Here is a 144,179-nt window from a genome sequence, read left to right as displayed (position 1 = left end):
CCGTATTGATAAATATTTCCGGTTTAGGGGAATTTCTGGGGTGGGGTGGCCAGCCAGACACTTTGCCATTTAAGTAAATATATCAGATTCGTGCTCTAATTTCAAATACATTTTAAACGATCCCCATAAGATCATGATTGGTAAATAAGTTCTGTTCGAGAGTGGGATGGAAGCCAGGGCCTTTATTCCGAAAATGAGTATCAATTTCCTGAAAATTAATAAATTTCCATCCCAAATAGCTTTTATGTACTTGGGAGGTGTTTTGGGATGGGGCGGCTCCCCAAACACATGGCGCTTCAAATCCGTTTTTTTTATCTCAAACACTCTTCGTTTGAGCTCTACATTGTTGTGTTTGGTATATATAGCCATTGGGCGGGTTTGGGTGGCCCCACAGGGCACTCGATCCCAACAAAGTGCAAAAAGATTTCGAATGAATCACATTACCAAAATCTCCGAGATCTGGTGTTTTTGAAAATTAGGGCAATGAAAAGTGCTTTTTAGGGGAGTGCTGGCATCTCAAACATTTTTTTCTGAAGAATGGATATCAAATTCGTGCTCCACTTCCAAATCCCTTTAATTTGAGCCCCATACTGCTATAGTAGGTAAATATGAACCGTCTGCAGGGTGTTTTGCCCTGAAAAGAGATATCAAATTTTTTCTTTACTCCCAAGTACCGCTGATTAGAGCTGCAGAAATTCAGAAATCCAGTTCAGATTGCTTTAGGGTGCTGTAGGGTGTATCCCCAAACACTTGGCTCCAAAATTGGATATCTAATTCGTTTTCTACTCTTAAATACCTTTTATTTAAATCTCCAATGGTCATAATGGGACAATTAACGTTTTTGACATATTTTTGGGAGGAAAAGCGCCGCCTAGCCCTGAACACAAATTGTAATGTCTTATTTGCAATTTACTCCCAAATACCTTTCATTTGAGTCCCATATAGCCATGGTCGGCTAATATGCCCAGTTGGGGGTATTGTGGAGTGGGGCGACCTCCCATTACTTGGACCTAATTTTTTATGACATATTTGTAATCTACTGCCGAATACTTAACATTTGAGTCCATTTTTAAATGAACGTCGAATATATCTGATTAGAGTTTTTAGGTTTTTTTTTTGAGTTTTGGCGTTGGAGCTGGGTACTTGGACCCAAATTTAAATGCGATATTCGTCGATTCAGCCGTTTTTGATTCTAAGGAACAAACAAACCGAGTCCCATATAGTCTTGATGGATCATATGCCCATTTGGGGCGGTTTTGTGGAGTGGTGTAACCCCCCTATATTTCGATCTGATTTTGTATGCCAGATTTATAATCTACTCTCGAATACCTTTCATTTGAGCCCCATACTGACATGAACGTCCAATATGTCTATTTGGGGGAGTTTTGGGGTTGGGGCGGCCGGATTTGTACTTAGACACAAATGTCAATACCATATTCGTGTTCTACTCAATAATACCTTTCATTTGATACCCATATTGGCCTTATCGCTTCACTTTTGATTTTGGGTGGTGTTTTTGGGGTAACAGGGGAGGGTCCGCCCCCTTCCGATATCAAAAAAATATTAACAGTTTTCCTTCTTCCTGACCATATTAGTTATCTACTTCCGAATGCCTTTAATTTGAGTCCCATATTGTCCTGAATGATGACATGTCATGATAAGTCTATTTTAAGAGGTTTTGGGGTTAGGGCGGCCCCCCAGTTTCTTGGACCCAATCTTAAATATGAAATTCTTAGTCTACTATTGAATATCTTTCATTTGAGTCCCATATTGTTTCGATGTGCCCACTTTTATTTTTGGGCAGTACTTTCGGGATAAGGGAAGAGTCCGCCCCTCTTTCGATATCAAAAAATTAGATAGCCTTTGTTGCCTTCCAGACCAACCTAAATAATCTGTGAAATTTTTAAGGTAATCGGTTCAGTCGTTTTTGAGTCTATACGGAACAAACAAACAAACCGACAAACAAACACGAATTGGTTTTCATCTATAAGACTAGCTGGACAGGGCCCGCTTCGCTGCGCCTTCTACGGTCACGTCAGGAAATAAGTCCTATTTGGGGTTGCTAGTACGGCCTTTCAGATATTTCGCGCTAATGTGGATATTATATTGGTGCTCTTTTTCGAAAATTAAGAGTGAAATTTCTATACTAAATTCGTACTCTACTCTTAAATACCTTTCATTTGATACCCATATTGTCCCAATCGGTACACATGTCCGTTCGGTTGGGTTTTAGGATGGGGCTTCCCCCAGGTTATTTCACCCCAACAGTTTTTTTTATCAATTTCGTGTTTTTGGGGTACCATTAAGAGGCATATAAAATTTCGCTTAAATCAGTGCACGAATCTTCGAGATCTGGCTTTTTTGAAAATTGGGGTATGGGGGAGGGTCCGTCCTCTTCGGATAGTACCCTATTTTCACCTCAAATAGGGTACTCTACCATCTATGAAAATTTCATGAAAATCGGTTCAACCGTTTTTGATTCTAAACGGAACAGACAAACAAACAAAGCTTAACAATTTCATTTTTATGTAATAGGTGGGATGTTAGATCAATATTTCGAGGTGTTTCAAATGGATTGACTAGATTAGTATACCCCCATCCTATGGTGGTGGGCATAAAAACAACATTAGGGGGGAATATTCATTTTCGCATTCCGTTTGCAACACATTGAAATATCAATTTCCGACCCCATAAAGTATGTATATTCTTGATCGTCATAAAAATCTAAGACGATCTAGCCACGTCCGTCGTTCCGGCTTTTCGTGCGTTTCTCCGTATGTCCGTCTGTTTGTCTGTTGAAATCACGCTACACCCATTAAAAATTGCGATATTGAGTTGAAACTTTGCCCAGGTTCTTTCGTTGCCCATAGGCAGGTTAAGTTCGAAGATGGGCTATATCCGATCTACCGATTTAAAGTCTTGGGCCCATAAAAGCGATATGTATTATCCGATTTTTCTGAAATTGGAGACTGTGAGTTGTGTAAGCAAATCGGTGTTCTTCTTCAATTTGGTCCAGATCGGTCCAGATTTGGATATAGCTGTCGTATAGTCCGATCTCTCGATTTTAAGCCTTGGAGCCATAAAAGGAGCATTAATTGTTGATTTCACTGACATTTAGGACAGTGAGTTGTGTTAGGCCTATCTAAATTTTTTCAATTTGATCGCTTCAGATTTGGATATAGCTATATGGATATTTGCGATCTTTCGATTTAAAGCCTTGGGCCCACAAAGGGAGCATTTATTGTCCGTTTTCGCTGAACTTTAGGAGAGTGAGTTGTGTTGGGCTCCTCGATATTCTTCTTGAAGACAGATTTGGATATGGCTGCCATATAGACCGATTTCTCGATTTAAGGTCTTGGCCCCATAAAAAGCGCATTTATTATCCGATTTCGTTGAAATTTGTCACAATGATTTATGTTAGGCTTCCTATATCGGTAATCAGGGTAATCCTGCGCTTACTTTCGAAAATTATTAACAAATATTGTATAGACTGATAACTTCTCTATAGGATCTTCTATGTACTACAAGAGGTGTTGTTAAGAGAACCAAGCTATTGAAACTCATACAGATTTTACATTATATAGTGATTGAATACATTGCACAAACACATGCAACTCATTTCAGTCATTTTAAGTGTTGAATAAATCGCTGAGAAACTCTTTTGGCTACCGTGTAGTTGCAACATTGTAGTGCAGCTACTTTAGCTATGAACATGGCATGGTCCTATTAATAATTGCTATAAATTTAGCTGTCATCTGGTTCTGTGCGAATGTGAAAATAGTTGCCTACTACTAATACCTTTTAACCGGTTAGTACATCGTTAACAAGTTCAGTCATAAATTATTTATTCATTAAACTCATAGTAAATATAGGCCCAATATTGTAGAACTATTTAGCATTAGCTACAAAGGCTATCAGCAAATCAGTCATAAATTAAACTCAGTTTATGACAAGGGCTAAGCATGATATGCCTAATATATGCAACATTTAGCATTTTAGTTCCTTTTAGTTCCGTTCCATAAAAGGAACTAGTTCCTTTTCTTAGTTCCTTAGCTCCGGAAGAAGCAATAGGCTATATAATTTTTTGATATCTCAAGGGGGGGCGGACCCTCCCCCTTACACCAAGAGTACCACCCAAAAATAAAAGTGAACAGATCGTGGCAGTATGGGACTCAAATGAAAGGTATTTGGGAGTAGAATTCAAATTTGATATCAAAATTTGGGTTTAAGTACCTAGGGGGCTGCCCCGACCCCAAAACCCCTTGAAATAGGCATATTGGACGATAATGACAATATGGGACTCGAATGAAAGGTATTCGGGAGTAGATTATGAATATCGTCAGGAAGGAGGAATAAGCTATATTATTTGTTGATATTGAAAGGGGTGGACCCTCCCTCGTTACCCCAAAAACACCACCCAAAATCAAGGTTAACCGATCGGGACAATATGGGTATCAAATGAAAGGTATTGGAGAGTAGAATACGAATTTGGCATTCAAAGCTGGGTCCAAGAAACCCAGGGGCCACTCCAACCCCAAAAGTTACCCAAACAAACATATTGGATGTTCTACATAGCAATATGGGACTCCAATGAAAGGTATTCGGGAGAAGATTACGAATATGACATAAAAAAGTGATGTCTAAGTATTTGCGGGTCGTCCCATCCCCAAACGACTCCCTAATTGAGAATTTTACTCGATCATAGCTAATTAGGACTCAAATGAAAGATATTTGGGAGTTGATTATATGACATTAAAACTTTGTGTCCCAGAATCTAGTTGGCGGACCCCAAAACAGGTCACTATGTGATTTAATTAATGTGTGGGGACACAAATGAAGTTAGGCCGCCATACCCCAAAAATTATAACGTTCAGCTAGATAGAAGGAGTTGCAAACCTTAACGTTAAGATTGCAACCGTATTTAGCTCATCGATGGACAAGACCAAACGTCGTGCTGTTGGGCAATAATTTTTTGTTCCAAAGTTTTACATGGTTTAATAGTAAGAACTATTGCCACCGCACCAAATATATCGACTGGCAAATTATTAGGTTGCCCAAAAAGTTATTGCGGATTTTTTAAAAGAAAGTAAATGCATTTTTAATAGAATTTAGAATGAATGAATTAGAAAGAATGCAATTACAGAGTCACAAGCTGTGAAAAAATTTGTCAACGCCGACTATATGAAAAATCCGCAATTACCTTTTGGGCAACCCAACAGTTATTTACCGCAGAAAATCGATTAATATGGCAATTTTAAATGACGACTATCTAATAGTCAGTCATATAGTCATTTATAGACAACTACAACTGATAACCAATGTTGTAGGCGTTAAGCCACTCCAAGCGAGTAGTAGCACTAACATTTAAGTTAGCGCCATCTACTGGCAGTTTTCAAATGGATTTAGTTGTTCCAATTGAAAACAGCCAGTAAATGGCGCTAATTTGGAGAAGCCAACATGAACAGAAAGAGGACAGAGTGGTCAAAATTTATCATACAGCAGTTATCTGCGTTATGACTTCGTTGCGGTATTATTATACCCTCCACCATAAGATGGGGGGTATACTAATTTCGTCATTCTGTTTGTAACTACTCGAAATATTCGTCTGAGACCCCATAAAGTATATACATTCTTGATCGTCGCGACATTTTATGTCGATCTAGCCATGTCCTTCCGTCCGTCCGTCTGTCTGTCTGTCGAAAGCACGCTAACTTCCGAAGGAGTAAAGCTAGCCGCTTGAAATTTTGCACAAATACTTCTTATTAGAGTAGGTCGGTTGGTATTGTAAATGGGCCATATCGGTCCATGTTTTGATATAGCTGCCATATAAACCGATCTTGGGTCTTGACTTCTTGAGCCTCTAGAGTACGCAATTCTTATCCGATTAGAATGAAATTTTGCACCACGTGTTTTGTTATGATATCCAACAACTGTGCCAAGTATGGTTCGAATCGGTCCATGACCTGATATAGCTGCCATATAAACCGATCCTGGATCTTGACTTCTTGAGCCTCTAGAGTGCGCAATTCTTATCCGATCCAACAACTGTGCCAAGTATGGTTCAAATCGGTTCATAACCTTATATAGCTGCCATATAAATAACTGTGCCAAGTATGGTTCGAATCGGTCCATAACCTGATATAGCTGTCATATAAACCGATCTGGGGTCTTGACTTCTTGAGCCTCTAGAGTGCGCAATTCTTATCCGATTGGAATGAAATTTTGCACGACGTGTTTTGTTATGATATCCAACAACTGTGCCAAGTATGGTTCAAATCGGTTCATAACCTGATATAGCTGTGATATAATCAGATCTGGGGACTTGAGCTTCTAGAGGGCTCAATTTCTATCCGATTTGACTGAAATTTCGCAAGACGTTTTTTATTGTTACTTTCAACAACTATGTCAAATAAAGTACAAGTCGGTTCATAACCTGATATAGCTGCCATATAAACCGATCTGGGATCTTGACTTCTTGAGCCTCTAGAGGTCGCATTTATTATCCGATTTGCCTGAAATTTTGTACGACGGATACTCTCATGACCATTAACATACGTGTTTATTATGGTCTGAATGGGTCTATAGGCCGATACAGCTCCCATATAAATCGATCTCTCTATTTTACTTCTTGAGCCCACAAAGGGCGCAATTCTTATTCGAATTGGCTGACATTTTACACAGGTCTCCAACATATAATTTAATTGTGGTCCAAACCGGACCATATCTTGATATCGCTCTAATAGCAGAGCAAATCTTTTCTTATATCCTTTTTTTTGCCTAAGAAGAGATGCCGGGAAAAGAACTCGACAAATGCGATCCATGGTGGAGAGTATATAAGACTCGGCCCGGCCGAACTTAGCACGCTTTTACTTGTTCTTAACTTCCCCACGCTAAGGGTTGGTATTCTATGCTGTTTTCGGAATAAAATTCATATTTTGTACTTTTTTTTAAACAAGTATTAAGTGTCGATGCTAAGAAAAACACAAGTCGAAGCCCATCAAAACAATTTAGATTTTTTGACAATAAAAAAGTCATATCTGGATGCCACCACGTTTCTACATTTGTGTCACCACATTCATTTAATGTGGTTGCCACAAATAATTTATTTTCCTTTCACCTAAATCACAACGTACACAGTTGTTGTCCATTAAAAAAGTTGATGCTTTATTTAGTTGTTGTATGAAGCTGAAAAATATGGCAAGTCAATCAGCTGGTCTACAAATTAACAAAAAGCAGCAAAAGAAAAGTGTACATGCAAGTAAAAGGAACTATGGAACGATAAGGAAAGAGAGGGAACTAGTTCCAGCAGTTCCTTACTTTGATAAGTTCCAATGAACTAGTTCCAATGAGCTAGTTCCATGCGGAACTACCCAACTCTAGCAACATTTCCCTTTGAATAACTTGGTAAAATATCAGCCCTAAGAAGAGTTGTGGTAAGAAAACTTACTACGCCAATTTTGTGATAGCCATAACCTAAGGATTTGTAAATTATACCGATAACATACTGAAAACTAATTCTTTTAGTTTGGTTTTATGTTTAAATCTCTAACAAATTTTATTCATCCTAGATTGACTTCCATCTTCTCACTGAAACTCATTTCCTATGTATCCATTCTCTGAATTAGTAGTTGCATTATTATTTTAACTACTCCGGCCCAATCTATGGCAAACATTTCTCATTCTATGTACAGTTCTTCAATCTTGAATCTCTTGATGCTTTTAAAATGCAATCCATGAAATAATTGTATGGCAGGCCATAAACAATTGTGGCGTATAAAACATAAATTTCATTCCTTGAGATATCATCAAATAATTGCAAAACTGCAACAAAGGATGCAGAAATTTTTCATGCAAGCGAAAATACTCTCTACCCAAACACCAACAACTCTACACAATATAGAGTTCAGTATAAATGTCATTCATAACTTAACATAGCCTGCAACTCATGTGCGTAGTCTTTGTAAATAGCTCTTGGTGCCGCCAGTTTTCTATCTTATCATCACTTCGATTCGATCTGCACGGATCCCTTTTGCAATATTGCAAATGCAAATATCATCAACTTCATCGCCATCCCTACGTTTCGATTAAATTGAGTGGTACTTCATGTCTGGGGAAAAAAGAACACCAACACAATATTCATAGAGAACAAAAGAAATCGACAGTTCACACGAAACCATTCCACCCGCAATGCACTACATACCGACATATTGTGTGTTGAATACCTATTACATGCACTCGATGTTTGCTGTATTTGTGTGCAAAGGACTCCATTATGTGTACTCGTATATCTTGGCAAAGACTGCATGTCCACGCATCCTTACAATGCGGAAAGCTACAGAAAACAGATAGCCACACACCAATGTAACACAATCATTGATATTGCCTGTGAATGTGGTATGTCTGTTCCAACACTTGAGAACAATGAATGATGTGACAACTATGCAGATTGCGCTAGGAGGCTGGCCTGCAGTCGAGTAAATGAAAATTCATAAATTCTCAACTCTTATTCAATGGCTGCATACAAATGCAACTGTCGTGTGTTCGTACACTAAAGTGCCATCGATTTGTTGCGCGGGAGATATGAAATTCTTCATCATTTTTTTTGAATGACTACTAATTGAAGGATTTTCTCGAACAAGGCATATTCGTTATCAAGGCAATAGAATTACTTACAATAATTATTTAGTTGGCTAGGATAGATTTTCTCAATGGCCAAGAGAAGATTTTTTTCTTCAAATTCCAATATTAAAGTATCCACATATTTCCGAATCTAAACTGAAACCAACTAAGGTACCAACTTTTGTGCAGATCATCAAAACATTTAAGTACTAGCGCTCTGTAAGGGCAAATCGGTAGGTACATGTATTTGGGAGATATATCCAAATGTGAACCGAATACTGTGTAATGGGATAGTAATACCAAAAGCCACTTGCGCTCTGATGGAGAAAATCAGCAAGGGCAAGATTCATACTGCCATAATTCATATTGCCTTAATCCACGGATAGAGATGGATTTCTAACGGGTAAATACCCAACGCTTCTTGCAGATATATTCGAATTTCAAATTTCATCAAAATCTGATGCTCGTTCTATGGGCTCAATACTCCATTTCGTGAGATTCGTCTATATGGCAGCTATATCCGAATATGGTCCGATCTGGACGATATTCAACGAAAAGGATTAGAGTGGTACCGGAACTCGCTGTGCCAAATTTCATCGAAGTAGGATGATAAATGATCCTTTACACAATATCGGGAGATCGGTATATATGGCAGTTATATCCAAGTATGGTCCGTTCTGTACCACATTTGGCAAGAATGGGTAGGGGTCAACCAGAACACACTGTGCGAAATTTCATCGCAATGGAATAACAAATTTCATCGAATTCGAGTAATAACTGGATTTTTTATAGCCTCCGTATCCTATATCGGGAGATCGGATGGTCGGTCTAAGGGCAGCTATATCCAAATATAGTCCCATCTGAACCACATTTGGCAGGAATGGGTAGGGGTCTACTAAAACTCTCTATGCCATATGTCATCGAAATCAGATGAGAAATTACCAATTTATTGCCTCAAGACTTTAAGTCTGGAGATCGGTCTATAATTGCGGATTTTTTAAAAGAAAGTAAATGCATTTTTAATAAAACTTAGAATGAACTTTAATCAAATATACTTTTTTTACACTTTTTTTCTAAAGCAAGCTAAAAATAACAGCTGATAATTGACAGAAGAAAGAATGCAATTACAGAGTCACAAGCCGTTGAAAAAATTTGTCAATGCCGACTATATGAAAAATCCGCAATTACTTTTTGGGCAACCCAATATATAACTAAAATTCGATTTTCTGAGATCACAAGGTCAGGTTTATGTACAAAAAAATATGAAGTAATCAAAAATTTTTTGAACAATTGTTTTATCCCAAGATATCTGCAGAATTATAAATACCCAGCTTTTGGGTATAAATGGGTAAATACCCGGGTAAATACCTTTTGGATATTTACCCATCGCCTATCTCTAGCCATGGACGACCCGGAACAAAGCTTCCGGACTAAACCATATCAACTACCAATTATTCTATGCTAACACTGGTACTCGGTCGAGGACCTGCGTTATTTGTTATAAAAATTTAAATTTTGTCTTTTCCCAAGTGTTGTCAACGTCCGATGCAATAGTGATGAGACAGGGAGACGGTGGTGATATCTGTCATTACTTTATCTGCCTTTCGACTCTCCTACACCGTCCTCTGACACCACAGCCTACGTCGCACAGTGGGATGGGAAAAAAAAAAGTGGAAAAAAGTTTGCCATTTTGAAACGGATAGAGACATCTTCATGAAATTCAAACATGGGTATAACTGAGGTGCTATACAGATTATATGTGCAAAATTTCAGATCTCTCTTCTCTAAATTTTATTAGAAAACTAATAAGGTTTACTTTTTTTTTTTGCGCTATATGTGCTTCTTCAATTATGCGAGTTACAAATCATAAAATGTGAAAAAAGTAAATTTTTGGGATTTTTTCGTAAAAAAACGTAATTTCATTGTTTCGTCTCTGTACTGTAAAGATGACTTAATGTAGATGCGTACACTAAAAATAATTGTTATAAATTGTCTTAACTGTAATGGGAGGTCTGTGAAGTACAATATTGGCATTTCTTAACAAAAAAAAAAAAAAAAAAAAAAAAAAAAAAAAAAAAAAACTGGGAAAACCCATCGAGTTCTCAAAACGCAAAGCTGAGACCCCCAACTGTATAAAATATTTTCATTGCCCCACGGAATGAGTAATGAGCGCCATCCAAGGATTGAGGTCTCTACGGAAATTTTACTAAAAAATGCCAATCTTTTATTAAGCAAGTAAAAGCGTGCTAAGTTCGGCCGGGCCGAATCTTACATACCCTCCACCATGGATCGTATTTGCCGAGTTCTTCTCCCGGCATCTCTTCTTAGGCAAAAAAGGACATAAGAAAAGACTCTGCTATTATTATATTATTACATGTTGGAGACCTGTGTAAAATGTCAGCCAATTCGAATAAGAATTGCGCCCTTTGGGGGCTCAAGAAGTAAAATAGAGAGATCGATGGGAGCTGTATCGGGCTATAGACCGATTCAGATCATAATAAACACGTATGTTGATGGTCATTAGAGGATCCGTAGTACATAATTTCAGGCAAATCGGATAATAATTGCGACCTCTAGAGGCTCAAGAAGTCAAGATCCCAGATCGGTTTATATGGCAGATATATCAGGTTATAAACCGATTTGAACCTTATTTGACATAGTTGTTGAAAGTAACAACAAAAAACGTCGTGGTAAATTTCATCCCAATCGGATAAGAATTGCGCACGCTAGAGGCTCAAGAAGTCAAGACCCAAGATCGGTTTATATGGCAGCTATATCAGGTTATGGACCGATTTGAACTATACTTGGCACAGTTGTTGGATATCATAACAAAACACGTCGTGCAAAATTTCATTCCAATCGGATAAGAATTGCGCACGCTAGAGGCTCAAGAAGTCAAGACCCAAGATCGGTTTATATGGCAGCTATATCAGGTTATGGACCGATTTGAACTATACTTGGCACAGTTGTTGGATATCATAACAAAACACGTCGTCCAAAATTTCATTCCAATCGGATAAGAATTGCACACTCTAGAGGCTCAAGAAGTCAAGACCCAAGATCGGTTTATATGGCAGCTATATCAGGTTATTGACCGATTTGAACCATACTTGGCAAAGTTGTTGGATATCATAACAAAACACGTCGTGCAAAATTTCATTCCAATCGGATAAGAATTGCGCACTCTAGAGGCTCAAGAAGTTAAGACCCAAGATAGGTTTATATGGCAGCTATATCAAAACATGGACCGATTTGAACCATACTTGGCAAAGTTGTTGGATATCATAACAAAACACGTCGTGCAAAATTTCATTCCAATCGGATAAGTATTGCGCACTCTAGAGGCTCAAGAAGTCAAGACCCAAGATAGGTTTATTTGGCAGCTATATCAAAACATGGACCGATATGACCCATTTACAGTACCAACCGACCTACACTAATAAGAAGTATTTATGCAAAACTTCAAGCGGCTAGCTTTACTCCTTCGGTAGTTAGCGTACTTTCGACAGACAGACGGACGGACGGACAGACGGACGGACAGACGGACGGACATGGCTAGATCGACATAAAATGTCACGACAATCAAGAATATATATACATTATGGGGTCTCAGACGAATATTTCGAGTAGTTACAAACAGAAAGACGAAATTAGTATACCCCCCATCCTATGGTGGAAGGTATAAAAAGCGAGGTCAAACCCTAGCTGAATTCTTGAATACTGAGACCTGATAACACTTAATATTGGTAAAATAGCTACCTTTGTTATTCAGAAAATCTAATCGATGAGGTTCAGGATTGGAGGTCTCCATGAAGCACTCCTTCTCTGACCATCGCTACATTAGGTTTAGAAGAGCATGGTCAGCTCTAAATCCGATATGATTCCCGAATAATTTGAAAACCAACTGGACGAAACTCGGAAGACTACTCAGAAGTAGACTTGTTCAAGATCATTTAGATTGTTCATGCATAGGAAACATTAACGACAATGTCAACAGGATTACGACTGCACTAGTGGAGTCTTTCCAAGATAATTGTCCTCTTCGAGAAAGGAAATCAATCCAAGAAAAAAAAAAACTGGATGATTAGCGATCTTCGCAACATCGTCCGCAGATTTTTTAACAGGGCACCTAGTAAAAAAGCGGCTGTTTTTTGCGTTGTGTAATACAAACGGCTCAAGGAATACAATACGATTTTCAGAGCAGCAAAATGTACCTCCTGGTATACCATACGATTATCGGAGCAGCAAAACGTACCTCCTGGAAGCCATTCTGCGAACAGGTCGATAGCGTTATTGACGCTGTCAAGATGAAAAAGTTTCTCTCAAAAACCAAACGGAAACGTTAGTAGGCGACATAGGAGTCAGAGCAGAGACAACTGAGGACATGTTAAGGCTTTTCATAAAACACATACAACGGGACTCACGGAGTCACTAGAATCTTGGAATAATGAAGTTGATCGAAGGCTTATCATTACAGAATTTATGGCAAAGGAAGCCTTGGGTACCATTCAGCCATTAAGTCACCCATAGCTAATGGAATAATTCCAGCGTTATTACTGAAGGAGGCTGACTATCTGGCGCCCCTCTGGCCCCTATTTTAAAAGCCTGTCTAGGAGGCCACCGTAGCACAGAAGTTAGCATGTACGCCCATGACGCTAAGTTCAAATCTTTGCGAAAACATCTGAAAAATTTTTCAACGTGGGTTATCCCCTCCTAAGGACTCCCCGGTAGCCGAGTTTGTAGCGTACTTAGATTACCAGTGCAGGGGTCGTGGTTTCGATCCCCGCCAAATATCTTGGTCTGTCGCCACTGTGGTATCACAAAGGACTTAAAATTGTCTAAGTGTCTATCCCCTCCTAGAGTTGGTAACTTTGTTGAGTACTTTGCCATGCAAAAAATTCTCCTCATAGAGGTGTTGCAAGCCGTTCGGACTCGGATATAAAAAGGAAATCATTAGGCTTAAACTTGAAACGGACAGCGCTCATTGTTATGTGAGAAGTTTGACCCTGTTACTTAGTGGAGTTTCTATTTGGATTGTAGCCACCTTAATTCTATGGGAGTTATAACAAATTGACTACAAAATTAATGGAAAAAATTGAGTTTTACTGACATTTCTAGGTGTACGCCATACCAAAATTGTTGTCCTTTAAAACTGTATAAAGTGGTAGGGTGTAGTGACCCCCATCCGCATTTATGCCAATTTTGAACTCTACACTTAACTTTGCATCATTTAGCTGGTAGGCTTTTGTTGCCGTTGATGAAATTATTTGTTCGCACATTGTCAAGAGATGAATTTTGCATTGCTTTCATGCTAGCATACATCCAGAACAATATGTTTGACAATTAGTGTTGCCAGATTAGTTGCGAAAACAAAGTGAAATTTTTTAATATAAATTTTTTCCTTTAGCTGTAATTATAGATATCATTAAATAAAAAAAAAAAAAAAAAAAAAAAAAAAAAAAAAAAAAAAAAAAAAAAAAACAAGTAAAAACGTGTTGAGTTCGGCCGGGTCGAATCTTATATACCCTCCACCATAGATCGCATTTGTCAAGTTCTTTGCCCGATATCTCTTTATAGGTAAAAGGATAATGGATAAGAATTGCCATGTTATTTGAGCTATGCCAAGTTGGGGATAAACTTGGCTTGGCTGTTTTAGACCAAAGTGGAATTCATTCGGCCGTACTTGGCGTACTCTGTTAAGAGAGTTCATCACGTGCTTCATCCATTTTATGGATGGAGCTCATTTTTGGCTCAATGGGTACTTAAATAAGCAGAACTGTCGATTTTGGAGTGAAGTTCAGCCAGAAGCATTGCAAGAGCTACCAGTGCATCCAGAAAATGCCACAGTTTGGCAGTTTGGTGCGGTTTATGGGCTGGTGGCATCTTTGGACCGCACTTCTTCAAAGATGATGCGATTCGTAGGTTAGGTTTAAGTGGCAGTCTGCCATCAGACTCACTTAGACGTTTTCGTTCATTGTGATACCAGAGGAACAGAAGTAGGAAGATCCCTTCTAGTTCCTACCCTTAATCCATCCAAATCGCTTTCAAAAGCCCAATAACTTCCGATTGTTCACACCCGGGAATCAGACAGGTTCACAAAGAAATGAGAACCTAAAGTGGAACTCCTGCTGACTGTCAGTGCGGGACACATACACAAAAAGTGTTCTACAGTCTCTTCTTCTTCGATGTCCTTCTGCTTTGCAAAAGTCGTTACTGGCAACCTTCAGTCTGTCAGCATGTTTTCTGATTAGACAGTGGCCTCCCATGACGGACGCAATGACTGAGACATCTGTTCTAGCCATCAAAGCGCTAGACCTCTTCAAGTCTAGATTAGCCCACATAATTTTGGAATTCTCACAGCCCCCTCTTTGTGGCCATCTATCATTCGTTGTCCTTCGGGCCTGATCCTGAAAACTTAGCTTACATGTCGCTAGAGGCATACTCACTGATTCCAGTTTCCCTGGAATGTGTGAGGTAGTTCCTAGTCTCGCAAGCTCGTCCGCTTTATAATTCCCCGGCATATGTCTGTGGCCCAGAACAGGTGAATTTTGAATTGTTCAGCCATCTCGTTAAGAGATCTGCGACAGTCGAGGGCTGTTTTTTTTTGTTTAGAAATACGTTTTCAGGGATTTAATGGCTGCCTGGCTGTCTAAGATGATATTTATGCCAATAGTCGTAATGACATTATATCATAGCCATTCCACCACTTCCTTAATTGCAAGGATCTCCGCTTGATACTCACTTCGGTAGTCGGGTAACTCTTTCGATATGACCAGTTCTGGATCCTTACAGTACTCCCCAAAGCCCATCTGGTCGTCTAGTTTGGAATCATCCGTATAGAAGTCTATTTAACTTCTATTGCCAGGGATATCGTAGTTCCAATCGGTTCTACCAGGAGTACTTTTTATCAAAAAGCGGCTCAGGTAGGGTGTAATCAACACAGCCTAGAACAACGAGCATTGTATCAATGATAACACAGTGTCCGTGGCCGCCACATGACCAAAGAGAAAGCTCCCTTAGCCTCACGGCAGTGGTCGCAGCAATTTGTCTAACCACAATGCCATTAGATGTAGCATTAAATTCAGTGCTTCAAATGGTGTCGTCCTCAGTGCGGCTGTGATGCACAAACAAGTCTTCCTTTGGATCCGGTTGAGTATTGAAGAGTGGGACCTTATTCTATCTAGGAGTTCCAAATTTTAATCCAACATCAAGGATTGGCTCTGTCTAACGTCAACACCATTTCTCCCGATACCTCTCCTTAGCGTAGCGCATTGCTTCTGACTGTAAAGTTTCCCTGTATTCAGCATTCTTGGCTTTGGTAGTTCTTTGATACTCCTGGTCGTACTATCGGCTACTAGGGATTGGGTTTTGGTAACCAAGTATGGATGTTATGGGTAATAGTTTGCCATTGAGCTGCTATACTATCGGGACAGAGACTGATTTCTTCAAGCAATAGGGTCAGCCGAGTGGAGTATGCCGTTGCCACCTGCTGCGTTTGCAGTTTTCCGACGTCCTGCTTCCGGGCAGTGACAGTTCGTACACGCCTCACTATGGGTTGGCTTTCGGAATAGTAGCGGAAATTTTTGATTGCTTCGCGAGCGATCCGTCCTTTGTAATGTTGCTACAAAGATAGGAGAAGTTGCCAATGATATGATCATTTATAGTGAATGGTGTCAGATGTGGTATTCCTATCCTCTTCCATTTGGTCTTTGCTATGTTTATCCTCAGGCCTACTTTGGCAGCATTTTCATTCAGTCGTGGCAGTTTCGGAAACATGTAGTGCCAAGTTTTATCCGAATCGGTCATAGGCCCCCTTAAGTAGCGATATTCTGATATGACTTATTGAGACCAAACTTAATCAAATACAAACTCAGTTAATAAGTGTAAACGGGATCCATAGTGGGAACTCAAGTTTCGATCCAGCCGAACTTGGCACGTTTTCACTTATATTAATATGGCATCTCTGCTGCCAACTCAAGTTTACAACAATGTTAATCTTAATAACAGCAACCAAATGCAATTGCAACAGCATTGTGGCATGCAAACAGCATCCCCATGAAGTGCAACATCAGCAGTCATATGCCATGGTCGGTAAAGGCGTTAGCAGCTGCTGCCTACTGCCCGCCCACTCCATGGACACAATTATACATACATGCATCATACATTCATAACGTCATCATCTCTACCTGTACATTCATTCGTCTCTATGAATTCATTCAAGCTTGGACACCAAACCAGATACTTGATAGGATTCTTGACTATGCAAAAATACAATACAAACGGCTAGTTAGATGGCATGTTTGAGGGTAAATTGCAGGTTATGATGTTTGATAACATTACACCGAGAGAAATATTTTTAATCAAATTTTAAAAATCAGTTCTCTGGGATGGGCAGGTCGATGCAAGCCAATTTTCGGTAAAACCCCTATACATAGCAACCAAAAACCCCGAATGTGTCAGTTGGTAGGGTTTTGGGGTACTTCACTTATGCTGTGTATTATTTTAATACTTTTTAGTCCAGATTACGATTAATCGATTATTTTTATCTGTTATCGCATGATATCGATAACTATGTAGTACACCTTTGCATTGATGTTATAGCAGGAAGATGTGACTGTCGCTGGACAGAGTTAGAGAGAGAATTATCAAAATATAGGTGTCACATGGAAGACAAGTTAGAGCGTGCTAAGTTCGGTCGGGTCGAATCTTACAATATATACCCTCCACCATACCAGGGATCTGTCAAGTTCTTTGCGCGGAATCTCTTTTCAGGCAAACAAAGAATAATGGACAAGAATTGTTATGCTATAGGAGCTATATAAAGTAATAGTTCGGTTCGGAGCATAAATGAATTGAATGTTGAAGAATCGATTAATCGATTATTTTTATCTGTTATCGCATGATATCGATAACTATGTGGTACAACTTTGCATTGATGTTATAGCAGGAAGATGTGACTGTCACTGGACAGAGTTAGAGAGAGAATTATCAAAATATAGGTGTCACATGGAAGACAAGTTAGAGCGTGCTAAGTTCGGTCGGGCCGAATCTTATATACCCTCCACCACACCATGGATCTGTCAAGTTCTTTGCGCGGTATCTCTTTTCAGGCAAACAAAGAATAATGGACAAGAATTGTTATGCTATTGGAGCTTTATCAAGTAATAGTCCGGTTCGGACCATAAATGAATTGAATGTTGAAGAATCGATTAATCGATTATTTGTATTTGTTATCGCATGATATCGATAACTATGTAGTACACCTTTGCATTGATGTTATAGCAGGAAGATGTGACTGTCACTGGACAGAGTTAGAATAGTATTATCAAAATATAGGTGTCACATGGAAAACAAGTTACCAGTCGACAAGTTAGAGCGTGCTAAGTTTGGTCGGGCCGAATCTTATATACCCTCCACCACACCATGGATCTGTCGAGTTCTTTGCGCGGTATCTCTTTTCAGGCAAACAAAGAATAATGTACAAGAATTGTTATGCTATTGGAGCTATATCAAGTAATAGTCCGGTTCGGACCATAAATTAATTGAATGTTGAAGAATGTAGAAGTCATCGGGTAATATTTCAGTCCATTCGGCTAAGAATTTCACCTTGTAGAAGTTCAAGAATCATAATGTGAAGATCGGTTTATATGGGAGCTGTATCAGGCTATAGATCGATTCAGACCATATTAGATACGTATGTTGAAGGTCATCATACAAAATTTCAGGCAAATCAGATAAAAGTTGCGTCCTCTAGAGGCTTAAAAAATCTAGATCCCTGATCGGTTGATATTGCAGCTATATCAGGTTATGCACCGATTTGCGCCATACTTAGCACAGTTATTGGAAGTCATAACAAACCACTTTATGTACAATTTCATCAAATTGGATGAGATTTGCGCCCTCTAGTGGCTCAAGAAGTCAAGATCCAAGATCGGTTTATATGGTAGCTATATCAGGTTATGGACCGATTTAAACCATACTTAGCACAGTTGTTCGAAGTCATTACAAAACACTTTATGCCAAATTTCGGCCATGTTGGATAAGAGTTGCGCCCTCTAGTGGCCCAAGAAGTCAAGATCCATGAAATGGCTCATTTACAATCCTAACCGACCTACACTGATAAGAAGTATTTTGTGGAAATTTTCAAGCGCCTAGCTTTGCGCCTTCGAAAGTCAGCGTGCTTTCGACAAACGGACGGACATGGTTAGAACGACTTAAAATGTCATATATTCTTTATATTCTTTATGGGGTCTTAGACGAATATTTCGAAGTGTTACAAATTGAATGACGAAATTAGTTTACCCCTTTCGTATAGTGGAGGGTATAATAATGGACAGAGCCCGCTCTGCTGCGCCTTTTTTATACCCTCCACCATAGGATGGGGGGTATACTAATTAGTAAAGGTAGCCGCTTGAAATTTTGCACAAATGCTTCTTATTAGTGTAGGTCGGTTGTTATTGTAAATGGGCCATATCGGTCCATGTTTTGATATAGCTGCTATATAAACCGATCTTGGGTCTTGACTTCTTGAGCCTCCAGAGTGTGCAATTCTTATCCGATTGGAATGAAATTTTGACCGACGTGTTTTGTTATGATGTCCAACAACTGTGCCAAGTATGGTTCGAATCGGTATAGAACCTGATATAGTTTTCATATAAACCGATCTTGGGTCTTGAGCCTCTATAGGGCTCAATTCTTATCCGATTTGAATGAATTTTTGCGCGAAGTATTTTGTTATGATATCCAGGAACTGTGGCAAGTATGGTTCAAATCGGTTTATAACCTGATATAGCTGCCATATAAACCGATCTTGGATCTTGACTTCTTGAGCCTCTAGAGGTCGCGATTATTATCCGATTTGCCTGAAATTTTGTACGACGGATCCTCCCATGACCATCAACATACGTGTTTATTATAGTCTGAATTGGTCAATTACCCGATACAGCTCCCATTTAAATCGATCTTTCCATTTTACTTCTTGTTCACTCCCTTATTTTATCTGAGCCCTATATTGGCACGGTCTTGAAAAAAGTCCTATTTGGGGGTGCCGGTACGTCCTTTCAGATATTTCGCCCCAGTGTGGTGCTCTTCCCCAATTTTTATTTCAATTGAGCCTTATATTGCTTTGGTCGGTGAATAGTATGGTGGTGTTTTTGAAGGTGAGGTGGGCCCCCCCCCCCCCCCCTGTGTCAGATTCGTGCTGTAGTCTCAAATAACTTTCATTTGAGCCTAATATTGTCATTATTGGTCTATATATCCATTTGGCGGGCTTTGGAGCTGGGGCGGCCGCCCAAGACATCCCATCTTAAATAAGTATACCAAATTTCTGTTTTCGAGTTACTAGGTTGCCCAAATAGTAATTGCGGATTTTTTAAAAAAAAAATTAAATGCATTTTTAATAAAACTTAGAATGAACTTTAATCAAATATATAATTGCCATTTTGTTCGATAACCTTTTGCCATCTTCCTGGCAAATTTAGTATTCCACGCTTGTAGAACTTCTGGCCTTTATCTGCAAAAAACTGAACCAAGTGCGATTTTATAGCCTCATCATTGCCGAAAGTTTTACCATTTAAGGTGTTCTGCAAAGATCCAAATAAATGGTAGTCGGATGGTGCAAGGTCAGGGCTATATGGTGGATGCATCAAAAGTTCCCAGCCAAGCTCACTCAGTTTTTGGCGAGTGATCAAAGATGTGTGCGGTCTAGCGTTGTCCTGGTGGAATATGACACCTTTACGATTGACCAATTCTGGTCGCTTCTCCTTGATGGCTGTATTCAATTTGTCCAATTGTTGACAGTAAACATCCGAATTAATCGTTTGGTTCCTTGGAAGCAGCTCAAAATATACCACACCCTTCCAATCTCACCAAACAGACAGCATAACCTTCTTTTGGTGGATATCAGCCTTTGAAGTGGTTTGAGCTGGTTCACCATGCTTGGATCATGATCGTTTTCGACTAACGTTGTTGTAAACAATCCATTTTTCATCTCCAGTTATGATTCGTTTTAAAAACGGATCGAATTCATTGCGTTTAAGGTGCATATCACAAGCGTTGATTCGGTTTGTTAAATGAATTTCTTTCAATACATGTGGTACCCATAATAAAATTGACGCCAAACAAACAAATGTAAACAAAATTTCGCGCACTTTTTTCTAAAGCAAGCTAAAAGTAACAGCTGATAACTGACAGAAGAAAGAATGCAATTACAGAGTCACATGCCGTTGAAAAAATTTGTCAACGCCGACTATATTATTACTATTTTGGGCAATTACTTTATGGGCAACCCAATATATTTGCAATATCCATATTGTCCCAATCGGTAAATATGTCCTGCTGGGGGGTTTTGGGGATGGGGAGGTCCCTCAGTCACCAAGGAATACAGTTTTATGTCCGATTTGTACTCCCCTTTTAAATACCTTTCATTTGATGCCCATATTGCCCAAAGAAATAAAAGTGTCCTGCTGGGTGGTGTTTTTGAGGGTGGGTAGACCCCTCGACGCTAAGGGTGACATTTGTATGTCAAGTTCGTACTCTACTCTTAAATACCTTTCATTTGATATCCATATTGTCCCATTCGGTAAACATGTCCGTTCGGGTGGGTTTTGAGATGGGGCGTCCTCCCAGGTTAGATGACCCCAAAAATTGTATACCCATTTCGTGTTCTTTGGGATTCCAAAGCGTGGCATACAAACTTTCGATTAAATCGGTGTACGCATCTCCGAAATCTGGCGTTTTTAAAAATTGTGTCATAGGGGAGGGTCCGCCCCCCCTTCGGATATCAAAAAAAGTAGTACCCTATTTTCACCGGGGGCTCAAACTATACTATCTGCGAAAATTTTATGAAAAATGATTGATAGGGGCATGTTTGTAGACCGAGACATAATGATTTTTAAGAGTAGAGTACAAATCTTGTATCCAATTTTGGAATAGATTTAACACAGGAAGGACCTATTGGGTTGCCCAAAAAGTAATTGCGGATTTTTTTAAAAGAAAGTAAATGCTTTTTTAATAAAACTTAGAATGAACTTTAATCAAATATACTTTTTTTACACTTTTTTTCTAAAGCAAGCTAAAAGTAACAGCTGATAACTGACAGAAGAAAGAATGCAATTGCAGAGTCACAAGCTGTGAAAAAATTTGTCAACGCCGACTATATAAAAAATCCGCAATTTCTTTTTGGGCAACCTAATATTTTTTGTTATATTGTATCCTATTTCAGTTAAATGTCGAATAGTGGATTTTATCAGACCATTCTATTACATATGTGCTACACTGTTCACATGACACAAATATGTCCTATAATTAGATTTTTAGGGTGTACTAACATAACTTCATGTCGTTGATTCCTCCCTTTTCGAGTGTTGCCTTTGCCTTCAAATGCACTACAGACTTTTTTTTACGTTTTTCCTTATCTTTCTGCTTGCAATGTTGCAATGTGTTTCCTTTTTGGATTTGCCATGCCGAGAAAAGAGAGGGTGTTGCATGGGTGCCAACATTTACCTGATGAACGATGGCTTTATTTGACTCCATTGGAATCCTGGCCAACCGAAAGCAATCAAAACATGTGGTGTTGGCATTTCTGCATGTCTGTCTATGTTTAGTTTCATTTTGTTACCTTAACTTCTGGTTATTGTGTGGCCAAAATGATGAAACAATAGAGTCATAGATCACAATCTTTCCACCGACTGCAGATGCAATTGCATTTGAGAGGACATGTTCGGGCATTGCATTCATTTGTTCATTGTTTTGCATTGAGCTGCAAGAGATGTTTGAACAGTTTGCCAATCCTGCTGCCACCGCATCACATTGGGGTTGCTGGTGGTATGGGTAGCTCATTGAATGGCTGTGTGTAGGGAATGGGGTTTGATTGGTGTTGCTCCATTCATCATATCTTGTATGAATGCTATCTGAAATTGAGTTGTCAACACCAGACCAGAATGTATTGAAATGCTGGAACAAATTTATGTTTCACAAGAATAATTGTTACAAATTGAAGTGATAATTTAAATGCATATGCCTTTATGCCTTTAATAGGAGCGGAGAACGACAAATGGGAAAATTTTATATAAAGAAGTAAGGGAAGACAACATATGGGGGAACCATCTCTAGAATACCCAATACCACAAAGTCTACCTACCACTTCATAGTAAATACTGGGGCATACCCGTGAGACAATATAAATGGAAGGTATATCTCAATCTGATCTGGCTATAACTAAATCTGGTCTGGCTATATTTAATCTGATCTGGCATGAACAAGTTATAACATTCTAAGTTCCGGGTCGAATCTTGTCAACGCCTCACCATAAATTCTAATTTATGGCTTAATCGGCCATAAATTGAGGCTTCTAGGGGCCGTAGAAGACATCGGCAAATCCGTTCTTCGACAAACGGATGGACATCTCAAGATCGATTTAAGTTGTCAAAACGATCAAGAATATATATATTGGGTTGCCCAAAAAGTAATTGCGGATTTTTCATATAGTCGGCGTTGACAAATTTTTTCACAGCTTGTGACTCTGTAATTGCATTCTTTCTTCTGTCAGTTATCAGCTGTTACTTTTAGCTTGCTTTAGAAAAAAAGTGTAAAAAAAGTAAATTTGATTAAAGTTCATTCTAAGTTTTATTAAAAATGCATTTACTTTCTTTTAAAAAATCTGCAATTACTTTTTGGGCAACCCAATACATATACTTAATGGTGAAGCACTGGCTTAGGTGTATGTCCATAATGGCATGGGGCGGATTAATATCCGCACCCTCTTTTCAACCTAACCTATGGGGAAGCAAATCAATATTACGAAGTGTTACAAACGGAATGACTAAATAAGTATACCCCCCATCCAATGGTGGTGGTATAAAAATAGTAAAAAAAAAATACTAAGTGTAACGTTTTGTGGAGATCTGCACAAAATGATGACTACTTCAGGGCATATTGCAGAAAATATATGTGAATAAAAATATGAAAATATATACCTATTTTATAACAAGTAAGAGCATGCTAACTTTGGCCGGGCCGAATCTTATCTACCCTCCACCATGGATCGCATTTGCCGAGTTCTATGCGCGGTATCTCTTTTTAGGCAAACAAAGAATATTGAATGAGTACTGTTATGCTATTGGAGCCATATCAAGTTATAGTCCGATTCGGACCGTAAATGAATGCTGAACATTGTAGAAGTCGTTGTGTAATATTTCAGTTCATTCGGATAAGAATTGCGCCTTGTAGGGGCTCAAGAAGCAAAATCAGGAGATAGTTTTATATGGGAGCTGTATCAAGCTATAGATCGATTCAGACTATATTAGACACGTATATTGAAGGTCACGCGAGAAACCGTTGTACAAAATTTCAGCCAAATCGGATGAGAATTGCGTCCTCTAGAGGTTCAAGAAGTCAAGATCCCAGATCGGTTTATATGGCAGCTATATCAGGTTCTATACCGATTTTCGCCATACTTAGCAGAGTTATTGGAAGTCATAACAAAACATCTCACGCAAAATTTCAGCCAAATCGGAAGAGAATTGCGCGCTCTATTGGCTCAAGAAGTCAAAATCCAAGATCGGTTTATATGACAGCTATACCAGATTATGAACCGATTTGAATCATACTTAACACAGTTGTTGAAAGTAATGCCAAAACACTTCGTGCAAAATTTCAATAAAATCGGATGAGAATTGCGTCCTCTAGAGGTTCAAGAAGTCAAGATCCCAGATCGATTTATATGGCAGCTATATCAAAACATGGACCGATTTAAACCCTCATCTTACGACCTGATCTAGGAGATGGCTGCACCGATTTAAGCGAAATTTTGAATGCCACTTTATATTACCTCAAAACCAAGAAATTAGTATCAACATTTGGGGTCAAATAACCTGGGGGGACGCCCTATCCCAAAACCTAACCGAACGGACATGTTTACTGATTGTCCCAATCATCATCATGGATATCAAATGAAAGGTATTTTAGAGTAAAGCACGAACATGGTATAAAAATGTCACACTAAATGTCGGGGAGTACCCCACCCCCAAAAAAACCACCCAAGAGGACACATTTATCGTTTTGGGCAATATGGGTATCAAATGAAACTGACATACAAATTCATACCTTTATGTCTGAGGGGCCTCCCCCCCCCAAAAAAAAAACACCCCTGCAGGACATATTTACTGATTGGGACAATATGGGAGTCAAATAAAATGGTATGGTATGATATTAAAAATTGGGGCAAAGAAACTAGGGGGCCGCTCTAGGCCCAAAATCGCCCAAAAGTAGCGCCCAAAATCAAAAGTAAACCGATCGGCAAAATATGGAACTCAAATGAAAATTATTTCGGAATAGAATATGAATATGATATTTAAAATTGGGTTCGAGTACCTAGCGAGCCGTCCCAAGCCCAAAAGTACCGCCAAAAAATCAAAGTGGACCGATCGGGACAATATGGTACTCAAATGAAAGGCTTTCGGGAGAATGGTGTCAAAAATTGGATCCAAATACCAAAAAAGTGGACCGATCGAGATAATTTTGGACCCCAATGAAAGATATTCGACACTAGGGTATGAAAATGATATAAAAAATTGGATCTAAATATCTAGCGAGCTGTGCCAAACCCAAAACCTCCCAAAAAGCAAAGTGGACCGATCGGGACAATATGGGACAATAATGAAAGGTATTCGAGAGTAGAATACGAATATCAGGTCATAAATCTAAGTATGTAGGGCGCCGCCCCAAGTTCAATACCTCATCAAAAGTACCGCCATAATCAAAAGTGTACCGACCGGGACCATATGGAACTTCAATGAAAGAGGTACTCAAGACTAGAGTAAGAATATGATTATCGTATATTAAAAACTGGGTGTAATTACCTGGGGGGCCCACCCCAAAATCAAAACCGTCCCAAGAGGGCATATTAGACCATCATGAAGGGTCTGTGTCAGTAGAGTTCGAATCTAATGTTGATGTAAGGATTTAAGTATCTGGCCACGTGTTGTCATCCTGCCGTTCAACAGGGCATGTAGCTCGCGATAATTAATTACTTAAATAAATTGTCTTTTGGGTCTTGGCGTCAGTGGGTCCGATCCTCTCCTCCCGATAACAACAACACCAAACTGTCATGTAGGACGACAGCGAATGTATTGTACTGAAATGGAAGGATGTGTTAGAGAGAAATCCCCCTCCCCTATCCAACCCAAACAAAAAAAGGAATTAAAAATAATATATGATGGCCAATCAGAAAAGAATAAAACAGCAAAAAAATGTGTTTGGTACTAGAGTACATCTTTTACCCGCAAATTGTAATAGACACAGGGTAACCCGCGAATCTTTAAAAATGTGATACCCCAAGTGGTAGCTTTGAGATATGATAACCAATACAAAAAAAAATAATAAGTGTGGATTTGAACGATATCCCAGCCCTGAAAATCTTCGCAGCCACATTCAAAATGCTTGACATTATGGGGCAGACAGAGTCAGCCCTCTAAACGATCTTCAAACCAGCCATGTTTGCCTACTATGGCAATAAATAAAAGGTTGGTAGTAGAAATCGTATTTGATATAAAATTTTGAGGTCAAGTGTTTGGGGGTCGTCTCACCCCATAAACTCACCCTAAACTATTGGCAATGGGGACTTAAATAAAATAAATTTTAGAGTAGAGCACAATGCTGATATATTTTCAGAGCTAAGTGCGTGGGTGGCCGCCCCATCCTACATTCTCCTCAAACTGGACATATTTGTGGATTATGGCAAAAAGGGGTTGAAATCTGATCGCGTTGTATGGCGAAGTGTTCCTGGGACGCCTCACCTCATAAACTTCCCCTAAACTGGAGGCCACCGTAGCGCAGAGGTAAGAATGTCCACCTATGACCCTGAACGCCTGGGTTCGAATCGCGGCGAAACCATCAGAAAAAATTTTTCGGCGATGGTTTTCCCCTCCTAATGCTGGCAACATTTGTGAGGTACTATGCCATGTAAAACTTCTCTCGCACTGCGGCATGCCGTTCGGACTCGCCTACAAGAAGGAGGCCCCTTATCATTGGGCTTAAACCTGAATCGGACTGCACTCATTGATATGTGAGAAGTTTGTCCCTGTTCCTTAGTGGAATGTTCATGAGCAAATTTTGCAATTTGCAAACCACACTTATATACCGACTATAGCCATATGAAGTTCAAATAAGGTTTTTGGGAGTAGAATATGCCCCTTTCGGGGCAATGGGTTTGGCTACTCCAATTCACCACCATAACCTAGAGAATGAAGTAGATCTAACATCAAAACTTTAACGGGCGGACCCTCCCCTTACCCTATTTTCACAACCACTACATCGCGGAAACATTCATAAGTCCGAAAAGGGTGTTGTTGCTAGAAGCATTTGACTGGCTATCCGTATCGTGATTTCATGTTCGACCAAGAAAACCCATCAGCGGACGATGTCAAATGGATCATGGTGCTTTACAACACAACACTCATTAATATGAGCATATTTGCAATGTCCATATCTGAACCGATATGGTCCATGTACAATCCCCACCGATCCACATCAATTAGAAGTATGAATACATAATTTCAAGTGGCTACATTTTATTCCTTCTTTACAAATACTTGTACTCCATGGGATTTCAGATCAATATTTCAAGATGTTATAAACGGAGTGACTAGAATAGTATAACGTCTCATTCCATGCTTTTGCTTTATTAGTATTGTGCTGTTCTGTTCATCACAATCAAAAGTCGCCCATTCCACAAAATCAAAACAAACCTCTCATAATCGCCCCTTTTTCATCCTTAACCATCACAATGTAATTCCCTTCCCGTTTCACAGGCAAAGTGTGAAAATGCCCCAAACAATATGTGTGCGTTAAACGATTTGAACAATAAAAATTACAATGGCAACAAACACTGGCAGCCAGTCATTCCGAGAAATAAAACAGACGTAAATCGATTAAAAACGCTGTCATTTTATATGACAACGATTTTTGACATATTTACAAAAACGCGTTCGTAACAACGTGGATTGCTAATGAGAAAAATGCGGAGGACATAAAGTATGATGTTCGAGTGTGATGTAGAGGTTAGGCTGGTGGGCCAATATGGCAGGGATATGGTGCTGCTAGAGGTGGAGAATGATGATGAGAAATGGGGTTGAGGTACAACAATGACATTGGAAACTTGTTTAAATCCCTCCCATATGAGACACAGTGGTTTTACATATACAGATATAAAATGTTCATTTGAACAACAAGAAAAAAAAAGTCCCTAAAGCGAAGAATATTAACGTCTTTGATTTAAGGATGAGATTCTAGTTTCGATGTCTTGATTCTTTAGATCGAAATCAAAACAAATTTTTCAAAGAAAATGTTTTTATTTACTGGACTGAACCATGTCAATTACCAATAATTCTACGCTAACAAGGTTATCATAAGAACTAAATTTTTCCCAGAGTTATTAACTTCGGAAGACGGTGAATCATATCTGTCTTCAAAGCTAATGTCCAACCTGAGACCATGGTGGACGACTTAGTATTAAAAGCGAAGACATTGGAGAACTTTTTGAGACCTTTGATGCAGACCCATATTCCACTGGATAGGACATGACACACGGAGACACAGGAATCTTGAAACACTGAGGTTGGTCGAAGGCTTTTCATTGCAGACTTAATGGTAGAGGAAGCCTAGAGGAGATTCCAACTATTGGGTTGCCCAAAAAGTAATTGCGGATTTTTTATATAGTCGGCGTTGAAAAATTTTTTCACAGCTTGTGACTCTGTGATTGCATTCCTTCTTCTGTCAGTTATCAGCTGTTACTTTTAGCTTGCTTTAGAAAAAAAGTGTAAAAAAAAGTATATTTGATTAAAGTTCATTCTAAGTTTTATTAGAGTGATTTGTTAAGAGCTTGATAACTTTTTTTTTTTAAAAAAACGCATAAAATTTGCAAAATCTCATCGGTTCTTTATTTGAAACGTTAGATTGGTCCATGACATTTACTTTTTGAAGATAATTTCATTTAAATGTTGACCGCGGCTGCGTCTTAGGTGGTCCATTCGGAAAGTCCAATTTTGGGCAACTTTTTCGAGCATTTCGGCCGGAATAGCCCGAATTTCTTCGGAAATGTTGTCTTCCAAAGCTGGAATAGTTGCTGGCTTATTTCTGTAGACTTTAGACTTGACGTAGCCCCACAAAAAATAGTCTAAAGGCGTCAAATCGCATGATCTTGGTGGCCAACTTACCGGTCCATTTCTTGAGATGAATTGTTCTCCGAAGTTTTCCCTCAAAATGGCCATAGAATCGCGAGCTGTGTGGCATGTAGCGCCATCTTGTTGAAACCACATGTCAACCAAGTTCAGTTCTTCCATTTTTGGCAACAAAAAGTTTGTTAGCATCGAACGATAGCGATCGCCATTCACCGTAACGTTGCGCCCAACAGCATCTTTGAAAAAATACGGTCCAATGATTCCACCAGCGTACAAACCACACCAAACAGTGCATTTTTCGGGATGCATGGGCAGTTCTTCAACGGCTTCTGGTTGCTCTTCACTCCAAATGCGGCAATTTTGCTTATTTACGTAGCCATTCAACCAGAAATGAGCCTCATCGCTGAACAAAATTTGTCGATAAAAAAGCGGATTTTCTGCCAACTTTTCTAGGGCCCATTCACTGAAAATTCGACGTTGTGGCAGTTCGTTCGGCTTCAGTTCTTGCACGAGCTGTATTTTAAACGGTTTTACACCAAGATCTTTGCGTAAAATCTTCCATGTGGTCGAATAACACAAACCCAATTGCTGCGAACGGCGACGAATCGACATTTCACGGTCTTCAGCAACACTCTCAGAAACAGACGCAATATTCTCTTCATTACGCACTGTACGCATTCGTGTGGTTGGTTTAATGTCCAATAAAGTAAACTGAGTGCGAAACTTGGTCACAATCGCATTAATTGTTTGCTCACTTGGTCGATTATGTAGACCATAAATCGGACGTAAAGCGCGAAACACATTTCGAACCGAACACTGATTTTGGTAATAAAATTCAATGATTTGCAAGCGTTGCTCGTTAGTAAGTCTATTCATGATGAAATGTCAAAGCATACTGAGCATCTTTCTCTTTGACACCATGTCTGAAATCCCACGTGATCTGTCAAATACTAATGCATGAAAATCCTAACCTCAAAAAAATCACCCTTTAAAAATGCATTTACTTTCTTTTAAAAAATCCGCAATTACTTTTTGGGCAACCCAATATTTAAGTCACCCGGACCTGGTGCAATATTTTCGGCGTTACTACAGAAGGAAACGGACTACCTGGACCCCATCTGGTCGCTATACATACAACGTGCATAGGACTTTCAAATACTCCGAAAGCTTGTTGGTGTTTATACCCCATGCATCACCAAAGGCCCATAGACCTATAAGCCACTCAAAACTATGGAGCGTATACCGGCTATCATGAGAAAGAGCAAAACATCCAGCGATTTGTTCAGCTACAAGCATCATGGCTATGTCAAGGAAGGATTGATGTTGTCTGCCCTGCATCAGGTTGTGCGTAAACCAGTAAGGAAGGGCAAAAGTCGGGCGGTGCCGACTGTATAATACCCTACACCTACCCTACAAGTACAATGTGGAAGCTATATCCATTTCTAAACCAATTTTTATGGACCTCGGCGGATGTTTTCCGGTGGGTTATTAAACAATCTGTATCAAATTTGGAGCATATATGATTTAACTGTAATAACTGCAGTTGACGAATGACAACTTTATTGCAACTTACCCAAAATCCGACGAACATATATATGCGAGCTATATCTAAATCTGAACCGATTTCGAGCAAACTTCTCATATTTTGTGGTAGTCATCGAGGAAAGCGTTGTGGAAAATTTTGCCAAGATTGGTCAATAAATGCGGTTGCAGTGGCTCCTGAAGTAAAAATCGGGCGGAATACATATATGACAGCTATATCTAAATCTGAACCGACTGACTGAAATTCATCAGTCATGTTGATAAACATAAGAAAATCCTTCCTGCGAAATTCTGAGAGAATCGGTTAACAAATTAGTACTTTATTGAAGTATTTCTCAAAATCGGACAAACATATATATGGGAGCTATATCTAAATCTGAACCGATTTTGAGCAACCTTCTTAGATATTGTGGCCGACGTCGAAGAAAGCGTTGTGCAATTTTTTGGCTAAATTGGTCAATAAATTAGATTGTCATGACTCTGGAAGTGGAAATCGGTCGATATATGTATGTATGGGAGCTATAACTAAATCTGAACCGATTTCCATGATAATCACCAGTAATGCCCAGAGTCAAGAGAAAATCCTTCTTACTAAAATTCGTGGGACTTGGTTAACAAATGACCATTTTATTGCATTATTACTGCAAATCGGACAAACATATATATCCGGAAGCTATATCCAAATCTGAACCGATTTTTTCCAAATTCAGCAAGTTTCGTCTCTAGGGCGAAAAAGAGGACTGCACCAAATTTGAAAACGATCGGATGGCAACTGCAACCTGTACTTTGTACACAAATAAACATGGACAACGGACGGACGGACAGACAGACAGACGGATGGACAGACAGACGGACATAGCTAAATAGAATCAGAAAGTGATTTTGAATCGATCAATATACTTTCCAAAGGGTCTATCTGTCTTCCTTCTGGATGTTATAAAAAAATTCACTAAATTACAATACCCTGTATCACAGTAGTGATGTAGGGTATGAAAGCAAAAAAGCAAAAAAGAAAAAACAAGTAAAAACGTCCTAAATTCGGCCGGGCCGAATCTTTTACACTCTCCACCATGGATCGCATTGGCCAAGTTCTTTAAATGATTTTTTCGAATAGAAAAACACACCAGTCATAGCAAAACAAAAATTGCAAATTTTGCCCATGAACCTTCCACTAAGGAACAGGGGCCAACTTCTCACATATCAATGAGTGCAGTGCGATTCAAGTTTAAGCTCAATGCAAAGGGGGCTCTTTTTTATAGCCAAGCCCGAACGGCGTGCCGTAGTGCGACACCTCTTTGGAGAGAAGTTTTACATGGCATAGTACCTCACAAATGTTGCCAGCATTAGGAGGGGAAAACCACTGCTGAATTAAAAAGACATTACCTCCAAAATTTCAGGAAAATCAAGTAAGAATTGCGCCCTTCAGAGGCTCAAAAATCAAACTGGGAGGTCGGTTTATATGGCAGCTATATCAGCTATGAGCCTTCAGAGGTTCAATAATCAAACTGGAAGATCGGTTTATATGGCAGCCATATCAGTTTATATACCCATTTAGGCCGTACTTAGAACAATTGTTGGAAGTCATACCAAAACGACATATGCAAAATTTCAACCATATTGGATAAGAATTTCGCCGTCTAAAAGCACAAAAAGTCTAATCGGATGATCGGTTCATATGGCGGCTATATCAGGACATAGACTGATTTAGACCGTACTAAACACAGTTGTTGGAAGTCAAAATAAAACATATCATGCAAAATTTCGGCCAAATCAGATAAGAATTGCGCCCTCTAGTGGCTAAAAAAGTCTTTTCGGGATATCGGTTTATATGGCGGCTATATCAGGTTATGGACTGACATAGACTATACTTGGCACAGTTTTTCGAAGTCATACCAGAACACTTAATGCAAATCGGATAAGAGTTGTGCCTTCTAGAAGCTCTAGAAGTCAAGACCCAAGTTCGGTTTTTATGGCAGCTATATCAGGTTATGAACCGATTTAGACCGTACCTGATACAGTTGTCGGATGTGATACCAAAACACCACGTGCAAAATTTCAGCCAAATCGGATAAGAATTGCGCCCTCTAGAGGCTCAAGAAGTCAAAACCAAAGTTCGGTTTATATGGCAGCTATAACAAACATGGACCAATTTTGCCCATTTACAAGATAAGAATTGCGCCCTCTAGAGGCTCATAAAGTCTATTCGGGAGATCGTTTTATATGGCGGCTATATCAGGTTATGGAAACTTGGAAGACATACCAGAACACTTAATGCAAATCGGATAAGAATTGCGCCTTCTAGAAACTCTAGAAGTCAAGACCCATGGTCGGTTTATATGGCAGCTATGAATCGATTTAGATCATACCTGATACAGTTGTCGGATTTGATACCAAAACACCACGTGCAAAATTTCAGCCAAACCGGATAAGAATTGCGCCCTCTAGAGGCTCAAGAAGTCAAGACCCAAGATCGGCTATATCGAAACATTGACAGATTTGAACCATACTTAGCGCATTTGTTGGAAGTAATATTAAAACACTACGTGCAAAATTTCAGTTAAATCGTATAGGAATTGCGCCCTCTAGCGGCTCAAGAAGTCAAGACCCTAGATCGGTTTATATGGCAGCTATACCACAACATGGACCGATTTGAACCATACTTAGTGCTGTTTTTGGAAGTGATAACAAAATGCCTCATGGAAAATTTCAACCAAATCGGAAGAGAATTGCGCACTCTATTGGCTCAAGAAGTCAAGATCCAAGATCGGTTTATATAGCAGCTATACCAGATTATGAACCGATTTGAATCATACTTAGCGCAGTTGTTAGAAGTAATATCAAGACACTACGTGCAAAATTTCAGTTAAATCGGATAGGAATTGCGCCCTCTAGAGGCTCAAAAAGTCAAGACCCAAGATCGGTTTTTATGGCAGCTATATCAAAAAATGGACCGATTGGGCCCATTTACAATCCTAACCGAACTACACTATTAAAATGTATTTTTGCAAAATTTCAAGCGGCTAGCTTTACTCCTCCGCAATTTAGCGGACTTGCGACAGACAGACGGACTGACGGACGGACAAACAGACGGACGGACATAGCTAGATCGACTTAATATGACATGACGATCAAGAACGCATATTTCGAGGTTTTACAATCAGAATGACGAAATAAGTATGCCCCCATCCTTTGTTGGGATTATATATGGGGTCTCAGACGCATATTTTGGGGTTTTACAATCAGAATGACGAAATTAGTATACCCCCATCATATGGTGGACCATCCTATGGTGGACCATCCTATGGTGGAGGGTTTAAAAACACGTACACTGAGGAGGCAGCCCCCTGCTGGCGGATATTCTATCTGGTCCATTCACTACATAAACCGGCTGCCATGGAATTGAAAAAAAAAAACATCTGACATAGGTTTCATTGAAAGGACACCTTACCTGTACCAAAGAAAATCAACTATTGAGGGGTTTTGATACACCATAACGAAATATTTTAGATTTTGATGTTTACATCAGCAAATTCTTAGCATATACGAAATTTTAAAGAAAAGAAAGCCGTAGAAGATTCGTTCCATCCAACCATACTCTCGCCTTGATTTGAACGCTTATGTCATTCACAATCCACTGTGCACATTTTTGTGCTGGTTCTGCATGACAACAGGATTGACAATTTCATGGTTGTTGCTGTTGTGTCAATTGATGGAGAAAAGGAGAACAATTATGCAAATTTCTATCCAATAAAAACGAAATACGCGTTCGAATCACAAAAGAAGCAAAACAACGTAGCGCAACAACAATAACAGAGCGTTCACAAAAAAAGAAAAAACGCTATTTCAAATTCAGCCATTTTGGTCGTTGTTGTGGAACCATTAAATTGTCGCGTTTTCTCCATTTTTCGGAGCAGCTCCTCGCTGGATGGATGGAAAGCAACGACATCTTCGTTGTTTGTTTGGTCGGTCCGTTGCTCCGTTGCCGCTGTATAAACCCGCATCCTCATAGCATTTTCCAATTGGTAGCTTGAAAATATTTTTAAGCTCCAAACTCATAGCTGCTGCTGCTGCAGACCACGACGACGACGACGACTACGACTACCAGGATGATGATGATGATGATGAATGTCGAGTTGAATACAATGAATTTTAAGTAGTTTTCGGTTTTCATTTAGGGACAACAGCACAGCCAGCAGAAGGTAGCAGGGGAAAAATGTTTTTATTCGTTTTCTTTTATTTTTGTGGCATTTTGAACGTGTTTACAATATTTTTACATTCATAACCAATTTGTAGCATTAAAAGTCGAGTATGAATATGGATCTGTGTGGAACCTTCTACGCTGCTGTTGTTGTCAAAAGCCTGTGCCTCTAGCCCGCCAGCCAGCCAGCCAACCAATGTTCTCAGTTCTCGTTCTAGGAACAAAAGGCGAATGTTCTCTTCGATAAAAATGTGTTTTTCCTTCTTTTGTTGTGTTTTCGGGCGGCGGTTTATGGCTGGCATTCGCGGTATTATGCAAATGAGAACATGTCGACTCCATGTCAATGCTGGTGCTCCTCTTTCGGTTGCTACTCTGGCACAGGCTGCAACTGGGTTTGGTATATGCCAGTGTGATAAAAAAAATATTTTGTTTAATTTTTTCATAATTCGTTGCAATTATTCATTTAAGCACTCCTTTATTTTGTCATATTTATTCGCTTCAGTACTCTTAAAACATGTCTGACCATTTGCAGTAAATTTCGTGGATTTTGATTTACTTGAAATGAACGCAGTTTAACTTGTCTCAAAACCTCGTTTGCTATTAAATGGTTCGGAGAGATTCTTTCCTATTCTTACTGAGGAACGCGTATCAGCCAGTGTCATCCTGCAGAGTCTTATTCATTTTGCAGGGATACCAAACTCAGACATGGCTTGAAATACCTTTGAACGTAAAGGAGTATCAAAGGCGGCTTTGTAGTCAACAAAAGAGATGGTAGGTGTTGAATTGTCGTTCTCGGGTCTTTTCCAGGATTTGGGTCTAGGGTGGAGGTTCCAATCATCGGGTATGCGTTCTTCTAGCCAGATAAGCTGATGCATACGCCTTATCAGCGTGTCGCCTCCGGTCTTAAATAGTTCAGCGGGTAACCCGTCGGCTCCTGCTGCCTTGTTGTTATTTACTCGGGTCACTGCTACTTGGTCCTCATTCTGACTGGGAGGTAAACATTCTATACTATTATCAAGGATTGGTTCTGCGGTATCCTCTTCGCCGCCAACATCGGACACTAGCAGTTGGGTAAAATGTTCTTTCCATATCTTCAGCATGTTACCTGTGTCAGTTACCAGATTTCCTTCTTTGTTTCTGCAGGAGGATGTGCCTGCAGGAGGATGTGCCTGCAGGAGGATGTGCCTTCTTTCATTCTGACTCCTGTACATCTCAATTCGCTGACACTCACGTATTTCCATTTTCTTTGTCTTTCTGCGGAATAGACGTTTCTCCTCTCTCCTTTTCTCCCGATACCTCTCCTTCATCTGGCGCGTTGCTACTGATTGCAGGGCTGCTCTGGGGTTTCTGGAGGAGGCTTCCGGTATCCAAGTACGGATTTCGCCATGGAGTGGGCAATAGTTTGCCACTGCGCCATTATATCATCGGATAGTTCTCAGAAATACCTAAAAAGAAATCTGCTTGAGCTATACATTACCTCCACTGTTCTCCGGGATATTCGACATTTAAATTTTATTCGTTAACTATTTGGCCGAGATTAGCTTCGTATTTTGCAATTTGCTAAGGCCTTTGTGGTTCAATTTTCATTTCGATACATGTTGTTGTTGTAGCAGTTTGTTGTGTTCTATCTGTCGTCTGTTTGGTTCTGTTGAGTGTCAAGACCCAGGAACTCTGCGACTAAGATGGAGTGCGTCCCCAGGAATCTGGGTCTGAGTCGAGTGGGTCTGGTTGGGCAGTTAAACAGGTGACGTGCATCCCCTGGATACAATCGGGACATTCATCTTGCACTTCCGCATCAATCTTTGCTCTGTAGGAGTTGAGGGGACTGCATCTGCCGGAACGTAATTGAGCCAGAACTACTCTGGATGGCCGCGGGAGGTCAATTTCTTCAGATGCAAGGGGAGGCGGTCGTTTTCCAAGGACTACATTCACCCGGTAGCTAGTTACCGCATCTGCTACCGTGTCCGCATGTATGTTGTCTCGACCTGCTTGAAATGCCGCTCCATCTAGAGGTTGTCTCTTATAGCGCTGAACCTCACGCTATAGATCATGACTGATCAAGGCTTCTGGGCGGTGGATAACCATCCACAAGATGATGATTTGGATGGTCTCTGCGATAACAGCTCAAAAGGTATTGCATAGACCGCATGTAGTTATGTCTTCGCACTCGTAGGATCTTTGCCTGACGAAGGTGGTCTACATGGTGGTCTTTGCATTGGTCACAAAGCTGACGAGACCACACTGGAGCTGCATAACTTACCACAGACATGCCAATTGCTTTGTAAGTGGTCAACAAGGTTTCTTTGTCTGCACCCCAAGTGCTGCCGGCAAGTGACTTGAGGACCTTGTTTCTTCTTTTGACTTTATCGCAGATTACTGTGGCATATGGTGGGGGAAGGCCACCGTAGCGCAGAGGTTAGCATGTCCGCCTATGACGCTGAACGCCTGGTTTCGAGTCCTGGCGAGACCATCAGAAAAAATTTTCATTGGTGGTTTTCCCCTCCTGGCACTATGCCATGTAAAACTTCTCTCCAAAGAGGTGTCGCATTGCGGCACGCCGTTCGGACTCGGCTATAAAAAGGAGGCCCCTTATCATTGAACTCATTGATATGTGAGAAGTTTGCCTCTGTTCCTTAGTGGAATGTTCATGGGCAAAATTTGCATTTGTCTGACCCCAAAGAGATGACAGCTTGCCAGGATACGTCAATCGGGAGATCAAGGAAAGCAATTTGATTGTCTGACGAGCTGCTGTTCCTCCTCGTAATTCTAGTGGGGGCATCCTCATTCACCATGCAAAACGTGGAGACTTCAATCTGCTCTGCCAAAGCCATGCCACGCTGGTCGTTATCTAGAGGAGAATGCCATGAAATGTGATGCGCTTTAAAGTCCCCTAGAACCAGGCGATTATGGCCAGATAGTAACCATTTAACTTTACTGACAGTCTCAAATTTTGGCGACATCGGACAATAAATGCGTCTTTTATTCGGCTTAAGCCTTAAATCGAGAGATCGGTCTATATGTCAGCTATACCCAAATCTAGACTGATCTGGGCCAAATTAAAGAAGGTCGAGGGGCCTAACACAACTCACTGTTCTAAATTTTGGTGACATCGGACAATAAATGCGCCGTTTATTCACCCAAAGCCTTAAATCGAGAAATCGGTCTATATGGCAGCTATATCCAAATCTGGACCGATCTGGGCCAAATTGAAGAAGGACGTCGAGGGGCCTAACACAACTCACTGTTCTAAATTTTGGCAAAATCGAACTGTAAATACATCTTGTATGGGCGCAAGACCTTAAATCGAGAGATCGGTCTATAAAGCAGCTATATCCAAATCTAGACTGATCTGGGCCAAATTGAAGAAAGGAGTCAAGTGGCCTAACACAACTCACTGTCCTAAATTTCAGCAAAATCAGATAATAAATGTGGCTTTTATGGGCCTAAGACCCTAAATCGGAGGATCGGTCTATATGGCAACTATATTTAAATCTGTACCGATCTGAACCAAATTGACGAAGGATGTCGAAAGGCCTGACACAACTCACTGCCCCAAATTAGAGCAAAATCGCACAATAAATGTGGCTTTTATGGGTCTAAGACCCTAAATCGGCGGATCGGTCTATATGGGGGCTATATCAAAATATAGTGCGATATAGCCAATCTTCGAACTTAACCTGCTTATGGACAAAAAAAGAATCTGTGCAAAATTTCAGCTCAATATCTCTATTTTTAAAGACTGTAGCGTGATTTCAACAGATAGACGGACGGACATGCCTAGGTCGTCTTAGATTTTTACGCTGATCAACAATATATATACCTGATAGGGTCGGAAATGGATATTTCGATGTGTTGCAAACGGAATGGCATAATGAATATACCCCCATCCTTCGGTGGTGGGTATAACAAGTAAAGGCGTGCTAAGTTCGGCCGCGCCGAATTTTATATACCCTCCACCATGGATCGCATTTGTCGAGTTCTTTTCCCGGCATCTCTTCTTAGGCAAAAAAGGATATAAGAAAAGATTTCGTCTGCTATTAGAACGATATCAAGATATGGTCCGGTTTGGACCACAATTAAGTCATATGTTGGAGACCTGTATAAAATGTCAGCCAATTCGAAAAAGAATTGTGGCCTTTGAGGGCTCAAGAAGTAAAATATAGACATCGATTTATATGGAAGCTGTATCGGGCTATGGGCCGATTCATACCATAATAAACACGTATGCTGATGGTCATGAGAGGATCCGTCGTACAAAATTTCAGACAAGTCGGATAATAATTGCGACCTCTAGAGGCTAAAGAAATCCAGATCCCAGATCGGTTTATATGGTAGCTATATCAGGTTATGAACCGATTTGAACCTTATTTGACAACGTTGTTGAAAGTAAGAATAAAATACATCATGCAAAATTCCAACCATATCGGATAAGAATTACGCCCTCTAGAAGCTCAAGAAGTCAAGTCCCCAGATCGGTTTATATGACAGCTATATCAGGTTATTGACCGAACCATACTTTACACAGTTGTTTTATATCATAACAAAATACTTCGTGCAAAGTTTCATTTCCATCAGATAAGAATTGCGCCCTCTAGAGGCTCAAGAAGTCAAGACCCCCGATTGGTTTATATGACAGCTATATCAGGTTATGGACCGATTTGGACCATACTTGACACAGTTGTTGGTAGTCATAGCGAAACACGTCGTGCAAAATTTAATTCCAATCGGATAAGAATTGCGCCCTCTGGAGGCTCAAGAAGTCAAGACCCAAGATCGGTTTATATGACAGCTATATCAGGTTATGAACCGATTTGAACCATCTATATAAGGTTATGAACCGATTTTTTGGATATTATAACAAAACACGTCGTGCAGAATTTCATTCCATTCGGCTATAAATTGCGCCCTCTAGAGGCTCAAGAAGTCAAGACCCAAGATCGGTTTATATGGCAGCTATATCAGGTTATGAACCGATTTGAACCATACTCGGCACAGTTGTTGGAGATCATAACAAAACACGTCGTGCAAAATTTCATTCCAATCGGATAAGAATTGCGCCCTCTAAAGGCTCAAGAAGTCAAGACCCAAGATCGGTTTATATGACAGCTATATCAGGTTATGAACCGATTTTAACCATCTATATCAGGTTATGAACAGATTTTTTGGATATTATAACAAAACACGTCGTGCAAAATTTCATGCCATTCGGCTATAAATTGCGCCCTCTAGAGGCTCAAGAAGTCAAGACCCAAGATCGGTTTATATGACACCTATATCAAAACATGGACCAATATGGCCCATTTACAATACCAACCGACCTACACTAAAAAGAAATATTTGTGCAAAATTTCAAGCGGTTAGCTTTACTGCTTCGAAAGTTAGCTTGCTTTCGACAGACAGACGGACGGACGGACCGACATGCCTAGATCGACATAAAATGTCGCGACGATCATGAATATTTTTTTATGGGGTCTCAGACGAATATTTCAAGTTGTTACAAGCAGAACGACGAAATTAGTATACCCCCCAACCTATGGTGGTGGGTATAAAAATCGATGAATCTTTTGGCTTGGCATCTCTTTATAATTTTTTAGTTTCTGCTTTAAAAGGGAAACCCTGCAAAGAATTTCACACATGCCATCCATGATGGAGGGTATATTAGATTCGGCCCTGCCGAACTTAGCACGCTTTAACTTGTTAATTGCAATGTTTGCTCCGTTTTCGAGTGTCTTCTATTTAAGTTTTCATCTAGAATGTACTGAAATGAATTAAAAGTTTAAATAACATTGCAAGCCTCCAGCCATTTCGGATTCCAGCCATGCCATTTATTGTACATCATGTTGGCCTGTCGAAGACAGTTTTTCATTTGTATAAATCTAATCAAAATGTTAACTATTCGACATCATGTATGCATGCGGAGAACGACGATGTGTTCCTTGCCATCCATTGCACTGCGAATTCATGTAAAAGGAAGACGACGGCAACGACGACGACGACGATATTAATCAAATGTTGTCCACAATTAAAAATGTATTATACGATACAACGTAATTTCTTTGGCGCGATTGTTGTGATGAGGGCCTTGGAAAATTGTTGGCTGGTGTCGATAATGATGATGATCATCATGTGACCAAACGTCCATGGTTTTTACCCCTTTCATATGGAGCAGGGCAGCTTGGTAAACTTTTGTTTTGTTTTTTTGCTCTTCTAGTGTTGAAGACTTCTTTAATTTTATTTTTATTGCATTTTAACTTTTGTTTTATTCATAATTTGCCATTTTGAAAGCAATAAAAATTTCAACTGGGTGCGATTAATGGCTAAAAAATGCGTGTTTACCCTGGCAATTAAACGCCATGTTGTTGAGCTCTTATGGCCTGGGGGACAATACAAAGGCACTTGGCAATGCAAAGCAAACCAGTCGTTTGGCCTGAAAATGTTCCATAAATTCTTAGTTTCGTGCACTTTGAAAACCTTACGACAAAAAATGTCCACCCAAAAACTTAGAATGTCTGGACGGCCATTGTGCAAACTGTTTTCCTATTGGGTCCTTTTATAAATTTAAAATAGTAACTCTTTTTTGTTTTCTTATCTCAATGCAGCCATCTAATCCACTAATGTTCACTATGGAGCTGTAGGCTCACTTTTCGTTTGGTGGTGTCCCTGCCAAGGCGCTATGCTACCGTCCACCACCATAACAACTCCACAGCACCAATGAAGGCAATCGCTTGTTGATTAATTTAAATTGTAATTTTTTCATGTTTAGTTTTTCCTCCTGTAAAATGAAACATAAGTAATTTCCTTAAGAAACGAATACTCGTACCAACATTCGCTTACATATATGTGGTGTTGGATTTGAGACGGTATTCGTTAAGTTTTTGGTTGGCTGTTTGATGCACAGTGGGGGAAATAAAATGATATTTGCCCCTAACATGCAAAAAACTTGAAAATAGAAGTTTGGCACAGCCCGTCCGGGATTTGAACCTAGATAAGTGGGGCAGAAGCGAAAGCCATTGCCGTTGTCTAGCATTCGAAGCCTTCAATACAACCTCCAAATGATGCACACATGACATGTGTATACCATGGAGGCTATGTAGTCGTGTGGAAAATAAGTCTATCACTACAAAGAAAATACACGAGGAGGAAGAGAAAAGCTAGTGAGAAAGGTGTCATACTTGTGTTAGTGTTGTGCTTACGATGTAGCCATTACCAATAGTATTGGGTTGCCCAAAAAGTAATTGCGGATTTTTCATATAGTCGGCGTTGACAAATTTTTTCACAGCTTGTGACTCTGTAATTGCATTCTTTCTTCTGTCAGTTATCAGCTGTTACTTTTAGCTTGCTTTAGAAAAAAAGTGTAAAAAAAGTATATTTGATTTAAGTTCATTCTAAGTTTTATTAAAAATGCATTTACTTTCTTTCAAAAAATCCGCAATTACTGTTTGGGCATCCCAATAGTTATTTCCAATGTAAGGCCCTAGAAGTCTCCACACCCAATGTGGTTGAAAAGTCTTCTAACCAAAGACGAAGCTCATCCCTTAGTGGTAGATGTGTTGTAATCTCAGGCTTTACTTTTCCATTGCAAAAATCTCCTATCATTTAGCTTGTCTGGAAAGAGAAACAAACGAAAAATTTCATGTAAAAGCGTGCTTAGTTCGGCAGGTCCGAATCGGATAAAAATTGCGGCTTGTAAGGGCTCAAAAAGTCAAGTCGGGAGATCGGTTTATATGGTAGCTATATCAGGTTATAGGCCGATTCGGACCAAACTAGGCACAGTTGTTGGAAGTCACAGTAGAACACCACGTGGAAAATGTCAGCTAAATCGGGCAAAAATTACGACTTGTAAGGGCTCAAGAAGTCAAATCGAGAGATCAGTTTATAGGGGAGCTATATCATGTTATAGACCATTTCGGACCAATAATTACATGGATGAATTAACCCTGGTCACGCAGGGAGTAATCCATCCTGCCTGGAACATCGACATTCATTAAATTCCGTGCATCAGATGGTTTCGCTGTGATGCACAAACCAGCCGTTCTTTGAATCCGGTTGACTATGGAACAGAAGGTCGACCTTTAAAGCTCCGTCCACCAGTCCACTACACCATATAGCATCCTCCCAAGAAGACAGGTGCCGCGAATGTCGTGTTTAACGTCGTGTTTAACGCAGATGCCAGCCATCATGGCCCAAACCTGCGAGACCCAAGGTTGAATACAATGCGTCTACCAACGCCCCCAAATGTAATCCCCACATGAGTACCAATTTGATCTCACGTATTTGGAGGTGTTCACCTCCCTGGTTAGGAACGGAGCCCTACCTTAGACTCCTTCCGATTTATGGGCCATGGCACCCGGTTGAAAACGCAACTCCAAGCCGAGCTTATGCTCTACCCACGATTTGGGTATAAACCACAGTCATTACGTTGCTCCACACTGAAGCCTCACCGAAGTTCCAGGGGCTCCTTACAGCCGTGGTACCAGATTGAAGCCTCCGGTCAGACTTCGTAGCCTTAAAAGGCTACTTCCAGTTGAACTCCAAACAGTTCCGGACTGGTCACCTGGGAGAAAGACATCGCCCTAAGCCGACCTTAAGCCAGCGTACGAAAGAAAAACAACACAACACGGGCTACGCCACACATATCCGCTCCAACATGGGATTCAACAATTAACGCGGATGACCTAACACGACCACAAAAGCTACGGGAAGCAACGATGGGAAAACACCGCAGCATCAAGCCGGGTAAGGCAGATGCCACGCCATGTCATGCGCAGCTCCAAATCACTCGGTTGCACCAGGACTGCAACACCTCGTCATGGATAACTCGTGCGTATTCATGCCTCAACTAAGTCTTAACCGTCTCCTAATAAATAATTCTCGGGAAAAGGTGGCCAGCCTTGCAACAGTCGTCTTGTTTTCAAGGGCAGCACTGAAATCCCACGCCGCCTTGCTAATACCCATCGCGTCTAAATCTCAATTGTCTGCACGGGCATTCCGTCAGTACATGGCTTCAGTCCTCAGGTCTCCCACAGTCGCAGATAATTTCCTCTGATGCACAAATGCATTAAAGGAGACATGTCCCGTCAGTATGAAGCCCAGACTTAGGCCGAAGACAATGTCCGGGGGATCTAGTAGGAACGTCGTGTCACGAATAAATTTGTAAGTCACCCGACCATTGTCACTGTCCGTCCATCTAGTTCTCCACCTATCATGAAGACGCTCCAAAAGAAGTGCCTTGAGACGCCTAAAATCCCCATAAGCCCAGCTCAGAAGCAGTGAGCTGTGACAACTAAGACCCCAATCACTTCTCAGAACATTCCGGCTACTCCAGTCATTTTCTCCTTCACCCGATCCAAATGGACCAAAAAACCTATTCTCTCTGAAACAGTCACTCCTAGATAATTTAAGAGCGCTGCGTTCCTGATGCTAGCTCCACCAGACCGAATCGTAGGTAGACGATTCCGCGACAAGATGCCCTTGAGCAACATTGTCACCGTTTTGTTCTCCGCGACGTCAACACCAACGCGATCGCTATATTCGCGCACAATGCCCATGGCGAGTTTCCAGCGCAAGTCTGGAATCTCCTTCAATGCGGATGATCCTTCAATGCGGATGTTTAAGAACTCAGCGAAATGTCCCAGCAGGAGATCCATCATAAGGTTCCATATATATGGAGCACAGGTGGACCCTTGAGGGCAGCCACGCTGAATATCCTTCCAAACCGTATTGCTAGCACCAACCAGGTAAGCCCTTCCATCGCAGAAGTAACTACTCCAGAGAGAAAGTTCCCGACAACCTATTTCGCCTAATCTCGTGAGTACACTAATGGTGATTTCGATTGTGAAAAAAAGTGCAGCATTTTTTCGACATGTTGCACTGAGATCGAAATTTTGTGTTCGATTCTCCAAAAAAGTGTAACCCCACCACCGGGTAAATGTTCGTTTGTAATGGTGTTGCCCACTGAAAGTGAAAAAATGCTGCATTTTCTACACCGTGGCTAGGCTAGGATGGAGAATGCCGCACTTTAAATCAGCTGCTATCATCTCATGTGCATGCCACCGTTCAAGCAAATTTTGGTTGAAAAGAAGAAGAAAACAATTTGTAGAATGTTTGGCAAAATATTAAAAAGAAATACATACAAAAAGGAAAAAGTAATCGCGTTTTATTTAGCTAACGGCATATTAGATGCATTGCTACATTTTACAGCATTATTTGATTGAAATTACAATATACGGGCATATTAACATGTTCGATTGAAAATGTAAAAAGTGTAAAACTATGAGAGGGATAAGGCAGCATTCCCAAAATGTTGTCCCGTATAAGTGCAACATTAGTGTAACATTTTTTTTCAGAATCGAAATCACCATAAGTCATGAAAGTTAATCTAACGCGCCTTTTAAATCGACAAATATGCCAAGGACATGCTTGGCGCTCGACTCTCTCACACAGTTCTGCTCATGGATTCAGGCATCCACAGTGCTCTTTTCCTACCGAAAGCCAAACTGTACCCTCCTTGTAGCCCTCCTTAAATCTTGTCACCATTATCTTCTCCAATACTTTTAAAAGCACGAAGAGGAAACTGATGCCCCGCTACGATCTTGAATTGCACCTCAATCGATAGGGCGATTTCAGAAGGACTACTAAGATATGTTTCTACCAACCTCTCAATTGTTTTCAGTATAATGGATAATAGGACGAAAATCTTTCGCCTTCGTGTGGTAAGGTTTTCCTGCTTTTGGAATGAAAATGACAGTCGCGTCTCTCCATACAAGCATAGTACATCTCTAAGGCAAGGAATCAGTCTATCAAATACCGCTTGTAATTCAGCCGGTGATACATCATCAGGGCCTGGCGACTTAAAGGAGTCGAATCTTCTTGTCGCCCAAAGGATTTTCGGCTCAGACACAATGTCCCTCATAACCTCTGACGAATTCATACCAGTGACAACCTCTTCTGGTGCCACGTTGTCCGTTGGAGCATTTCCCGGGAAATGTGTATCAACGAGTAGTTCTAGTGTTTCTTCACCAGACATTGTCCATACATTCTCTGACTTCTGAATATACCCCACCGCAATAGGCCTCGATGACAGAATCTTCCAAGCCAAAGAATCAGTCTATCACACACAGCTTGTAATTCAGCCGGTGATACATCATCAGGGCCTGACGACTTAAGGGAGTCGAATCTTCTTGTCGTCCAAAGGATTTTCGACTTTGACACAATTTCCCTCATAACCTCTGACGAAATCATACCGGTGACAACCTCTTCAGGCGCCACGTTGTCCGTTGGAGTATTTCCCGGTAAATGTGTATCAACGAGTAGTTCTAGTGTTTCTTCACTCGACATTGTCCATTCATTCTCTGACTTCTGAATATACCCCACCGTAATAGGCGTCGATGACAGAATCTTCTTTAGCCTAAATATCTTAGATATATCCTCCACAGAGCTGCAGAATTTTACCCAGGATTTGTTCTGAGCCTTTCTCAGCTAGCCCTTCTATTTTCTAACCTCAGCCTTATAGATGTCCTATTCATTTGGTGCTCTTGTGGCTTTCGCCCTGTTGAAGAGTTTTCTGCAGTAATTCATTTGAACAACCATCTCTGGCGTACACCATGGCGGTCGCTGTTTGCCCCTTGGCTTGGCACTTGGTCATGCTGACATAAACGGATCATTCAGGCGGCATCTCTGAATCGTCTGGCATATATAAGACAGCTAGCCAGTAATGAGATCTATTAATTTCAAGACTAGCTACTACTGATTAACGACGAAAGAAGAAAAATTTTTAGACTACTCTTTGCAAGAATACAGGCTCTATTTCTTTCATTTCCTGTACCCTTGAGTAGTTTAAATCCCGGAATTCTTAGTCCATGAATCACACAACCATGTTTCCTTGATCGGAGCCACACCATATTTCTCTGCCCTCAGGAGGACCTTTAGTGCCACCAAAGCAGTCTTACAGTGGTGGAAATTTATCTGCAGAAACCGGACAATAATCAGGATTCAGAACTTCTACCACCTTTGCATGAGCCTCGTCATGTTATGGACCGTACTTGTCATGCGCCCTCTAGAGGCTGAAATCAACATCCCCGATCGGTTTACATGTCAGCTATATCAAAACATGGGCCGATATAGCCCATTTTCCATCCCAACCGACCTACACTAAGAGAAAAAGTTTTTGCAAAATTTCAAGCGTATAGATTTATTTCTTCGAAAGTTAGCGTGCTTTCGACAGACGGACAGACTTGACTTAATCGACTTAGAATGTCAAGACCATCATGCTTATATGTTTATACTTTGTTGATCTCAGGTCAATATATCGATGAGTTACAAGCGGAGTGACGAAATAAGTATACCCCAATCAGAAAACTCAGGGGTAAAAAATACTCACTTAGGCTATTTTAGTTCATTGTGACGCCACGGTAGCGACAGACCAGGTCACTTGTGAGAATCGAACCAATGACCCTGACATTAACAATTCAAGCAAGCTACATTAATCGGTTACGGGGGCGACCAAAGGGAGGCTAATGATCCCTTTCATTGAGAGATTCCTTCAGTATAGATGAACATTGTTTTTGTGAAGTTTTTCAACTCATTCCACTGTGCAGCAAGTTTGTTTGAAAACAGGTCGGTCGTTTGGCCACATTAAAAGGTTAACAAATGGTGCTTTAGTTGAAATTTGTTTAGCATTTCTGGCTACCATTTTCCCAAGTTTTTACCAAAAAAAAAAAAAAAATACAAATACCACCACCATCATGGCTAGTTGCGTCAAAGGGGGGCTGGATATCAGTTTGCATGTTTCGAGAAAATTAAGTTGTCCAAAGTGTTGTTCTTCTCGTTGTAGCTGACGTTGTTGTCGCTTTGACGTACTTTTCACTGCGTTTTTTTGCTAGTGTTTCACTTGCATTGTATGTAGGAAATGTGTTCTAGATACGAATGCAATTTTCTTCTGTGCATTTTATATGAACCTATGAAAAATTGCTCTTATTTGATTCGCTTATCATAAACATGAAAACTGCTTAAACCAGCTAAGGGAAAATGCTACAACATCTCATTCTATATGCAATTCATTTCACCGGGGCTACGAGTACGCGTGGAAAGCTGGTGGCATATGAGAATGGCCAATAGCAGCTACATATGTAGGAAAATGGCGGCTTAGTTATAAAATGGAAAAGTTCACCTTTTCAGATCTATACTTTTCATTTGTAAACCTACTGAAATTCTCAGTGTGAGAACAGGGTAGCTAATACGAAATGTTCAAGTTCACACTGTTATAAATTTCAAACTAGAAACGACAGCTAAATGATATTTGTTTTGTTCTCAGCTTCTTATATTGTTTGCAAGCCACCGTAAGCATTTCCTTCTGAGTTTGTACAAGAAGACAGTTATTCGTGATAGAGTTCTAGCGTAATAGTTTGAATGTCCTTTATTTGGCTGAAATATCACAGCCAGCTATTGTTGGCGAACTCAAACACCTCAAAGTGAACATGTTGAATGTAATGTTGGTGTATGCCACCATTCATTCATTTTAATGATACTGCAAGTATTGCCAAACGCCGTGGTGGTCGACCAAAAAAATCGCCAAATAACACCAGCAATGATTGGGACAGTGAAGGCTCGAAGTGAACAAAATCCACACCGAGAGGTTTGAAAATAATTCGCTAAAGGATGCAACATACATACATTTAAAAACGAACTTAAAGTAAAGCCTTACAAGTTCCCTCAGGCCCACGTTCTTTCACCAATGTACAAAAAAATTAGACTTAAAAGAGCAAAGGAGTTGTTGAACTTGCTCGAAAGTTGTGAATTTTCAGTATTTTCACAGAAAAATTAAGGTGGTTGTTTGAATTGGTAACACTTCGTACCATTTACCCTATTCTAAGGAATGTTGAAAAGTGGTTGTGCTGCCAGAGTCGTCCTCTTTCTCCGAATATATGATTGGATAAGCCTTTCCAGTGTCTTCAACATAAGTGATAATAGGATTATCGGTCTAAAATCCGTTTTCATGACAACATTTTCCTGCATTAGATATGAAGACCACCATTACTGATTGGATTGCGATCAATTTCGGCACGCATTCTCCACAACTATCCCTTCTAGAGGTGGAAACTGCGGAGGACATAGACATATTGTTCTACCCGATTACGTAGGCCCTGAATGACTCGCTTGTGTCGGCATGTCCTAGTCAAACCAGGGGGAAAATAGCGACCGCCATGGTAGACCCCAGAACTGGTTGGTCTAGAGAAGGGTTGCAGAAAACTCTTCAACAGGGCGAAAGCCACAAGAGCATCACACGATTGGGACGTCGATGAGGATGAGCTAAGAAAATAGAAGGGCTAGCTGAAAAAGGTTCAGAACAACTGCTGGGTGGAATTCTGCAGCTCCGCGAAGGATATATCTGAGTCCTCTAGGCTAAGGAAACCTATAACGGTGGGATATGTTCAGAATTCAAAAAATTTACGAACAATGTCTATGGAGGAGACACTAGAACTATTCATTGATACACATTTCCCTGGAAACTCTCCAACAGACAACGTGGCACCAGAAAAGGGAAGTCACTGATATGCAGAGAGGTTATTGGGGAAATTATGTCTGAGTTGAAAATCCTATGGAAGGCACAAAGTTTCGAATCCATTAAGTCGCCAGGCCCATCACTTCAATATTTGGAAGCGATCATGAATTATCGTTAGTTTTGCTCTACCAGGCTTAGTTAAGGAGATATGGCCATTTAAAGTTTTCCAAGCAAAAAATCGTAGTTTGGCCGATTTTTATCAAAATTTCGAATTTTTGGAAGTGATCACGAATTGATTGGAGATATGGCCTTTCAAATTTTCCAAATGAAAAATTCATATTTTGGCCGATTTTCATCAAAATTTCGAATTTATGGAAGTGATCACGAATTTACGCTAGTTTTGCTCTACGAGGCTTAGTTAAGGAGATATGGCCTTTTTAAATTTTCCCAGTGAAAAATTCATATTTTGGCCGATTTTCATCGAAATTCCGAATTTTTGGAAGTGTTCACGAATTTACGCTAGTTTTGCTTTACGAGGCTTAGTTAGGGAGATATGGCCTAACTAAGCCAAGATTCGAATTTTTGCGGATATCCATAAAATTCCGAAATTTTGGATGTGATCAACAATTAGCATTAGTTTTGCTCTACAAGGCTTAGTGAAGAGATAAATAAAATGGCCACATTTTAAGTTTTTCTAGTGAAAAATTCATATCTTGGCCGACTTTCATCAAAATTCCGAATTATTGAAAGTGATCACGAATTAACGTTGGTTTGTACTACAATTCTTAGTTAAGGAGATATGGCCATTTTAAGTTTTTTTTAGTGAAAAGTTCATATTTTGGCCGGTTTTCATCAAAATTTCGAAATTTTGGAAATGATCACCAATTAAAGTTAGTTTTACTCTACGAGGCTTAGTTAAAGAGTTGGGCCATTTTAAATTAGTCATTGATCAATTTCTTAGAGCAAAATATTGATATTTTTGGTAGCTATATCCAAATATGGACCGATCTGAAGCATATACGACACGGATGTCAAAAGCCTAACATCGGATTGTAAATGCGCCTTTTATAGGGTCAATTGTTTAAATTGAACAAAGATGTCGTAGTCCGTAACACAACTCACTATCCCAAATTTCGGTGACATCGGACAATAAATACGCCTTGGTAGCTATATCTAAATCTGGATCAATCTAATCCAAATTGCAGAAAGATGTCGAGGGGCCTAACACAAATCACTGTCCCAAATTTCGGCGATATCGGAAAATAAATGCCCCTTTTATTGACCCAAGACCTTAAATCGAAGGTGCGGTCTATATGGCAGCTATATCCAATTCTGGACGGATGTGGGCCAAATTGCAGAAAGATGTCCAAATTGCAGAAACTGTCGATGTTCGCAAATTTCGGCAATATCGGACGATAAATTCGCCATTTATGATTCCAAAACCTTAATTCGAGATATCGGTCTATATGACAGCTTTGACCAAATCTGAACCGATCGAGGCCAAATTGAAGAAGGATGTCGAAGTCCCTAATACAACTCACTGTCGCAAACTTTCGCAAAATCGGACAATAAATGCGCCTTTTATGGGCCTTATATGGCAGCTATATCCAAATCTGTACCGATCTGAGCCAAATTGAAGAAAGTTGTCAAGTGGAGTAACACAACTCACTGTCCCAAATTTCAGCAAATTTGGATAATAAATGTGACTTATGGACTTAAGACCTTAAATCGGCGGATCGGTCTATTTAGGGGCTATATCAAGATATAGTACTCGTAGAGATATACTGAAGGAAGCTCTACGTGCGACAGCAAATTGGGCTACCGAAAATGGTCAAGGCGTAAATCCGTGCACGACAGAAGTAGTTCTTTTCATCAGGAGATACCAGTTACCTAATGTGGCTCCTGCCTCCTTGGGAATAGAGAGTGATCCATTTATTGGATTGAACTTCAAAATCCAACATATTGGAAAGGGCAGGGAAGGCAGCTCTTGCCCTATACACCTGCAAGAGAGCCGTTGGCAATAGGTGGGGGGTTTCAACTGCGTAGCATGCACTGGGTATATGCTGCAGCTGTCAGGCCTATAGTGCTATATGGATTTGTGGTGTGGTGGACGGCGCTCCAAAAGTCCACCAACTGTTCAATACTGAGCCTGATCCAGGAAGGACACCATCTGAGGACAAAACCATCTGATGCACTGAATTTGACGCTACACCTTGGCTAAGGGAAATTTCTCTTTGGTCATGCGCTGGCTTCCGACATTGTGTTATCCTCGATACAATACCCGATGTTTCAGGTAGAGTGTGATACACATTGCCAGAACCGCTTTTTGATAAAAAGTCATGTACAACTGTTCCTGAAGGGACCGTTTGGAACTTCAATATCCCTAGTAATAGAAGTTTAATAGATTGCTATACAGATAGATCCAAATTAGATGATCAGATGGGCTTAGGGGTTTATTCTGAAGAACTTGGATTGGTTATATCGAGAAGATTACCCGACCTCTGTCGTGTGTATCAAGCGGAGATTCTTGCAATCAAAGAAGTGGTGGAAGGGCGATGACATGATGTCATAAGAATGGCGTGAATATCTTCTCAGACCACCAAGCAGCCATTAAATCGCTGGCGAACATATTTCTGAATTCAGAAACTGCCCTCGACTGTTGCTTTTTTTTTTTTTTTTTTTAATGCAGTTTTATTACGACTGAGTTTGCACTCATCTAGTAATTTAATGTTAACAATACATATTCAATACTAGAATAGTTAACCTAGTATATAACATTTTAATGAGAAGTAGTTCAATAACTATACTCTAATTGTGTACAATCAAGGGAGTTTATGTGGCTAAATCTAAGGGTAAAGTTCTTTGAAGTCGCCTTGTGCTGGAATAGTTGCTGACAATATTGTTCAAGTCACTGTTTATATGACTTTGTAGCTTGAGGACATGTTTTTGTGCGTTGATATGAATTTCTTCAGCGATGGTTTTTACTCCCAAGTCCCGATGCAGGTCATTGTTGCGTATGAACCAAGGGGCGTTTACCATAGTACGTAGTATTTTATTTTGGGTCTTCTGTATAATATCCACCTCCTTCTTTGCAGCACAGCCCCACAGCTGTATGCCGTAACACCATATAGGTTTAATTGTTTGATTGTAAATCAGCAGTTTATTTTTAAGTGATATTCTACTATCCACTAATATCCAGTATACTTGACTGAATTTCATTTTAACTTCTTTGTTCTTTATCTTCACATGTTCTTTCCATTTTAGTTTTGTATCTAGGGTCATGCCAAGATATTTTGCCTTATTCACGAAAGGTACCACAGTGCCATTTAGATAAAGTGGAGTTTGAAGTATCTGTTTATTTGTAAACACAATGTGCGTTGATTTACTTTCGTTTAAATGCATTCTCCATTTTTTCATCCAGCTTAAAATACTGGAAAGAATAACTTGGAGCTTGTTTGTGGCTTCTTTTTCAGTGTCCGCAGTGGTGAGGACCGCCGTATCATCAGCAAAGGTTGCAATGGTTGCATCAGGAGATGTTGGAATATCTCTCGTATATAAGAGGTATAGTATTGGGCCTAAGACACTCCCTTGTGGGACACCAGCTCGAATTGGCCTCAGATTTGAGTATTGGGTTTCAATTTTTACTCGAAAGTGGCGATGGGTTAAGTAGGAAGCCAGAATTTGATAATACTCATGTGGTAGATCATTATGTAGTTTGCACAAAAGCCCTTCATGCCAGACCTTATCAAATGCTTGCCCAACATCCAAAAATACTGTTGAACAAACGCGCTTATCTTCAATAGCTTTTTCTGCTACATCTACGATGCGGTGAACCTGTTGAATGGTTGAATGTGCAGTTCGAAATCCAAATTGATGGCTTGGGATGAGACGTCTATTTGTTATTAGTGGTACAAGTCTCTTTAAGAGCAGTTTTTCGAATATTTTCGACATAACAGGTAGCAGAGATATAGGTCGATATGAGGTTATTTGATGGTCTGGTTTGCCAGGTTTCGGGATTATAATAATTTCGGCTACTTTCCATTCTAGTGGAACATACTGCAGTCGGAAACATGCGTTTATAATAAATAATAGATTTTTTAGAGCTGTAGCTGGAAGCTTTTTAAATATCTGTCCTGTTATTAAATCGTAACCAGGCGCTTTTTTAGCACTTATATCTTTTGCTATTACATTCTCCAACTCCCTTAGTGTGGCTGGTTTGATTGTGAGATGGTCCGATTTTTGGGTTTTGCTGGTACCTTCGTTATTAGATCTGTCTTCCAGTGGTTTAAATATATTATAGAAATGATCTGCAAATAATTCAGCTTTTTCATCAGCTTTACGAATCCATGTTCCATCGACGTTTTTGATTGGAGGCATTTTTGGTGAAGCTTGGTTGAATTGCTTCGTTGCTTTCCACAAACTGTAGTTGGTTGCTTTGGTTGAAGACAAGTTTTCTAGGTGCGACGACATAGTTTTATTTTTAGATTCACTTGTTAATTTCTTAAGATCATTAACAAGACGGTTTAAGGCGGCTTTATTTTCTGCCGTCCTTTCTCTTTGCCACTTCTTTCGTGCTTTTCTTTTCTTTGATAATAAAATTCTTATTTCTTTCGGAAACGTAGGCGTATGATATATTTTATTCAAATTTTGGGTAGGAGTACTTTCCCATGCAGAAATTTGAATGGCTTCAATAAATTTCGCTAGCTCTTCATCAATTTGGGCTTCTGTCTTGAGACTGGTATTTAAATGTATTTTCTCCGATAAAGTATATTTGAAAAAGTGCCAGTTTGTTTTTTTGTTTATAAGAAAATTTGGAGGATCCATTTCAATGGCGCTGTCACTTACAGTCAGTATTACAGCAGAATGATCAGATGATGATAACGCTTCTGAGTTTTCAATAAACACATAATTTTTAGGTATATTTTTTATGATGAAAAAATCAATCAAGTCAGGTATAAGATTTCCGTTCGAAGGCCAATACGTTGGTTTGTTTCCCGAATATATCTCGCATTTAAGAGATCTACATGCTTTGTATAGTTCACATCCCTTTGGAGAAGTGAGTCTTGAACCCCAGACTTTATTTTTGGCATTAAAATCGCCACCCATCACGAAATGGTTGTTACATTTTTTCAATGTTTCTATATACTGTTCACTTTTAATATTGTGCCTTGGAGGAGAATATAGTGCGCAAATTTTGAAATAGTTGTTGTGTTTAAGTTGAACCGATACGCACGCTATTTGAAACATGACGTCCTCAATCTTTTGCTCCTCTTGATGTTTGATATTTTCTTTTATTATGACCGAAGCTCCTCCCCTGGGTTTTAAGGAAGGATGAAAGGCGTTATAGATCTTATAACCTTTGATAGTTGCAAACGAGTTTTTAATTAAATGGCTCTCTGATATGAGTAGTATATCAATTTTTTCATCATATAGAAAACATTCAATTTCATTTAATCGGCGCAATAAACCATTGCAATTCCATGTAGCGATTCGTAGCATAGCCATTATTGTGGATTAGAATTAATTGAATTAACGACTATAGCGTTTAATTTATCAATCAATTTTTCACTCAGCTTAGCTTGGAAATCTAAGCGTTGATTAATTTTTTCCATGTTTTTCAATATTACACCCAGTATTGTTGGGGTTTCTTCATAAGAAGCATTCAAATTTTTGGCGTCTAATACACCAGAGTAGCTCTTTGTTTGAGAGATTTGGCGACTTGTAGCTTGCACTGACTGCTGCAATGTTTGTTGGTTGGATGTTTGAATTTGTAATTGTATCGGATTTTGGAGTACTTGCTGGTTTGCTCCGTTATTTGAGACGAGAGGTTCCACATTATGTTTATTTGTATGGATATCTTTGACGGATCGAGATTTATTTCTGAGTTTTTGAAGCTCTTTTGCAACTTCACAACCTCTATAACTGGCAGGATGATTACCTTTGCAGTTAATGCATTTAGGAACTATAGATTTTGGCATTTCGCAATTTTCTGTGTCATGTTTTCCTGCACATTTTACACATCTTGCTTCCCTCTGGCAATAGCTTTTGGTGTGATTGAAGCCTTGACAGCGTTTACACTGGGGTATTAGTTTTGTTTGAGGTCTTACTGCTTCAATTTTAACTTTTATTTTAAGGATATTTGTTATTTTAAAGATTTCATCTATATTGTCGTCTTTATGGAAAGTTACTCGGAAAATAGGAAGATTTCTGTATCGATAGGAACTGCTATTTTCTACTCGTTCTTTCTTTAAAAGGTTGACGGCATCTAAAGGTTTAAAGCCCTTTTCTTGAAGATCTTGCATTATATCTTCCTTTGTACAAGTGTGGTGGAGACCACGTATAATGACCTTATTTGGCCTTTCGTTTTTATTTTCGTATGTGAACCATTCAGTTTTCATTGTGTTCAATGTTTGTGACAAGTTTCTGTAATCAGTAGGTGAATTCGTGTTAATCTTCCATACATTATTGTTCAAAGCTGTGATTGTGAAATCATGTACTTGAGCAGATTTAATTAATTTCTTAATCTCTTCAAAACTTGTAATGCCAACAATATTTATAGGGGGCGGTTTATCTGCCCTACCATCTTTTGTTTCGGATCTCTCGATATTATTTTCTTTTTCTATTTGTGTTTGCTGTGATTCGCTGGTGTTATCTTTTTTAGTTTTGGATTTGTTCCTCTTACTTCTTTGAACAATCCAGTTTGTCTCTCTTTCCAATTCTTCTTCATCAGTTACATACTGATGAACTAAACCACGTTCGACTATAGATTCGTCTTGGGCTTGGTTTTGTGGTCTATCAGTATATTGGACAGTATTTACCATATCATTAGCGTCCATGAATTGACTATCTTTTTTATTTAAAAGTTGTTCTTTTAGAACTATATTCTCTTGCTTTATATTTTGCAATTCAGCAAGTATGCAATCAATAGTGTGCTGCATTTCATGTATTTGCTGCTTTAGCATGATATTCTCATTTTGAATTATTTGGATTCGGTTTCCTCTAAAAGGAGTCCCCCCGCCTGGAGGCGGGTTATTTAAATCCATTTAAATTTTCAAATATAAAGACCGTTAATAACAGGGTGACAAGATGATGTAAATAACAAGTAGTAATGAACACCACCTCAATTACTGTACCCAATAAATCTGGCAACACCGTTCCACATCACAACGTGTGACGAGATCAGCTGCTGTTTGTTTTGTTTTCTGATCACAAAGGACAGATATAGTTTATTTTGAGTTGTTTTTAAGATAAATTTGTGTAAATTTGTCTATTATAACACTTTATTTTTTAAGTTTTTGGCAAAAATATCGCCTTTTAAGCTCGCCGGGCACAATCCGGACGTTCACAGAATGCCGAATGCACACCACCACGAACGGGCGAATATTTTGGAAATAGTTCCTGAGGCTTTGGTAAGTCCTTTTTATGCATAAACTTGTACACACACGGAGCGGTTTGGTATCACGTCCACTTAGTACAATGCACAGTGGTATACTGACTGTTGCTGGTCTCTCAACGAGGTGGCCGAATAGTTTAAAAATCACCTGTTCACGGTGCCGTGCCACAGATATATGCCAGGGAATTGTAAAGAGGACGAGCTTGCGAAACTAGGAGCAACCTTACACTTTCCAGGGGAACTGGAATCTGTGGGTATACCTCTAGCGACATGTAAGCTGGATCAGGCCCTAAGGGTAACAAAATACATTCATAAAATGGGGGGGGGGGGGTGGGGGGTTGTGAATTTTCCAAAATTATGTGGCCTAATCTAGATGACTACCGCTGAGCTGTGGCTTTCTAGAAGAGACGTCTCAGTCATTGTGTCCGTCGTGACAGCTCACCGTCTGATCAGAAAACATGCCGACAAACTAAAGGTTACTAGTAACGACTTTTGCAGAAGCTGTGAGGACGTCGAGGAAGAAGATGCTATAGAACATTGCTGTGTGTGTTTCCCGCATTTAAAGTCAGAAGGAGTTCCACTTTAGGCTCTCATTTCTTTGAGAACCTGTCTGATGTGAACATTCGCAAGTAGTTTGGCTTTTTAAAGTGATCTGCATAGTTCAAAGGTAACGACTAGAAGTCATCATCCTTCCTTCTTTTGTTCCTGTGGCATCACAATGGACGCAAACGTAAGTTGTTGGACTTTTTACAGTGATCTGGATAGTTCAATGGTATGAACTAGACGTCATATTTCTTCCTTCTGTTCCTGTGGTATCACAATGGACGCAAACGTCTTAGTGAGTCTAATGACAGACTGCCACTTAAACCTGAACTAACTTAGGTTATTCCACATCCATATTAAATATGATGCACCTCAGTAAAATTCTGGCCTTAATTGCCATATATCTCCCAACTAGATTTCCTAAGTCCAGAGAGTCCTTGTTTTTCTATCGATCTTCTGGGCATTTCTTATTATTGTGCACATATAAAAATTCTTTTCATTATCATTATTTCTAGTGATTTCCTTTCATTCTTAGCCCCAATAAATTCTTCAAAAGTTCCTCTTAACAATCGATTGTCTTACCAAAATGCATGATCCTTTCGATTTAACCTCCACTCATAATTCTCCCTCAATAGTTGCTGCCAATACAAGATCGACACACTTTGGCACACAACATTTCTGTAATAAAATCCATTTTTATTGTATTTTCTTCCCATGTTATCGAAAATCACGGAAAATTCAGTTTGCGAGAAAATTAAGTGATCGTTCAATTTCGCATTTATGTGAAAATTCTATGGAGGGTTGTTTGGGCAGTCAGCTTGGTTGCCCCTTCGCGTATTTGGCAATCAACCTGTATGGCCTCTAGTTGATTGTTATTGAATGCATACGGCGGAACACATCATAACAATCTGGACATGTGCGCATGCGCATAAGGTCATATTGATTGCTGTATGAGTAGCTTTGCAGCTCTTTAGGCCTGCATGTGACGATGAGGAAGAAGCTGAACATCGAAGCCAAACTTTTGCTAAAAAGAAGCCAGAATGGCCTTTTAATTTAACAAAGTTGCTGCAATTCAACACAAGTCAATCATTGCGTTTTCATTATGAATCGTCGCAGTCGCTGTTGGCTGTCCTGTGAAAAGGTGTTTAAGTTCCCAGCCATATAATTCGATATGGTCCTGCTGTCTGTCCGTCCGTCTGTCTATCCGCCACTCAGTCAGCCATGGTCTTAGAGGGTTTCTGTTTGATTGATCTTTCTCAGCGCTCAGGGAATATTTGAAATGATGAACTTTTAAGGCAACCCAGTGATTGACTGGCTGCATGTAACCATTCCATCTTCTTATTCTTCTGTTCATTCTCCATCTGTTTGTCTATCATCAAAATTTTATTGTGATTTTTTTTTTTTTTTTGTTAATTTTCATTTTTCCGTTCACTTGCTGCTCATTTTATTTGAAATCACAAAAAAGAAAACGAATCAACTTAATGCTGCAAACACTTTTTAGCTGATGTTCTTCGAATCATTGGCCTTTCGTTGCCAAAATGGAATCCATCAACCCCCTGTCCCATTGGATTTCGTTGTAGACCAAAAAAATGTTCGGTTCCGCCTACCAACCAACGATGGATGAGTCGAGCCAGTGCATAAATGGCCAGAAAGCTCTGCGATGTTTCCTTTTGTTCATTTGTGCGCATTCCATTGAAAATTCATGTCACGTACATAAACTTTTAATTGAGCACATATTAAAAAATTATACAGAAAATGTACGCTTTTTAATAATATTTTTCATATTTTAGCTTGTTTTTATTAGTTTGCTTTTGAATTCCGCTCAATGTATTCTCCCCCCCCGTCAATACAATGTGGGCGTTTACTTAAATTGGGGTAATAAATTTTAATATTTCTTTCATATTGGGTTGCCCAAAAAGTAATTGCGGATTTTTTAAAAGAAAGTAAATGCATTTTTAATAAAACTAAGAATGAACTTTAATCAAATATACTTTTTTTACACTTTTTTTTCTAAAGCAAGCTAAAAGTAACAGCTGATAACTGACAGAAGAAAGAATGCAATTACAGAGTCACAAGCTGTGAAAAAATTTGTCAACGCCGACTATATGAAAAATCCGCAATTACTTTTTGGGCAACCCTACAATTGAGAATAATATAAAAACTTAACAAAAGGTCTGTATCAGACAAACAGTTTGCTTAAATAAACAGTCCAATTTGTCGTCCTTTAAGATTAATGAGTACAAGAGCATAGCCCACATAACAAAATGAGAATTAATCTCTACAACTTTTGTTGTTTTGAAAGTCAAATATTCAACAAAAACAAAATTTCAACGAAAAAATTCTTTAAAAATCCAAATTTTTTTGAATATAAAATTTTCTTTGAAATAAACAAACAGTGCAAACTTGCCCATAAACATTCCATTAAGGAAAATTGGCAAAACAAAATCTCATAGAAATTCTATGAAAATTTCCTTTTGGTCAATATTAGACAACTCCCAAATTCCTTTCATTAAAGTCTTATGTTGTCTGGAATTGTCTTCGTTGTTGTTCATTTGATTGTTGTTGTAGCCACATTTTTATGTGGAGGTGCCGATCCTCTTCAAGCTCCTGTAAGTGAGCAAGCTCGTTCCGGTCAAAAGGAGCGATCGCGGAGGGAACAGGGTGGCCATTGGTTATTTAAAGGCGCCAATAACCCGCTTTATCATATCGAGCAACATAGGCACTCAGCATTTGTGGAAGAGCCGGTGTCTCCCGACCTCTCACTGAGACTTTCCGCTCGATACCGCTGATTGTCCGCGACTACTGTTACAGTTACTCCGTATGGAGCATTTCGCTATCCGTAACCTGTGGACGCGCCCGGTAGCTCGCTGCTAAGCTTCAAGTGACAGCAATGAACACCATACAGTTCGGACCTTAATGTTCCAGCTTGTTTGGTGCTCACAGCTATCCCTTCCCGGATGGTTTCTAGGTGTGGGGGTTTCTTTGAAGTAGGATGACACCCTTTGACACTTGGCTTGTAGTTTTTATACCAGAAAAGCTGGCCCGGTGTACTTCGCTAAACCCACAAGTGTTTGCGGCCCCCTTTTTACATGGTCTGAGTTTAAAAAAAATTAACTACTATCACTATCAAAATTAACTACACTTAACTACCAAATAACTTTCAATTGAATCGCATATTGTCCCGTTTGGTGTAGATGGCCATTTGGGGTATAATTTCGGGGTAAGGCGACTCCGCGGGAATCGACACTAATTTTTATATGATTTCCAGTATTCTAACCACAATAGCCTCAGTAGGAATCCCATCTTATCCCGCTCGGTCTACGTGCCCATTTGGTGCATAATTTTAGAGTTGGACAGCTCGCCTGTATCCCAAATTTTGTAAAAGTCTCATATTCTACCTTTTGTTTAAATCGCATATTGTCTCGAACGATCTACATGTCCATTTGGGGGTGATTTTTGAGGTGGAGCGGCCACCTGTGCTTGACCCCAAATAGGTTTCGTATTCTGTTTTCAATTACCTTTCATTTGATATCCATATTGCCCCAATTGGTAAACATGCCATTTTTCGGACGGTTTTTGGGGGTGCGGGCTCCCCGACATGTGTGGTGGAATTTTTATATCAAGTTCGTACTCTACTCTTAAATACCTTTCATTTGATACCCATATTGTCCCAACGGGTAAATATGTCCTCTTGAGTGGGTTTTGGGGTAGGGCGCCCCCCCACAGTTATATGACCCCAAATTTTTATACCAATTTTGGGTTTTTGGGTTACCATAGGTTAGGTTAGGTTAAAAGGAGGAAGCTTGTAGTAATCTAAGCCAGTAATCAGCTTTTTGTGCGCTCTAAAAACTCGAAAAAGAAAAGTGTATGTTAGGAATTCCGTGGTTCTTACAGAATCCTTAATTGTTTTCCATACTCCCCTAGGTTGGTTAAAGTCTGGTATTGTGTTCCCTCCTAAGTACCGGTGTCTTTCTTCCAGGTTTCCGGCGAAAGCCGGATAATCTCGTCATCTTCCCCACTGACATCCTTATTACTTCCTTTCAGTAATAGCCTCGTCCTCTAACGATCTGGATCACCCCATAGGATTTTCGCCTTCCTACCGACTGTTTGGTTGTTCCACAGTTTTACATGCGCTTTCGCCTCCCACGCCCTTAATTGGGACTACGTCGACCCGAAAAACTTCGGATTTTCCAAGTTTATTGATGACAGTCCTCTGGCCTTAACCGCCAAATAGTCTGCCCTTTCATTCCCCCTTACTCAGTTATGGCCCGGTACCCAAACGATGCGTATTTCGCCATCCTCAGGCAAGGTGTTAATCTCCTTCTTACACTGTAAAACTGTTCGTGACCTTACCGTCCTGGTTGTTATTGTCCTTATGGTAATTTTACTGTCGGTAAAGATGTTCGCACTCGACGTCCTCGCGTTAGCACCAAACCTCCTCAAGCATTCCGTGATCTCCCGGATCTCTGCCTGCAGGACGGTATAATGCTCAGGCAGTCTAACAAAGATCTCAGTCCTTGGGTCCTCAATGTAGACCCCCAGGCCCACTCTGTTCTCTAGCTTTGATCCATCCATGTAAAATGGTCTTCCAGATGTCAATACTTATGTTCCGTCAGTCCAAGACTATGCCGCTGGTCCATATGTTGCACTTTTTCTCCAAAGCACTCCACCAAACTACTGAGGCGAAAGTAAGTATTGGTCTAATAACGCTGTTGTAGAGCCAGTGGACTATGCTCGAATTCAGGCCCCATTTCGAGCCTAAGTTCCAGAATGTGACACATCCAGTTAAGTTTCCTATTCAAGATCACTCCTAAGTATTTGACCTTGCCTGATTTCGACATCGTTTTGTCGAGGAAACGTGGTGCATCAAATCGGCCCACATTCGTCTTCCTGGGGAACAGTCATATTTCAATCTTCTCTGGATTAACATTGAGACCCCACGGTCTAGCCCAGTCATATGCCATATGCGAGACCTTTTCGGTCCTTCTGCATAGCTGGTCCAGATCCTTACCCCTAAGAAGTATTATAACATCGTCAGCATAGCAGGCGGGTTCAAATTCCTCTTCAGTTAGCAAAAAGGTGGTCACCCACTCCTTTGGGTGACCACCTTTTTGGTTTATCCAGTCTCAAAGACCCTGTCCACCCTGTACTGGTATAAGGTTTGGATCAATGTGTCGGTCCGCACATCGATAAACGCCTCCTCGATGTCAATGCAAACCGCCAATGTGTACGTCTTGGCATCAAAGCATTCTTCTATTTTATGCAGAACCTCGGGTAGGGGAGTCTCCACCGACCTTCCCTTGATATAGGCATTCTGTTTGTATTTGAGCAGTTTGCTGGATGTCCTACTCATTATCATGGAGTTCACAATACGTTCCAACGTTTTGAGTAGAAAGGGCGGAAGGCTTGTAGGTCTGTAGGCCTTTGGTGTCGCACAACTTGGCTTGCCGGGCTTGGGTTCAAATACCACTCTCGCCTTGTGCTTTGGGTTACCATGAGGTGGCAAACCAAATTTCACTTAAATCGATTTTACCCACCACCGAGATCTGGCGTTTTTTAAAATGTTGGTAAGGGGTTTATTTAAAATGGAAAATTGGTCAACTTTGAACGATCAAATCTCCTAAAATAAAAATCTGACATTTCTTTAACTACTATTTTTGAAATTATTGGAAAGTTTTACATAGGATAGCATTCTTAAAATTTCCCCTATCGTAACCATTCCGTCTTGTTGATGTGCGTGCCGACCTTACAAATGTCGCCAGCATTATGAGGGGATAACCACCGCTGAAAATAGTTTTCTGATTTTATCGTCAGGATTCGAACCCAGGCGTTCAGCTCCTTTATATAGCCGAGTGCCAACGGAGTTCCGCACCTCACATATGTCGCCAGCAATATGGGGGGCTAAGCCTCGCTGAATATGGTTTTCCAATGTTCTCGTCAGGATTCGAATCCAGCCGTTTAGCTTCATAGGCGGATATGCTATCCTCTGCGCTGCGGTCACCTCCCTGATCTACGATGGCTTTCCTTTTTCTCCTCGTACGCTAGAGTATAACTCGCTGGTTAAAGGCCCTTCACAGTGGCGCCCGAGCAGCGGAAGTTTGTGGAGAAGTAAAAGACCGCAGGAGCTTACGAATGGTTACAATCCGTTTTTCTATATTCTAAAAGAGGGAAATATACAACATGGCGACTACACTACGGTGAAAGGAGGAGTTGAAAAATTACATATATAGTTTCCAATCTTAACATCTTCTCTGTGGTTTTTTCCACGTACATATGGAAATTTCCCATGACCATTCCACTAACGAACAGGGGCAAACTGCTCACATATTACTAAGTGCTGACCGATTCAAGTTAAAGCTCAATGGTAAGGTGCCTCCTTTATATAGCCGAGTGCCAACGGAGTTCCGCACCTCACATATGTCGCCAGCATTATGAGGGGCTAAGCCTCGCTGAATATGGTTTTCCAATGTTCTCGTCAGGATTCGAACCCAGGCGTTTAGCTTCATAGGCGGATATGCTATCCTCTGCGCTGCGGTCACCTCCCTGTGCTACGATTGCTTCCCCCTTTCTCCTCGTACGCTAGGGTATAACTTGCTGGTTAAAGATCCGTCCCACTGGCGCCCGAGCAGGGACAGTGTGTAAAGAAGTCAACAACAACAATCTGTTTTTCTACATTCTACATGAGGGAAATACACAACATGGCGACTATACTACGATGAAAGGAGGAGTTGAAAACGTATGTGAAAGCATGCTAAGTTCGGGCGGGACGAAACTTGGAAACCCACCACCTTGGTTTCTGCTAAAAATTTATACAAAATAAATACAGTTGAAGGGTAGTATTCTATTTTACATACCAGACTTCTGTCAAACCAGCAAAAATTAAAGCTTCTAGGAACCGAACAGAGATGATCGAGAGACCGGTTTAAATCGAAGCTTTATCAGTTTATAAACTGATTTGGAATACCAAATGCAAAACTTCAGACAAGACATTTCGGCTTGCAGGGGCTCAAGAAGTTCAATCGGGAAATCGGTATATTGCGGCTATATCAGGTTATATACTGATCTGGACCGTTTTTATACCCACCACCGAAGGATGGGGGTATATTCATTTTGTCATTCCGTTTGCAACACATCGAAATATCCATTTCCGACCCCATAAAGTATATATATTCTTGATCAGCGTAAAAATCTAAGACGATCTAGCCATGTCCGTCCGTCTGTCTGTTGAAATCACGGTACAGTCTTTAAAAATAGAGATATTGAGCTGAAATTTTGCACAGATTCTTTTTTTGTCCATAAGCAGGTTAAGTTCGAAGATGGGCTATATCGGACTATATCTTGATATAGCCCTCATATAGACCGATCCCCCGATTTAGGGTCTTAAGCCCATAAAAGCCACATTTATTATCCGATTTTGTTAAAATTTGGGGCAGTGAGTTGTGTTAGGCCCTTCGACATCCTTCGTCAATTTGGCTCAGATCGGTCCAAATTTGGATATAGCTGCCATATAGACCGATCCTCCGATTTAGGGTCTAAGGCCCATAAAAGCCACATTTATTATCCGATTTCGCTGAAATTTGGGACAGTGAGTTGTCTTAGGCGCTTTGACATGTTTCTTCAATTTGGCCGAGATCGGTTCAGATTTGGATATAGCTGCCATATAGACCGATCCTCCGGTTTAGGGTCTTAGGCCCACAAAAGCCACATTTATTATCCGATTTTGATGAGATTCGGGACAGTGAATTGTGTAAGGCCCATCGACATCCTTCGTTAATTTGATATAGCTGCCATATAGATCGATCCTCCGATTTATGGTGTAAGGCCCATAAAAGCCACATTCATTATCCGATTTTGCTGAAATTTGGGACAGTGAGTTGTGTTAGGCCCTTTGACATATCTTTTTAATTTGGTCCAGATCGGTTCAGATTTGGATATAGCTGCCATATAGACCGATTTCTTGATTTATGGTTTTGGGCCCATAAAATGCTCATTTATTGCCCGATGTCGCCGAAATTTGGAACAGTGAGTTAACTTAAGCCCCTTGACATACTTCTGCAATATCGCACAGATCGGTCCAGATTTGGATCTAGCTGCCATATAGACCGATATCTAGGTTTTAGGTTTGGGGCCATAAAAGACGCATTTATTGTCCGATGTCGCTGAAATTTAAGACAGTGAGTTTGGTTAGGCTCTTCGACGTCCTTCTTTAATTTTGCCCAGATCGGTCGAGATTTGAATATAGCTGCCATATAGACCGATCTCTGGATTTAAGGTTTAGGGCCCATAAAAAAGGCATTTATTGTCCGTTTTCGCTGAAATTTGGGACAGTGCTTAGTGTTAGGCTCTTCGACATGTTTATGCAACTTGGCCCAAATCGGTCCAGATTTGGATATAGCTGCCATGTAGACCGATATCTCGATTTAAAGTCTTGGCCCCATAAAAGGCGCATTTATAATCCGATTTCACTGAAATTTGACACAGTGAGTTATATTCGGCTTTTCGACATTCGTGTTGTATATAGTTCAGATCGGTATGAGGTATATGAGTATAAGGTATGAAATTTTCACCGAATTTTGATGAAAGGTGGTTTACGTATATACCCGAGGTGGTGGGTATCCAAAGTTCGGCCCGGCCGAACTTAACGCCTTTTTACTTGTTTTCACATCAGACGATCAGTTTACGTGGGAGCTATATCAGGCTATAGACCAATTTAGATCGTACTTGCCACATTTGTTGGAAGTCGTAACAGAACACCAGATTCTGCAAAATTTCAGCCGAATCTGACTAAAATTGCGGCTTCCGAGGGCTCAAGAAGACAAATCGTGAGATCGGTTTATATGGGAGATACATCTAAATTTGAACCAATATGGCCCATTTGGAATCCCCAACGACCTACATCAATATTTAATATCGATGTACAGTTTCAAACGGCTAGCTTTACGTGTTCGACCGCTATTGTGATTTCGACAGTTGGACGAACATGGCTAGATCGACTCAGAAAGTCGATCAAGAATATATATGCTCTATGGGGTCTTACACGAATATTTTTAGGTATTACAAACGGATTGACTAGATTAGTATACCCCCATCCTATGATGGTGGGTATAAAATTAGTAGGAAAAATGATAAAACTTGCAAGCTCGGCCGGCCGAATCATGAGACCATACCACCAGGGATTCATGAAATATTTTGAAGGAATAAAATTGGTTAATATTGGGTTGCCCAAAAAGTAATTGCGGATTTTTCATATAGTCGGCGTTGAAAAATGTTTTCACAGCTTGTGACTCTGTAATTGCATTCTTTCTTCTGTCAGTTATCAGCTGTTACTTTTAGCTTGCTTTAGAAAAAAAAGTGTAAAAAAATCATATTTGATTAAAGTTCATTCTAAGTTTTATTAAAAATGCATTTACTTTCTTTTAAAAAATCCGCAATTACTTTTTGGGCAACCCAGTATTTGGGGCTTCTAGGGGCTCATGAAGTCATATCAAGGGGTCGTTCAAAATAAAACTTTGGATTTCATTACATGTCTATACTTTTATGAAATTTTTACGCATACTTCCATTTGCAGTTGCAGGTGAAAGCGATTTCAGGCAACAAATTATTTAAAATAATTAAATTTTATTATATTTAATTGACTAATTATAAAAAAAAAACTGCTGCAGCTAACAGCCAGGGAAAATCCCATTAAATTCAATCACCCAAATGCAACTTCACACTAAGCCTTGAATTAAAGAAAGAAGCCCCTAGAGTGTGAAATTCTTAATAACAGAATAACATGCAAATTAACAATTTCATCCCAATTCGTTTGCGTCTTACGAAGTAATCATTTTAAATAAATTGCATAGAAAATTATAACAATTTTTACATATAATGCAAAACACAAAAACAAAATGCAATCAGCAATACAACTTTTCACTTGCTACTGAAGGAAAATATTATGAGGCAATTGCGTTTGTTGCAACTTTTAAAGGCAACGTACGGAGTTGGCAATTGCCATACGTCGTAATTGGCAAAAATGGAAGTTATGAAAAAGTTTCCATTCACGTCACTCATATAGGTGAGCATCCAAAATGTGATAAAAACTGCTAATAAGAAAGGCTTGAAAGGGTATTTAGAATATCATGCTCGATTGCATTGTTTTCTTAGCTCCCTTCAACGTTCAATTTGAAAATTTTCTTAAGATCGCCAAGGTTTTTCCTTAAATTGTAAAAAATTCCAACGAAATGAATGACTTATGGGATATTGGCGGTTGTACGGTGTTGCCGTATTTAGAAAAAACATATTGGGTTGCCCAAAAAGTAATTGCGGATTTTTTAAAAGAAAGTAAATGCATTTTTAATAAAACTTAGAATGAACTTTAATCAAATATACTTTTTTTACACTTTTTTTCTAAAGCAAGCTAAAAGTAACAGCTGATAACTGACAGAAGAAAGAATGCAATTACAGAGTCACAAGCTGTGAAAAAATTTGTCAACGCCGACTATATGAAAAATCCGCAATTACTTTTTGGGCAACCCAATATTTCGAGAGATAAGAAAAAAAACACTGGGCCCTCAAGTTTGATGACCACCGTAACTACCATTCGGCGCCCTGGTAACCGAGTTGGTAGCGTGTTCGGATTAACAGTATGGAAGTCGTGCGTTCGATTCCCACCATGGACCTCGGGCTGTCACTATATAGATATGAGCTTTAACATAGCCCCACAAAAAAATACTCTAAAGGCATTAAATCGCACGATCTGTGCATCCAATTGACCAGTCCCGAACGTGAAATAAAATGTTCACCGAAATCGCCTCTCAATTAGTTCATTATTACGAGTGCTAAGAGTGGCATGAGGCACCGTCTTTTAGAAACCACGTGTCATTCAAATCAACCTCTTGCATTTTGGGCAAAAAAAGTTGGATATAATCTCTCAGTAGCGCTCACCATTCACAGTTACCTTTCGATTCTTTGAAGAAGCATGGTCCATTGATGCCACCTGGCCATAAACCCCACCAAACTGTGAATTTTTTTTTTTGGTGCATAGGTAAAACTAAAAATTTTGCCGATGAATTTTCCACTACGGAACAGGGGCAAACTTCCCACATATCATTGAGTGCAGTCCGAGTCAAGCTTTATGCTAAGGGACCTCCTTTTTATAGCCAACTCCGAACGGCGTGCCGCAGTGCGACACCTCTTTGGAGAGAAGTTTTACATGGCATAGTATCTCACAAATGTTGCCAGAATTAAATGGGGAAAACCACAGCTGATAATTTTTTCTAATATTCAAGCCAGGATTCGAACCCTGGCGTCATAGGCGGACATGCTTATCTCTGCTCTACGATGGCCGAACGATTATTATTATTTGTTTTTGTGTTCTCTTATCCCGAAATATAAAAAGCTAACCTCGTATTCTTGAATGTCCCCATCATTATGAGGGGATAACCACCGCTGAAAATGGTTTTCTGATGTTATCGTCAGCATTCGAACCCAGGCGTTCAGCTTCATAGGCGGACATGCTATCGTCTGCGCTACGGTGACCTCCCTGCGCTACGATGGCTTTCCTCTTCCTCCTCGTACGCTAGGGTATAACTCGCTGGTTAAAGGTCCGTCACAATGGCGCCCGAGCAGCGGAAGTGTGTGGAGAAGTAAAAGACCGCAGGAGCTTACGAATGGTTACAATCCGTTTTTCTATAGACGTAAATATACAACATGGCGACTACACTACGGTGAAAGGAGGAGTTGAAAAAATACATATATAGAATACATTCTTACCATCGTCTCTGCGGTTTTCTCCTCGTACATATGCAAACTTCCCATGAACATTCCATTAACGAACAGGGGCAAACTGCTCACATATTACTAAGTGCTGACTGATTCAAGTTAAAGCTCAATGGTAAGGGGCCTCCTTTTTATAGCAGAGTTCAAACGGCGTGCCGCACCTCACAAATGTAGCCAACATTATGGGGGGCTAACCACTGCTGAATATGGGTTTCCAGTGTTCTCGTCAGGATTCGAACTCAGGCGTTTAGCTTCATAGGCGGACATGCTATCATCTGCTCTACGGTGACCTCCCTGCGCTACGATTGCTTCCCTCTTTCTCCTCGTACGCTAGGGTATAACTCGCTGGTTAAAGGTCCGTCCCACTGGCGCCCGAGCAGGAACAGTGTGTAAAGAAGTCAACAAAAATCTGTTTTTCTTCATACTACAAGAGGGAAACACACAACATGGCGACTATACTACGATGAAAGGAGGAGTAGAAAGCGTATGTGGAAGCATGCTAAGTTCGGGCGGGACGAATCATGGAAACCCCCCACCTTTGTTTCTGCTAAAAATTTATGCAAAATCAATCCAGTTGAAGGGTAGTATTCTATTTTACATACCAGACTCAAACCAGCAAAAATTTAAGCTTCTAGGAACCGAACAGAGATGATCGAGAGACCGGTTTACATCGAAGCTATATCAGTCACAAACTGATTTGGACCGTATTTTTCACAGTTGTTAGAATTCATAACAGAACGCTACTCGCAAAATGTCAGCCAAATCGCACAAAAATTGCCAATTACAGGGAGTCAAGAAATGAAATCGGGAGATCAGTTGCCAGAATTAAATGGGGAAAACCACAGCTGAAAATTTTTTCTAATATTCAAGCCAGGATTCGAACCCTTGCGTTCAGCGTCATAGGCGGACATGCTTACCTCTGCTGTACGATGGCCGAACGATGATTATTATTTGTTTTTGTGTTCTCTTATCCCGAAATATAAAAGGCCAACCTCGTATTCTTGATCGTCTTGACGTTGTAAGTCTATTTAGTTATGTCCGTCCGTCTGTCTGTCTGTTCAAAGCAAGCCGACTTTCGAAAGAATAAAAGTAGGTTAGGATTGTAAATGTTCCATATTGCTCCATGGTTTGATACAGCTGCCATATAAATAGATCTCGGATAATGACTTCTTGAGCCACTAGGAGGCGCGATTCTAATCTGATTTGGCTGAGATTTAGCATGAGGTGTTCTATTATGATTACCAACAACTGTTATAAGTATGGTTGAAATCGGTCCATAACCTGATATATCTGTCATATAAACCGATCTGGGGTCTTGACTTCTTGAGCCTCTAAAGGACGCAATTCTTACACGATTTGGCTGAAATTTTGTACAAGGGCTTCTCCCATGACCTTCAACATACGAGTCAAATTTAGTCTGAATCAGTCTATAGCCTAATATAGCTCCCGTATAAACCGATCTCCCTATTTTACTTCTTGAGCCCCTAAAGCGCGCAATTCTTATTCGAAATGTCTAAAATTTTATACAATGACATCTACCATGGTCTCTAACATTCAATGCAATTATGGTCCGCATCTGACCATAACCGATTCTGTTCTTTTATCCTTTGTTTTCCTAAAAAGAGATACCGGGAAAAGGACATAACAAATGCGATCCATGGTGGAGGGTTTTTAAGATTTCGCCCGGCCGAACTTAGCACTCTTTTACATGTTCTCAATTTTGATGATTTTTCACGAAAAGGACCTGGTAGTACTGATGGTGATGCAAGAGAGTAGATGTTATGAAAGCTCATAAGGCTCCGAAAAATCGGAACTTTGGGAACTTCATAAAGTGAACGATATAAAATACCTTGGTAGCACAATAATGAAAACTCCTCAAATTAAGACACCATTCTACCGGACTTTTTTGGTCCTATGATTGATCAGCGGTAGGAACAACATTTTTGGCCACCTTGACCTTGAAAAATGTTAAGAAATGAATTAGATGGTCATGAAATGAATTTGAAAGATGGTGGTAAAAATGGCAACTTGAATAGTGGCTAACATTTTTGTGTTTTTTGTCTGTTTGGCTTCACACCTAATATGACTGATGAGTTATTCTAACCAAATGACGAAACGCGTTCCATAGTGGTTGGTGTGTGTGGTGATCTCCGGCTTTCCATATCCATTGTAAAAAAAGTTTCCGATCATTGAGCTCGTCTCGGCAGAGAAACAAGCGAAAATTTTAAAATATATATGTATTCAATAAATGAACTTTTCATGGAGCACCCCATATAAACTGGCAATATTTTATATACATGCATCCGTTGATATATGTTTAATAAAAATTAATTTAGAAATTGTTCTGTACTAAAATTGGTCGCTGAATTTGTTTAATTGTCTCACTGAATGGCAACATATTGCGTTGCAGGAAGATATTAAATACATTTGTATTTTTCCCCTATTCTGAGTTGTGTTCTACAAATATTATCAACATCTAAATTGAAGGGCAATTCCCTGACACATCTTCATTCGTTCTATATTAGGCCTGTTCGCTTAAATGAGTTTTTACAATATCTACTATTCGCTAAAATTTAATTTTCACAGAAAATTTTCCGTCGAATATTCATTTTCATAGAAATTACGTTCAATATCACTTTTCAGTGGAGTGAGAAGAATTACCTGGTAACAGTTTCATTATCTGGTTAGATTTGATTAAAGCAGTGGCGGGCAAATATACATACACTATTGCACATATTTGTGTACGAGCACAAGAATATAAGCCCATGGACTGAATTAAAGTGATCTTAAAACAAGACAAAAGGCATTACGTTCAGCCGGGCCAAACTTTGGATACCCACCAACTGGGGTATATATGTAAACCACCTTTCGTCAAAATCCGGTGAAAAGTTCATACTTAATGCACTAGCTATATCGATATATGTTCCGATTTGGACCAAATACTATTGGGTTGCCCAAAAAGTATTTGCGGATTTTTCATATAGTCGGCGTTGACAAATTTTTTCACAGCTTGTGACTCTGTAATTGCATTCTTTCTTCTGTCAGTTCTCAGCTATAACTTTTAGCTTGCTTTAGAAAAAAAGTGTAAAAAAAGTATATATGATTGAAGTTGATTCTAAGTTTTATTAAAAATGCATTTACTTTCTTTTAAAAAATCCGCAATTACTTTTTGGGCATAATAAGTACAAGTCATTGTTTTATTGTGTATAACAAAATATTGATCTTTTTAGCAGCTATATCTAAAAAAACTGATTTGAACCATATACGACACGGATGTCGAAAAGCCTAACATAAGTCACTGTCCCAAATTTCGGCGACATCGGACAATAAATGCGCCTTTATGGGCTCAAGACCTTAAATCGAGAGATCGGTCTATATGGCAGCTATATCCAAATCTGGACTGATTTGGGCCAAGCTGCAGAAAAATGCCAGAGAGCCTAACACAACTCACTGTCCCAAATTTCGGCCACATCGGACAATAAATGCGCCTTTTATGGGCTCAAGACCTTAAATCGAGAGATCGGTCTATATGGTAGCTATATCGAAATCGGGACTGATCTGTGCCATATTGCAGAAGTATTTCGGGGGGCCTCATTTAACTCACTGTCCCAAATTTCGGCGACATCGGACTATAAATGCGCCTTTTATGGGCCCAAAACCTTAAATCGAGAGATCGGTCTTTATGGCAGCTATATCGAAATCTGGACCGATCTGTGTTACATTGCAGAAGTATTTCGAGGGGCCTTATTTAACTCACTGTCCTAAATTTCGTTGACATTGGACTATAAGTGTGCCTTTTATGGGCCCAAAACCTTAAATCGAGAGATCGGTCTATATGGCAGCTATATCAAAATCTGGACCGATCTGTTTTACATTGCAGAAGTATTTCGAAGGGCCTAATTTAACTCACTGTCTCACATTTTGGCAACATTGGACTGTAAATGGGCTTTTTATGGCCCAAACCCTTAAATCGAGAGATCGGTCTATATGGCAGCTATATCGAAATCTAGCCCGATCTGTGCCATATTGCAGAAGTATTTCGACGGGCTTAACTTAGCTCACTGTCCCAAATTTGGGCGACATTGGACTATAAATGCGCCTTTTATGGGCGCAAGATCTTAAATCGAGAGATCGGTCTATATGGCAGCTATATCGAAATCTAGACCGATCTGTACCAAATTGAAAAAAGATGTCGAAGACACTAACACAACTCACTGTCCCAAATTTCAGCAAAATCGGATAACAAATATGGTTTTTATGGGCCTAAGACCCTAAATCGGAGGATCGGTCTATATGGGGCCTATCTCCAAATCTGGTCCGATCTAAGCCAAATTAACAGTTAATGTCGAAGGGCCTAACACAACTTACTGTCCCAAATTTCAGCAAAATCGGATAATAAATGTGGGTTTTATGGGCCTAAGATCGGTCAATGTGGAGGCTACCGATCGGCCTATATGGGGGCTGTATCCAAATCTGGACCGATCTAGGCCAAATTAACAGAGAATGTCGAAGGGCCTAACACAACTCACTGTCCCGAATTTCAGCAAAATCGTATAATAAATGTGGCTTTTATGGGCCTATGACCCTAAATCGGCTGAGCGGTCTATATGGGGGCTATATCAAGATATTGTCCGATATAGCCCATCTTCGAACTTAATTTGGTTATAGACAAAAAAAGAATCTGTGCAAAGTTTCAACTCAATATCTCTCTATTTTTAAAGACTGTAGCGAGATTTCAACAGACAGACGGACGGACATGGCTAGATCGTCTTAGATTTTTTAGCTGATCAAGAATATCTATACTTTGTAGGGTCGGAAATGGATATTTCGATGTGTTGCAAACGAAATGACAAAACGACCCCCATCGTGGGGCGTTGGGTCTTAAAATGACTCAATGGGACAACTGTTGTTTTATGATTAGTCATAGTTAGATTGGTTAGTCTTGGTTCATAGTTAATGTTGCGAAATTTTTATACCCTCCACCATAAGATGGGGGGGTATACTAATATCGTCATTCTGTTTGTAACTACTCGAAATATTCGTCTGAGACCCCATAAAGTATATATATTCTTGATCGTCGCGACATTTTATGTCGATCTAGCCACGTCCGATCTTGGGTCTTGACTTCTTGAGCCTCTAGAGTGCGCAATACTTATCCGATTGGAATGAAATTTTGCACGACGTGTTTTGTTATGATCTCCAACAACTGTGCCGAGTATGGTTCAAATCGGTCCATAACCTGATATAGCTGTCATATAAACCGATCTTGGGTCTTGACTTCTTGAGCCTTTAGAGTGCGCAATTCTTATCCGATTGGAATGAAATTTTGCACGACGTGTTTTGTTATGATATCCAACAACTGTGCCAAGTATGGTTTAAATTGGTTAATAACCTGATATAGCTGCCATATAAACCGATCTGGGATGTTGACTTCTTGATCCTCTAGAGGTCGCAATTATTATCCGATTTGCCTGAAATTATGTACTACGGATCCTCTCATGACCATCAACATAGGTGTTTATTATGATCTGAATCGGTCTATAGCCCGATAAAGCTCCCATATAAATCGATCTCTCTATTTTACTTCTTGAGCCCCCAAAGGGCGCAATTGTTATTCGAATTGGCTAACATTTTACACAGGTCTCCAACATGTAATAATATAATAATAGCAGAGCAAATCTTTTCTTATATCCTTTTTTACCCAAGAAGAGATGCCGGGAGAAGAACTCGGCAAATGCGATCCATGGCGGAGGGTATGTAAGATTCGGCCCGGCCGAACTTAGCACGCTTTTACTTGTTAGAATTTAACTTTTTCAGTGTTTACTTTTTCGTTGAAATAAATTGGCGAGACCAGCTTTCTGAATGTTAGCTATTCTCACTTATACTACTGGTTTATATTGGGTTGCCAAAAAAGTTATTGCGGATTTTTCATATAGTCGGCGTTGACAAATTTTTTCACAGCTTGTGACTCTGTAATTGCATTCTTTCTTCTGTCAGTTATCAGCTGTTACTTTTAGCTTGCATTAGAAAAAAAGTGTAAAAAAAAGTATATTTGATTAAAGTTCATTCTAAGTTTTATTAAAAATGCATTTACTTTCTTTTAAAAAATCCGCTATTACTTATTGGGCAACCGAATATTACTTCTACTGAATTTAGCTTTTGGCCTAATCCTATGGTAACGTTAAAAAGTCATCAGTTGTCATTTGTTAAGGTAATAATCGTAACTTGCTGGAGGTAGAGTAAACCAATCCACTTAAAATTAAATCTACTATAGCGTAAACTCCGGGTTGGTCACTCCATTTTTCTAAACTTCAATTTAGAGTATAGCCATTCTTAGTTTGAACAACTTTAAGCCTTGTTCATTTTGCTCGCAACTCAGTCATTGCAATGCAATTCGTGTTTAAAAGACATTTCAATTCAATTAAACATACCAGGGAGTGTTGAACAACTTTTTGCATTTGGGAATGCTCTTTTTATGTTTTACAGCATAAAAAACAACCAACAGCACTTGTAATTAAAACTTCAAGTGTGAGGATGAACCTTAGGATTTCACTGCAAGTGTAGTTTCCAACTTGCAGCTAGTTCATCACCACAATGTTCATATAAACCAAATTTAACTTTAAAAGGTAATTTTTTCCAAAGGGAATAGCAGCGAGTGATGTTGGACGAAAGACAAGTAGTGGTTGCATAAAGAAAGATATTTGTATGGTATTTTATAAAGCCACTTACTCACAAAGCTGAACAAAATGTGTATTGCAATGAAATGGTTAAGAGGTATTCTTTCCTATAATACTTTGTGAGGTTGCCCAATAAGTAATTGCGGATTTTTCATATAGTCGGCGTTGAAAAAATTTTTCACAGCTTGTGACTCTGTAATTGCATTCTTTCTTCTGTCAGTTGTCAGCTGTTACTTTTAGCTTGCTTTAGGAAAAAAAGTGTAAAAAAAGTATATTTGATTAAAGTTCATTCTAAGTTTTATTAAAAATGCATTTAATTTCTTTTAAAAAATCCGCAATTACTTATTGGGCAACCCAATAGATACATCCAAATATAGACCGATCAGAACCATATACGACATGGATGTCGGAAAGCCTGACATAAGTCACTATGCCAAATTTCAGCGAAATCGGAAAATTTATGGGAGATAGATATGGGAGGAGATATGGCCATTTTAAGTTTCGCTAGGGAGTATTTCAGTTTTCGGCCGACTTTCATAATTTTTTTTTTGAATTTTTGGAAGTGATCACGAATTAACCTTGATTTTGCTCTACGAGGCTTAGTTAAGGAGATATGGCCATTTAAAGTTTTGCTAGGGAAAAATTCAGTTTTCGGCCGACTTTCATCAAATTTTTTGAATTTTTGGAAGTGATCACGAATTAACCTTAGTTTTGCTCTACGAGGCTTAGTTTAGGAGATATGGCCAATTTAAGTTTTGCTAGGGAGAAGTTCAGTTTGCGGCCGACTTTCATCAAATTTTTTGAATTTTTGGAAGTGATCACGAGTTAACCTTAGTTTTGCTCCACGAGGCTTAATTAACTTGTGAATACATAGTTTCAGTGAATACATAGTTGGACGAATTTTCTTCGGAAGTCTTTTTTGAAAACAAAAGGCAAATGTAACATTTCTGTATTCGACTTCATGTATTGTCATTACTCCTGGGACTTCACTTAACTCCCATGGCCATAACGTGAACTATAACTCATGACCATTTAATGGTAATAATTTTTGTTATCAGCGCTAAAAAAAAAGTGCAGATTAAAAGCACTAACGTATGTTAATACGCCGCATGTTCAATTCAAATCGAAAAATCAGCACATTCCCATTCATAAACAATGTGAATATGATGCATGTGTCAACATTCATTACCGCAGTAATAGTCATTGTATCACAGGGAGAGAGAGAGAGAGAGAGACTCATATGTTATATTGACAATGATTTTTATGGCCTCCCGCTCCGTGTCATTAGTCAATTGATAACTGTCAACAGCTATAAATGGCACACACGTATGAATCTGTCTGCTGTTCGTCCGTCCAAAGGAGCGTTAAACGTTTTTCGCACATAATAAATGTCGGAGCAAAAAGCGATATATGGCGCAATTGCATCCAACCATCCCTTAGAAGAAGAAAAACTTCTACCCCACCAAATATCCCAATAAAAAAAGAAGGAAAAAACTTTCTACAAAAAGCCAAAAAATCAATTTGCTGGCAGAGGGGAAAGCAAAAAATCTACCCCCCCACATAATTCTTTGTTTTTTTGAGTATTTATTGGCAACTCACCCCTGCCACCTTGTGGATGTCTTCAATGTTTATCATCCGTTTCAAAGTCTCCAAGGATATGCAGACCTACATGTGTGAGTTTGTTTTTGAAACATACATGCATGTGTCTATTGTCGATTGCGGTAGCAAATATTTCGAAAAGGGAGATGTCAATAAAGATAAATTTCTTTTGAGTGAGGAAGTAAGCACTCGTTTTTGCGAAAAAAACGACAAATAATCTTAGGTTACGGTGGTGAAATGGTTTTACAATAAAAAAAAAAAAAAAAAAAACAAATCTCAGACACGCAAATTTTTGGGGTAGCAAACGGAAGGCTGCTGTACATCACCCATTTATTTGCTACTTTCACACACATGATTTGTCTTCTGCGTCTCATGCGATAAGCATTTGACGCATTAACGCCTCAACGCAACTTCATATGATTTAAAGGGGAGAGACAATGTGCAGCAATCGTTGGCCATTTATATACTGAAAAAAAAAAAAAAAAAAATAAAAGAAAAATATTTTTTGAATATGAATCAACAGTTGGAATGAGGGTATACGAGTAGTATTGCAAATTTTCCCATGACCCCACACATTAGGGAACAGGGGCAACCTTCTCACATATCACTGAGTGTTGTACCATTCATGGGTAAGGGGCCTAGTCCAGACTGAAAGGCGTGCCGTAGTGCGACACCTTTTTGGGCAGAAGGTTTTATATTGGAGGCCACCGTAGCTTTTGGGTTAGCATGTCCCCCTCTGAAGCTAAACGCCTGGGTTCGAATCCTGGCGAGACCATCAGAAAAAATTTTCAGCAGTGGTTATCCCCTCCTTATGCTGGCAACATTTGTGAGGTACTATGCCATGTAAAACTTCTCTCCAAAGAGGTGTCGCTAACCTCTGCGCTACGGTGGCCTATCGGTTACCATGTCCCCCTCTGAAGATGAACGCCTGGGTTCGAATCGTGGCAGAACATCATGAAATTTTTCAGCGGTGGTTTTCCCCTCCTACTGCTGGCAACATTAGTGAGGTACTATGCCATGTAAAACTTCTCTCCAAAGAGGTGTCGCCCTGCGGCACGCCGTTCGGACTCGGCTATAAAAGGGAGGCCCCTTGTCATTGAGCTTAAACTTGAATCGGACTGGTACTCGTTGATATGGGAAAAGCTTACCCCTATTTCTTAAAGGAATGTGCCCATGAACAAATTTGCATTTGTTTGATATGGCATAGTACCTTACAAATGTCGACAGCATTTGGAGGGGATAACCAACGCCAACAATTTTTATACCCACCACCGAAGGATACGCGGTATATTCATTTTGTCATTCCATTTGCAACACATCGAAATATCCATTTCCGAAGCTATAAAGTATATATTTTCATGATCGCCGTAAAAATCTAAGACGGTCTAGGCATGTCCGTCCGTCTGTCTGTTGAAATTACGCTACAGTCTTTACAAAACAGAGATATTGAGCCGAAACTTTGCACAGATTCTTTTCTTGTCCATAAGCAGATTAAGGTTCGACCCGCCTACTTAAATCAAGTCTTAGGGCCATAAAAGATACATTTATAATTCGATTTTGCTGAAATTTGAACAGTAAGTTGTGTTTGGCCACTCGATATCCCTTTTCAATTTGCTCCAGATCGGTCCAGATTTGAATATAGATGCCATAGAGACTGATCTCTCGATTGACGGTCTTGGGGCCGATAAAACCAGCATTTATTGTCCGATTTCGCAGAAATTCGGGACATTGAGTTGTGTTAGGCCCTTCAACATATTTCTGCAATTTGGCTCAAATCGGTTTAGATTTGGATATAGCTGCCATATAGAACGATCTCCCGATTTAGAATCTTAGGCCCATAAAAGGCGCATTTATTTTCCCATTTCGCCGAAATTTGGTACAGTGAGTTGTGTTAGGCCCCTCGACATATTTCTGCAATTTGGCCCAAATCGGTTAACATTTGGATATAGCTGCCATATAGACCAAACTCTCGTTTAAAGGTTTTGGGCCCATAAAAGTCGCGTTTATTGTCCGATTTTGAAGAAGATTTGGTACTGTGAATTGCGTTAGGCTCTTCGACATATATCTGCAATTTGGCCCATATCGGTCGAGATTTGGATTTAGCTGCCATATAGAACGATCTCTCGATTTAAGGGTTTGGACCCATTAAAGGCGTATTTATTGTCCGATGTCGCCGAAATTTGGGACAGTCGGTTTTGTTAGGGCCTTCAACATCCTTCTTCAATTTGGCCCAAATCGGCCCAGATTTGAATATTGTTGCCATATAGAACGATGTCTCGATTTAATTTCTCGGGGCCCATTGTCCGATTTCGCTGATATTTGGGAGAGTGAATTGTGTTCGGCCCTTCCATATCCCTCTTCAATTTGGCCCAATTTTTCCCTAGCAAAACTTAAAATGGCCATATCTCCTTAACTAAGCCTAGTAGAGCAAAAGTAAGGTTAATTCGTGATCACTTCCAAAAATTCAAAAAATTTATGAAAATCGGCCGAAAAATGAAATTTTCCCTAGCAAAACCTAAAGTGGCCATATCTCCTTAACTAAGCCTGGTAGAGCAAAACTAAGGTTAATTCGTGATCACTTCCAAAAATTCAAAAAATTTATGAAAGTCGGCCGAAAATTGAACTTCTCCATAGCAAAACTTAAAATGGCCATATCTCCTTAACTAAGCTTCGTAGAGCAAAAGTAAGGTTAATTCGTGATCACTTCCAAAAATTCAAAAAATTTATGAAAATCGGCAGAAAACTGAATTTTTGAACTAAGTCTCGTAGAGCAAAACTGAGGTTAATTCGTGATCACTTCCAAAAATTCAAAAAATTTGATGAAAGTTGGCCGAAAACTGAATTTTTCCATAGCAAAACCTAAAGTGGCCATATCTCCTTAACTAAGCCTCGTAGAGCAAAAATATGGTTAATTCGTGATCACTTCCAAAAATTCAAAAAAAAAAATTATTAAAGTCGGCCGAAAACTGAAATACTCCCTAGCAAAACTTAAAATGGCCATATCTCCTTAACTAAGCTTCGTAGAGCAAAACTAAGGTTAATTCGTGATCACTTCCAAAAATTCAAAAAATTTGATGAAAGTCGGCCGCAAACTGAATTTTTCCCTAGCAAAACTTTAAATGGCCATATCTCCTCCCATATCTATCTCCCATAAAATTTCCGATTTCGCTGAAATTTGGCATAGTGACTAATGGCAGGCTTTTCGACATCCATGTCGTATATGGTTCTGATCGGTCTATATTTGGATATATCTACCAAAAATTCCAATATTTTGTTCTACAAAATTGAACAGTGGCTTGTTATGCCATTCCGAATTTTGTCTAAATCGGATCATATTTCGATATAGCTGCTATGTGGGCTTAAATTATGCATTTTTCACCGCATTATGATGAAAGGTGGTTTACATATATACCCGAGGTGGTGGGCATTCAAAGTTCGGCCCGTCCGAACTTAACGCCTTTCTACTTGTTTCTGATGTTTTCGCCAGCACTCAAAACCAGGCGTTCAGCGTCACAGGCGGACATGCTAACCTCCGCGCTACTGTGGCCACCGGTGAAATGCAAAATTTTCATATTTGAGAACCCTATATAAGAGAAAGAAAAAGAAAGAAGTGCTGCTCCAATTCGTTTAAGTTTATATCGGAGCTATATCACATGATGGACCGATTCAGACCATGGTATGTCATGGTCATGGTATGTTCAGGATATGTCATTGTGCCAAATATCATCCAAATCGCCCTCTAGTAGCTCAACAACTCATATTGATGTATCGGTTTATATGTGGGCTATATCCAAATCTGACGCGATATGGCCCATTTGCATTGTCCTACGACCGACATCAATGTACATCTTGTACATTAGGGGGATGACTTTTTACTTTTTTCTTAAAATTGTGTTTCCTGTTGCACGAATGAATGAATTTTTGCGTATTTATGACTAAAATTACGGTTATTCCATTGAAATATTGAAAGAAATATTGAAATCATGCAAATTAAAAACGGAGAAAATGTGTCAATTTTTTTAACTGAAGACTTTTTATGATTCTCAGGTTTAAAGAACATAAATGATAAACACAAGGCTATGTAATTTTTATGATTGTGTTATGAAACTAGAAAACTCTGATAAATTTGTGCTGAATTGCTATTTGGTGTTTTTTTTATACCGCTTCGTTTACGTTCAATTTAAAGGGAAAGTCAATTTTTTAGTGATGTGTATTTTTCCGTTGGCTACCTGTTGAAAATGATTATTAAGACGTCATTAATTTGTAATTTGTAAAATTTGCAATGTACACGTGCTAACTCAAGTATATAGCCGCCGAAAAATAAGATGCACCCATTCATAAATACCGGTTACTGAATTATTGAAAAATAAGTAGTAAAGGGTGATTTAGCAATTATATTTTTGTCAACCCTAGTTAAACAGCTCAAGCATGTTTCGTGTTTTGCTTCACTGTTAAACATCTTCAGTTTTGTGTATAATTTAACCATGAATCTTCTTACAAACGATCAAAATGCGTGCTCTCTTAAAAAAGTTCATCGCTTGATTCTTCTTTTTCAGCGACGAAGCTCATATTTGACTCAATGGGTATAGTAAATAAGCAGAATTGTCGATTTTGGAGTGAAGATCAGAAGCATTGCAAGAGCTACCAATGCATCCAGAAAAGTCACAGTTTGTCGCGGTTTATTGGCTGGTGGCATCATTGGACCATACTCCTTCAAAGATGATGCGAATCGTAACTTAACTGTGAATGGTGAGCGCTGCCGTGAGATGATATCCAACTTTTTTGCCCAAAATGCAAGTGCTGGACTGTGACATGTGGTTTCAACAAGACGCTGCCACATGCCACACAGCACGCGTTACAATGGACTTATTGAGAGGTGAGTTCGATGAACATTTTATTTCATATTTGGGACCGTTCATTTGGCCGCCTAGTTCATGCAATTTAACGTCTTTAGACTATTTTTTGTGGGGCTATGATAAAGCTCATGTCTATACAGACAAGTCCGCTTCAATTGACTCATTGGAAGACAACGTTCGTGAGACACCGATCGAAATGATGGAAAGAGTATGCCAAAATTGGACGTAGTAGATGGACCCTTTCGGTCTATATGGCGGCTTTATCCAAATCTGAACCGTTGTTGGCCGATTTGAATAAAGATGTCGAAATGCCTAACAAAATCACTGCCTCAAATTTCGGCGACATCAGACAATAAATGCGCCTATTATGGGTCCAAGACCTTATATCAAGAGATCGGTCTATATGGCAGCTATATTCAAATCTGGACCGATCTGGGCCAAATTGAAGAAGAATGACTCACGCCCTAACACACCACACTATCCCAAATTTCGGCTGCATCGGAGAATAGCCGAAATTAAGGTCTTGGGCCCATAAAAGGTGCCCAAGACCCTAAATCGAGAGATCGGAGTATATGGCAGCAATATCCAAATCTGGACCGATCTGAGCCAAATTGAAGAAGAATTTCGAGTGGTCTAATACTAAATCTAAAATCTAAACTCACTCTAATACTAAATCTAAACTCACTGTCCCAAATTTTAGCAAAATCGGATAATAAATTTGTCTTTTATGGGCCTAAGACTCTTAATCGGCGGATCGGTCTAAATGGCGGATATATCGAGATACAGTTCAAAATAGTCCATCTTCGAACTTAACCTGCTTATAAACTAAAAAAGAATCTGCGCAAAGTTACAGCACAATATCTCTATTTTTGAAGACTGTAACATGATTTCAACAGACGGATGGACGGACATGGCTAGATGGTCTTAAATTTTTACAAGGATGAAGAATATGTAACTTTACAAGGTCAGAAATGGATATGGTGTTGCCATATCCATCCCTCGGTGGTGATTGTAAAAGTGCTGCCCTAAGTGGTTTCAGTTTATATGGGAGCTATATCAGGTGATAGACCGATTCAGACCATGGCTCGTATACATGACAGCATATGACAGCATAGGGAACGTCATTGTGCTAAATTGTAGTCAAATTGGCCTCTAGATGGGGCTATATCCTATGGGGCTGTATCATATGGGGCTATATCTAAATCTAAACTGATATGGCCCGTTTGCATTGCCCTACTACCGACATCATAGTCACGCACAAACCACTTTGAATAACATCCACCACCATAGAAAGGGGATATACTAATCTAGTCTATGCCTTTTTAACACTTCGAAGTCTTAATCTGCGACCCCTTAATGTATGTATATTCTGGATCGTCTCAGCATTCTGAGTCAAACTAGCCATGTTCGTCTGTCGAAATCACGATAGCGGTCAAACGCGTAGAGCTAGCCACATAAAGCTAGCCGCTTAAAATGCACAGATATTTCTTATTGATATAGGTCGTTGGGGATTGCAAATAGGCCATATCGGCTCAGATTTGGATGTAGCCCCCATATAAAGCGATCCCCGGTTTTGACTCCTTCATCCCCTAGAAGCATCCGATTTGGCTGAAATTGCATCCGATTTGGCTGAAGTTTGGAAGAACCGATACCCGGATTTACTTCTTGAGCGTCTCGAACCCTTGATTTTCATCGGATTTGACTGAAATTTGGAACAAAGACTTGAGTTATGACTTCCCACATACACACATACATAGTCGACCTGAAACAAGTCACAGTCGCCATACGAGTATAAACCGATCCCCAGATTTGACATCTTCGGCTCTTAGAAGCCCAATTATCATCCAATTTAACTCAAATTTGAATCAAAGACTTGAGTCATGACTTTTAATATCCAAGTATGATGCGAATGGGTCTATAAACAGATAAAGCCCCCATATAAACCGACCCCCTGATTTGACTTCTTGAGCTTTTATAAGACCCAATTTTCAATCATATTTTACTGAAGTTTGGAACATAGACTTGAGCTCTGACTTCCAACATCCATGTCAAGTATTATCCGAATCGATCTATAATCAGATATAGCCCCCATATAAACCGATCCCCGGATTTGCCTTCTTGAGCCCTTAGAAACCTCAGTCTTCATTCGATTTGGCTAAAAATTGGAATAACGACTAGAGTTGGGACTTCCAACATCCATGGCAAGTATGATCCGAAACGGTGTATAAACAGATATAGCTCCCATATAAACCGGTCCCCGGATTTGACATCTTGAGCCCTTCGAAGTCTATTTTTATACCCTCCACCATAAGATGGGGGGTATATTAATTTCGTCATTCTGTTTGTAACTATTCGAAATATTCGTCTGAGACCCCATAAAGTATATATATTCTTGACCGTCTGTCCGTCCGTCTATCTGTCGCAAGCACGCTAACTTCCGAGGGAGTAAAGCTAGCCGCTTGAAATTTTGCACAAATACTTCTTATTAGTGTAGGTCGGTTAGTATTGCAGATGGGCCATATCGGTCCATGTTTTGATATAGCTGCCATATAAACCGTTCTTGGGTCTTGACTTCTTGAGCCTCTAGAGTGCGCATTTCTTATCCGATTAGAATGGAATTTTGCACGTGTTTTATTATGACACCCAACAACTGTGCCACGTATGGTTCAAATCGGTCTATAACCTGATATAGCTGCCATATAAACCGATCTTGGGTCTTGACTTCTTGAGCCTCTAGAGGGCGCAATTCTTATCCGATTGGAATGGAATTTTGCACGACGTGTTTTGTTATGATATCCAACAACTATGCCAAGTATGGTTCAAATCGGTCTATAACCTGATATAGCTGCCATATAAACCGATCTTGGGTCTTGAGTTCTTGAGCCTCTAGAGGGCACAATTCTTATCCGATTTGAATGAATTTTTGCACGAAGTATTTCGTTATGACATCCAACAACTATGCCAAGTATGGTTCAAATCGGTCCATAACCTGATATAGCTGTCATATAAACAGATCTGGGGATTTGACTTCTTGAGCTTCTAGAGGGTTCAATTCCTATCCGATTTGGCTTACTTTCAACAACTGTGTCAAATAACGTTCAAATCGGTCCATAACCTGATATAGCTGCCATATAAACCGATCTGGGATCTTGACTTTTTGATCCCTAGATTTAAAATTTGCATTTACTTCGCATTAGAGTAGGTTGGCATTATCAATGGGCGAAATCGGTTCCTGTTTTGGTATAGCTGCCATATAAACCGATATCGGAACTTGATTCGTTAACCCTCTATAGGGCGCAATTCTTATCAAATTTGGCTGAAATTTTGGATGAAGAGTTTTGGTTTGACCATCAACAACTGCGCTATGTGTATGGCTCAAATCGGTTCACAACCCGATATAGCTCCCATATAAACCGATATCGGTTCTTGACTTCTTGAGCCGCTAGAGGGCGCAATTCTTATCAGATTTCGCAGAAATTTAGCATGAAGTATTTTGGTTGGACCATCAACAATTGCGCTATGTGTATGGCTCAAATCGGTTTACAACCTGATATAGCTCCAATATATACCGATCTCCCGATTATACTTCTTTTGCCTCTAGAGGGAGCTATTCTTATCCGATTTGACTGAAATTTTGCACAACGACTTCTTGTACATGCATGTTGAATATGGCCTTAATCGGTTCATAACCTGATATGGTTGAAATCGGTTCATAATCTGGTATAGCAACCATATAATCCGATCGCGGATCTTGATTTAAAGAGCCTCTAGAGGGCGCAATTTTTATCCGATTTGGCTGAAATTTTGCATGAAGTATTTTGGTTTGACCATCAACAACTGCGCTAAGTATCGCTCAAATCGGTTCACAACCTGATTTAGCTCCCATATAAACGCGCGGGCGCTATTTTTATCAAATTGGGCAGAAATTTAGCATGAAGTGTTTTGGTTTGACCATCAATAACTGCGCTATGTGTATGGCTCAAATCGGTTCACAACCTGATATAGCTCCAATATATACCGATCTCCCGATTATACTTCTTTTGCCTCTAGAGGGAGCTATTCTTATCCGATTTGACTGAAATTTTGCACAACGACTTCTTGTACATGCATGTTGAATATGGCCTAAATCGGTTCATAACCTGATATGGTTGAAATCGGTTCATAATCTGGTATAGCTACCATATAATCCGATCGCGGATCTTGATTTAAAGAGCCTCTAGAGGGCGCAATTTTTATCAGATATGGCAGAAATTATGCATGAAGTGTTTTGGTTTAACCATCAACAACTGCGCTATGTGTATGGCTCAAATCGGTTCACAACCTGATACAGCTCCAATATACAATACCTATCTCCCGATTATACTTCTGGAGCCTCTAGGGGGAGCTATTCCGATTTGAGCTATTCCGATTTTGCACAACGACTTCTTGTATGACCTTCAACATACGTGTTGAATATGGCCTGAATCGGTCCATAACCTGATATGGTTGAAATCGGTTTATAATCTGGTATAGCTCCCATATAATCCTATCGCGGATTTTGATGTAATGAGCCTCTAGAGGGCGCAATTTTTATCCGATTTGGCTGAAATTTTGCATGAAGTGTTATGGTTTGATCACCAACAACTTCGCCATGTATGGCCCAAATCGGTTCACAACCTAATATGGTCTGAATCGGTCCATAACCTGATATAGCTCCCATATGAACAGATCTGCCAATTTTATTTCTTGGGCCACTATAGGCCGCAGTTCGGATTGGCCTAAATGGTTGATATCGGATCATATTTAGATTTAATATGATCCGATCTCCACCATACTCGACACACATATTGAGGTTCTAAAAGAACTCACAGTGCCGACTTGGCTTCGTCGATTAGAAATGGAAAATGTTTCTATCAAATAAAAATGTAGATCCTTGAGCTCTTCATAATTTTGTCAGCTCCTTTTGTTGGGCTAATCTAACGATCTTTACCAACAAGATGCGACTAATGCCATCATTGCAGAGAGTGCCGACTTACGTTGGCATTATTTTCATAGATAATCCAAATAACAATCTTATGATCCGTTTTAAAATCGAAATCTCACACCTTTTACCTAAGCATACGCCCAGTTTTCTGTGGGCACTGCTTGCCGCAAGGCTAGAATAATGGAGATTGTAATCACATTTGGATTGTTTGGCAAAAATTATATAAGTGATAAAAATCGAAAATTTTTTAAAAAAAAAGAAAACACATTAGCATATAAGTAAATGTGCATAAACACTAGGATTTCAAAAAGAATCCTTAAGGGCGGTTTATATGAAATGAATCACTATTTAAAGGCCTGTTGTTATACATACGAGTATATGCGAAATGTCTGTGTGTGTGTGTGTGTGTGCATATGAATATGGTCTGCATGAAGATTAAGGCGACTTAATCTTTTGTTCGATTGTCATCTAGTCTCTAGATAAGTAATGCTCTGACAAAGCCACCGGCTGGACGCATTGCATGGAGTGGAAAATGTGTGTCACCACATTGAAGCTGACTTTTAGGCAAGCATTTGTGTCAAAAACCAAAGTCCCCCTTTACGCCTTCATCCCTTTGTCGTTTGTTTGCCATTCGATGGTTTTCCGATGGAAAACCCTCTTTGTTTTGTCCGTCGGGGTTGACTGTGACCATGCATTTGTCGGTGTGATGATGTTTGCCCAGTAATTAGGCGGCTGATCAATCATAATTCATCATCAATGGTTGGCGCTTCGAAACATCACTTCTTGGGATTTCCATACACATTTTTGGGTCTATTCATTTGAATGATGTCTCTCTCTCTCTCTCTCTCGTGTGTCACTCAATTGTTGGTGATGTTGGCTTTCTGGGGTCTTGTGTACACTGCTGGCGGGTTTCTTTGCATATGGTTAGGCGTGTGTGTTATGCAACATTTGTAGCATATCTAATGAGCGTTGAAGTTTTTATTCAACGCAATCGTCGCATTTGCAATTGTTGTTGTTTGTTTCTCTTTTGTCTCTCTGCATCCAAGGGTGACAAATTTCATTTTAATTTCTTTTAAAATTTGGAAATATGATGAATTACTTTAATGTTGCCCAAAATTTGTGGCAAGAATTTTAAACTGAAACCAATAAAGAAATAAACTGAACAAATTTTTTTTTAATACATCAAGGGATACTTTAACATTTATGTTTGGGGGAAAGAGATAACCTGCATTGAGTTTTTAACACTTCCTGTATGAATTATAGTTTTTTGTAGTTTTCTAAGAGAGTTTCCTCAAACATACTTTCTCAGCGGCGAAATGAGGTGTGCAGCAGATTTTTTAAAATGTCTGCATAGAATTTAGGAGGCAGTTAAGGGACATACGCTCGCCTTCAAATTTACACGATTTGCGGACAGAGCATCACTTTTCACTTTTTATATTAGCATTTATATAAGCCCTGTTAAAAGAATTCCTTAATAATATCTTCTAAAATACCGTTGAAACAGGCCTCCTTTTGTTATTTACACCCACCACTGAAGGATGGGAGTATATTCATTTATTCATTTTGTCTTTCCGTTTGCAACACAAAGAAATATCCACATCCGAAATATTCTTGATCGTCTTAAAAATCCAAGACGATCTAGCCATGTCCGTCCGTCTGCCCGTCCTTCTGTCTGTTGAAATCACGGGAGAGTCTTTAAAAATAGAGATATTGAGCAGAAACTTTGCACAGTTTCTTTTTTTTGTCCATAGGCTGGTTAAGTTCGAAGGTGGGCTATATCATACTATCTCTTGATATATGGGTTGCCCAAAAAGTAATTGCGGATTTTTAGCTCCCATATATTGTAGATCGATCTGCAGATTAAAGGTCTTAGGGCCATAAAAACCACATTTATTATTAGATTTTGCTGAAATTGGACAGTGAGTGAGTGTAAGGCCTCTCAAAATCACTTTTCAATTTGGCCCAGATCTGTCCAGATTTGCATAAAGCTGTCATATAGACCGATCCCACGATTTTAGGTCTGAGCACATAAAAGGCGCATTTATTCCCAGATTGTGCCAAAATTTCGGACAGTGAGTTATGTTAGCGCATTTGATATCCTTCTTCAATTTGGCTCAGATCGGTTCAGATCTGAGTATAGCTGCCATATAGTCCGATCTCTCGATTTAAGGTTGTGGGTCCATAAAAGGCGTATTTATTGTCCGATGTCGCCGAAATTTGAGACAGTGAGTTGTGTAAGGGTCTTCGACATCCGTCTTTAATTTGGCCCAGATCGGTCCAGATTTTAATACAGCTGCCATATAGACTGACCTCTCGATTTAAGGTTATGGGCCCATAAAAGGCCCTTTTATTATTCGATGTCACCGAAAGTTGTGTAAGGGTCTTCGACATCCGTCTTTAATTTGGCCCAGATCGGTCCAGATTTTAATACAGCTGCCATATAGACCGACCTCTCGATTTAAGGTTATGGGCCCATAAAAGGCGCATTTATTGTCCGATGTCGCCGAAATTTGGGACGGTAAGATGTGTTAGGCCCCTAGACATCTTTCCGCAATTTGGTTCAGATCGGTCCAGATTTGAAGATAGCTGTGATATAGACCGATCTCTCGATTAAATGTTTTAGGCCCTTTAAAGACGCTTTTACAGTCTTATTTCGCCTAAATTTGGGAAGTGACTTATGTTAGGCTTTTCGAAATCCGTGTCGTATATGATTCAGATCGGTCTATATTTTGAACAGTGACTTGTACTTATTGGACCACTCAATGTCCGTACCGAATTTGGTGTGAATCGTACCATATTTGGATAAAGCTATTATGGGGGTATTAATTATGCAATTTTCACCCTATGGTGGCGACATGTGGTTTTTATATATACCCGAGGTGGATGAAAGTTCGGCCCAGCCGAAATAAACGCCTTTTTACTTGTTCCCTTTGATGCTTAATCTTTTGAACAAAATGGCCTACTGTGGCCATCTGGAAAGTAGTGCCCTGAAAGTGCTTAAAAGAAATATCAAGTAGGTCAGGCCTTTGTAGAATCTTAATAACTTGGCTCTCAAAGTATCAAAAAACCAATGATATTGGCATTTTTCGCCAATATTTGGCCAGTTGTCCTTATGATGCTCTACTTTTCAGATAAATGGCCCACAGTGGCCAACTGGGAAATGGTCCCCTGAAAGCGCTTATAGGAGATATCAAATTGCAATATCTTTGGCTTCTTTGATACCTTGGAGGCTAAATTTTGAAGACTCTCTACAGGCATGGTCTACTGGATATTTCCTGTAAGCGCTTTCACGGCACTATTTCCCAGTTGGACACAGTGGGCCATTTTGTCACAAAAATAGAGCACCATAAGGAAAAATGGCCAAATAATGGCGAAAAATTTCAATATCTTGGGTTCTTTCAAGTGTCAAGCTTTACACTCTCGAAAGTTTGTGTACTTGCGACAGATGTACAGACAGACGGATAGACATGACTAGATCAACTTAAAATGTCATGGCAATCAAGAATATATATACTTCAAGGGGTCTTAGGTCAATGTTTCGAAGTGTTACAAACGAAATGACGAAGTTGGTATTCCCGTATCCTATGGTGGAGGATCTAGGCCGAGGAGGTTTCTTCCAACCACTATGGATTCCGTTAATAATGTAACTCGTATTTCAATTACTTTGCACTAACCAAATCGGGAGTTGTTTGCGACTTCAATGGTCTCAAAAAGTCATATCGGGATACCGACATTTAAGGACGCCTACATCAGTATAATCAAGGAGTGGTATAATTATGTTAAGTACTAAGTTACTGGAGTATTGGTAATGGCACTGTAGTACTAGTGCTGGAGTAGTCGAAATCCGATCCTATTTGAATGCAGATGCCGGACGGATCTCCCGATTTAGAATTTTGGGTACATTTATTACCATTTATCGCAACCATTTGGATTCGTGAGTTGTGTTAGACCTCTTAACAAGTGTTGCACATAACTGCCACTTTGACCGATCTTCCAATTTACGGTCTTAAAATCATAAACATTTGTATTTATTATACAAATTTGTTCAAATTTGGAACAATGAGTTGTTCTTGACTCCTTCAAACCAGTACTGAAGTTCTCGACCCTGCTCATAAGTGTTAAGTCGAACAACATTTGCTTCAGGCTAATAAACCAATCATCTGAACAAAGGTCGGTTCAGCAAGTTCGACAGACATTGGCACCCAGCTAATCTATCATAAAACTATGAAGTTACAACAGATTAATAACCCGCCTTTTTATTTGAGCGCTCATAAAGCATTACCTTTGCTCAATTAAAACGCAATATAACAACATTATATGTTATATACCTCTACTAAGCACCAAAGAATTTATTTTTCCACACATAAATTAACCGAAAATTACCTAAGAACCCATTCCGGCATCAAAACCTTTGGTGTGGCACCCCAATTTTCAAAGCAACACTCACTTAATCACAGTTGTTAAGAGACACCCAAAACGCATGTCAAAGCCACAGTTAAACAAAGGATCTGATGATGGTAGGAGGATGTGGATTGGGGGAAAAAAAGTCCTCTGCAAATGTCCCTGAGCTATGGACACCAAAAGTTTTTAGAAACAAAAATACTGAGTGATCCATGTATTTAAGGGCACATGTGTGAGAAGACAATTGTCAAAATGGAAAACCAAATAGCCAAAGGATAAATGAACAGTGTTCAAAATAGCGCTAGCGACTACACAGTGGGAGTTTGCGATTAGGGATTTAGGAAATAGAGCCAATGCAATGCCTTAGTACGCCTAATACTGTAACATTCGAATATGTTTTAAAAATAACCTGTAAATGGATGTAAAAGGACTATGGGAAGGATTCTGATACCTTTGCCATACATATGAATAGTTGACACAGACAGATAGATGGACATGGCTAATATTCAACTTAAAAACTAATTTTGAAATTGGCTCCGTTTTGTCTCCTTTAAGGTATTACAACAAATACCTTTTTATACCCACCACCGAAGGATGGGCGGTATATTCATTTTGTCATTCCGTTTGCAACACATCGAAATATCCATTTCCGACCCTGTATATATATTCTTGATCAGTGTAAAAATCTAAGACGATCTAGCCATGTCTGTCCGTCTGTCTGTTGAAATCAAATCAAAAATCGGGCGGTGCCGACTGTGTAATACCCTACACCTACCCTGTAAGTACAATGTGGGAGCTATATCCAATTCTGAACCAATTTTGATTGATCTCGGCGAGCCAATGTGTTCAAACTGTAATAACTACGGTTGACAAATGACAACATTATTGCAAACTAACCTTAATCTGCCGAACATATTTATGAGAGCTTATTTTGAACCGATTTCAAGCAAACTTCTCAGATAATGTGGTAGTCGTCGAGGAAAGCGTTGTGCAAAATTTTGGCCAGATTGGTCAATCAATGTGCTTGCAGTGGCTCTTGGGGTGAAAATCTGGCTACATGCATATATGACAGATATATCTAAATCTGAACCGATTTCTATGAAATTCACCAGTAATATCGAGATTCATAAGAAAATCCCTTCTGCAAAATTTCGAGATAATCGGTTGACAAAAGACCATTTTATTGCATTATTACTGAAAATCGGACAAATATATATATGGGAGCTATATCTAAATCTGAACCGATTTGGAGCATACTTTATAGAAATTGTGAAAGTTGTCGAAGAAATCATTGTTCGAAGTTTCGAGAAGATTGGTCATTAAATGCGCTTGCAGTGGCTCTAGGAATGAAAATCGGGCGATATATATATGAGAGCTATATCTAAATCTGAACCGATTTCCATAAAATTCGCCAGTAATGTCGAGAGTCATTAGAAAATCCTTCCTGCCAAATTTCGAGAGAATCGGTTGACAAAAGACCATTTTATTGCAATATTACTGCAAATCGGACGAACATATATATGGGAGCTATATCTCAATCCGAACCGATATCGAGCATACTTTATAGAAATTGTGAAAGTCGTCGAAGAAATCATTGTACGAAGTTTTGGGAAGATTGGTCTAAAAATGCGCTTGCAGTGGCTCTAGGAGTGAAAATCTGGCGATATATATATGAGAGCTATATCTAAATCTGAACCGATTTCCATAACATTCGCCAGTAATGTCGAGAGTCATTAAAAAATCCTTCTTGCCAAATTTCGAGAGAATCGGTTGACAAAATACCATTTTGTTGCATTAATACTGAAAATCGGACGAACATATATATGGGAGCTATATCTAAATCTGAACCGATTTGGAGCATACTTTATAGAAATTGTGAAAGTTGTCGAAGAAATCATTGTACGAAGTTTCGGGAAGATTGGTCAATAAATGCGCATGCAGTGGCTCTAGGAGTGAAAATCGGGCGATATATATATGAGAGCTATATATAAATCTGAACCGATTTCCATGAAATTCACCAGCAATGTCGAGAGTCAACAGAAAATCCTTCCTGCCAAATATCGAGAGAATCGGTTGACAAAAGACCATTTTATTGCATTATTACTGAAAATCGGACTAACATATATATGTGAGCTATATCCAAATCTGAACCGATTTTTGCCAATTTCAATAGGCTTCGTCTCTAGGCCGAAAAACATGCCTTTACCAAATTTAAAGACGATCGGATGAAAACTGCGAGCTGTACTTTGTACGCAAATTAACATGGACAGAGGGACAGACAGACGGACAGACGGACAGACAGACAGACGGACGGACAGACAGACAGACATACGGGCAGACATACGGGCAGACATACGGGCAGACAGACGGACAGAGACAGGCGGACAGACGGACGGACAGACAAACGGACAGACAGACGGATAGAGAGACGGACAGACGGACGGACAGACATACGGACAGACAGACAGACGGACAGACAGACGGAAAGACAGACGGAAAGACAGACAAACGGACAGACAGACGGACGGACAGACAGACAGACAGACGGACAGACATACAGACAGACAGACGGACGGACAGACAGGCAGACAGACGGAAATAGCTAAATCCAATCAGAAAGTGATTCTGAGTCGATCGGTATACTTGTCAATGGATCTACCTCTCTTCCTTTTGGGTGTTGCAAACAAATGCAGGGTATTGTACCCCGTACCACAGTAGTGGTCTAGGATATATAAAAGGAGATATTAAGCTGAAACTTTGCACAGATTCTTTTTTGTTCATAAGCAGGTTAAGTTCGAAGATGGGCTATATCGGTCTATATCTTGATCCGCCGATTTAGGGTCTTAGGCCCATAAAAGCCACATTTATTATCCGATTTTGCTGAAATTTGTAACAGTGAGTGGTGTTAGGCCCTTCGTCAATTCGGTCCAGATCGGTCCAGATTTGGATATAGCTGCCATAGAGACCGATCTGCCGATTTAGGGTCTTAGACCCATAAAAGCCACATTTATTATCGGATTTTGCTGACATTGGGGACAGTGAGTTGTGGTAGTATCTTCCACATCCTTATTTAATTTGGCCCAGATCGGTTCAGATTTGTATATGGCTGCCATATAGACCGATCCGCCGATTTAGGGTCTTAGGCCCATAAAAGCCACATTTATTATCCGATTTTACTGAAATTTGGGACAGTGAGTTGTATTAGTATCTTCCACATCCTTCTTTAATTTGGCCCAGATCGGTTCAGATTTGGATATAGCTGTCATATAGACCGATCTCTCGATTTCTGATTTTGGGCCCATAAAAGGCTCATTTATTGTCCGATTTTGCCGAAATTTGGGACAGTGAGTTGTGTTAGGCCCATCAATATCCTTCTTCAATTTGGCTCAAATCGGTCCAGATTTGGATATAGATGCCATATAGACCGATCTGTCGATTTAGGGTCTTAGGCCCATTTATGGACCGATGTTGCCGAAATTTGGGACAGTGAGTTAAGTTAAGGCCCTCGACTTACTTCTGCTATATGGCTCAGATCGGTCCAGATTTGGATATAGCTGTCGTATAGACCGATCTCTCGATTTCTGGATTTGGGCCCTTGAAAGGCCCATTTATTGTCCAATTTTTGTCGAAATTTGGGACAGTGAGTTGTGCTAGGCCCTTCGATACCTTTCTACAATTTGGTTTAGGTCGGTCCAGATTTGGATGAAGCTGCCATATAGACCGATCTCTCGATTTAAGGTCAAGGGCCAATGAAAGCCGCATTTATTATCCGATTTTGCTGAAATTTGGGACAGTGAGTTGTGTTAGGCCCTTCGACATCCTTCGTCAATTTGGCCCAGATAGGTGCAGATTTGGATATAGCTGCTATATACCGATCTGCCGATTTAGGGTCTTGGACCCATAAAAGGCGCATTTATTCTCAGATGTCGCCGAAATTTTGGACAGTGAGTTGTATTAGGCCCTTCGACATCCTTCTTCAATTTGGCTAGGATCGGTTCAGATTTGGATATAGCTGCCATATAGACCGATCCGCCGATTTAGGGTCTTAGGTCCCTAAAAGCTGCATTTGTTATCCGATTTTACTGAAATTTGGGACAGTGAGTTGTATTAGGCCCTTCGACATCCTTCTTCAATTTAGCCCAGATCGGTTCAGATTTGGATATAGCTGTCATATAGACCGATCTCTCGATTTAAGGTTTTGGGCCCATAAAAGGCCCATTTATTGTCCGATGTCGCCGAAATTTGGGACAGTGAGTTAAGTTAATTCCCTCGACCTACTTCTGCAATGTTGCCCAGATAGGTGGAGATTTGGATATAGCTGCCATATAGACCGATCTCTCGATATAAGGGTTTGGCTTATTTCTCTTTTCCACTGTTCCACGCTTCGGAGTGCGTCAGGTTTTGTTAAAATACATATGACGACCGCAACAAAAACAAAAAAAAAAAGGATTTTTGTTAACAAACAAAATATAGCTCCAACCATTTCAGCTGAAGAAATACGACCTCAACCGGCGCCAAGCCATGCTATGCCTGCATATGTGTTTGGCTACAACAATATGAAGTGAAATAAATAAATTGCCGGCAATTACTGCGTTAACAAGTTTTATTGACTCTTAAATGTTATTTTTTCGTCATGTCTATTAATGTCTAAAACAACAACAATGGCAGCAGCGGCAATAACAACAAAACGTTGGGTGAAAAAATGGACACCACAGCCAACCATTGGGTTGGCATTTTCATGGACCAAGAAATATAGCCTGCATGGCTATGATGTCAATATTGAGTGAATGTGTGTGTGTGGAAAAACGTACCCAAAAATCCAATCCTACACTGATGCCATCAGCGTTGTTGGATGAAATACGAGGACATGCTAGGCAATGGTAGACATGCCCCAAAAGAAAGCAAGGGAAAAAAATCATCCACGAAGGTGTAAGGATTCGGTTTAAGTTGAAACTCAAACACCCTAAGTGAAAATTGATTTTTCAGATATACCACAAGTTCATTAAATCAGCGTCAAATTAATCTGAGAGACAAAACAAGTCATCGTGGTGTATTGGCTACTAAGCATGGGTTCAGATCCCAACGAGAAACCTTAAAAATTAGTTTTCTTTTATTGTTCCGGTAGTGGATTCAGTTGATAGTGAGCCAAGTTTACCAGCCCATAAGTCATGGATTCGATTGAGCAGCCGATCTTAACTCACATTTACTTCCTATAGGTTTCCTGGTAATGGGTAATCAAAAATTCGACCTGGCCGGCCGGCAATGCCATTGTACCCCCTCCCTCAAACTTTTTGGGAGTTTTTCAAACGCCAAAGGTCGTTTCACTGGGCCCTTTGTTGTTGTCCACCAACTAAAATGACCAATTCAAAACTGATTGTTACTCTAGCCAAGGTGCTAAAGGGACAGATGTGGAGCGAGAGACATAAAAGGCGCGTTTTAGTGTGTCAGGATGTTGATTTTGGAAGAATGTGTGTAACCCAAATTTCCATTTAACATTCATGAGACGGGCATTTTTTTCCCAATGTTCTACGCTTCGAAATTTATTGTTTGCTTTTCTTTCTTTTTTTGGGGGGGAGGGCGGTGTACTAGAAAAAATATCACAGCACAGTGATTGAATGTCTGGCCAAACGATGAATGATGAGGTGGTCAGCAAATTCAGACAACAGCCGTAACTGCTGTGTCTGCTCCATTTGTGATTTGTTCAAAGCTTCGATGGCAGGGTGTTTTTGTTTGGGGAGCTGGAGTATGGGTTGCGAGGGCATTATGGTGTTATTTCTAAAATAGAGACAATGAACAAAACGGCCAGACTATTCTCCCTCCATTGGTAAGAAAATGCTTTTAAATGCTATTGCCACAACCAGCAATTATTGAAGGAGTGGTGGACTTTCGGCCTGCCTCACCCGCAACGAGAACAATTTGTCCCGGAGGGGGGAGTGAGTATTTGATTTTGTGGGTTTAGCTTTGTCGCTTAGTTTAGCTATCTCTCGGGGACAAAACATTGAATAGCGACCGTGTAACAAGAGCTCAAATCACTGAACCTGAATGAATCGGTTGTGATTGTTCTCTGCTGGTCATTGTTCTTCTTTTGCCTCAACCGCGTTGTTGCTTGTCATTGATGTTTTGACTGCCGTTTAAAGGATTACGCGAATGGTTTTTTGGCATTTGGACCAATGATAAATCTTTGAAAATTTCTAAGGGCGACATATATCGATCCCTGTTAAAAGAATAACGGCCATATTCACAAAACTTAATGAAGCCTTAAAATAGGTTTTATTGGCAACTCTATAAAGGAAAACTGTCAAATAAACCTATTGCAAAGCTGCATAAGGTCTAATGAATACCAGTGTAACTATTTTATTATGTGATTTGAGCATAAGAAGTTCACAGTGCCATTAGTTGGTGTGGTGGTTGTGTGAATCCAAGCCCAGTATTCATATATATGGATTTGATCGTCCCGATATTCTTAGACGATTAAGCCTAAATTATCCAATAAGCCGACGATGGTATGTTTCCAGTGGAGTGGCAAATCTAGATCATGAGAAAATGGACTATGTTGCTGTGGACCTCCTTTCCAAAATATGGATCTTGTGTCCAAAATATGGATAATGACAACGATACGTTGAGATGAACGATAGCAAATCTTGTCGCGAAAGAGAAACAAATTAAAAATTGTGAAACATACAAAAAACTTGAAAATGAAAACATTCGGCGGATTCGAACCTGGGCACACGGTGCAGTAGCGAGAGCCGTTGCCATTGTCTAGTGTTCGAAGCCATCAATACAACTTTCAACACAAATCATGTGCTACCATAGAAGTAGTGTAATTGTTGCACACATAAAATCTGTCATTATGCGAATACATGCATTGGGAAAAGTACAGCTAATAGACAGGGTTGTCGAGCGTAGTTAATGTGGTATTATTATCATAGAGGCGTTTTCGCAATAAATACGATTCAAATACAACATACCAACGCAAGGCCCTTGAAGCCATCACACCTAATATGGTTGAAAAGTCTTCTAACCAAAGACGAAACGCGTCCCATAGTGGTTGGTGTGTGTGGCAATCTCTGGTTTTCCTTTTCCATTTGCTAATACAATCTCCGATCATTGAGCTCGCTTTAAAAGAGAAAAAAAAAACAAAAGATAACACGTAGTGCAAGGGAGACCATTGACTTCCTCATCGCCCTTCCAAAACAAGTCAATTTGAATGTCCAACCGCTCGAAAGAGCAAGTCCCATTCCTTGATCTTAAAACAAGTGCGTCACTACGGGAGAAGGCACCTATCCTGCTGGACCTTGAGATGCTGAACAGCTTCTAATAAAGATGGGGAACTATAAGTCATACATGAGATTCAGTGAGGAACACCCTCCCTCCAGTGTTCAAGAAGGGGGGACATTACCCTGTTGGATGAGTATGTGGAGATCACTATGATACCAGCTCATTCTTCTGAAGCGCCGGAAACTACGGATCACACAAGGCAAAATACTAAGCGGGAATCAAAGGCCAAATAAGCAAAGAAAGTCTGTGAAAGGTGTTGATCTCGCTGAGGCAAATTTCAGCGAAATCGGAAAATAATTGGAAACGGCTGTCGGTAATAGAGAATAGCGACCTTGCACATATGGAGAGTCGACTTATCTGACACAAATCAAATCAAAGGCCAAATAAGCAAAGATAGTCTGTGAAAGGGCTTGATCTCGCTGAGGCAAATTTCAGCCAAATCGGGAAATAATTGGAAGCGGCTTTTGGTAATAGCAAATAGCGACCTTACACATATGAAGAGTTGACTTATCTGACACAAATAGATAACGATTCTCCAACACAGGAGAACATACCCCTCTTAACAGTAGAGATCGTAGCTCCTTGATGCCTTTGTGGACCATCCTCCACCTACAATGGGGTCGCAGAACAGGACCAATGGAGTCGCTGCATTGGGAGCGCCTGCTAAGATATCTTTCAAGCAGTAAGGAGGAGGATGAGTACTATGGCTGGAACGCCTGAACCAGTCGCAGTCATCATGACACCGTCCGGGACAGGGGTAAAGAGGTCTGAACTTGTACCGGCATCTGGTTCTGGCGAAAGAGACGTCCCAGCCTGTACACTCAAACAAATTTGTTATTCAAAACAGCAAAAATGTTCGCCAAAACAGCAGTTTTTGTCTGCTGAAAATGGGAAAGCAGACATGTTTGCAGCAAACATAGGGCTGCTGTATTAGCAAACATTTCAGTCAGCTAAATCAGAAAACAAAATCAGCTGTTTTAACAACAAGTAAGAGCGTGCTAAGTTCGGTCGGCCATTGTCTTGGGCCACCATGGATAAAAATTTATTCAAAACAGATAGATTTCTGTCAAACCAGCAAAAATTAAAGCTTTTAGGCACCGAACAAGGATGATAGAGAAACCCGTTTATATGGGAGCTATATCAGTTTATAGACCGATTTAGACCGTACACAGCTGTTGAAAGTCATAACAAAACACTACGTGCTCAATTTCAGCGAAAGAGGACAACAAATGTGGCTTGCATGCGCTCAAGATGTCAAATAGGGAGATCGGTTTATATGAGAGCTATTGGCCATCTCCGACGTACATTAATATTAAGTATCTGTGCAAAATCTCAAGCGTTTAGTTTTACGACGGACGGGCGGACGTGGCTAGATCGATCCAGAACGTTGAGACGATGAACAATATTTATGCCTTATTGGGTCTTAGACGAATACTTCGAGGTGTCACAAACGGAATGGGTATAAAAAGGTCAGATTATAAAGTATTTCCAAACTACATTAACTGCGGACAGGAGTACAAAACCAGTGAAAATACTTCAAACTTGCACGATCATCCGAGGAGATACCACTTTGGTTTGGAAATCCATTTCCCAGATTCCAGAACTGCAGATATTTCGTCGGATACTGACAACAAGCAGCAGTTGTAGATCCAAATCCTCAAATCGGCAGATTGGTCTATGTGGTAGCTGTATGTAAATATGGCCCGATATAAACAAATATTCGTTTCGATATCGATGGCCTTAATAAAACTCAAATTTTCAATTGCCCGATATAGCCAATTTAGGAATTTCACCTGGCCATAGAAAACAAACGAGTCTATGCCAAATTTCATCGAAATATTGGGTTGCCCAAAAAGTAATTGCGGATTTTTTAAAAGAAAGTAAATGCATTTTTAATAAAACTTAGAATGAACTTTAATCAAATATACTTTTTTTACACTTTTTTTCTAAAGCAAGCTAAAAGTAACAGCTAATAACTTACAGAAGAAAGAATGCAATTACAGAGTCACAAGCTGTGAAAAAATTTGTCAACGCCGACTGTATGAAAAATCCGCAATTACTTTTTGGGCAACCCAATATCTCAATTTTTGGAGGCTGCAGACTGACTACAACAGACGGACAGATGGGCAGACGAACAGACACACGGACATCGCTTTATGGTCTTACAATTTTACGACGAACAGAAATATGTATACTTTATGTGTACTATCGTCAACTATCGACGGTTGTTGACTTGCATAGTGTAATCTCCGTCTGTCGAGAGGTGGCCTTCTTTTTAAACTGTTTGCTTAATCCAAAGCAGCATCAGTTTGTCAGTACAATTCTTCGTTATTCGTTTCGGTTACGGCGTTGCAAACGTAGATAAAGTTGCCATCTCAAAGTTGTAGTTCCAAACTTTCGCTGATATGATAATGATATGGGGCATCCTTTTTTTTAATTGCCAAGTCCGAACGGCGTGCCGCAGTGCGACAACTCTTTGGAGAGATGTTTTTACATGGCATAGTACCTCACAAATGTTGCCAGCATTAGGAGGGGAAAACCACCGCTGAAATTTTTTTCTGATGGTCCGCCAGGATTCGAAAACGGGCGTTCATCGTCATAGGTGGTAATGCTAAACTCTGCGCTACGGTGGCGGCTTTGTAGTCAATGAAAATATGATAGTTGTTGATTTTTCATTCTCGGGTTTTTTTCTAGGATTTGGCGCAGTGTATAATTTTGGTCTATGGTGAATTTACCAGGTCTAAAGCCACACTAAGTGGGCCCAATTATTTTGTAGACTTTACTGACAGCACGCTCGATAGTCTTGTACGCGATGGGAAGGAAACTTATTCCCCTGTAGTTGTCACATACCGTCTTGTCTCCTTTCTTATGTACGGCTGCTGAGGTTCCAATCACCGGGTATGCGTTCTTCTAGCCAGATGGCTCAGACAAGCTGAAGCATGCGCCTTATCATACGGTCTTAAATAGCCCAGTGGGCAACCCGCCGGCTTCTGCTGTCTTTTTGTTATTCAATCGGGCCACTGCTAATTGAACCTCATTCTGACTAGGAGAGAAACATTCTAAACCATCATCAGGGATTAGTTTGGTGGTATCCTCTTTGCTACCATCGTCGAACACTAGAAGTTGGGTTAAATGCTCTTTCCATATAATCAGCATGCTATCTGTGTCAGTTACCAGACTTCCGTCTACGTCTCTGCAGGTGGATGTGCCTGTCCCAAAGCCATCGGTTTGATTCTTTGGTAGAATTGCCGGACTTCATTCTGCCTGCTAAGCTTTTCGATTCGCTCATACTCGTCTCACACGTCTTCCCATTTCCTTCTTCTTCTTGGGGAAGAGACGTTTTTCCTCTCTCCTTTTCTCCCGATACCAGTCGTTGCTATTGACTGTAAGGTTGGCCTGTACGCCGCATTCTTGACTTCAGTAGCTTTTCGGCACTCCTGGTCGTACCATGAGGTCCTTGTAGGAGTCTTTTGATACCCAAGAACAGATGTTCCGGCTCTTTTCATAGAGCGGATAATGGTCAAGCAAAAGTCAAGTAATTGGGTCAGCCGAGTGGAGTATGACGCTGCCAAGTATTGTATTTGCAGCATTCCGATGTCCAGCTTCCGTGCAGTGTCATATGTAAGAGCTCAAACCTTTGCTGCGATAAGATAATGATCTGAATCGATATTCGCCCCTCGTATGCCTTCCTTTGGGGCATGGGAGTAAATAAGGCTGATGTTGATGATTTTGGCGTTTATACGGGTTTTGGTTAGCCACTCATCCACCGGAGTAACCCTGGAGACAAGGTGTTTCAGTCTCTGATTTACCACAAATCCACAGCCATATTAATGTCTCGTTTGGTGGCAGCTATAATATAGGGCGTCACCTCTAGATGTTGTTGTGCAGTTCTTCCCGAGGCATCGCACTTTCTGTATGGCGGTCTGCCCTGTATTTCTCCAATACATCTGCCATTGTGAGTGCGGACATTCTAGGTGCATATATGCAAATCATGGCCTTAAAACGTTTGCGGGGGTCAAAATAGGGGGCATCCGTTTTTATTCTTCCTCTTTTTTTTTCAAAGTAATCTCTTCAAATTTACCGGGTGATGGGCTACTAACCCCACTCCCTAACCCATCTTTTTGTCGCTCTGCAGGTGAACTCGTGGCACATTTTAACTCAAAATCCATTACAGGTAGCTACCCAGGTAACCCCGCGGAGGGTTTGTATTCACATTTGAGATGAGGGAAGACTAAGATAAGCCTGGATTTTGCCAAGTTAAAACCAGTCAGAACCGTTTCATAGTGGGAGAAAATAAAAAAAAAAAACAATGAAAATTACTCCGTGTGAGAACGGGTAGAGATATCTCTTTGAAATTTTAAAGTTTTAGAGCGGGTGAGCTGTAAGCGAGATCGTGTGCAAAATTGCAAGTCCCTCGGTTGCTTGGGCGTCTTTTAAAAGGGCCCTATAGTTGGTCATATGTGCTTCAAAATAAGTAATTTTTTATTAAAAAAAAAATTGGAAAAATCCGTTCGAGTTCAAAAATTCCAAAGCCCAGATACCCCAATTGAACACATAGGAGTAAAGCTAGGCGCTTGAAATTTCGCACAATACTTCTTATTAGTGTAGGTCGGCCGGGTTTGTAAATGGGCCATATCAGCCCATGTTTTGATATAGCTGCCATATAAACCGATTTTGGGGCTTGACTTCTGTAGCCACTAGAGGGCGCAGTTTTCATCCGATTTGACTGAAATTGTGCATGAAATGTTTTGTTGTGACTTTCAAAGACTGAGCTAAGTATGGTTTAAATCGGCCCACAACCTGATATAGCTGCCATATAAACCGATCTGGGGTCTTGACTTCTTGAGCCACTAGAGGACGCAGTTATTATCCGATTTGGCTGAAATTTTGCATGAGGTGTTTTGTTATGACTTTTAACAACTGTGCTAAGAATAGTTCAAATCGGTTTATAACTTGATATAGCTGCCATATAAACCGATCTGGGATCTTGACTTCTTGAACCTCTAGAGGGCGCAATTATTGTCCGATTTGGCTGAAATATTGCATGACGTATTTTGTTATGACTTCCAACATCTGTGTTAAGAATAGTTCAAATCGGTTAATAACCTGATATAGCTGCCATATAAACCGATCTGGGGTCTTGACTGCTTGAGCCACTAGAGGACGCAGTTATTATCCGATTTGGCTGAAATTTTGCATGAGGTGTTTTGTTATGACTTTCAACAACTGTGCTAAGAATAGTTCAAATCGGTCCATAACCTGATATAGCTGCCATATAAACCGATCGGGGGTCTTGACTTCTTGAGCCTCTCCAGGGAGCAATTCGTATCCGATTTGGCTGAAATTTTGCATGAGGTGTTTTGTTATGACTTTTAACAACTGTGCTAAGAAAAGTTCAAATCGGTCCATAACCTGATATAGCTGCTTTATAAACCGATCGGGGGTCTTGACTTCTTGAGCCTCTAGAAGACGCAAGTATTATCCAATTTGGCTGAAATTTTTCATGAGGTGTTTTGTTATGACTTTTAACAACTGTGCTAAGAATAGTTCAAATCGGTCCATAACCTGATATAGCTGCCATATAAACCGATCGGGGGTCTTGACTTCTTGAGCCTCTACAGGGAGCAATTCGTAGCCGATTATGCTGAAATTTTCCATGAGGTGTTCTGTTATGACTCTCAACAACTGTGCTAAGAATAGTTCAAATTGGTTCATAACCTGATATAGCTGCCATATAAACCGATCTGGGGTCTTGACTTCTTGAGCCTCTAGAGGGCGCAATTATTATCCAATTTAGCTGAAATTTTGTGCAACGGCTTCTCTCATGACCTTTAACATGCGTTTTGAAAATGGCATGGATCGGTTTATGGCCTAATACAGCTCTCTTATAAACCGATTTCCCTATTTTACTTCTTCAGCCCCTAAGCTGCGTAATTCTTACTAGATTTGGAAATTTTACACAATGACTTCTTCTATGGTCTTCAATATTCATTTCAATTAGGGTCCGAAAAGAACCGTAACTTCATATTGTTCTTATAACATGGCATTTATTTTCTTTTATCCTTTGTTTGCCTAAAAAGAGATACCGTGGCAAGAGCTCGACAAATGCGATCCATGGTGGAGGGAATAAAAGTTTCGACCCGGCCGAACTTAGCAAGCTTTTACTTGTTTTGACTAGTCTTTTTCTCCTCCCTCTGTGCGTTACTAGATTTCCAACATCCCTAGTCACCCAACTCACTGTTCCAAATTTCAGTGAAATCGGATAATAACTGCTCCTTTTATGAGCTCACTTCGAGTCAGCTACCCTGTATATCGATTTACATCCAAAGTCAATAGTTTCCTAAAAATATTGCCAAACTTTTAATTCATTTTATCAATCTAGCCTTAAAAAAATATAAATCTAACAACACACACACGCACACACACACACACACGTAACACTGTTAACTACTCGCTTATCCCATCCGTTAAGGATAAATTATTCTTTATGTGGCAAATGCCCGACTATGAACCAAAGAATAACCACTTTCAAACATTTCGATAAAGTTGAGGGCCATTCAAAAAAATAATAATCTCTTTTAAACAGAAAATCTATTCCAAAAAAAATGTATTACACCTTATGTCGTTATGTTGCGACAAAGGCGACCACATTTTATGGCCATCCGTTGAGGGTTCTCCTTTCTTTGGAGAAAAATTTATTTTTGCATTATCCCCATATTTTATGGGAAATTTTGACCATAACTCGCAAAGGCAAAGAGCATTTGGTTCGGGTGTTCTTGGCTTCGTTTTTTTTTACAACTTTTACCTTTATTGAAATTGGAAATGACACATGTTATATGGGATACTGCTAGTACAGCAGTAGCAGCAGCAACAACAACAACAACAACAAAAGGAAAGGAAGCCTGAAAAAAAGTACAACATTGAAAAGTTTTTACAACCTCTGATTTCATTCACATCTTTTTTTTTTGGTTTTTTTGTGACTCTGCTGGCCACATAAAAGAAAGAATTCATCTCCTGTTTGGGACATGGAATTCCAAAAGGAGGGGTGAGCTGAGGACGAGAGGGTTTCCAAACATACTTGAACTAAACATAAATTGTTCACCGATAATATTTTTTAATGTTTTCCGTACCCCGGCAGCAGCAGTAGCAGCCACAGCCACAGCAAAAGAAGATATCTCCTTCTATTCCCCTTCCTTTCGGCATGAATTCGTTTTGGTCTCTGGTGTTGTCCCATAGATTAGTTTCAGAAAAATATGCGACCAGTTCGAAAAATAGAAATGGTTTGGGGCTGGGCCTTTTTTTTTATAGTTTCCGAAACTCATAGAAAAATAATGGCAATTTTTGTTATTTTCTGTGAGGCTGTCATCCAGGGGGGGTGGGTGGAGGGGCTGGCTAGTATTCCAAGTAATATTAGTAGCAAACGATACAAACAAAAGAACCTCGACAATATCATATAGAATGCAAATATTAAAATTGTGCAGAACAAAATTTCCATATGAGAATGTTGGAAATTGTCCACAAAGGAAGCCCATGCAGAAAAAACTCACTCGGTTTTTATGTGGAAAACTTGAAATAGCAAAAGGTTTTGACATTTTATATGATGGATGATCATCATCATCATCATGGTCATATGGAGTAGAGACTGTAATTCTGTCCTTGCCATTTAACAGCACCAAGTGGTAATTATTTTAAAAATTTAATCAGATTGAATTAGATGAACCATGTTTGTATCAAAAATGTTTTTTTTACCTCAAAGTGGGTTGAGGAATTCAAAAAATGCAAATTTTGCCCATGAACATGCCACTAAGGAACAGTGGCAAACTTCTCACATATCAATGAGTACCAGTCTGCTGCAAGTTCAAGCTCAATGATAAGGGGCCTCTTTTTTATAGCCGAGTCCGATCGGTGCGCCGCAGTGCGACACCTCTTTGGAGAGAAGTTTTACATGGCATAGTACCTCACAAATGTGGCCAGCATTAGGAGGGGAAAACCACCGCTGAAAATTTTTTCTGATGGTCTCGCCAGGATTCGAACCCAGGCGTTCAGCGCCATAGGCGGACATGCTAACCTCAGCGCTACGGTGGCCTACCGGTTAGCATGTTCGCCTATGACGCTGAACGACTGCGTTCGGATCCTGGCGAGACCATCAGAAAAAATTTTCAGCGGTGGTTTTCCCCTCCTAATGCTGGCCACATTTGTGAGGTACTATGCCATGTAAAACTTCTCTCCAAAATCTAAGACGATCTAGAAATGTCAGTCCGTCTGTCTGTTGAAATCACGCTACAGTCTTTAAAAACAGGGATATTGAGCTGAAACTTTGCACAGATTCTTTTTTTTGTCCATAAGCAGGTTAAGTTCGAAGATGGGCTATATCGGACTATATCTTGATATAGTCCCCATATAGACCGATCCGCCAATTTAGGGTCTTAGGCCCATAAAAGCCACATTTATAATCCGATTTTGCTGAAATTTGGGACAGTGAGTTGTACTGGGCCCTTCGATAACCTTCGTCAATTCGGTCCAGATCGGTCCTGATTTGGATATAGCTGTCATATAGACCGATCCTCCGATTTGGGGTCTTAGGCTCATAAAAGCCACATTTATTATCCGATTTTGCTGAAATTCGGGACAGTGAGTTGTGATGGGTCCTTCGACATCCTACATTAATTTGGCCCAGATCAGTCCAGATTTGGATATAGCTGTCATATAGACCGATCCGCCGATTTAGGGTCTTAGGCTCACAAAAGCCACATTTATTATCCGATTTTGCTGAAATTCGGGAGAGTGAGTTGTGTTAGGACCTTCGACATCTTTCTTCAATTGGCCCTGATCGGTTCAGATATGGATATAGCTGCCATATAAACTGATATCTCGATATAAGGTTTTTGGCCCGTAACAGACGCATTTATTGTCCGATGTCGCCGGAATTTGGGACAGTGAGTAAGAATAAACCCCTTACAATACATCTAAAATATGGCACAGATCGGTCCAGATTTAAATATAGCTGCCATATATACCGAGCTCTCGGGTTTAGGTTTTGGGACTATTAAAGGCGCATTTATTGTCCAAAGTCGCCGAAATTTGGAACAGCCAGTTGTATTAAGCCCTTCGACATTCTTCTGCAATTTGGCCCAAATCGGTGCAGATTTGGATATAGCTGCCATATAAACCGATTTCTCGATTTAAGGTTTTGGGCATATAAAAGGCGCATTTATAGTCCGATGTCGCCGAAATTTGGGACAGTCAGTTGTGTTAGGCCCTTCGACATTCTTCTGCAACTTGGCCCAAATCGGTGCAGATTTGGATATAGCTGCCATATAGACCGATATCTCGATTTAAGGTCTTGGCCCCATAAAAGGCGATTTCACTGAAATTTGACACAGTGACTTATGTTGGGCTTTTCGACATCCGTGTCGTATATGATTCAGATCGGTTTTAAAAAGAGCAATATTTTGTTATACACAAGTGAACAATGATTTCTACTTATTAGTATTTGGTTCAAATCGATACATATATCGTTATAGCTGCTATGGGGCATAAGGAATGCAACTTTCACCGGATTTTGATGAAAGGTGGTTTACATATATACCCAAGGAGGCCCGGCCGAACTTAACGCCTTTTTACTTGTTTTTCTATTAAAAGGCTTGGGCTATAAAGTGAAAGTACTTAGAAGTTTTCCAAATTTTTGCTCTGTGAAGAAAGTTAATCGCGCGCTTTCTCCGAAGCTCATTTTCCAGCTCAATTGGTACGCAAATAAGCAGAATTGTCAATTTTGGGGTCAAGAAGCATTGCAAGAGCGGTTTATGGGCTGGTGGCATCATTGTACCGTACTTCTTCAAAGATGATGCGAATCGTAATGTGACTGTGAATGGTGAGCGCTACTGTGAGTTAATATCCAACTTTTTTTTGCCAAAAATGCAAGAGCTTGACTTGCATGACTTGTTTTTTTTCACATTCGGGACCGGTTAATTGGCCGTTTAAATCGTGCTATTTGACGCCTTTAGCTTTTTTTGTGGGGTTATGTTAAAGCTCATGACTGACAAGTGACTCATTGGAAGACAGCATTGAACAATTTATTCGTGAGATACCGAAAATACCGAATTCCGAAATGTTGGAAAAAGTTCACCAAAATTGGACTAAGTGGATGTAGCATTTTGAGGCGCAGTCACGGTTAAAATTTGCATGAAATTATCATCAAACATTAACGTATATGGACCGTATTATCGATTAAAATACACATTTCATGCAGTTTGTTGAATTTTATGTATTTTTTTTTTTTGAAAGATTTCCTTTAGCTCATAAATAATCACCCTTTATTACAAACCCTATAAAAAATGGAGATTGTCCGCCTATCTAACGAAATGATTAGACCGTTCCCAACCGCGATCTCGATCTTGAATACAATAAAAAATACAGACGGACAAGCGATACAGAAAGGATATGCGGACAGACGGACAATACTAACCAAATTAGGAATAATTTCTGAGTCGAAACATTCATTTCATCACAGCCATAGTAGAGGTATAGGGTATAGTTAACGTTTTTATACCCTCCACCATAGGATAGGGGGTATACAAATTTCGTCATTCTGTTTGTAAGTACTCGAAATATTCGTCTGACAGGCCATAAAGTATATAAATTCTTGATCGTCGTGACATTTTATGTCGATCTAGCCATGTCAGTCCGTCTGTCGAAAGCACGTTAACTTTCTAAGGAGTAAAGCTAGGCGCTTGAAATTTTGCACAAATATTTCTTATTAGTGTAGGTCGGTTCGAATTGTGAATGGGCTATATCGGTTCATATTTTGATATAGCTGTCATATAAACCGATCTTGGGTCTTGACCCGTTGAGCCTCTAGACGACGCAATTCTCATCAGATTGGAATGAAATTTTCCACGACATGTTTTGTTATGACTTCCAACAACTGTGCCAAGTATGGTTCAAATTGGTTTATAACCTGATATGGCTGTCATATAAACCGATTTTGAGTCTTGACTTCTTGAGCCTCTAGAGTTCGCAATTCTTATCCGATTGGAATGACATTTTCCACGACATGTTTTGTTATGACTTCCAACAACTGTGCCAAGTATGGTTCAAATCCGTTCATAACCTGATATAGCCGCCTTATAAACCGATCTGGGGACTTGAATTCTTGATCCTCTAGAGGGAGCAATTCTTATCCGATTGGAATGAAATTTTGCACGACATGTTTTGTTATGACTTCCAACAACTGTGCCAAGTATGGTTCAAATCGGCTCATAACCTGATATAGCTGCCTTATAAACCGATCTGGGGTCTTGACTTCTTGAGCCTCTAGAGGGCGCAATTCTTATCCGATTTGGCTGAAATTTTGCACGACGTGTTTTGTTATGATATCCAACAACTATGCCAAGTATGGTTCAAATCGGCTCATAACCTGATATAGCTGCCTTATAAACCGATCTGGGGTCTTGACTTCTTGAGCCTCTAGAGGGCGCAATTCTTATCCGATTTGGATTTTGCACGACATGTTTTATTATGACTTTCAACATTTGTGTCAAATAGGGTTCAAATCGGTCTATAACCTGATATAGCTGCCATATAAATGGATCTTTGGTCTTGACTTCTTGAGCCTCTAGAGGTCGCAATTATTATCCGCTTTGGCTGAAATTTTGAACGACGGATCCTCTCCTGACCATCAACATATGCGTTTATTATGGTCTAAATCGGTCTATAGCCTGATTCAGCTCCCATATAAATCGATCTTTCTATTTTACTTCTTGAGCCCCCAAAGAGCGCAATTTTTATTCGAATTGGCTGATTGGATTTTACACAGGTCTCCAACATTTTTGATGAAACTCGGCCAAAAAATTAATTTTTCCCTTCCAAAAATGGCTATATCTCCTTAATTAAGCCTCGTAAAGCAAAACTAAGGTTAATTCGTGATCACTACGAAAAATTAGCATTTTTGATGAAACTCGGCAAAAAAATTAATTTTTCCCTTCCAAAACTTAAAAGGCCATATCTCCTTAACTAAGCCTCGTAGAGCAAAACTAAGGTTAATTCGTGATCACTGCGAAAAATTAGCATTTTTGATGAAACTCGGCCAAAAATTGAATTTTTCCCTTTCAAACCTTAAAATGGTCATATCTCCTTAACTAGGCCTCGTAGAGCAAAACTAAGGTTAATTCATGATCACTTCGAAAAATTAGCATTTTTGATGAAACTCGGCCAAAAAATGAATTTTCCCTTCCAAACTTAAAATGGCCACATCTCTTTAACTAAGCCTCGTAGAGCAAAACTAAGGTTAATTTGTGATCACTTATTATTCGCATTTTTTATGAAACTCGGCCAAAAAATGAATTTTTTCCTTCCAAAACTTCAAATGGCCATATCTCCTTAACTAAGCCTCGTAGATCAAAACTAAGGTTAATTCGTGATCACTTCGAAAAATTAGCATTTTTGATAAAACTCGGCCACAAATTTAATTGTTTTCCGAACCGGACCATATCTTGATATCGCTCTAATGGCGGAGCAAATCTCTTCTTTTATACAATTTTGCCTAAGAAAAGATGCCGGAAAAAGAACTCGACAAATGCGATTCATGGTGGAGGGTATATAAGATTCGTCCCGGCCGAACTTAGCACGCTTTTATTAGTTTATAATAAATTCGTCTGAGAGCCCATAAAGTATATAAATTCTTGATCGTCGTGACATTTTATGTCGATCTAGCCATGTCCGTCTGTCTGTCTGTCGAAAGCATGCTAACTTTCGAAGGAGTAAAGCTATACACTTGAAATTTTGCACAAATACTTCTTATTAGTGTAAGTCGGTTAGGATTGTAAATGTGCCACATCAGTCCATGTTTTGATATAGCTGCCATATAAACCGACCTTGGGTCTTGACTTCTTGAGCCTCTAGAGGTCGCAATTCTTATCCGATTGGAATGTAGATGTGCATAGTCATGCTAGGACCTAAAATACTCACTGGGATTCCTTAGAAAGTAACACATCTTACTATAGATGTCTTTTCGGCACGGGTTATCGCTAACCGATCGCCACAAGATTTCGTATTTTGCTTATTGGGATCAAAAGGAAAAAAAGAAAGGTATGCGTTTCTGTAGTTACACCATCATTTTTCTCCTCTATGGCATGGGACGGACTAATTTACATATTACTTTTGTTTTGCAAGATGCAGCTTTGAAACCCATAATAAAGTACAATAGTGAAAAATATTTATGTATATGAAACCACCTTAAAAAAATCCTTTTATATCATTTACATCAACTAGGTCCTTGATTTTCCTCTTAAATTCCATATTATAAAATTTAAGTTATCTTGTGATTTAATCTTTCTTTGCCTTCCTTAGAAATTTTTATGTCTTGTGGCTCAGGGGATATTTTTCTTTTCTTTTGTTTTGGTTAAACGCAAAACAAAAATATTTATTCAACATTTTGATAATTCAATATCCTGCAGGATGCTTTAAATTAAAATAAACAAATTCGAATGCACATACGTCAGGGCATACTATAATATTTTAAAATACAAATACCTATGCAGACATACATATACACGTATATAGATATACCCATGTACATGAGGGAATATATACATATGCATGTATGAAGAAAGATTCCTACGATAAAGTAGATTTAAACACACATGTAAGACCAAAATGTTATAAATATCCTTAAGAATAATATCCTCGTAGAGAGAGCTACACAAAGAAGCTGACTAAAGTTTGTGGCTCACATGCCTGCATGGTTGTACATACATTCACTCAAACATATTTGCGAATACATGAATACACACAATCCAAAGGGAAAATAATAAAAAGACAAATAAATGAAAATTCGAGAAACAAGGAGGATTGGTGGGAATTATATGACAAATAAAAACGAAAATACTAACCGAAAAAAATACGAAATACATATCTCTATACACATAGAAAACATTCGTATATGCATTTAAAGATGTCTTCATATATACATGTATATGTAGTGTATCTACACATTCTTATACATACAATGAATATATAAGGAGTCAGGACAACAACCTATTTACATTAGTCTAGCTGGTCAGGGCAGGCGCCTTGCAAAACATCGAGAGAACAGAGTGTCTCAGTCGGTATGTGAGTGTGAATAAATTATCTCACAGATAACGAAACAATGCGAATTGAACTGAAACGATTTGGTAATGCCTGGCATTGGAACAAGTACAGCCAAAGGGGTGGAGCTAAAGGTTCCTATGCTAGCTGAAACAAAGCTGATATGGAACATGGCAAAACACCAAAACCACACATACACAACACAACCACACCAATAACTAACAGTTGTGCAAACGAGAGAGAGAGAGACAATGGTCTCAATGAGAGTGAGAACGCTTGCGCTAACCCTCATGAAAAACAGGAATATGCACACACACACACAGGCACATTAAAAACCATGAATTGAATGGCCACAAGAATTGTGAATTGTATTACAATGCAGTAGCAGCAGCAATCGCAGTCAAAGTCTCCATCTCAACGACTCCATACAAATGTACGAAAGAAAAATAAATACAAGAAATCTTGCAATGCAAAATACAAAAAAAATGAAAAACTACAACGAAACATTTCTACAAAGGAAATAGAAGTTAAAGTTGAAATGAAATGACAATAAATAATCACAACACATGCCAACGGCCCAGAGCAGATGAGGTCACGGATGGTAGCAGAGGGCGTTTGCAACTGAAAAGAGGTGTTGCCGTCGCTATGTTACTTCCGGGCCAGTGATTGAGTTTTGTAGTTTGCCAACGGCATGCAAAGATGTGGAGATATTTTGAAATGTGGCTAATGTGGCTTAAAAATATTTTTTTTTTATTAAATCTGTGTAATAAACTAAAAAGAAATATGGCTGAATGAATAGTAGTCGGTGGCCTCATGTCTATTTTAAATTTGTGGTTGATTTTAGCAAAAATTTAATTTTTTTCAATAATTTCATTAATTTTTTTATTATCTCGCTTGGGAGCAAACACATTCTTTTGCTAAATAACACAGATGCCCAAAGATGGCAGGTTTTTAGTTGCTTGGCTTTCGATTACGTGTTTAAATTGAACTGAGTCAAATTTCAAATTTCCGTAAATGTTTTTGATCTGTCGCTACTAGAGTATAACTGTGATATGTTGCAGTGACCCGACTAATACAGACTACAATTAATGAACTGAGTCAAATTTAAAATTTCCCTTAAAGTTTTTAATCTGTCGCTACTAGAGTATAACTGTGATATTTTGTAGTGACCCGATTAATACAGTAACCCGACTTATGCAGTAACCTGACTCATACAGACTACAATTAATGAACTGAGTCTGTTTAAGGATTGTCACTATAAGCTTACCTAATCTTGGTTTGATAAGCGCCATCTTTCGCCAATTTCAAACGAAGATTAACATGCTAGCATGACATCTAGTAGTACAATTCTTTATTTGATTGAAATTTGATTCACCAAATGCAGGAGTACATTCAGTATGTAGAATGTTATAATAATTCTTTGTAAGTATCCTACGGGAAATGGGACAGGTCCCAAACCAGTCACGGTATAGGTCCTCTGGTGATAGGGTCCGGTCCCAGCTCTCGTCCCCTTACATGGACAAAACCTAGCACTTTTACAAAGGTTTGTCACTCGAGGCGACTAATTGCCATCATTTTAACAACGTAGGATAGGTCCTGGAACAGTTCGAAAATGATGGATATACTTTGCAGGTATTTTTAAAAGACATAACATTAGTTATCACTCATATTATTTAACGAATAAACAATTTTTAGCTCTAATTATGCGACATTTTAAAAGATTATTAAGAATCATATGTTATGACAATTCAAACTTTTCAATCTCTGTAGGATATGTTCTGTGATAGGTAACTAATTCTCCTGTTTAGGACCGGCATATTTAGGGCAATTGACTACACATTTCCCGTTGTGCAAATATAAGGATTGGTTTGGAGGCCACCATAGCACAGAGGTTAGCATGTCCGCCATTGACGATAAACGCATGGGTTCGAATCCTGGCAGGAACATTTTTTTTAGCGGTGGTAATCCCCTCCTAATGCTGCCAACCTTTGTGAGGTACTTTGCCATGTAAACACTTCTCCCCAAAGAGGTGTCGCTCTGTGGCACGCCGTTCGGACTCGGCTCTAAAAAGGAGGTCCTTTATCATTGATCTTAAAATTGAATCTGACAGCACTCATTGATTTGTGAGAAGATTGCCCCTGTTCCTTAGTGGAATGTTCATGGGCAAATTTGCAAATATAAGAATTTGCTACATTGTGTTTCATATCTTTAGCTTGATCAATTTCAACATCTTTGGAATTTATTTTACTTTTAGTAAAATTCGGATATAAAGAAATGTTTACAAGTCTATATTGACTTTAAATATGTGACCAGATTATGTTTAACCGTTCCATATTTTCAGTCTCTAAAACCTCATGAGTTAACATTTGTTCTTAAATCCTTTATTGTAAACTTGTTCCATAAAAGACCTAATTTGCCAAGCAAATGATAACTAGTTGATTTTGCTTGCATATTCTATCTACTTAATTGGCTACAAAACTGTTGTTTCCCAGGCGTAACATTCCTTTTCGAGCTTTAAGTGTCCCTATAATATTTACTTGTGTACATTTGTCAGAAGGAAGTTCGGAAATTTTACCAAAGAATTAAACTTCAAACCGATGGCTTTGGTGCAGGCACATCCTCCTGCAGAGACAAAGAAGGAAATCTGATAACTGACATAGATAACATATTGAGGATATGGAAAGAACATTTTACCCAACTAATAGTGTCCGACGTTGGCGGCGAAGAAGATACCGCAGAACCAATCCCCGATAATAGTATGGAATTTTTATCTCCTTGTCAGAATGAGGTCAAAGTAGTAGTGAAGAACAACAAGGCAGCAGGAGCCGACGGGTTACCCGCTGAACTATTTAAAACCGTAGGCGGCACGCTGAGAAGGAGTATGCATCAGCTTATCTGCGCAATCTGGCTAGAAGAACGCATACCCGATGATTGAAATCTCAGCATACTATGTCCCGTACACAAGAAAGTCTTCTCCCCATCGCATACAAGATACTCTCGAGTGTACTGCATGAAAATCAATAAGATAATTGAGAGTCAATGAGGCAATTGGACGCTATCAATGCGGCTTTCGACCTGGTTAATCCACCCCGGTCCAGAAATTCACTCTGTGCCAAAACCTGGAAAAGACCCAAGAAGGACAAATCAACACCTACCATCTCTTTGTTGACTACAAAGCCGCTTTCCATACCCCTTTACGTTCAAAGGTATAGCAAGCCTTGTCTGAGTTTGGTATCCCTGCAAAATTTATAAGACTCTGCAGGATGACACTTGCTCTTAAGCGTTCTTCGGTAAGAATAGGAAAGAATCTCTCCGAACCATTCAATACCAAAAGAGGTTTTAGACAAGGGATGGTATATAAAGCACCATGATCCATCTTCCGCTGATGATATTTCTTGGTAGAAGTTGAAATCGCGATACGGATTGCCAGTCAAATGCTTCTAGCAACACCAAACTTTTGCTGACTTTTGTATGTTTTTTTGCTGTACTATTCTTTGGATGGAAAGCATTAAACAATGGTCTAAAGCTGGACACTATTTTATTTAATATAAACTTCAGAATCCAATCCCAGCTTATACCTTAACTATCGGCCAAAAAAGAGTTGTAAGCTGCATGAATGTAATCCGCCAATTCTCGTACAAAGGCTTTCTACAGGGCATCCATAATACTGGCATATTTTTATCCCTTTCCTTGCTCTCCGAAATGGCCCAAATAGAAAAGTCCATTGGTCTATCCCTTCCCAATGAACATTCCACTAGGGAGCAGGGGCAAACTTCTCACATAATAATGAGTGCTGTCCGATTCAATATCTCAACTTTTAAAGACTGCAGAGTGATTATAGGACGGTCGGACGACCAACAGACACACGCACATCGTTAAATCGCCTTAGAATTTTAAGACGATCCGAAGTATATACACTTTTAGGCTCGGAAATGATATTAATGTGTTGCAAATGGAATGACTGGATGAATATATCTGCTCTTCCATGGTGATGGCTATAAAAAGTCACTCAAACTCCGACCGTGTATAAAGAAAGTAATGATGGCACCTGGTCAAATGACTCCACCTTCTTCCTATTTCGACTCTTCCTTTAAACGCTCTTCGTGGGCTAAACTAATGGGCCATTAAAGTGAGAACCATTTTCAACCAGCAACAGAAGGACACCGAAAGGGACAAGATAATTAGCCCAAATAAGGTTACCTAGGCTATAAACAGCTGGTGAAATTGTAAATCTGCAGGCCAGAAATCATTATGACGAAAATGTTACAGAGCTCGGAAAGCATTTTAGGCCCGATCTATAGAGCTTTGAGAGAAACAGGCAGAAAAATGTGGTAAGAAGAATGCGAAGGTCTTTGGACCAATAGATTAGGTTAGATTGAAAAGAGGGTGCAGATATTAATCCGCCCCAAGCCAGTAATCGGCTTGTTGTGCGGTCTAAAAACTAAAAAGTAAACTCGAAAAAGAATTCCGTGTTACTTACAACATCCATAATTGTTTTTCATACCACTTCCCTAAGTTGGTTCATGTCTGACCAATGTTTGACCAATGTCTGACCAATGAGCCTGTCATCATATCTCCTAAAGATATAACATCTGAAGAGACATCCACTATAGCCAGTTGGCTACCTTAAGAGAGGCTCAACAGATGTGAGTTTTTGAGTACTATCTAGAGGTGCATAGAACACAAGTCATTCACCCTGGCCACTTTCCCGGACGAAAAAGCAGGTGACTTCACCTAATGTGGCAAATTATAAGGTCGCCAAATTTTATAAACTTGTGTTAACGATCATCAAACTTGCGCTAGAGATCATCATAGTGTCAAAAAAAGTACAGTTCAATATATTTTGGAATTTTTGCTTTGATATACAATAATGTGCTAAAATCTGGCATTCATTAAAAGTCCAAAGAAATTTAATATGATGCGGATTTTCAACATAAAATTAGAGAACATTTTCTTCCAACAATAAGTTTGGCAAATACTAACAACTGCACGCTTCTTGTCCCCCCATACAGAACTATAAAATTGTAAACACCTTCAAAAACCATGTCTGTGGTGAATAATAATCCCCTGAGAACATTCGTTTGGCCCCTTTGCCCCCCTTGGAGAACACTCGTTCGGCCCCCTTTGCAAATTTAATTCAATTCATTCCGAATTACACTTCATGGTTTATAACCCATAATTTGTGATGATATTACAATTTGAGTCGTTGAGTTTTAATCCAAACCAATCCAACTTTAATTATATAGGCAAACCAAAGAGAGCACCTAGAAACGAAAATCGCTTCGCAAATCTACACGTCAACACATTGATGTTGAAATCTACGGATGGATGCCATCCCCATGCATCTGCAACCAAAACTGGATGGATAGATTGCAGCAAAAACAAATTACAAAAATTATGAAAAGAACAAAACCAAACAAGTAAAAACGTGCTAAGTTCGGCCGGGCCGAATCTTATATACCCTCCACCATGGATCGCATTTGTCGAGTTCTTTTCCCGGCATCTCTTCTTAGGCAAAACAAAAAAGGATATAAGAAAAGAGTTGCTCTGCTATTAAAACGATATCAAGATATGGTCCGGTTCGGACCACAATTAAATTATATGTTGGAGACCTGTGTAAAATTTCAGCCAATTCGTATAAGAATTGCGTCCATTGGGGCTCACGAAGTAAAATAGAGAGAACGATTTATATGGGATCTGTATCGGGCTATAGAACGATTCAGACCATTATAAACACGTTTGTTGATGGTCATGAGAGGATCCGTCGTACAAAATTTCTGGCAAATCGGATAAGAAGTCAAGATCCCAGATCGGTTTATATGGCAGCTATATCAGGTTATGAACCGATTTGAACCTTATTTGACACAGTTGTTGAAAGTAAAAATAAAATACGTCATGCAAAATTTCAGCCAAATCGGATAGGAATTGCGCCATCTAAAAGCTCAAGAAGTCAAATCCCCAGATCAGTTTATATGACAGCTATATCAGGTTATGGACCGATTTCAACCATACTTGGCACTGTTGTTGGATATCATAACAAAACACGTCGCGCACAATTTCATTCTGATCGGATAAGAATTGCGCACTCTAGAGGCTCAAGAAGTCAAGACCCAAGATCGGTTTATATGGCAGCTATATCAGGTTATGGACCGATTTAAACCATACTTGGCACAGTTGTTGGGTATCATAACAAAACACGTCGTGCGAAATTCCATTCCATTCGGATAAGAATTGGGCCCTCTAGAGGCTCAAGAAGTCAAGACCCAAGATCGGTTTATATGGCAGCTATATCAGGTTATAGACCGATTTGAACCATACTTGGCACTGTTGTTGGATATCATAACAAAACACGTCGCGCACAATTTCATTCTGATCGGATAAGAATTGTGCACGCTAGAGGCTCAAGAAGTCAAGACCCAAGATCGGTTTATATGGCAGCTATATCAGGTTATGAACCGATTTGAACCATACTTGGCACAGTTGTTGGATATCATAACAAAACACGTCGTGCAAAATTTCATTCCTATCGGATAAGAATTGCGCACTCTAGAGGCTCAAGAAGTCAAGACCCAAGGTCGGTTTATATGGCAGCTATATCAGGTTATGGACCGATTTGAACCATACTTGGCACAGTTGTTGGATATAATAACAAAACACGACGTGCAAAATTTCGTTCCAATCGGATAAGAATTGCGCACTCTACAGGCTCAAGAAGTCAAGACCCAAGATCGGTTTATATGGCAGCTATATCAGGTTATGGACCGATTTGAACCATACTTGGCACAGTTGTTGGATATAATAACAAAACACGACGTGCAAAATTTCGTTCCAATCGGATAAGAATTGCGCACTCTACAGGCTCAAGAAGTCAAGACCCAAGATCGGTTTATATGGCAGCTATATCAGGTTATGGACCGATTTGAACTATACTTGGCGCAGTTGTTGGATATCATAACGAAACACGTCGTGCAAAAATTCATTCCAATCGGATAAGAATTGCGCACTCTAGAGGCTCAAGAAGTCAAGACCCAAGATCGGTTTATATGGCAGCTATATCAAAACATGGACCGATATGGCCCATTTACAATACCAACCGACCTACACTAATAAGAAGTATTTGTGCAAAATTTCAAGCGGCTAGCTTTACTCCTTCGGAAGTTAGCGTGCTTTCGACAGACAGACGGACGGACGGACGGACGGACGGACGGACGGACGGACGGACGGACAGACGGACGGACATGGCTAGATCGACATAAAATTTCACGACGATCAAGAATATATATACCTTATGGGGTCTCAGACGAATATTTCGGGTAGTTACAAACAGAATGACGAAATTAGTATACCCCCCATCTTATGGTGGAGGGTATAAAAAAGATGGCGAGAATTCAGGCGATCATGGCATATAAACATATTTTTATTACAACTGCAATTGAAACTGCAAACGAACAACAAACGAAGGAAGATAAGCACACCACATTGTTGTAAATTGTGTGGAACTGGTATGGTGGATCTTCTCTAGACGATTCCTTCTTCCTTTTATCCCGGCCCTTATTTTTGTGTGGCTGACTGTGCCATTTGTTCTGTAGCACGAAATAATTTACAATGTGTAGAGTACTCATGCTCTTGGCCTGCACATTCTTTTTTTTATGGGTTTTTATTTGAGTTTCGATTTAACTCCATGCTTATTCATTTCCTTTGTAAGTCGATTTTTTGTGAAGGATGTTATTTTGGTTTTGCCTTTAAACGTGTAATCTCCATAGTGATTTTCTCAGTTAGACATACATAGATATACATAACGTTGGCAAAACTTCAAAATTGTTCTCAATGTTTCCTTTTTTCCGGCCTCCAAGGATGAGACATGCCATTTGATCAATGCTATTACTATTTTTAAAAAGTCTGTTCACTATTTCCTGAACAAATTGAATGGAACCCCTTCCAGTGTGGGAGTATGAAACTTGAAGTGATCTAAACAAGTGGAGTCACTTAGACAAGAGTTACAAGCGGACATAAAAGACACACAGAGAACAAAACTTTAACGAAATATCGAAAAGCCTAACATAAGTCACTGTATCATATTTCAGTGAAATCGGATTATAAATGCACCTTTTATGGGGTCAAGACCTTACAACGAGATATCGGTCTATATGGGAGCTATATTCAAATCTGGACCGATTCGGGCCAAATCAAAGAAATATGTCGAGAGGCCTTACACAACTCACTGCCCCAAATTTCGTCGAAATCGGACAACAAATGCATCTTTTATGGCTCCTTAACCTTAAATCGAGATATCGGTCTATATGGCAGCTATATTCAAATCTGAACCGATCTGCGCCATATTGCAGAAGCAAGTCGAGGGGCTTAACCTAACTCACTGTCCCAAATTTCGTCGACATCGGCCAATAAATGCGCCTTTTATGGGCCCTAAACCTTAAATCGAGAGATCGGTCTATATGACAGCTATAACCAAATCTGAACCGATCTAGGCCAAATTGAAGAAGAATGTCGAAGGGCCGAACACAACTCACTGTCCCAAATTTCGGCGACATCGGACAATAAATGTGCCTTTTATGGCCCCAAAACTTAAAATCGAGAGATCGGTCTATATGGCAGCTATATTCAAATCTGGACCGATCTGGGCCAAATTGAAGAAAAATGTCGAAGGGTCTAACACAACTGACTGTCGCAAATTTCGGCGACATCGGATAATAAATGCGCCTTTTATGGGCCCAAAACCTTAAATCGAGAGATCGGTTCATATGGCAGGTATAACCAAATTTGGACCGATCTGTCCTAAATTGAAGAAGGATGTCGAAGGGCCTTACACAACTCACTGCCCCAAATTTCGTTGACATCGGACAATAAATGCTCCTTTTAGGGTCCCTAAACCTTAAATCGAAAGATCGGTCTATATGGCAGCTATAACCAAATCTGGACCGATCTGTGCCATATTGCAAAAGTATATCCAGGGGCTTAACTTAACTCACTGTCCCAAATTTCGTCGACATCGGAAGATAAATGCGCCTTTTATGGGCCCAAAACCTTAAATCGAGAGATCGGTCTATATGACAGCTATATCCAAATCTGAACCGATATGTACCATGTTGCAGAAGTATGTCGAAGGGCTTAACTTAACTCACTGTCCCAAATTTCGTCGACATCGGACGATAAATGCGCCTTTTATGGCCTCTAAACCTTAAAACGAGAGGTCGGTATATATGGCAGCTATATCGAAACCTGGACCGATCTGTGCCAAATTAAAGAAAAAAGTCGAAGGGCCTAACACAACTCACTGCCAAAAATTTCGGCGACATCGGACAACAAATGCGCCTTTTATGGGCCTAAAACCTTAAATCGAGAGATCGGTATATATGGCAGCTATATCCAAATCTGAATCGATCTGTGCCATATTGCAAAAGTATATCGAGGTGCTTAACTTAACTCACTGTCTAAAATTTCGTCGACATCGGATAATAAATGCGCCTTTTATGGGCCCAAAACCTTAAATCGAGAGATCGGTCTATATGGCAGCTATATCCATATCTGAACCAATCTGGGCCAAATTGAAGAAGGATGTCGTAGGGCCTAACACAACTCACTGTCTCAAATTTCAGCAAAATCGGATAATAAATGTGGCTTTTATGGCCTTAAGACCCTAAATCGGCGGGGAGATCTATAGAAGTAGGGTCAAAATGGACTCCAAACACCCAACAGCTAGGGTGGTGGCATCAGCAAAATTAACATTTCATTAATGAATGGCATATGAACATTACATTAAGGAACAGGGGGCAAACTTGTCACATATCACTAAGTGCTGGCCGATTCAAGTTTAAGCTCAATGAAAAAGGGCCACTTCTTGTAGCCTAGTCCGGACGTCGTGCCGCAGGGCGACACCTCTTTAGGGAGAAGCTTTTACATGGCAAAGTCTCTCACAAATGTCGACACCATTAGGGAAGATGACCACCACTGAAAACATTCTTCCTCTTCTCGCCAGGATTCGAACCCAGGAGTTCATCGTCATTGGCGGACATGCAAACCTCTGCGCTACGGTGGCATCAGACTGTAGCATATTTTCCGACCATCTTATAGGTGTGGGTGCCTTGGCACCTGTTGTCGAGAGTAATACTTCATGCACACAACCACTCATCGGACTAACGAATGAGAAAGAGACTGATAAACCAGAGAGACAGTTCCTCCCCTACTTTTAAATAAAGGTGGCGTTTCCGATTTAGATTAAGGCACCGACAGTGTCAATGAAACAGTAATCGCAGCCGAAACAAGAGATGAGAACAGCAAGATGACAGTTGTAGTGACAGAGAAAGCAATTCGGAGCACGACGAAGGAGACTGAGGAGAATGCACCGGCAACGCTATCAGGCGAAAGTCCAGGATGCTTGATAGAACTGATATTCCAAGTATTTCAACGGAAATCGGAAGGAAAATCAGATTTCCCGAAGAGCATAACACTGCCAAACCGCTGACAAAGTACTCTGGGAAGACCTAGCCAGCCCTCTCTCGATGGAGACTCCAGACAATGTGCTGCGGAGGGAGACAAAGTCGGAGCTGGAACGAAGGGTGTGCGCACGCAGGACTGTGACTTCCATGGAGGACTGTGACTTTTCAAAGGACGCCACAGCCATCACAGAAGGGAAAGATGGTCGCTAAAAAAGGTAAGGAGCCACACTCTTACATCATCGCGCCAAGGAAGCACAACAGAGATAAGCTGACGTGCAGTGCATCTGGCAGGATTCCACCAGATCATCGGTCCCAACTGATGAGAAAGATGGTGAGAAAGATGAACATCCCCCAGCTTACAAATGCGACAGTCTTCATCGAACGATGGGGCAGCAAATTCGTGACGGAACGTATGGCGAAATTTTAAGGCAAGCCACACCAAGGTTTGGTCGCGGAGAAATGGGAGATTTTCCACGGTCAGAAGAAGGAGGAAGGAACTTTCCTTGTAAAGGGAACAGACCAATCCTTCGTGACAAGGTTGGCTAAAATTAAAGGCATGAGGTTCTACGGAACCAAGGCTGTCTTTTTCAAGGTTGGAAAGACGAGGATAGGCAAAGATCCTTATATTGGGATATTACATTACATTGAGACCATCACTCACTCCCAAGGAGCCCATTTACTTAAGATTTGGAAGACTGGGATAGGCAAAAATCCAAATAATGGAACATCAGGCAGTGCGGGGACGAGAAACTCAATGCTACCTAGCGAACAGGGGGCCGATGGGGAGACCATTATAAACTTCCGCAATATTGGAAAAACCAGGACGAGCAAAGTTTCTGATACTAAAACATCAGGCATTGCAGTGACAGCAAACTCAATGCCGGCTAACAAAAAGGGGGTCGAAGATAGAACCATCGCCGATTTTCTCAAGTTTGGGAAGACTAGGATAGTCGAAGCTCCTAATATTTAGATATCAGGCAGTGAAACCACAACAAACAGGGACATGAAACCATCACCCACTCCCAGGAAGACCAATGAATGGGGTCATCCAGATAAACTTTCACCGGAACGGCTATTGGCGCTACTGACACTCTGATGGAAAAAAAATCAGCAAGGGGTAGAATCATATTGCCTTTATTCAGGAGCCAAGGACGACTATCAATTATTCTATGCTAGCACTGGTACACGGCCGATGACCTGCATCATTTGACATACAAATTTGAATTATCTCTTCTTCAAAGAGTTGTCAACGTCGGATGCGACAGTGCTGAGACAGGGAGATGGTGGAGCATACCTGACATCACTTAAGCTGATTTTCGGCTCTCCGACAGAGCCATCCACGTCGGAGCGAGGTCAAGCCCTGTCGGAATTGTTGAATACTAATGACCTAATAACACTTAATATTGGAAACACCGCTAACTTTGTTAATAGGAGTAGAAAGGAGGTTTTAGATGTAACAATATGTTCCGAAATCTAATCAGCATTGCAATGAGCATTGAGCACTCCTTTTCGGACCATCGCTACATTAGGCTTAGAATAGCAAGGCCAGCGCCCAACCCAACAAGCTTCCGTACTAAGTTGAAAACCTGCTGGACAAAATTCGGAAGACTACTCAAAGGAAGACCTGGGCAATATACTTCAGATTGTGTAAGCATAAAGGACATTGACGCCAATTTCAATAGGTTTACAACTGCAATGTGGAGAATTTTTCGAAGATAGTTGTCATCTTCGAGAAAAGAAAACAGCCCAAGAAAACCCTGGATGACCGGAGCGATTTACAACACTCCATCGTAAAAAACCGACAGTTTATTGGAATGAGTATTGTACACGGCTCAAGGAATGCAATAAAATAATGTAAGTGACAATTCGTGTCTCTATGGAAGCTTTTCTACAAACTGATCGATAGCTTCAATGAAGCCGAGAAGATGAAAGAGTTTTTATCAAAAACCCATGTTCAAACTTAAACGTTAGTAGACGACATTGGAATGAGAGCGGAGAACGGAGGGCGTGGTTAGGCTCTTGATAAAAACGCATTTTCCACATGATACGACAGGTTACAATCAGTCAACGGAATCTTGGAATAATGAAGTTGGTCAAATAGCTTATCATTACGGAATTTTTGGTAAAGGACGCCTTGGGTAGCTTTCAATCATTGAAGTCATCCAGACCTTGTGGAATATTTCCGGCCTTTCTACAGAAGGAGGCCGACTATCTGGCGACCCATCTGGCCACTATTGTCACAGCCTGCCTAGGACTTGCACATACTCCGAAAGCCAGTCAGGAGGTAAGGCTGGTATTTGTACCCAAGCCCGTTAAGCCAAGTTATGCAACACCAAAGGCCTACAGACCTATGGGCGTTAAGCCTTTTCTTTTCAAAATTATGGAACTTATTGTGGATAACATGATAAAGAGTGGGGCATCCAGCAAATATAACAAATATAAACAGCATGCCTATGTCAAGGGAAGGTGGTGGAAGACTGCCCTGCATGAATTGGTATATAAAAAGGAAGACTCCTTTGATGCCAAAACGTACACCCTGGCGGTATGCATTGACATCGATTCCTTAGACCAGTACCTGGTGGACCGGGTCCTTCGAGACTGGATAAACCCATTGGTAAGGAACAGGTGAAAACAGGTCCCTTGACCCAAATATAGCGGAGAAGGTGGCACAGTTCACACTACAGGAGGCATTTTATTGCCACTCCTATAGGTGACCACCATAAATAACCTATTAAGGAGGCTGACTGAGATGGGATTTAAACCCGTCTACTACGCAGACAATGTTATAACTTCTGAAGGGTAAGGATTTGAATCAGCTATGCAAAAAAAAAAAAAAATGATCTTGGAGATGGCATATGACTGGGCTAGAAGACTGAAATCTGCTTGTTCGCGGGGATGACAAAGGTGGGCCAATTTAACGCACCACGTTTCCTCAATAGGACCATTTCGATATCTGACAAGGTTAAATAATTAGGTGTGATTTTGGACAGGAAACTGAACTGGAAGTATTGGGCTCGTAATAGGTCCTGAATCCGAGGAAAGTCCTCTGGCTCTAATTGTACCTGATTAGGCCAATACTTACCTACCCCTCGGTCGACTACCATGACAAAGAAGTGTAACATCGGGATAGTACAATAGGTTCAGGGAATGTGATGTCTTTGCATACGCAGAACGATGAGGACCACGCCCATTAGGACACATACCATTCTAGATATCCGACCCAGGAGGCAACCGTGGCGCAGAGGTAAGCATGTCCGACTATGACACCTTGGTTTAAATCCCGGTGTGAACATCAGAACAGATTTCAGCGGTGGCTATCCCCTTACTACTTTTACTTTTTACTTTTCCACCAAGTGGTGTCGCTCTCCAAGATTTCTTTTCGACTCGGCATTAAAAGGGACGCCTCATTGAGCCTTAATCGAAAACTTTATTGGACTGCACTGCATTGATATGTGAAAGGTATACCCTGTTCATGGGAAATTTGGTATTAGACCTAGTGACATACAGATAAAGAGTAAAACAGCCACTGCGGCTATGAAACTTAAGACGATGGAAGAATGGATAGAGGATAGGAACAGGCCATACCATTGCTGTATAATCGAGGCGAAAATAGGAAACCTGAATGGAGGTTTCCAAGAGGTTTCCGATCGCTTAGTTGAGATTTCATTTGAGGTCCAGTGCGAGGCACTGTTGCCAGAGGCACAGTCTTGGATTGTCGGATCTCTGGTATTACCATCTGGAAGTTCATGCTACACAGATGGACCGAAGCTAGAGGACAGAGTGAGCCAGGGAGTGTGGTCTGTTTTCGACTACCTGACCACAATACGGTCTTGTAGGTGGAGTTCCAGTCCGTAGGCCAACGTAACGCAGAGGCTGGCATGTCCGTCAGGCCAGAGGACTGCCATCAATAAACTTGGTTAATTCGAAGCCTTTCGGGCGACACAGTCCGAGGACGTGGGCAAGGAACGCGAATATAATATTATGAAACTGGGAAACGGTCAGTAGGATGACAAAAATCGTATGAAGTGATCCGCATTGTGAAAAGACGAGTCTGTTACTGAAACAAAGTAAGAAGGAGGTCAGTATGGCTTTCGGTATCAAAAGGTGTTGCCAGAGGCAAAGTCTTGAGTTTGCGGATCTCTGGTATTGCCATCTAGAAGTTCATGCTACACAGATGGATCAAAGCTAGAGGATAGAGTGAGCCAGGGAGTGTGGTCTGTTTTCGATTACCTGACCATAATACTGTCTTGTAGGTGGAGTTCCAGTCCGGAGGACAATGTAACGCAGAGGCTGGCATGTCCGCCTATGACCCTGAACGCCTGGGTTCGAATCCTAGCGAGACCATCAAAAAAATGTTCAGCGTTGGTTTTCCCCTCCTAATGCTGGCCACATTTGTGAGGTACTATGCCATGTAAAAACTTCCCTCCAAAGAGGTGTCGCACTGCGGCACGCCTTTTGGAATCAGCTACAAAAGTTGGCCCCTTATCATTGAGCTTAAACTCCTGTTACTTATTGGCAAAATTGGCCTTTGCAGTGGTGTAAACGCAAGGACCTCGAGTGTAAACATTTTAAGGACAGCAAACTGGCTGTCAGAGCGATAACAACCTGGGCGGTAAGGTCTCGAACAGTCTTGGAGTATAAGAAGGCGATTAAAGCCTTCTCTGAGGATGGCATGATCCGCATTGTTTGGTTGCCGGCCTATTACGGTACAAGGGGGAATGAAAGAGCAGACAATTTGGCAATACAGGTCAGAGGACTGCCATTTACAAACTTGGATGTCCGTCCTTCTGTCTGCCGAAAGCACGCTAACTTTCGAAGGAGTAAAGCTAGCCGCTTGAAATTTTGCACAAATACTTCTTATTAGTGTAGGTCGGTTGGTATTGTAAATGGGCCATATCGGTCCATGTTTTTATATAGCTGCCATATAAACCGATCTTGGGTCTTGACTTCTTGAGCCTCTAGAGGGCGCAATTCTTATCCGATTGGAATGAAATTTTGCACGACGTGTTTTGTAATGATATCAAACAACTTTGCCAAGTATGATTCAAATCGGTCCATAACCTGATATAGCTGCCATATAAATCGATCTTGGGTCTTGACTTCTTGAGCCTCTATAGTGCGCAATTCTTATCCGATTGGAATGAAATTTTGCACGACGTGTTTTGTTATGATATCAAACAACTTTGCCAAGTATGATTCAAATCGGTCCATAACCTGATATAGCTGCCATATAAACCGATCTTGGGTCTTGACTTCTTGAGCCTCTATAGTGCGCAATTCTTATCCGATTGAAATGAAATTTTGCACGACGTGTTTTGTTATGATATCCAACAACTGTGCCAAGTATGGTTCAAATCGGTCCATAACCTGATATAGCTGCCATATCAACCGATCTTGGGTCTTGACTTCTTGAGCCTCTAGAGTGCGCAATTCTTATCCGATTGGAATGAAATTTTTGCACGACGTGTTTTGTTATGATATCCAACAACTGTGCCAAGTATGGTTCAAATCGGTCCATAACCTGATATAGCTGACACATAACCCGATTTGGGGATCTTGACTTCTTGAGCCTCTAGAGATCGCAATTATTATCCGATTTGCCTGAAATGATGTACTTCGGATCCTCTCGTGACCATCAACATACGTGTTTATTATGATCTGAATCGGTCTATAGCCCGATACAGCTCCAATATAAACCGATCTCTCTATTTTACTTCTTGAGCCCCCAAAGGGCGCAATTCTTATTCGAATAATAATAGCAGAGCAAATCTTTTCTTATATCCTATTTTGCCTAAGAAGAGATGCCGGGAGAAAAACTCGGCAAATGCGATCCATGGTGGAGCACGCTTTTACTTGTTAAAAGATGACTTTTCAGCATTTAGATCGCACAACCAGCCGATTACTGGCCTCGGTGTTTCTCCAGAGTGGCATGGGGCGGACCAATATCTCTTTTAAACTTAACCTCACTTAACCTAGGTCATTCCCAATTTGAATTTATATTCTTGTGTTTTCCGATCAATATTTCATTAAAATCCCATACAAATTTATACCGAGATATTTTATTGTTTAAGAAATACATATCGCCATGTTCGATTGTATTTCGCTTCAATGGAATGTTATTAAATATCGATGGCCGACTGTTGTTTTACTTCATAACTTTCAATGTGAGTTCTTTAAGATTCATCAACACATCCATTGAGATCGCCCAACAAAACTCCACCCAGCTGCTACATATTAAAAACGGAAATGGAGCTCATTATAATTAATGCGAAGCAGGTGTAAAAATCAAATTCCTTAATATCGCCTTCTCGGCAATGTGCCTGTAAATAACTCGATAGCTGTCCATCAGGACACCAATCAGGCAATAACAAACACCAGTGTAGCCGTCAAGGGAGTAGAGAAGGAGTAACTTCACCCCCCCCCCCCCCATTCCCAGTCGACACGCTACCACAAACTCTATAAACGCACACACACACACACACCTACTGACATGAGGCCATCTTGCCATCTCTAATGGACATTTCATAGTGACAACAAAGAAGATCTAATGAAATCATTAACCCAAGTAGGTGTAAAATTCTTTAAATGAACACGCATACATAGCCGCAATGGTGCTGATGGTGCTGTCAGGACTCTGCCGTGGGAGTTATTATTATACACGCACACACATATATTCACAAAGTGTTTAACATATACGCATAAATAGCTGGAGGATAGCATTTTACACCTCAATAGAGACCAAAACGATTTGAACAGTTCGATATAAGCTTGGAGGCTACTCACAGTGGGCAGCAGCGGAAATAGTTTGGGAATTAATTGATATAGAAGCGATAACTTACTTATGGCCACTGACGGCGTGTTGTGCGCTTTAAATACTACCAAGGAAAAACCTACTTAGTTTAGGATGGTCCCCTAAACACTAAGCCTGGAAAATATATCAGCAACGTGCTCTATTCTCATATATCCATATATCATTTATTTGAACCCCATATTGCCATTGGCCTCAAAATTGGATATCAAATTCGTTTTCTAATCTCATTTAAACTCCTTATTGCAAAAGTCAGCAAATATGTCCGGTTTGGGGTATTGGCCTTAAAAACTACAAATACTTTGTTCCACTCTCTATAAAACCCAAATTGTCGTGGTGAGCGAATACGTCCTATTTGGGGGTTGTTATGGTGGTGGGACGTCCGCTAGACAATTGGCCCCTAATGTTGATGTCAGATACGTGGTCTACTCCCAAATACCTTTAATTTGAGCCCCATATTTCCATAGTCGGCAAACATGACCGGATTGGGGGGTATTTTTGGGGGATGGGCGGCTACTCATTGAGTTGGCCTTGAAAATATATATCGGATTCGTTTTCTACTCTAAAAACCCTCTTATTTGAGCCTCATATTGCAATAGGTTGCAAATACTTCTTATTTGGGTGGTGTTGGGGGGGTGGGGTGGCTCATCTCCGAAATCTGGCGTTTCTGAAAATTAAGTTCCATCATTTGAGTCCCATATTGCCATGGTCGGTAAATATGTCCGAATTAGGGGTGTTTTGGGGCTTAGGGTGGTCCCCCTAACACTTGGTCCGACATTTGGATATCAGATACGTTTTCTTATTCCAAATACCTTTCATTTGAGTCCCATATTGCCGTGATTGGTCTAAATATATGTTTGGTAGGCTTTAGGGTAGGGCAGCCCCCCTAGGTACCCTATCCGAAATTTGGATACGAAATTTTTATTTTTAGGGTACTATATGAGAGCACACAAAATTCCGCACCACCCATCCTCGAAATCTGGCGTTTCTGAAAATTAGGGTAAGGGGGAGGGTCCGCCCGCCCCCTTCAGATATCAAAAAATTTAGTACCCTATTTTCACCACGGGATCATTATGCACCATCTGTGAGTGCACACAAAATTTCGCTTAAATCGCAGCACCCATCTGCGAAATCTGGCGTTTCTGAAAATTAGGATAAGGGGGATGGTCCGCCCCCCCCCCCCCCCCCCTCCCATCAGATATCAAAAAATGTAGTACCCTATTTTCACCACGGGATCATTATGCACCATCTGTGAGTGCACACAAAATTTCGCTTAATTCGCACCATCCATCCTCGAAATCTGGCGTTTCTGAAAATTAGGGTAAGGGGGAGGGTCCGCCCCCCCTTCAGATATCAAAAATTTAGTACCCTATTTTCACCACGGGATCATTATGCACCATCGGACCTGGTTTCCAGGGGATCCAAACGGGAAATCAAGAGATCGAGTTATATGAGAGCTATATCAGGTTATAGACCGATTTCAACCGTACTTGTCACAGTTGTTAGAAGTTGTAACAGAACACCACATTCAAAATCAAATCGGAATAAAATTGCAGACTGAACGGGCTTAAAATGTCAAATCGAAAATTTGGGTTTATGGGAGCTACATCAGGTTATAGACCGATTTAACTGTTGATAGTATTTAAAATTAATATTTCAGCACAAAATAAATTTGATTCATAAAATATTGCTCGATTCCATTATTGTTTGCAGTTATCCTTAACTAATATACCTCACTGTACACTCAATCATATAGAGTCCAATACTTTCACAGTTTAGCTTCATTCACCCCTCACAAAAAAACAACATCAATATTACCGTACAACTGCTGTGGCCAGGCAAAAGTTCAATAAAACCGACCCTCACCCCTTTTTCCTGAATAGCAAAATGAAACCAGGAATGGAATAAGGCCAGGATACTTTTTACTTCTCAACCCCTCTCTCGAACGGTAATAAAGAAATCTTTGTGGTGCATTAATTCATCCATTCATCTATCCACCTCAGTCTGCATCATCGAGATGAGTGACCAAATTCCAGCCCAGTATTATTTTGCCTTATTATTGCGTTAATTACGTGCTACAATGTGGAAAGTCCGTACACCTCTGCCTATTGCTTTGTATGTCCATTGCAAGACATCCTGCTGATGGACTATACATCACTTGCTGTGTCCTGTTGTTGTTGTTGTTGTTGGGGTATTTTTTGCTGCTGCCCTGTTCACACTTTCACCAGCATCCTTGGTTGGATCAGCATCAGTTAACCACATCAAAAGGAATTTGAGTTATTTTTGTTACATTCCCTCTTCTATGCGTTTCGAATGAATTGCAAAGCCTGCCGATTATGTTCATCTGCTCATATGGTCCATCCGGATGTCCAGTTAACTGCTAAAATTGTACACGTGTGGAAGTATGCTAATATGCGCTAGAGATACGGTGTACTTTATTAAACGCCACTTAGGGTATGTCATGGAATGTTGGCATTGGCCAGATTTAAAAGCTTAAATACATTGGGTGTATGGAATTACAGCAGTTAAATAGATTCCTGTTTTACTTTTTAAACGTACGTGCCTTTTAAATTAATTGACCAACATTAATAATGAATGAACTAAGAAATACTTTAACACCAAACAAATTTTTTAATATAAAAAAATGTAAAACATGTTATTGCGATGATTTCCTTTTTAATGTATTTAAAAATCAAATGCACCTTTTCATGAGCTCTAGAAGTTATCTTATGATCGGTCTTCGTTCTGCCTTCAAACGGCAGATTTTGTTTAGTTTTTTTCTATTTCATCCCACTTCCGAAATAATAATTATGCGGGATCTATGTGGGCTGCCACATGGTTATCACGCAGTACCTGTTTGTAACACCTGCAATAGTGCTTACAGACTTGCTATCAAAAGCCAGCAACTCCTTCGTCTCTCGTCCCATCTCGCCATGAACTCCGCACTTGTCATCCCCCCACTATATGTAGTAGTTTGGCAAATGACACATATGCGAGACCGAGGAAGGGGTCGCTCGGCGTGGACACGTCCTTCCTTGCATTTTCGTCCGTCCTCTAATTTATCGAAACACCTTCTTGAACTCAAGGGAGTGCTATGTGATGAGATCGTAGTTCTTTAAACGATTCGAAACATTCCGCCATGCACCTCGACCCCGTTATCATTGAATACTCACTGAAGGCCTTGAACTCCAACATAATGCTAACATAAATCCTGAACTTCGAAACCCTTTCCCGGATTTCTAAGCGGCTATCGTAATGGCACAGATTTCAGCCTGAAACACCATACACTAGTCTGCCTCAGCCTCAGCGACTACCGACATCGAGCATCTCGCAAATGACTCTTTCTTGCAACCAACATTAAAGCTAAATGTCTCATTCTCCTCAAACCCTGAAATACATATGCGAATCTTCTCTTCTTGAAAAGCGAATCCTGAAGTTCCCATTTTAAATCTATCGTGGTGCCTGAGAGACTAAGGCCTTCTTCAATCTACCCTACGCATTCATAATACCCGGAATAGAAATGTGGTCTTAACCATAGCTCCCTGACAATAAGCGCAACCTTGGCGGCACTGTTCCGAACAAGACCTCAGTAGGTCGCAATGCAGCATCGCTTTCGAGTCTGTCTGCAGTTCGATCCTAAGGCTCCTGTGATAACGACTCTCTCCTGTGATTACGACTCTCTCCTGTGATTACGACCACTCTCTGCACCTACTCAAAATCCCTGATTCGAGACTTCCCATTTGCAGCCTTCCATCATACCAGCGCTTCATCCATCAGCAGTGGTCTCACAATGGATATATACATACAATAAAAAATCCTCGGGTAAACTCCTCATGTGTTGCAAACGGAATGACAAAATGAACATACCCCTTCCTCCGGTAATGGGTATACAAAAATTGGAGACAGGCAGTCCGTGAAGATACTCTGATCACATCGGTCAGAGTATGGTCCAGTCGCCAATTTAGTTGGGGGAAATCCAGGCAACACCCAGGTGTTCACCCATTACCCTGTGCCTTCCCTTTGTAATTGTGGGGCAGTGATGCAAAAGGTGCTCGTTTGTATTAAACTCCTCGACTGCCTCTTTCTGCGTTTGGCGCGACTTCAAGAACCTGACTTTGCAATGACCAATTAGGACTCCTATCGGCAGTCCTTACTCAGGCTTCCCCAGCCCAAGTATAAGCAAGGCGACATACTTGCCTTTGTCACACTGCAACCTACGTCATTATCCCACGCCTCATTCCTACGGTTATCGTAGACAACGTACACCCTACCAAGAACTCGAACTGATTCTCTACCACAATCTGCGCTTATCAGCGATATTTTCCCGACGAGCTCGTCAGCCACTTCGTTCCCTGCCAACAGTTGATGGCTTGAAACCCGGCGGAGCCTAACCATATTTCCCATAGTTCGGAGAATCCCTTTGCTTTTTTTGACTAGTCTTGACCTCAATTGGCCTGACGCCCGAGCATTCAACGTCCAACGACCACGTCCACGTATATCTGATCGGACTGCCGCTCCCTCATCGACATTGTCTCCAGTGGCATCAGGACCGCGAAAACCGAAGCACAGTATGAGAAAATCAACAAAAAACTAGTAAAAAATATGGCGTGTGAGAACGGACAGAGATATCGCTTTGAAATGTTTGGAGCTAAGTTTTATCGAGATTGCTTGCAAAATTTCAAGGACCTAGGTTGTCCCTGCATTATTTGGCAGGTCCTAAAGTTGGCCACCTCAGTATTTCGAAAATTTATTGGGTCTGCTAAATCTTGATTTGTGGTCCGATTTACAGGACTGAACCATACTCTGGCCTTGATTTGCAAACGATCTCGCTTACACCTCAGCTCTAACCATTTCAAATTTCAAAGATATATCTCTAACCATACTCACGCGGCATATTTTTAATAGTTTTTTTCGATTTTCTCCTGTGCGACATCCAACTCGACGACAGAGAATGACTACCCTGGTATTTAATCAGTGCACCCCATATATTGTAGCATGTCGGCACGCCGCAACTCTATCCCCAGCAGAACAGAAAAATGACCAAAATTTAAGGAGCACCAGATTCATGAATCCCTTAGATTCAATCCCCCAAGGCAATCTTCGTTGCTATACGCCCAACATTCCAGTACGAAGGTCGAAGATCAAAAATTACAATCAGCATTTCTCTCAGGAAACTCTTCTTTGCTTCAGAGTTTAGCATCACTACGGAACCCTGTTCCCTCTCGATCATCCTTCGGGGGCCAATGTTGCCAAAAGACCGATACCCAACTAGTCATTCATAATTGACAAATAGCCCAGCAACCGCCGCAAACATTCAAAGAACTGTTCCCGGCCTAAGCCCCCAACTTGCCAAACCTACCTTTATTACCAGGAACTGGCAGGAGGTACTAGATATACGACTGGGATGTGTTGGATGACCATAGCTTCTTTGTGCTTCATCGTTATTTTAGTTTCAGTCATGAAGAAAATACTGCAGAAGTGGTCCCTCGGCTAAACAGAAGAAAGGCGGATTAAATTAAATTTCGGCACAAATTCTGCACGTCTATCCCTTATCGACCACTGGTTATTAGGGAAATTGTGTGTGAGCCGAAAATCCTTTGGGCGATAAGAGGATTCGACTCCTTTATGTCGCTAGACCCTGATGATGTATCACCGGTTGTTTTGCAGGACAGGAAATTGAAATGGTGGAAGTGGCCTTTCTTGCCATTGCCATTGCCCTATATACTTGCAAGAGAACCATTGGGAAAAGTTTAGATCTATGCTATATGGTGTTGTGGTCTGGTGGACGGTGCTTCAAAAGTCCAACTACTCCTCAATACTTAACCGGATCCAAAGGATGGCTTATTTGTGCATCACAGCCGCACTGAGGACGACACCATCTGAAGCACTAAATTTAATGTTACATCTTATGCCTCTGGACTTGTGGCTACCCAAATTGCAGCGACCACTGCAGTGTGGTTAAGGAACTTTTCTCATTGGTCATGTGTCGGCAACGGACACTGTGGTATCCTTGATACAATATCAGATGTTCCAGACAGAGTGGATTACACCCGCTTTTTGATAAAAAGTACTGTACCACAATTTCTGATAGAATCAATTGGAACTACGATATCCCTGGTAACAGAAGTTACAAAGACTTCTATATGGATGGTTCCAAACTAAACGACCAGGTGGGCTTTAGAGTGTACTCTAAAGATCTAGAACTGGTCAAATCGAAAAGGTTAAGTTTTCAGGTCCAGGCCCTAAGGACAACGAATGATAGATGGTCACAAAGAGTGGACTGCGAGCATTCCAAAACTATGTGGCCTAGTCTAGACTTGAAGTGATCAACTGCTTTGCTGTCACTGGCTAGAATAGACGTCTCAATCATTGTGTCCGTCATGACAGGTCACTGTCTATAGGGAAAACAGGCTGACAGACTGAAGGTTGCCGGCAACGAAGCTGTGAGGACATCGAAGAATAGTAGACTACAGAACAGCTTCTGTGTGTGTGTCCCACACTAGCAATCAGAATGAGTTCCACTTTAGGTTCTCATTTCTTTGAAAACCTGTCTGATTTAACGGATCTGAACATTCGCAAGTTTTTGGGCTTTTTAAGGCGATCTGGATGGTTCAACGGTAGAAACTAGAAGGCATTTTTCTTCTTCTGTTCCTGTGGTATCACAATGTACAAAAACGTCTAAGTGAGTCTGATGGCAGACGACCATTTAAACCTAACCAAACCCTAACCTAAGCCCCCAACTTTTAACCTATCGAGTTGAGACAGGAGTTGAGTGCATTCCTCAGTTTCCTATTAGCTCTTGCCACGACGTTCCCTCACTAGCTTTGTTTAGGCTCAAGAGTCCCCCCAAGTATTTGGCCTCCATAATAGAGCGGTAGTTTTAACCCAACCCAACAAATCCCCTGAAAACACCCAGCTTTCTCCAGCTGGTAAAAAGTACCATTTTGTCTTTCTGGAGTTTAAGCCAAGCCCGTTGGCCCTTATCCAGTAAGTCAGCTTCCCGTAGAAGTATTGTGGAAACGATCACCCATCATAATGACGACGTTATCCGCGTAAGCAACAACCTTCACACTGCCTTTCTTGAAATTGATTGGGTGGGGCGATACCACCGCTGAAAATTTCTTCTGATGTTCCCGCCAGTATTCGCTCCGCATCATAGGCGGACATGTTAACCTCTGCGCTACAGTGCCCTATATTGTTCCGAACTATCCGCTTGGCCCATTTTTACTGAAGGGGATCTCCCCTGGCACTTTATCCCAAACCCTGAGTTCAGGTTAGTTCTCTGATCACAAATACCATTCAATTAAGTCTCATATTGCTCTGTTGCGGTTTACTTGTGAAGTTTTTAGGGTTAAACTTCACCTTGACCTTTGGTTCAAAATTTTACCCACCCACCTTAATGACGACGTTATCCGCGTAAGCAACAACTTTCATCCTCCCTTTCTTGAAATTAATTGGGTGGAGCGATACCACCGCCGAAAATTTCTTCTGATGTTCCCGCCAGTATTCGTTCCGCGTCATAGGCGGACCTGCTAACCTCAGGGCTACAGTGGCCTATATTGTTCTGAACTATCCGCTTGGTTCATTTTTACTGAAGAGGTACTTGGTACCTGGTACTTTATCCCAAAACCTGAGTTCAGGTTAGTTCTCTGATCACAAATACCATTCAATTAAATCTCATATTGCTCCGATGCGGTTTACTTCAAGGCTCGTCAAGTTTTTTAGAGTTTGACGGCCCCTCGACCTTCGACTCCAAATTTAACAATCAGATTTGTACTTAACTCCGAAATACCACTCATTAAAGTCCCTTATTGTTCCGGTCAGTTTGTGGGGATTTCTGAGAAACTTGAACCTAAATCTAAATTCCTGATTTGAGTTCAAACAGAAATTCGCTTAGATAATTTCACCCATCACTGATATATGGCATTTTTATACCCTCCACCATAGGATGGGGGTACACTAATTTCGTCATTCTGTTTGTAACTCCTCGAAATATTCGCCTAGGACCCCATAAAGTATATATATTCCTGATCGACATGACATTTTATGTCGATCTAGCCATATCTGTCCGTCTGTCTGTCGAAAGCACGCTAACTTTCGAAGGAGTAGAGCTAGCCGCTTGAATTTTTGCACAAATACTTCTTATTAGTGTAGGTCGGTTGGGATTGTAAATGGGGTACATCGGTCCATGTTTTGATGTAGCTATCATATAAACCGATCTTGGGTCTTGACTTCTTGAGCCTCTAGATGGCGCAATTCTCGCCTGATTTCACTGAAATTTTGCACGTGGTGTTTTGGTATTACTTCAAACAAATGTGCTAAGTATGGTTCAAATCGGTCCATAACCTGATATAGCTGTCATATAAACCGATATTGGGTCTTGACTTCTTGAGCTTCTAGAGGGCGCAATTCTGGTCCGATTTGACAGAAACTTTCCACGTAGTGTTTTGGTATCACTTCCTACATCTGTGCCAAGTAAGGTCTAAATCGGTTATAGACCGATTATATAGCTGCCATATAAACCTATCTGGGGTCTTGATTTCTTCAGCTTTTAGGGTGCACAATTCTTATCCGATTTGGCTGTAATTTTGCATTAGGTGTTTTGTTACGACTTCCAATAACTGTGCTTAGTATGGCGCAAATCGGTACATAACCTGATATAGCTGCCATATAAACCGATCTGGGATCTAGACTTCTTGAGCCTCTAGAGGGCGCAATTGCCATCCGATTTGGCTGAAATTTTGCAGGAGATGTTCTGTTTTGACTTCTAATAACTGTGCTAAGTATGGCGCAAATCGGTACATAACCTGATATAGCTGTCATATAAACCGATCTGGGATCTTGACTTCTTGAGCCTCTAGACGGCGCAATTGTCATCTGATTTGGCAGAAATTTTGTACAACGGCTTCTCTCATGACCTTCAACATACGTGTCTTTTATGATCTGAATCGATCAATAGCTTGATACAGCTCCCATATAAACCGATCTCCTGATTTTGCTTCTGGAGCCCCTACAAGGCGCAATTATTATCCGAATGAACTGAAATATTGCACAATGACTTCTACAATGTTCAGCATTCATTTACGGTCCGAATCGTTCTTATTCAATGTTCGTTGTTTGCCTAAAAAGAGATACTGTTCATAGAACTCGACAAATGCGATCCATGGTGAAGGGTATCAAAGATTCGGCCCGACCGAACTTAGCACGCTTTTACTTGTTAATATTTCGATAAGGGGACCATCCATATTTAAAGCTGTTCTGAACTATAGTTTCAACAAAACTCATTGAAATAAACCAGACATTCATTCGGCAATATAAATGAAATGAAGGTGTTGCCGTTACAACATCTTCTTTATACCCCACACAGAGTGTAAGAAGCAAATGCCAGCAACATCTTTAAGCTAATAAATGATTAATTAAACACCTTCAAAAGCAAATCGATGAACAAATGTTACACGAGATGAAAGCAATCAAAGGGGGAAGAACAACAAAATCCAATTTAAACAACATCTACGATGTGATTTTCGTGAAATAAAATTCCCTAGTCGAACAAGTATTTCCAATGCGAAGATATTTTTCAGAAAATTCACATGAGTAGCAGATCGAATTAGTAAAACAAAGATGAATGGTGTTGCATTCCCAGATACTCGACAAGTCATCTGAGAACAGTTGTGAAAAGTTGAAAAAGAAGAGATTCTCACCGTGAAATTGAACAAATTTGTGATGCGATTGAAAATGTTAAGAAGGTGGCGCCCTTAATGCCAAACCATAGGGCAAATAATTAATGATTGCTGATGTGTCAATCACCATCATTAACAACTTCAAGGGCCATGTTGGGAGGCAACGACAAAAATCGTTAAAAATTTCCTGTTTCATTTCAAATGGGAGTTATTAATGTTAAATTTTAATTAAATCAAAAAATTATTTAATCTTGAAGTGAAATGTTTTCAATGTTCATTCCTCCTTAAGTGTGGCTCACAAAAATCAAATAATAACTCTCCGTAGCAAGTTATGAAAATTCAACCGAAACTATTACAATGGACAAATAGTTGTTATGAATACTTTTGTTCTCCTGCCCACAGATGGACAATATATGTGTAAGCTAAATATTTGAAACCACAAAATAGCAACTTTGATCTTTTCCTCGTTTTTGTTATGCCAAGACTTGTAATGAATTTGCTACCTTCTGGTTAACATACTCCATTTGTGGCAGGATTTGCCCGAAGAATATAGAAACGTGTTGCGTTCACTGCAACAATGGGGGTATTATTTGGGGTTGCAAAGCCGAAGAGTGACATAAGGGTGAAACGTTTTTGACAGGCCAAAATACTCCGTTAACAAATACAGGATGGTATGTATAAGGTCAAAAAAACATGAACCACTCAAAAAAAAAAGCCACAAAATCTAAAGATTTTGGGTCCAAATACTATGATCTAAGTTACAACGGACTTAAATTTCATTATTTTATTAATAATTGTTTTCATTGAATATTTTATCGCCCATCCACCCTAATGTTAAGACATATTAAACTAGAAAAACCCCCTTCCGGTCGGCAAAAATACATAAGCAGACAACAAAATGTAGACATAGACAACATGTGTCATCAAAGTTTCTTCGGCATCTTCTGATGGACTCGCTTAAGGTATGACGGCACAGTAGCAAAAACATTTAAACATTTTGTGGTTTTCTCTTCCATAACTACGATTTGACTGGGTAGAAAAGGAAATATTTAACAATGCATACCATTTTGCTGAAATATCCCATTCAAGCATATAATATGTATATCCCAACGGAACTTTTGAATTGTAAACTTAAATTTGTGGCTCCTGAATGGAATATAACTTAAATATTAAAAGATCTGTATTAACCAATCAACGCCTAACCCTCGATTATTTTGAAGAAATTTCATAACAATTTCAAAAAAAAATTCAAATAATTAAATACAGTAATGTGTATGCCCCCCCACTACAAACTTCGTCCTTCCATGTATAACACATCGAAATATTGTTCTAAAACCCATAAAGGTACATATATTCAAAACCGCCATGACGTTTTGAGTCAATCTAGCCATGTCCGTTCGTCTGCCTGTGGAAAGCAGGCTAACTATCGTAGGAGGTCCTTGAGACTTTTCTTAAATACTTCCTATAAGTCGGTTGGGATTGTGAATGGGTCATAGCGGTTCATGTTTCGATATAGCTGCCATATAAGCCGATATTCCCATTTTATTTCTTGAGCCCCTAGAGTTCACAATTCTTAACCGATTGGGCAGAAATTTGACTACATCTATGACCTTCAATATACGTGTCCAAAATCGCCTGAATCTGTCCCTGATATATCTCCCATATAAACCGATTTTCTGATTTTACTTATTGAGCCCCTAGGGGGCGGACTTGTTATTTGATTAAGATACATTGCGCCTATAGAGGGCGCAATTTTGCATCCGATAGGGCTAAAACATTCTACAATTCTCTCATGAGTCATGACTTCCAACTGACTTCAATTAATTTAGTTTTATTCCGTCTATGCGTTGATATTGGTTCTATAAAAATCGATCTCCAGTTTTTGATCGGAAATAAACGATAGTATCGATATTATCAATATTTGTTATTAGAAATATCGAATGTTGCAAATATCTATAGTTTGCCAGCTCTACTCCAATAGCATAGTAATTCTTATTCATTATCTCTTCATCGGCAAAAAAAGTTGACAAATGTGATTCATAGTGAAGGGTATAAAAGATTCGCCCACCGTAGCGCAAAGGTTAGCATTTCCGCCTATGACGCTGAACGCATGGGTTCGAATCCTGCCAAGACCATCAGAGAAAATTTTCAGCGGTGGTTTTCCCCTCCTAATGCTGGCAACATTTGTGAGGTACTATGCCGTGTTAAACTTCTCTCCAAAGAGGTGTCGCACTGCGACACGCCGTTCGGACTCGAGTATAAAAAGTAGGCCCCTTATCACTGAGCTTAAACTTGAATCGCACTGCACTCATTAATATGTGAGAAGTTTGCCCCTTTATAGAATGTTCAGGGGCAAAATTTGCATATGAGATTCGCTCTCACGAACCTAGCATGCTTTTACTTGTTTTTTCTTTTGAAATACCTTAATATTTTCATTTTCGTGATTTAAGCAGGTTTTTTAGGTACGCTTCTTCATGTTTATTTTTTATCCTCCGCCATAGTAGGGGGTATACTAATCTAGTCGTTCTGTTTGTGACACCTCGAAACACACTCTGAATCGATCTAGCCATGTCCGTCCGTCCATCTGACGGTCTGTCAAATTACGATAGAGTTCGAACGAAAAACTTTTGACCCATTTTCGGGTCCATAGAGGGCTTGACTTTTCAACATCCGTGCTAAGTAAGATCCAAATGGCCGGACTCAATATTCAGCTGATTTGGCTGAAAAATGTCACATAGACTCGTGTTCTGACTTCCAATATCTGTACCAAGTGTAGTCTCGATCGGCCTATAACTAATATAGCCCTTACATAAACCGATTTCTGGATTGGACTTCTTGGGTCCCCAGACGCAAAAAAACTTCTATTATGACTTCCAACATCTGCGCTCAGTATGATCCTAATCGGTCTATATTCTGATATAGTCCCCATTTAAATATATCACCGGACTTGATTTCTTGAGCTCCTCGAAACCTCAATATTCACCTGATTTACCACAAAGACTTCTGTTTTGCCCTCCAACTTCTGATCCGAATCGGCCAATACACTGATAGAGCGCCCATATAAACCGATTCCTGGATTTGACTTCTTTAGCTCCTAGAAACCTTCTGCTCAGACTTGCGACACATGTTCCAACCATTAAAAACTAATGTAGGCCTCCGATTCCACGATAAGGCTTCTTGAGACCATATAAGCCGCACTTAACTCCCGAATTAATTGCTGCCAAATAATTCAAATGCTAACTGATTTGACAAAGGTAAATTTTGAGTTGAATCTATAGTGGTTGGTTGTTGTTGTAGCAGTGTGTTATACACTGAGGCAGCAGCCCTTCCCGATGAAGAACTTCATCGGGTCAACCCGGTACGTACAACCGGCTGCCATGGGATTGAATCCATGGTGGTTGGTACCCAATATTTGACCCGGCCGAACTTGTTTCTATGGGTTGCCCAAAAAGTAATTGCGGATTTTTCATATAGTCGTCGTTGACAAATTTTTTCAACGGCTTGTGACTCTGTAATTGCATTCTTTCTTCTGTCAGTTATCAGCTGTTATTTTTAGCTTGCTTTAGAAAAAAAGTGCGCGAAATTTTGTTTACATTTGTTTGTTTGGCGTCAATTTTAATATGGAGCCCACAAAGGAGCATTTTCGTCGTATCTTACTTTATTATTTCCATAAAGGAAAAAACGCGCAGCAGGTTGCTAAAAAGTTACGAGATGTGTATGGTGATAAAGCCTTAAAAGGAAGACAGTGTCAAAATTGGTTTCGCAAATTCCGTTCTGGAGATTTTTCACTTAAAGATGAGCCACGTTCAGGTCGGCCACATGAAGTTGATGATGACCAAATCAAAGCATTAATCGAATTGGATCGTCATGTAATTGAGCGTGAGATAGGAGAGAAGTTAAATATACCAAAATCAACCGTTCATTATCACATAAAACGTCTTGGACTGGTGAAAAAGCTTGATATTTGGGTACCACATGTATTGAAAGAAATTCATTTAACAAACCGAATCAATGCTTGTGATATGCACCTTAAACGCAATGAATTCGATCCGTTTTTTGAAAAATGGATTGTTTACAACAACGTTAGTCGAAAACGATCATGGTCCAAGCATGGTGAACCAGCTCAAACCACCTCAAAGGCTGATATCCACCAAAAGAAGGTTATGCTGTCTGTTTGGTGGGATTGGAAGGGTGTGGTATATTTTGAGCTGCTTCCAAGGAACCAAACAATTAATTCGGATGTTTACTGTCAACAATTGGACAAATTGAATACAACCATCAAGGAGAAGCGACCAGAATTGGTTAATCGTAAAGGTGTCATATTCCACCAGGACAACGCTAGACCGCACACATCTTTGGTGACTCGCCAAAAACTGAGTGAGCTTGGCTGGGAACTTTTGATGCATCCACCATATAGCCCTGACCTTGCACCATCAGACTACCATTTATTTCGATCTTTGCAGAACTCCTTAAATGGTAAAACTTTCGCACTTGGTTCAATTTTTTGCAGATAAAGGCCAAAAGTTCTATGAGCATGGAATACTAAATTTGCCAGGAAGATGGCAAAAGGTTATCGAACAAAATGGCAATTATATATTTGAATAAAGTTCATTCTAAGTTTTATTAAAAATGCTTTTACTTTCTTT

The sequence above is a fragment of the Stomoxys calcitrans genome, chromosome 3 (genome assembly GCF_963082655.1).
Source record: "Stomoxys calcitrans chromosome 3, idStoCalc2.1, whole genome shotgun sequence".
NCBI classification, from domain to species: Eukaryota; Metazoa; Arthropoda; class Insecta; order Diptera; family Muscidae; genus Stomoxys; species Stomoxys calcitrans.
This window is presented reverse-complemented; position numbering follows the sequence as displayed.